This window comes from Strigops habroptila, chromosome 4 (genome assembly GCF_004027225.2).
Source record: "Strigops habroptila isolate Jane chromosome 4, bStrHab1.2.pri, whole genome shotgun sequence".
In the NCBI taxonomy this organism is placed as follows: domain Eukaryota; kingdom Metazoa; phylum Chordata; class Aves; order Psittaciformes; family Psittacidae; genus Strigops; species Strigops habroptila.
In genome coordinates, this window is record NC_046358.1 from 62,715,256 (window position 1) to 62,840,853 (window position 125,598).

Here is a 125,598-nt window from a genome sequence, read left to right on the forward strand (position 1 = left end):
CAGGGCATAAAGCGTTACTACAAATAACATGAATACAAATTCAGGCAAGGAACTTACCTTTTTCTTTCCAATATGGCCCAGCTCATATTAGGAGATTTTTTTCCCATACTTTGTAGTGAATGGCAGGCTTTTGTGCCGTAGCACAAAGTGGGTTAAAATGGCTGAGAAATTAGTATTTATTTAGTTAAACCATGTCCTTTGCCCCAAAAGTCTTTGCAAGCGTACCTATGACTCTTTAATGAAAAGGATTCCTCCATGCTTTTTTGAGAAAAGCAGAGAAATATACAAAAACTGGTCAAAAATAAGCTGTGCAAATGACATTGAATGTTGTAAATGAGAACATGAAACAATTTGTGATCAAATTTTTCTGTTTATATTCATTAAGATTGTTTCAGAAAGGATGTTTTATTTTGTTTTCCCTTATTTCACTACTGAATAACAAGATTTTATTGTTTCTTGTATACCCATGCTTGCTATTTACCAGCGCTGCTGATGTATAATGTGATTTCACGTATTCTTGCCACTGTTTACAAAAATGTCTTCAAAACTATTAAATTCAGTCCTGTACTAGCCTTTCACCATGGGCTTCACGGGGTAGGCATGGCTTGGGATTTGCTCTGTAGCTCTGCTCCTTCTTTTTCCCTTGTTAATTAATCAGTTTCACACTGTTGATCAACTTCTATGGCTAAAGGCTGTTTTCCTGTATTCTGAAAATACACAAAGGAACATTGTTGTAAAGGTCTGGCATTCAGGGAAGGAGCGATTAGGGGCTCTAGTGAGCATCTAGAGTAGAGTAGCATCTACTGGAAACTAAATGAAATGACAGCTCAGAAATTAAATGTACAATAAAACCTTGGCCATACAGAGGAGGTGTCGGCTTCTGCTCCTCAGATACAAACCTTCCACAGTCCATGAGATTATGTGAAGACCAACATGGATAAATCCATAAAGCCAGGCTGTTTGGCATATTCCTCAGTAAGGTTTTATTGAGGCTTTTAGAGGAGGAACCATAATCAGAGACAAGTTAGTGCCTGGTCCCTATCCTCTCTCCACAGGTTTGCAGGGACCAGTGTCCCAAGACCATCTGTGGGAGAGCAAGGGGTGCTGGGCACAAGCTCCCTGTTCTCCCTCACTTCTGCAGGACATTGTACTACAGCTGGGGGCTGGCACCCTCCTCTCCTGGAGCAAGGCGCTGACTGAAGATCCTCTGCAGGAAGGGAAGAGGGCTTTTATGAGACATCAAAGTGAAATCCTTCAGGATTTTGGCCTACGATTTCTGTATGGGGCTTGACTCCCCCTCCTCCCCCCTGCCCTGAGGTAACAGACAGCTGGCTTCTCTGTTAGCATTGCTTCACGTAGGTAGCTCAAACCATGCATCTGGAGTGAAAGAGGGAAGGTACTAAGTGGGCTGCATTGATTTTCATATGTTCATAGGTATTAGGCAGGAAAAAGACCTATTAAATCATCTAGTCAGTATAATCAGTGCAGAACTATTCCCTGCTGGACATTTACTGGTGGTTTGTCAACTCTGGTTCAGGAAATTGAGTTGTAGTGTTCAATATAATGGATTCTAAATTTCCATTTAATATCAGTTTTCTTTGGTTTCTGCTTTTACATTAATGCATTGATGTGCTTTATATTGATTGACTTTTCTTAGTGTAAGAAGAACAAAATGCCACTTATCATTTAAGTCACTTAACTCAAACTAGCAAGCTATCAAGCTAGCCTCCTCCCAGGGGAAAGTCGTAATGGCTAAAGCAGAGAGCCATGTCAATACAGAAGTGTTGGTAAGATAGATAATTCTACAAATGTTTTAATTTATTTCAAAACAATGGTAGCAAGTTATTCAGCTGAATATACCACCAAAAAATACTCAAACAATTAATTAAATCCTCAGCACTAATATTGCCAGTACTACTTGTGTCTCAGCTTCCTAGCAGTTCTCATACATCTTATGTGCTCAGCTGTCTTTGTAAAAATAGAGGAAATTCTTCAAAATCATGTGAAACAAGGCAAATTAACTGTCGAGCCAAACCCCTATTTGGTTATGACAACTATACCATGGAGATCTGCTTGAGAAAGACTGAAAGAACAACACTAGACCCATTGCTTTCCCTCCCCTCAACTAATAAAACGTGATGCTGCTAGTAGTGGATTATTCATAGATTTTAACATAGCAGCAAGCAGCCCTAGCATGAAAATAGGTGACAGAAGTAGGTTTTTATCCTTATAAATAGGTTTCTGCAAAGACACTGTGATAACCGTTATATATATCATTGCTTAACAGGAAAGAGATCATACCCCTCTAGTACCAGGCACTTACAAACATGAGTTCTGAGTTTTAACACCCCGACTGTTTAGCAAATGCTGCCAAACTTAGCTGCTGGAAGAGAGCTCTGGGCTTCAACATCTGTAGAGTGCAGATGTGGTGCAGGGTGAAACGTAATCTGAAACTGCTGGAAAGCAATTAAATTCTTACCATTCTTAGTAACACATCATTGGAATTATTTATAGTGTTAATTTTGAATACTGAGTAACAACCTACCCTATATGTTGGGTAAGAAGTGGTCAAATTGAGAATGCTATATTCCCGTGATCCATTCCTTGCGCTAGATTTTTATGAACTTTTAATAAGTTCAGGGTAAAGAAATAAGGCAGATGATACAATATTTTCTCTTTGTAGAATGATGCAGTCATTTCTAATTATGAGTTTGAGGAAAGGTATGAGGAGGAAAAACCATCCAGATCCTTTCTTCTCTTTCTTGTGTTGTCTACCATCATATTTACTGTTTTGCAGTGATCTACATCTTGCCTAGAGCATGCAATTACTGTCAGGAGCTCAGTTTTTACCCAGTATTTCTCTGAGGTTTTCCAATCCAGCCTGAAAATATAAAAGCCTTCCGACCACTTCTGACTGTCAACAGATCCGTTCTCATTCCCTGCCAAAAAAAGTTAATTACAAATAAACTATTTCAAGAGAATCTGAAGTGCACTCAAACCAGGCTAACTGCTGTCAGTGATTCTCTGCAGAAGGTGAAGAATCACAAAATTTCCCATGACTTCAGGCTGCTTCCCTGGAAAGGTGTCAAAGACTGAACTAAGGAGAAGGTGGTTGGGAGCATAGCTAAGTCACACTCCTCATTTCCAGACCTAATTATATTATTTACATATGGCTGCTCTCCAAGGAAAACAAATATTTCTATGCTTTCTCCATTCATCTTTCTTTATTCCAGAAACTGCTTTGGATTCATCCTCCATGATCTTATGAATAAAGTGGGAAGGGAACATAAGGGCAGCCAGGCTGAAGGTCCCTGCAGCCCAGTGCCCCATCTCCAGCAATGGCATGAGCAAGCTATGGAAAAATAAGAACAGAGCAAGTAAATATCGTCCTTCCCCTAATGGTTTCCCTGAAAATGACTTTTTGTAGATGAGGGAACTTCTTTAAGCTGATACTTCCTGGGCCTCCTGTTGGCCCTGCAGACATTGGTTGCATCCTTAGGCAGGGACAGCTGGGGGCATTCTGTGAAGGACCATGCCCATGTGCCTTTTTCAGCTCTGACTCCTCCTGGATCCCTCCAGCACTTCCCAGTGCTTGTAGTGGAAGACGTGTTGCAAACGCTTGGCCCTGCTCTGTTCCCTGCTCCCATAAGCTGGGGCCTCTGGCTTATTTGTGAGTTACCCTCTCCAGACGGAAGAGTCGTAGCCTACCAGTTTGCTCCTCCTAGAGAAGTTTTTGATATGTGGTCATGCTTGCTGCTCCTTTTTGACTTTTTTTCCCCCAGTTCTGTTATAGCTGCTTGAGACCAGAGCTGCATACATCCATCCACTTGGCTACTTCTTAAAATAAAAAGGATTTTCTGCTCCCATTCCCCCACTCTTCATTCCCATTTCTTTTAAGAAACTTTCTCATACCCTTGTTTCTCTGTTTGGGCTAGAAACTTTTGCTCTTTTTTCCTTCATTTTTGGTCTAACTTCATTCATACTCAGATTATATTTCTTGTTGTTACAGTTTTTTCTTTGGTTTACGGATATTTTTCATGTCCCCTCTCAGCTATAGCTTGGATAAGGCAAGTGGAACAGGCTCTTCTAACTGCTGCTTAGGATGAGCAAATCCTGCCACAGTTCACAATAAATCACTAAAGCAAAGGATCTCTCCACTAATCATGATACCTTTGGCTCAAGCAACTGTTTACCCTCCTTATAGTCAAACAGTAATAAAATCTAGTATTCAACATTTAAATTATACAAAATTTCAAACATATATAAGAAGATTTTGAACTAAACTAATCAAGTCCCTTGGCCCCATGTCACGCAGGCCTGGAAGTCTTTCCCAAAATATCTAGTTACACTTTGTGTGATGGTGGTGAATCCTTCGGCAGACCAAATGGATTTGATCTAAGTTATTTCACCTGTTATATTTATTACTGCCGGCGGATCCTTCTTATTAGATAAGAAATGCAATACTCTGATGTACACAGTATTTATCATTATATCTTCTGGTAAGGAATGTCTAAGGGGTTTGTGAAGAAATAAATTCCTGTTTTGTTCTAGAGACAATTTTTTTCCTCTTTGGATATGGATTCTCCTGTTTCACTTGTCCTGTATCATAACCACATATATAATGGCTCAGTGATGTTTCTTACTGTGCCAAAACTTCTTAATCCATTGCCTTTAGTCAGGCTGGTATTTTGAATGCAGCTCTGGATTTTGTTCTGCTAGCTGCTCAAATCCTTAGAAAGTGTGTCTGTAGTCATGGAAGTGCTTATAATGTGTGTATAATTTGTACATGGATATATCTTTGTTTCTAGGGATCTTTCCTTGTAGGTAGGTCATTTTCCAATGGCAGTAACATCAGTTTCAGCTATGATGATCTTCTCAAAAGGTGATATTAAACTTTTTACACCCATGAGCAAAACCTAAACGTGCTTCCTCTGAATATACTTGCTTTTAACATTTTTAGTACCCAAAATCTGTTGCTCTGTGGTTTAGGTGCTACTGCTGTTTCTCCAGTAGTCCCTCTGAACCTGTCTGATTTCTACTTCTGAGAGATGGTCAGAGGCTGCCAGGAGCAGGGCCTGGACAGTTAATTTAATAGAAATTCATTAACTTATTTGCATCACATGAGAAATAGCCATCGTTTTCCTAGTGTCTGTGGTTTGCTGTCTTAGGGCCATATTTACCATAGTAAGGTTTGTTCTGTGTTCTTGTCGCAGGGAGCTAGCCCTTCACCATCACCATCTACTCTGCTAGCTCAGTGCTTCCTTCAGGCCAGTCAACTTCCTACAGGTTTTAAAGTGTTTATTGTCACTCTGAGTTCAGAAATGACGATCCCCACACATATGGTCTGCTCTCAGGGCTGAGGCAGGCATGCTGTGACCCATGGCCATGCAGGAGGTATGTCACCCTGCTTACAGACTCATTTTCATAGACAATTCTCCCTTTTCCAGCCACTGGCATGGCATGTTTGGTATTGGAAGAAGCTTGTTGCTTCTGGTTAAATGGCATTTATTTTATGTTGTATTGATGCTCTCCATGAAAAATCCTCTGAGGTGCAAATCCTACAGCTGTGCCTTGCATAGAATACAGGTGAAGCCCTGGGTTGGTGGAACATAAAAGGAAAAATAAACAGAGACAACTTCCAAGCTAAAAAACTTAACCACCTCAGAAAAATCCAATAAGTGTTTACGCTTCTTCCTTTTAAGCAATTCGATCTGCTTATTTTAAACTCAGAGTTAGTACAGCCATGTCCTACAGAGCCATAAATCAGAGTGGTCTGTCTCTTTGCCAGTACAAGATGGATGCCTGCCTCATATTAATGACTATTCAAACTGTACTCAGGCAGTGTGGAAGTGCAGGGCTGTTGAGGCACAGTGCTGAGGGTGTATCATCTGGTTCTCTTCATCCCACAAAGCAGGAATATCCCAGCAGCTGCCTCGTCTGTCTGGCCCCAGAGAGTTTCCCAGGCCACTCAGGCACAGCTCCATAGCTTGTTTAGTGCCTCTTGTCGAGCATCTGCTAGTTACTCGCCCAGTAACTATTCCTTAGTGCTTCTCCTCCAATTACCTCCATTTCCTGGATCCTGGATGATTGCTCGCATCAGTGTTACTTGCATTACATGCATAGCTGGGACAGTTTCTGCAGCTCCCCTGTGTAACTGGTGTGGCCCCCTCCACTGGCAAGTATTTCTGCTGGGTTTTTATTGCTGTGAAGCTGGTGCAGAGCTGCTGGAGGCCAGCAAGAGCTTAGGCAAACAGAGTGCAGGAGCAGAACCATCTTTTCCTCAAATTCCTTTACTGAAATGGCAGGTATGAGAGCTAGATTTTCCTGGGGCTCTAAGAGTTCCCTGATAAGAACCTGCTGGATAACAATGTGGAGCAGGCTCATTCCTCACTGAAATTGCTGCCGGTTTCACAACGTATAAAATAACAGAGAAAATATGCCAGTGGGTGGCAGGGAATGGTGCTTAGTCACTGGGTATTAAGCAATGCAAGACAAGAGAAACAAGGATTGCAGACTCTTTGGGGATGCCACATCAAGTACCCTTTGGAAGCATGTGGGAGCCCTCGCCTGACACATGCAGGCACAGGCATCTGCCACCACAGCCATGCTTTGGCCCAGGGCAGGGAGGCAGGAAAAGAGGAGCTCCTCAAAGCCAAAATAGCTAAATCCATCTCAGCGGGGTCTTGTTACTCACCTGGGGAAGGTAACATACAAAGACTAGAGAAGTTTATCTTAAAACAGAGCTAGAAATGCAACTATCCAACAAATTGTGATTATTTTCTTAGTTTACTTTATTTACTGCACTATATATGTTTTTTATTCTGCAAAATTAGTATCACCCAATTTCCACCAATGTGGAAATTACTTGGTTTTTTAAACCTGATAATGGCTATTTTATTGCTAATTTTCAGCTCAGCTCAGGTATTTAAACACAACCTTTAGTGTCCCTTCAGCTATATATATTTTTTTTTTCATATTCCCTTCTGAAATACTAATATATTCAGGCATGAACAGAGGATGTCCTCAGCTGTCCTCATCAGGAAACATGAAATGCTAAAGGTATGTGGAAATTAAGTTGTGCTTAGAGAACTTCTATGAAGCTGTTGCTTCAAAACTACAGCAGCCAGAGTTACTTCAGAATTCATTTTGCTACATAAATATGCATCACTAGATCCTGACTTTTACTACTGTGGACAGAAATAGTCAGAGTTTTAGATAATATCTCTTACCTGTGGTTTTGGAATACCGTAATGTTATACATACTAAAAAGAGATCTTAGTCGCCACACAGAAGCCAGGTAGCAGAGTCTTGTCAGGGGGGAAAAAGCATATTTTGAGAAATTAGAAGTGTCAGAGTACCTGATTGTCAAGCTTAGGTGGAGAAAAGCACCAAGAAGGTTTACGGAAATAAGTTAGAGACAGTTTTAGTACAGATTTCTTCAACCTCACACAGCCAGGCTCAGGGCTGAGCAAAAAATTGCACCTGGCTCTGCTCAGTGTGAAACGGCATGTGCAGAAAAAACAGCCATGAAATGTCCATTTGAATACACTAAGGCATACGAGGGACTTGAACTGTTACTCTAAATGTTAATGCAATTGGATTACAAAACCCCTCTCTGAAAATTAAACACAGCCTTCCAACATGAGCAGCATTTCCGGACCCTTCAAACATGCTGAACTGAGTCAAAAGGTGCCCTCACTTTGCAGGTCTGGATTTTTGGGTGCCCTGCCCCTGGGGAACACCCATGTGTGAGTTCACATCACACCTCACCTGAACCCATGAGCAGTATGACTTCATGTCTACCACTCCCAGCTTTCAAAGACCTGGGAAAGCACACCCTTAAAGAACTGTTGTCAACAGAAATGCAGAGAATACAATTGTGCTGCAGCCCCACAAATGCACCACTGCTTAAACAGCAATGAGAAGTGATACCAAAACAAGCAATGGGTCATCACCTCTCCCACCCAAGCACCCGATACGTGGCAGCAGGGAAGAGGGTTCTTCTTGCTAAGCTTTCTCGGCAAGCTCATCATGCTGCTCCTTCCTTACCTATAAGAAATCACTTTGGTTTTTAAGCCCATAGCGATAAACACCTGACACTTCCTTAGAATGGCTTGGACTTTTGTCTCAATTCGATCCATTGGCTTTTTACCAGTACCCCATACAGAACTGAACTCTTTCCTTTGCTTCTGCGGACCTGTTTTGGTTTTGTACCTTTGCATGCAGCTGGTCTGCTTTAACTCACTGGCTTACCAAATGTATTTTTCCTTTAAATGAGAAATAGTGTGGAAAACGCTTTGATAGGTGTGTATCTTGGGTCTAGCCAGAAACAGTAGATCAACTTCTCCATGTAAATAAGAAAAAGAACATAAACACTTACTGGCTTTTTCTGAGGTGGTGATGTTTTTTAGCTTGGAAGTTGATTGATCAAGTGCGTTATCAAATTTAGAGTAGGCTCCTTAGAAATATGTTTACCACTAAGTTGCTGGGTTCAAGGAAGAATTTCTAGTCAAAACAAGAGGTATGTGAAAGAGGGGAAATGATGGAGCAGTTATAGAACAGGCAATAACCTTTACGATTACTTTATTCACATGGGAAGAGGTAGCTTATAACCCTAATTTTTAACTAGAAATAGGTGGGGCTACAGGCATTTATACAATTCTGTAACTAATGATATCCTTACTTCTTTCTTTGAATGGAGCTATTTAGTTTTGCAGACATATATCAGTATACATTGAGCCAAAGACTGCAAATTACTCAGTTATTTTCAATGAAAAAAAAAAAAAAGGAAGGAAAAAATTTGTGATTCTTGTAATTGGTTATAATCTTCAGTGCAACAAAACCAAGCATTTAAAGGAATAGGGACAAATTGCAAAAAGGCAATGGATGGTAGAAAAGCCTTAGAAAATACTCTACCCCCATGACTAGTGAGCTGATCTCAGATGTAGCACACACGGGTTTGACTCCCTGCTTGTACCCCATCTCCTAGAGAGCTTCCTAACCACAAAATTCCTGGATACTCTGGAGCTTCTTTCTCTCATTCTGGCTTACCGTTAAAGATTTTAAGCATCTTGGTTTCATCTTGATGTAAATGAAATTAAATGCCAAGCCTTTTTTGTTTGGTTTTATTTAAATTAAATGCCAATTTTTCCAACCAAACCTGCTCCTTTGCATTCACTTCTGAATGCATCAGACTCTTGCTGGAGTGCCAGAGACAGGGTCTGGTTTTTCTAGATTTCCCTCTTCTAGAAAATCCTTTACACTCAAAGCACCACAAACTTTCAATCCTTCTCTTGATGTTTGAAATGTCTTGTGTAACTTTGAGTAAAAAGTATAGCTATAGAAATCTGCATGCTACTGCCTGGACTTGTGGGTGGTAGTTTGGACTAGGACTTCTTGTGTTTCTCAGCTATCAGCACATTTTACAAGAGAAGAAGAGTATCTTGGACTTTGGGCTTTGGTAGGGTGCTCTTCACAGTTCTCAGAGCAGAAGGGATTTGCTTCAGTTGTTCTGGGAACAAGAGGACACAAACCAAGATAAAGTCCACCACCAAGTATTTTGAAGCTGAGTCAGAGTCCATACTGCCGTACCGCATGCCAGGGAGTTGGTAAATCCGGCCACTTTATTCCACTTAAGACACTTGGACACTTATTTCTCTCAGATTTATCCATCATCCACCCCATAATATACTTGTGTTGTTGATGCATAGGAATACTCTTTCACCCCAAGGACACCATAGAATGACATACAGTAACCTGTTTATGATGAGTCTGAGGATCGTTATGCCTGCAGAGATAGGACATTTCACTAGGTGTTAGATGATTCTCTAATTTTTAATGTGTGGTGAGTTTTAATGATAAAAGTATGTGCTCACTTTAAAAAGTGTGGATTTTCCCTATGGGAACAAAGATAAAACAATAAATCTCCCCATCCTGATTATGCCTAATGTTAAAATGTCTTTGCCAGATAACTTGCCTTTTCCTTTTTTTTTTTTTAAGCTAGACTCTCCATAGCGTCAAGGCACCTACGCCATAATCCAAAGCACAATGCTACTGAGTATTACTGAAATCTTCTTAATGAAAAACTTCTTCTGAGGAGTTTTCCTCAGGAGGAGAAATGCTTTTGAGAGAGGTCTCTTTGGGCACTGCAAGCCACCTGCAGAAAAGCATGACTTCTCACATCCACTCCACCGGAGTCCTTGTGAGCTTCCTAAGCACTTTCTGGTAATCATAACATAAATAGGAAGCAGGCTTTTGTCTTTATGAGATTCCCAACTGGAAAACAGAGGAAGACTCAATGGATAAATAAAATGTGTCCCAATTGAAAGATTCTTGCCAATTTGACAAGATGGTTCATTGGTCAGGTTGTGACTAGGCTGTATTATAAAACAAGAAAAACTGAATGAATCTGAAAATATATTGTCTCCAGCTAAATGCTGTCATTTAAAAACTCCTTGTGCTCCAAAATCTATGCTGTCCTTTAATAGCATGCATTATTTTTAATGGGGCAGTTCTTTGAGCTGGGGAGGAAAACTAGCAGCAACTGGACAAGCTTAGCTGGCCTCAAATTTTAATGTTCTCTGTAGGGTTTTTCTAGAGTAGCTCAGTGCAAAATCCTCTTCTATTTCTTGCTAAACAGAAACGACAAGGTGTGGAGAAGAGGCGGTGTGTTTGCACTCCAGAGGATGGGAGCTGGCTGTAGTAATTTTGAACCACCATAAATTACTAGGAGCACAGGAAAGAAAGAGGTGAAAGCTTCTTAAGAGTCTTCCCTGCATAGCTGAGAGATGGTTTTCTTGTATTTTATTTGATTTAATTTTATTTTATTCTTATGTTAAGGTTTGTCATCATAAAACTCGCAGCACCTAAGTAGAGGGGATAAAGCCTGGATTTTACCAGGGGTTTTATATGTAAATTCAGTGGGGTTTGTGTATTTGCTGACACAATCTTCGGGATGTTTTTAAGCCTGAGATCCATTCAGGGTTCCAGATCAGTTCATCTACAGATTCTTGGCAGGTCGAAGGTCCTGCTCCTCTACTCTGCTCACATGATACCCCACTTAGAGCACTATGTACAGTTGAAAGACTTATGTCCTCAACATAAGAAGGATATGGAGTCATTGGAACAAGTCCAGAGGAGGCGATGACAGGCTGAAAAACTTGGGGCTGTTCAGCCTGGAGAAGAGAAGCTCTGTGAGACCTCATAGCAGCCTTCCAGTACCCAAAGGGGGCCTACAAAGATGCTGGAGAGGGGGTCTTCATCAGGGACTGCAGTGATAGGACAAGGGGTAATGGGTTTAAGCTGAAACAGGGGAAGTTTAGGTTAGATATTAGGAAGAAGTTCTTTACTGTGAGGGTAGTGAAACACTGGAACAGCCTGCCCAAAGAAGTGGTAAATGCCCCATCCCTGGCAGTGTTCTAGGCCAGGCTGGACAGAGCCTTGGGCAACACGGCCTAGGGTGAGGCATCCCTGCCCATGGCAGGGGGTTGGAACTAGATGAGCTTAATGTTCTTTCCAACCCAAACCATTCTATGATTCTATATTTTTTCATGTAGTAAAGCTGAACTACTTGTGGATGAAGGTAATTCTTGGTTGTTGGAAAGCTGCTAGAGCTTCTTAGAGGAAGTGGTGGAAACTTGCTTGAGGACACTGGGACTGAATGTTGTCCTGGCAATGTAAGAGGCAGTAAAATCATAAAAAGTAGAATTAAAATGCAGATACCAATCCTGAGGATCTACCCGCTGGAGGCTTATGCAGCTTAGAAAGCAAGTGTGTTTGTTTGAAAATAAACAGTACGAGAAGAACGTGGGCTTAGGTCTTCTGATGGAAACAACTACTTTCTCTACTGTCCTGCAAGAAGAAAGGAAAACTCAGCTGCAAAGCTTCTTCAGAATCAGATTTTCTGTATCTATTTGTTGTCATCTATCTCTATTGCACTCCTTCAATCCCCAGCATATATTCCCCATACTCAAAGTAAGTAATCCTCTCCTCACTCTTCCTTGTAACTTAGGCTCTCCCTTTGACCTCATCATCTGAGCAGTCTTTCTTCCCATCTGTTACAAATCATTGTTTTTAATGTGTTTGACATGAGCAAGAGATAGTAGAGGTTTTTTTTTACAAAGATTGGAGTAATCTATTTTTCTTGCTGTTACAGGAATTTGTGTCTCAACTTCTGGTATTAGAATCTGATTTTGAAGCTTTTTCATGCTGAGGCTCTTCAAATAGGTGTTCCTCAGCAGGCCAGGGAGAAGTATTTTCACTGAATTGCAAGGCTAAAACCTATGGGGTGTGCATCACTGAAACCACAGAACAAATAGGACCTAGGGAACACAATCCCAGCCTGTAAACACTAACTCACCACTATGATTAAAGTACTTAAGTTCAGAAGTGCATAAACCCATATTAAAATGTGTCAGAAGTACCTAAATTGCCAAATTGCACTGTCTTGCAGCTGGACGTAGATTCTTCCATCACTTGTTTGCTTTTGGTATTACCTGAAGTTCTAAATTTCATGAATTTACAAGCTACCATGGAAATTCACTTTGTCATAGGCTGAAAATAAGTAGCAGTTGCATGTACTCATAAACCCCTTTTATTGCCTTTCTACACAAATTTAATTTCAGTCCTTTGGCTGAAATGTAAAATACAAGCAGGCATACTTAAGAAAACTAAAACCCCATGTTTCTAAAATGTGCAAATGCAAACAAATGGATGTGTTTCAGATTTCATTCTGTACTGATCACTAAAATATGGCTTGACAAATCATATTATAAATTGAATTGGGGTTTTTTTAGCCAAAAAGAGACTAAAATGTCAAATCAGTTGCAGTCCTTTATTCTTTGAGCACAGAGAATACTTTTATCACCAAACTATCTAATATTTTCCCATGTGCATCACGCTCCCCACATGTGTAACTACAAAACAGACCACAAGGAAACAGGAAAAGATAAAATCAGACAAATAAGACGTATTTCTCCCTTCAAAATACAATCCTAGATACAGAATCTGGAGTAATTAGCAGCCTTTTATGCTCAGAAACAATTTTAATATAAATGATATTGTAACCTGGGGCCCAAGTCTGCAAACATTAAAAAATACCGGGTTACTTTATGCATGTGAGTAATTCCTCTTGAGAACATTTGCAAGATTAGAAACCAGAGTAATGTGATAAAATAGTATGGAAGGAGATGGTATTACATCTGCACAGGCTGTACCAGTTAAGATACCACTAATGTAGTCTATTTAATATTAGTAGTGAAGTACAAGGTCTTGTAGCATTAGTGGCTTCGTAAAGATGATAACATCAGTTATTTTAACAAAACAAAATCTATTTCTAGCACTATCAGGTTGGCACCTTTGGTGGGGAGACTGAAGTCTAGGTAAAGATTGCATTTTTGGAAACAATCACTATATATTCTTCAATATACAGAAAGTAAGCTCTGAAAATCCTTACTGATGTGGAGAAAATCTATTAATGGTATATACTGCACTGTACATACAAAGAGGTAGCATACCTACTTGTTACCTGTTTAGAGTGGTCCAGCCCTTATGCTATTGCAATTAACAGCAAAATGCCTGGGACCGTAGGAACCAAACCCTGCCTGTAAGATCCCAGTGAGCCAGAGACTTGGAGACAGCAGGGTTGCGTGCATCTGCATCAGTGAGTGGTCTAGCCCTACACAAGCCTACAGGAAGATAATGGGGTTTTATTATTATTCTTCAAATATTTTAAAAGGAAATTTTACATATACACTATAAATGCTTTTCCATGAATTTTAAATTCTCAGCGATGTACAACAAAACACTTCTGGAGCTCATTAAACATCAGTGATATTACTGAAAACACAGTAAATATCTTTGAAACTTAGATTCCTTTCCGTACAAGAGGACCCCATTACATGGAAATGGAGTATGTGTTGGGGATCCTAAATGGTGGATGCATTTTTGTAAGCATGAACAGTTCAACAGTAGTTTCACTTAATATTACATTAGAAGTTTGCATCCATTTTGTTACAATTGGACCTTTGAGAAATGGTATCTACAAATCATATTTGGCAAAAAACACTAGAGAAAAAAAGAAAAAGCCTCTTTACAAACACAGAAATGTGTTAGCAATCATACAGCCAAGTCCATCTGCTCTTCAGTCCTAAACCCTAAATAGATATCTTAATTGTATTCAAATTTTCTCACTTGCACCAGAGGAGAGCAAGAACTACCTTACTGAATGGTCCTCCAGGGGTTAGACCAACTCCCACTTATGTCAGTGGCATACATTTAATGACTTAAGCAAAGCTACAACAGAATAATTTCAGATCCCAGGAGTCAAACCAGTGTTTTCTAGAGACTTTTCTGGCCCCAGTGAGCTTTCTTCTGAGATAGCTCATCTAAAGGTACACAGAGAAATGGTTCATTGCAGAAGGACTAGCCAAGTCCTTCTGACTGGAGTTAGTGAAAAACTCAAATGCAGCCTGAGACAGTGGAGAAATTACCACAATGCAGGGGAAAAAGCCAAAAGGTGAAATTAAATTCGTCTAAACACTCACAGGGTCCTGAACAGCACAGATGCTTATTCTGTACTGTGACCCTTGCTGAGCACAGCAGTTCATCTGCTCAGGATTGCTATTCTCCAAAGATGTGAAATAGCAAACTTTCTATTGCCCGATGAAGACATACAATGTAAGATTTCATACAACTCTGATGACTTTTGGTTCCTGCTCAATCGTTCTCTTCTGTAAAAAAAAATTTGTTATACGTACTGTAGGAAGAATATATTAAGTCTGGCTAACATAAAAGTCTACTCTGTGTTATACAACACTGAAATCATTGCATAGAGCCAGTGGTTGTCTAATATGTAGTATTTTCCTACTTTTATTTTTGCAGGTGTGATTTGTGTGTGTGGCAACTGAGATCTGGAAAGTCTTCCTTAAGTCTCTTTATGAAAGGCTTTGTGGATGTTTGTATCATATTTTCGGGGGGAACATTCTCTTCTAACAAAGTACTCCTTTACAGTGCTGTCTAAATTCAATAAAAGCTGATCTTTGGAATTCACTGCTAACTCACGCCTGTATCTGTGCAGGACGCACAATGAATTTGCAACTTCCATCCCTTTCCTACTCAGAAAGCCCTGCCAAGTTAAAGTGGGAAGAAGAGCATACTGCAGAGGCAGAGTTTCTTCTTTTGACCACCCCTCCCAGAGGCCACACACTGCTTCTAGCGACGAAAGCAGAGGGAGACTCACCATGTTTATATTCTTCTATCAAATGGTTGTTCTGCCAAATCTATTTTGGGTAGCTTTAGTTATTTTTTAAGGTAACTAAAAAACTCAAACTTTCAAGGTTCAAATAACAAGTGAAAGAAGATTATTCAGCAAAGCACTTGAAAGGCAGGCAAATATTGCTAATGCAATCTTATCTCTCTGACTTTACAGAAAGGCATAACTTAATAGCAGTCTTTTCAAAAACATTACTGTCCCATCCAAGGTGCAATTAAACATCCTGTGTTTCTCCTGAAATTCACCAATTAACACAATTTCATTCACTGAAAGACTTCAGTTCTGTACCAAGGAAAATGTGCTTAGAGGTGAGAATTGTGCCAGCTTAATTATTGTATTATGACAATATTAATGTAAATTTTGTCAAAATAGTGTTGGAAAGGAGGATTTGGTTCTGTATAGAACACTATACTATATAATACCACTATTAATATATAATAATACTCCTCTGTTTTGTAAACAGAAACTTGCTGTCATTCAAGACTTAATGGTGAAGGGTTTCCTGCAGAGCTGTACTACAGAGTGTATGCTTATTACATCATACAGTCAGTCTGCCTCATCTGCATGAGGCCTTTCACAGATATTATACATTTTATTAAAAAGGAGCATACGCAAGATCAAGTATTTTCCTCTGGTGGGGGGGGAGAGGTAGGTGGTGGGAAAGGCAGATGCATTTAATTATTTCTGAGTATTAATTGTAGTTAGCATTTAGATGCACCACTGACTTTCAATTTGACTTTGCTTCCTCTGTCAGCCTTGTCACCAGTAAAAAGCATTTTCATCTATAGAAAAGGCAAGGGGAATGACAATGAGAAGATTTAAAAAACCCCTGAGTAACAGGCAGTGCCTTCTACATGTCTGCTACGTGCTCACACATTTGCCAGGATTGACTAGAAAAATCCAGACACAACTCACCTAGTCAAATTTTATGTGGAAAAAATAACTGGCATGGAGATTAGGTGGCATGTACCAAAATGCTGGACTCTTTCTACATGTTAATCAACCATTGTGTGAGAGATTAATCAAAATGCATGTTCTGTGACATGTAACAATGCAAAAATCTGTCATATGAAAACAGAAAAAATGCTAGTATGTGCATGACCAGAAAGGTACCACATTTTTCAATCGGTATAAAAGCCTGAACAGTGACAGTGACAATCAATCAGTGTGTGGCAGACCATGAAACTCACCCTGGACTAGGCCAATGAATCAAAGTATTGCTGGAATTGCAAATACTAATGCAACTGTCAAAGATTTAAAGTAATTAAATTCAGCAGTATCAAAGCAATAAAATTCTACCAACATGGTAGCCCTAAGGCAAAGGGATGTCTTAATAACATAAAAATTGAATTGGCACTCTCTTCTTTGCCCCAAATCACAAATGAAAGTCCTATCATGGTTAATTTGGCCTTTCAGGTTTCCCAGGCAGACATTGTTCTTCGTGGACAGCAGAGAATCCTCTGCAATTTTTGTAAGCATACATTGTGTCCTGATACCCATTACCAGTAAATTTATTTTTTTTTTTCACCATATTGGTGTACTGTGTTACACGATTGCCATTTCCTCCTTAAAGGTAACTGGATGCATACATACATTCTACGGCATTAGCTAGGTAATTAAGTAAAATCCCTTTTAGTGTGGACTTAAAATCTGCCTAATATTGTTAAAAGCACTTCGGGATCATTCCTGACCATATGCATGTTAAAACACATGCTGTGGGTGCGTGATTTGTACTATCTGTTAAAATAATGCACTAATTAGCACCTTTACACTTGTAAGGATGTTATTGGGATGATGCCATTTTAGAACACTGCATTCTAATGTTTTCTGTAGTATCCAGCAAAACTTACAGTCCCTCCTTGTGATTAAATTCATGTAGCTAGGTAGTAGTATTTTCTACCTAGCTACAACACCACTATGGACTGGTCCTGCTAAAACAAGAACACACACGTATATAGACCCATACAGAGGGTAAGTATTTTTCCAACAAACTAAGTCGTAAGTTTACAGAGCGTTGTGATACAATTGTGCAGAGACAAAGCTAGCCTCAGTCCATGTCTCTTTCTTATGAGAAGCTTGAGCCCAAACCTTGCACCTGCGCAGAAGCCAGAAAGAAAGTGAATGAAGTTTCTTGAACCACCCTCCTTCCTGCATTTTGCCTAGCTAATCATGGAGTATATCCTGTCACATTTGCATTCCCTCCACCTGTGTCTAATGTCCAGAATTAAAGGGCCCCATGTTTGGCTGCCTGGTAAGAGACTATCATAAAAATATTAAGACCTTACTAATTAATTTATGAATAAAGCTCATCCTCTTAGTTATGGATTAACTTCTTACACACTAAGACCTCTCACCCAAAAGAAACTGTGCTTTCATTTTAAGTTAGCTCACACTAGAGACTGATTTCCATTTTCTCTTAGACTGGTAGTGCAACTATTTTCCAATGAAGACATAGGCTGTATCACTTGATTATTGATAATCCTTCCACAGTAACTCTAATTAGTCACCACACACACAAAAACCTGCAGGATGCTCTTGCTCCCAGAAGCCCAACTGACATATACTGCAGGACACAACACCAATATTTCATGTGGCGTTAAAGCGTAGCTGATAACACCTCACCTAATTCATCAATGAAGATTTAAAGTAACTCTGGTAAAAATGTCACAAGCTTGAGTGACATAGACAAATGGGTCTAAATTAGTAATTTCATTACAGTTAGCAAAATGCATCAATTGAAGTTTAATGCTTAGAACTTTCATGCTTCTCAGCCACTATTGTGCAAATACATTTACCTAGTCATTCAGGAGGAGCACCCCCACTCTTTGGGAATCGCTTTTGGGACCTGTTTTTCCTCCGAACGCTTACCAGGATAGGGACTTCCTGACGAGGATGGCACAAACAGTTTGTCATATTAATATTGCATTTGTCAGTATCCACCTATGCTTTGAATTTTTCTTGAGAAAATACAGCATGCTACAGACTCAGCAGTTCACTCCCTTTCTTATTTTTGAAGACAAAAAATTGCACTAAAATGCCTCTGCCAGAGCAATGCCTGGCTTTGTAGCTTAAGAGACACCAGTGCAAAAATTGGGCAGTCCTGCAAAAATACAGCAGTGCACTTAAATGTTACCTCAGAAAGGAAAAGACAAATGGGTATGCATGCTTTTTATTTTTATATATTACATGTAGCCTTATTTTCCTTCCTGGCATTCTGCTTCTTCCACTGGAACATGAGGCCTGACGTTCTTTGGTCCTGCTGGAAGACACAGAAGAGGCATGCATGCCCACTTTTAGCTTTTTTATTAAACCAGACAGCAACGTCACATTTTATACCAAAGTTTGCTTTCTCTCAGGTATTTTCTCAGTTGGTTTAGTTTCATAGGTGTTACAAAAAAGCAAAGGCCAAAAAGAATAATCAGGCACTTTGACTGCTTCTTTTCTTTTGCAAGATCATAAGCCCACTGATACCCATAGAACTTCTGTTGTAAAAAGATCTAGTTTTCTCAAATAAAATATAACCATAGAAATTAAGTTCCCTTTTGGAAACCAAGCACAAACAAAACCAAGTAACTATTACAATCTTCACAGATCACAGTTAATAACACAACCTTTGTTGTGGTTTTGTTTTTTTCCCTGCAGGTATAAAACAGTGCAAATTCCTGAAGCAATGTGGTTTAAGATGGACAGTGCTATGAAGACGACAGTGGAAGCACTTCATAAAATGTGCTTTTCAGATTTTCCTATTCTCACAACGTCATTGTCCAGTTCACTGAGTCTACAAGAAAGTTCAAACAGCTGTTTTAACTTCTGAATCTTTAGTCTTCACTGGAATCAGAATAATGCCACTTGAAAGATATGTTTCAACATGTATTCTTCTTGCACATCTTTTGGAAAAACCTTAAGATTTATGAAATATTGCTGAATACTAATTTTTCTCCATAGGCTCATCTGTCCCATGTCAGAGCAGGCTATTTAAAACTTCAATCACTTGTGACAAGAATGGTAGTTCCTGTACCACTGTGATAGAAACATCTGGATTTTATTCCAGAAACATTCTATGGTTCCAGCTGCTACAACACTTTTTCTTGCTGGAGACTAGTCTGTGAGGATTTAATTTCGTTCACCTGCAAAATTCCATTCATATGACCTTTTCACTGAAATGCACATGCTGCATCCCTCAAAATGAGAGGAACTGGCATTAAAATGAATCACAGAGAGGAGCGAAGTACATCACTGTCATGTTAGCAGACACTTGGAGACCTGTTGAGAGCTATTCTCTTTCAAAGCAAAAATAAATACAAAACGTGGGTAAAATCAAAGCCAAACATGAAGAGTTATACCCTTAGTAGAAATTAGGCATATATAAGTACATGTCCTGAAGTAGTCTCTTGCTTTTTTTCCAGAAAAAGCCAAGTACGTCATAGAATCACAGACTGGTTTGGGTTGGAAGGGACCTTAAAGATCATCCAGTTCCAACCCCCTGCCACGGGCAGGGACACCTTCCAGTAGAGCAGGTTGCTCCAAGTCCCGTCCAACCTGGCCTTGAACACTGCCAGGGATGGGGCAGCCACAGCTTCTCTGGGCAACCTGTGCCAGTGTCTCACCACCCTCACAGGAAAGAACTTCCTAATATCTAATCTAAATCATACTGTACGTACATCAACTTAATACAGAAGGTAAATGCAATACATTAGTCCCACACATAGATTAAATTGATGTCAAACAAGCAACGTAAAGTACACGCTTCCCATTTCACGTAGGCAGAACAACATTTCGTAGATTCCCAGTTTGGACTGGAAGGGACCTTAAAGCTCATCCAGATCCAACCCCCTGCCACCAGGAGGGACACCTTCCTCTAGGCCAGGCTGCTCCAAGCCCCGTCCAACTTGGCCTTGAACACTGCCAGCGCATCTCCAGGCGCACCCAAGGTGCACAGAAACACAGGCACACCCTCCGTGGCATTTTTAGCGTGTGAAAATTCCTGAGACGTGTTAGGTGGTGTGAAAAAAAAACCGACACAGAGGGCGTTTTATACTGGTTTTGACACAATTTCGGCTGAGCCCGCAGGACTCCCGTCCATGCTACACCAGCGAGTGGGAAGTGAGCACCGCACTGGTTCCCGCCACGCTCACGCAAAAGCCGCTGTCTGCTATCGCGACAAAACCCCCACTCGCGACGAGCGCCGCCACCCTGCAGCCTGCCAGCAGCGGCCCCGCCCTCCCGCTTACCGACATTTCCGGCAGCGCTGCGTCACTTCCCCTGCGGGCTGCAGCGAGGAGAAGATGGCGGCGCTGAGTGAGCCGGTGCGGTTGGAGCGAGGTGAGCGCGGCGGCGGCTGGGGGCAGGCGCTCCTCACCGCTCTGTGGTCGCTCGCTGCCGCGGGCGAGCTGCCGCCGGGGCGCTGCTGCTCCAGCCCGGCCCCGTGGCGCTTTGCCGGCGGGCTGGCCCGAGCCCTTAGGACGGTTTTCCCCGTCTCCTCCTCACCCCCGGCTGAGGCCTGGTCGCCTGAGGCCGGGCCGCGGGGGAGCCGAGAGCGGGCAGCAGTGCTGCCCTCTGCGGGGCTCCGAGCGGCCCCTCTGCCCTGGAGGCAGCGAGATAGGAGCCTGCTTTGGAAATGTTTTCCATTGCTTCTGGTTCTTGCTTGTGCTGGCCGGACTTGCTGCTTTAGCTTTTCTTCACGCAGGTTTTTCTCGCGTTTCAGTGCGCGGCTGGGTTTCCATGGATGCACTGGCCACAGACCTCTTCCTGTGGATGTGTCTGCTGTGCCTCTGCTAGTGCCAGCGTCTCTGATAGCTCCTTGTTTCTGCTTCTCTCCTGGGAAAGCTTACTTTTGAACTCGGCTGAATTCTTAGCTTTAAGTTCGATCTGTTAGGCTGTGTCTTAGTAATAATAATTTACTTGTTTTCATAGAAGACAGCTGACACATTCAGGACTCCCTCTGCACTTGTCCGTGGTTCTGCTCAACTCTTGCCCTCTCACGTTTATGGTTTCATCCTGATATTTCAGTTTCTAGCCTAAATTTGTGGTGTTAATACCATACAGTGTGTACTAGAATCAGTAAGAAAATGGATAAAATACAGACCCTAGTTAGGTATTTTTTCTGTAATACGTTTGTGTCTTGTATCCAGGGATTTTAAGAAACAAGGATAAACTTTCTTCAGGGTGGTTTTTCAGAGCTGTGCAAGGTCCGCAGTAGCTCAGTGAACACATGCTTGTATAACAATATATATGATGGGCTTATTAATGTGTATTTAGGAAAGTAGGGATTGGAAAGTGGAATTTAAATAGGAAAAGAATACTGAGAATCAGAAATCTCGGTTTTGAAAAGGAAAGTAATTGAGTGTAGATGACTGGATGAACTGTTTTCTTGCTGCCATTTACATTGGAACCACCACCTTTGCTCACAGTGCTAGATGCTTTTTTTATAGTTGTATAACACACTGTACATACCCATGTGTGGTTCTATCACACTTTAGTTACCACAGAAGTGTTTTTTTCTGTTTGCCTGACCCTTTTTCTCATTCTACAAGTGAATCACTTGTGTGAGAGAAGGTCTGTAAATAGTGACTTATATAAGGATGTTGCTTCCGACTCCACGGCTCACCTACTCTTCCTACTCCAAAGCTTGTTAATTAGGGCAGCTGCTTTGGCAGTGGATTAGTTTCTTTTGGTAGGTCTGTGGAGTTAAACCTCGGGCAGCATCCTTCTCCACCTCATTACTCTGCCACTATGCGCTATCCATGAAAGTAAACAAATCTGCAGCATTTCTTAGGGATCAGTGGAACAAAGGAGCTATTTAGTCTTCTGGCATATTGGCCTTTTTAAGAAAAGAAAAAGGGAGCACAGTATAATGGGCCCACAAAAGCCAGAGCCGTATTTACCGAAATAAATAACTTCTGTTAATTGTGTGAGGCTGACTGCAGATAATCCGATGCATCAGCAGCAGCTTGAAAATGAACATCACTAATGTTGTTGGCATATAGCATAAGAAAGGAGAGAGTAGAAAGTGAACATCACTGGTGTTGTTGGTATATAGCATAGGAAAGGAGAGAATAGTGTGGAAAAAGAGCTGATTTAAAATGGTTACCATATGCTTACCATCAGGGCAATTGGAAATTCTTCCCGTCTGTTCTCTCCTCCAAGCTGCATTGCAAACACCACCACCCAAATTCACTGGAGGGCAGGAATGAAACAACATTTAACATTTTGAAGTTATTCTTATGGTTTGGTGGTGATGTGTGATAACTCTACATGCAGCTTGGGAATCCAGACTATTTGAACATAAGCAGTGGAGGTGGTTAATCAGGAGTATCTATGAGGATGCTGCATTTCTCTTTCTGTGTTTTGTTCACACATATGCTTGGAGTGGTGGCATCTTGCTGTCTTTTTTTCCCCACATTCTTTTTGTTTAACTGTATCTTACTTTTTAAGGACTTTGATGCTGTGAGCACAAAAAATGATTTGTGAGGAACAGGCAACTGATATAAAAAGGATGAAAAGGTTAAAAGAAAATCCATTTTTTGGTTATGTGTGGATTTCATTTTGCAGTGAGTTTTATGGGTGTTTTTTTTAATTACCTACCTCTGGTGTCATTTCTACATTGATCCTTGTGGAAATCCATCACTGTCAATTCTGTAGGGTTCCATTTCAGCCTCTGGTATGGAACAGTTGGATAAATTATAATGATAATATTGTGAAGAAGACAGCTTTCAGCTGATCATATCACAAGCAGTAGTTCAGGAGGAAGCAAACTACATCAGCAGAGCAGTCAACAACCTTTTCTTGAAAATGAAAGGTGTGTTTTGCCACTTGTTCCCAGCCAGAGTAGTTCCTTTCCAGAGCAGTATTGCTGGGAGAGATTGAACCTTCAGCTTCTGACTGATAGTGCCAAATGCAGTTCAGTAGGAGAAAGTTACACTCATTTCACTTTCAGGCTGATATAATGGGGTCCTGTCAACAGGATAAAACAAAACAACTCTTAGGTTGGGGGGGAAAGTGTGTGGGTAGTGGGATCCATCGCCTGTACCTGAGCCAGAGGAACAGTATGGTAAAAGGAGATCTGTAGAGTGCCGATTAGCTGACTTTTGTGCTGCATTTGTCTGCTTTGGGTTTTTAACAGCAGCAGCTTGGTCCTTTGATCTGAAAGCCCTTTTTTATTCAACTGCTGTTGAATAAACTGCTGTCTTCTGCTTTATTTTCATCTAAAAGGAATCCATTTCAGTGTATCCCATCACTTGTTGACAAGCTGATTCTATGCTCTTAGTCTACGCTTCATGAAAGACACAACTGTTCCCAAACTAGCCAATTTTACCTTAGGGTATAAGGTGCTATGTAGTTAAACATTTCACCTCATAGGAGATCCAGGCAGGATATATATCTAGTTTATTGATGAAACACGAAGGTCAAAAAAAAAGGAGAAATTAGCAAAACTGTTTCTGGAGTCTTCATTTCTGCAGCTGCTCTTTGGATCACTGGATTGCTCTCATTCTTTAAGATTTCTTGCAATATCCTAATCAAATTGTTAGATAACGAGTTCATGCACCTTACAGTTTAACATGCTTCATGGGCCCCAGACTAAGGCACAGCTGTGTACAACTGTACTCTTCCTGTGCATGAAACAGTCATTTGTCTGCAAACATCTGCAAGTATTTACATGATAGCTGTATTGTAATTTACATACTTACTAGACTTTTTTTCATGAATATATGGAGTGTTGCAGGATTGGAAGTGCTGCTGTTGCCATTTGTTGATCATTCTACTTCAAGCTGTTCAGTGCGAGACTTGATGAAGTTCAGATAACTTGCACTGCTGTTGCTGAACACAGGGACTACTAAGAATGTTGGGGATTTTTCATCACTGGAAGAGTAATCAACAATCACATCTAGAATTTCTTTAATTTCACCAACTATTTTGTATGTTAATTGAAACGCACAATGTATATTAGGAAATTAAAAGCTTCAGAAGTGTTTTTGCATTTTGTAATTGTACAAAAAGCAAATAGGCATGCCTGTGTGAAGTGAGTCCGCTGAGGGCTTTGGATTAGTAATAGCTAAAATTTAGGGTTTGATACTTCTTTGCCTTACGTAACTGGTGCTTGTGAAGCCTGGAAATGCTTGCCAGAAACTGCCAAGTTCTCATGGCACATAGAAATCTTAACTCTCATCTGAAATAATTTGTGTCTTGTGGCTATAGTGATAATACTTGGATGTTCTTCCATAAAGGACTCGTTTCCAGTCTGTGGATGACCAGCCTGGGAGGTTAAGCTGTACCTTATTTCATTGACTGTACCACCTGCAGGTGTGTCTGCTAACTCACAAAGTGGACAGAACATGAGTGTGAGTTGTCTCTGCTCAGTGCATTTGACCTGCATTTCAGAACATACACCCGCCTGTCTTTTCATCCTGTTATGTAAATTCTCTCTTCTTAAACTTGCCTTTAGAAGTTCATGGCTATTGCACATCTTCTGTGCTGTCATGGTGCCATTGAGTGCGTTCACATGAAAAATGGTTGCCTAAAGGTTAATTACAGAAAAAAAGGAAGTAATGCATTTGGTACATAGCAGTGTCCCAGACGCCATCCTTTTCTAAAATAATCTGTACCTTATTTATATAATAGATTAATCACTGCTTCTTTGCCTGTGTGCTAATGAAACTAATTCTTTCTATCTGCTTTTCTGAGAGAATGTTCTACTTCTGTTCAAGGACTTGCGTGATTCAGAATCATCACTAATGAAAATAAAAGTGAGGGATAGCAATATCTTGTACTCTTCTAGAGCTGCCAAGAGCATGTCACATGGCATTCGATGCCTCTCTTGAGTCGTAGGGGTCTGGAATTAAACTCTTCACAGGGAGTTCAGTTTCACAAAGCAGCATTCGCGTTTATAAGAATATGGACATCATGAATTCTTGGGAACAAGTTTCTAGGAACTGGAACAAAGAAGTTTGGGGTTGAGGGTTCTAAAATCGAGAGATTCTCAACTGAGAATATCAAAAGAAGCTTGGTTGTTTTTCTAAGCACTGGAGGGTAATAGGCCAGGTCTCAGCTCTGTTGTAGGGAAAGTATTCAATGTAGTCTTGTTGAACTAATTTATTTTATTTTTTTTTAATATAAAAGGAATGTTAGTGTTTTTGACAATATTTTAGCTGGTTTGCTAGTTTTAACAAAATGTGATCAATGGCAGTAGATAAATTATGAAGTACGCATAAGAGATGTTGATAGTGTATATATCAATGAAATATTTTAGTCTGATTTAAACTTCAAGGAAAAATCAGATTGTCTGTGTAATGTGGCAGCAATAACTCCAGATTTTTTTACAGGGTTGGATGCTGTGGTTGACTTAAAAATAGTTTGAAAGTAGAGTGTTTTATTGTAACATTTTGTAGATGTATAGTTTTATGGGAGAAATCCAAGGTATACACCTTAAAGCTATATATTAAAATGTGCACACACAAAGACTGCTCCATTAAAATAAAGAAAGAAAAACCAAACCTGTAATTTCCTCAGACATTCCTCATTGCTGGTGCTTTATTTTTCTGTAGACATCTGCAGAGCAATTGAGCTGCTGGAAAAATTACAGAGAAGTGGAGAAGTGCCACCACAAAAGCTACAGGCGTTGCAAAGGGTCCTTCAAAGTGAATTCTGTAATGCTGTAAGGGAGGTAAGTTTACTTGACTTAAGCAGTTACCTTTAGTTAAAACCCAGTATGTTTTATTTTTTCCTTTTTGTGCCCAGCGCAGTAATCTGATTTTGCTCTAAGAGCTGAATTTGATTTACACAGCTTCATAGAACAGGACTTACTTTTAAAAGTTCAGAAGAAAAGAACAATAATTGGGGATAGCATAGGTGTATTAATAGCTCAGGAGCAAATAACTTTTTTAGAGGCTATTTTGAGAGTCTGTCCTTACTGGCAGCTAGCATGCTGTTATCCTCTTGGAATGTAAGAATGGACAAAGTACCAATTGCCTATGTTCCTTTTAAGCCATATCCACATTACCTCAAGGTGGAGCCTTGCACCACCTCATCTTCATTCCAGTTACTCTGTTAGAGATTTTTAGGTGATTGAGTATGCCTTGCTATTGTTGTTGGTGCTTCCACTGATGATAACACCTGGAATAATTTAAAAGATGTGGTTTTAGACACAGGTATCATCTTAATATCCTCATCCTGTTGAGGACAGTGTGTTTTATTGCTTAGCACATCCAAGTTATGAGGTAGATATGAGGATGTGGGTTAGCCTTCAGTGTAAGCACCTCCCTACCATAAGTATTCTTTGCCACTGTGTTTTCAATACCCTTTTTTTTCCTAAGGTATTCAATTAGTTGCATCAGTTGAAGGAAAAATGGGGATCTTAAGGGAAGGGATGGGTTGTTAGGAGAGCTTTGAAGAGCTTTCTTTAAATGATTTTGCATGCATCCTTATTGAAGAGTTTCACATCGAATCAGACGAGAAGATAGTAATCCATGCATCTAGTCATGTGTTAGACTAGCCATAAGCACTTATGAATTGATGGTAAGGTTTGGATGCTGTGGAAGGAGGAAGATTTAGGCTGAGATTTAGATCTGCATGGACTAACTGAGCAATAAAGGTATCAAGAGAGTTGTTTCTTCGTCGCATGGTAGATTGTCACTTGACACCTTGTAGTGAATTAGGGAGTAACTTATTAGAGGTGTGTACTTCTTACCTTACACATTTTTTCATTATACCTGGTATTTTGTTGTATTATCTAAGCAGAAAAATATCTGTTTCCCCCATACTTTTAACTGTTTTGTCTCTAAAGGTGTATGAACATGTATATGAAACTGTGGATATCAGCAGTAGCCCAGAAGTTAGAGCTAATGCAACGGCAAAGGTAAAAGCCAAACTGTAACTTGTGTAAAATACAGTAGTTTGTTACTTCAGAACCAGATTATTATTTAAATTTCAGTAGAATATTACCTAGATGTCTGATAAAATGGATAAGCTTAGCAGGTTATTAAAAGATATAACAAAAGACTTGATATTTTTAAGATTGTTCCATTTTAATTTTATTCTTGGAGTTCTGAATTTTTCAAGCTACTATCTATTCCCTACATACCATTCCGTGGTACCTAGAGAATTAATCTCGTTTGTCTTCACATTTCAGTACTTGGAGATAAAAATACTTTTCCAGTCTGCTCACTGTGTCTAGCTAAGAGGTCTATATTTAATTTCTTATAAATAGGAAAATCTTGTTTCTTGCAGGCCACCGTAGCTGCATTTGCTGCTAGTGAAGGCCATTCCCATCCCAGAGTGGTTGAACTACCCAAAACCGAAGAAGGTCTTGGATTCAACATTATGGGAGGCAAAGAACAAAATTCTCCAATCTATATCTCTCGTATTATCCCCGGCGGTATAGCTGATAGGCACGGAGGCCTGAAACGTGGAGACCAGCTGCTTTCTGTAAACGGAGTGGTAGGAACTGGTTTTCACTTTATGTAGCAGTGACTTCTTGATTCCACTTGGGGGCATACGGAGAATATACATGGCACAAGCTCGATGCTGCCTTTTAATCTTGACGAAATAGTTTCTTTTTGTCCTTGCAAGTGCAACTTGCTTAGGTTTCTGTGAAGTTGTGTGCATTGGAGAGTTCTAGGATTATGCTTTGGTTATGTGTCTCACTTGGGAACTGCACTATTTATGTCAGTATTTCACATTCTGAGGGATTGTATACTTTTACTCCAGGTATTGTGTTGTGAAACCCAAGTTTCCTGATGCAGATTTTAATTAATGTAGTTTTTTGCACCTTCTAAGGTAAGTAATAAATTAAGCTGTGTTGCCTTAGAGGGAGCAGATTCTCGTTATCCCCATAAAAATGCTACTGCATAATGAAAGCTGTAATAAGATGGAACTACAAGGTGGTGTTTTCAGTTGAGTGATACTTTTTTCCTTCCACTTAAGTGTACTGACCGTTGAAACCAGAGGCTTTTCACCATATCTTAAGCAGTATGTGTATCAAGTGCTGTTGTGGATATTTATTTTTAATGAGTATCTTCTAAAGAGTTAGAATACAAAAACCAAAACACAGGGTGGCTGGAAAGAGGAGGCTACGGACAGGCTTTGACTTAAGGCAGCTGCTAGTCAAATGCATGTAGATATTTCTCAAACCAGTGCTTTCATTTGCAGAGAAGCTGTATGATAGCTTAAAATTTTGGTTTCATCACTACTTCTGCAAACTGAACTGTATTTGAAGACTGAGGGTCAAACTAAACCCTGTACTCCGTAATTCGAGTGGTGGAGTTTTTGACACTTGGAGGAATAGAGGCTAACTGGGTGTCTGTACTCTGGGAAGTCCCTGCTATGGTAGATCTCTGGCATACTCAGCTCCTGGCTATTATTTGGGAGTCCAGCTGTCCTTTTCAGGAAATGAGTGACATGGATGGCCGTAGTGATGCAACTTTCCTTGGCCTAGCCTTCCTGTTAGTTTGAAGCATTAAGTGTTGAGGGACAAGCGTAGAACTCTCTTCAGATGAGGCCTTCCTCACCCACAGGCACTCTTAAAAGAAAAACCACCACCCAAAACTGAACCTGATCATCAGGCAGTTTGTACAGCTAACGAGGACCGCATGTGTGTGCAAGCACATGTCTAAATATGTATTGCCATCGTATGAATACAGTGAGTGAGTGCATAAAACGCTTTTTGAGAATGCTAATGTCTCAGAAAAAACATCTGATATTTACAGATGGAATCCTGTCATCTTACTATGTGACAGGCATTTTCTTGTAATTACTGATGTAATAATTAAAAAAGTCACTGCCAAGACTGTGACTTAAAACAAGTTTGTGTTTTTTTTCAGATGGGAGATTTTGAATATACTCCAGAATTTCAGGCATGTTGATATAATTAAATATAGACCTTTACCACCTTTTATTACTGGTTTTAACCAGAACAGCCTACACATCCGCTTGAATAACATGAATGAAAACATTCAAATGTGTGTGTTGTCTAAGTCTGATAGAAGAGAAACTTGGGTTTTTTTAACTGTTGTCTTTTTTTCTGTAAGTAATGTTATAGTATCGGGAAAACCCTCCAATCAACAGGTACATCACCTGCCTTCTAGCTTCTAATAGCACCAGTGGGAGGTAGGCTTGGGGTAGTCCCATCATTGTGTTTAATAAACTTGATAAAATGTGTGCTGTGCAGGAATGCATATTTGGATGCAGTTGTTGAGGACTGTTGCTTACAATTTGTAATTAGGTGGATCTAGTATAACCCTGATAAATTCTGGGAGTTGTTTTAGGAAAGTATTTTGATTTTGTTCTTACTGAGTTGAGTTAGGCTGTTCTGAATCACTTTAGAGGAAATTAACTTGAAAACCTTACTTTAATGGAGAGACATGTGGAGCACTAAGATAAGCAGCATGCTGCATGTTAGCTGCTCTAGCGCATCACTCAGTATGCACTGTTCTGCCCTGTCATAACACAGGATAACATCAAGAAGGCAGCTATCTTGCGGTTGTCTGTGCAACTTATTAGGTAAATAGAGGGTGACTGCTGAATTTAAAGTGCATCCAGAAAGAAGAAAAACAATCGAGTTTTAAATAAGTGTCCTCCTGAAGTTGTTGGGTTTTAAGTGTAATTTCAGGACTGCCTAATGTTACTCTTGTTTCACTTATTGTATGTAAATACAGAATGTGATTGTTCAGCATAAACCTGACCAAAAGTTTTGCAGTACTCTATTAATACTAACGAGTATATTTATCATCACCTCTTACTGCTTTGCTGAGGAATAAGTCTTGAATGTGGATGACGTTGTCCTTGTGGAGTCTTCAAACTAGAAAACTGCAATAATTGATTGTCTAGAAATTGTACAAAGAATTAAAAAAACCTGTTTTCAGTATGTGTCTTTACTAATACTATACTCCATGGTTTATGCTTTGCAGAGCGTCGAAGGTGAACACCATGAAAAAGCTGTAGAACTGCTGAAGGCAGCTCAAGGAAAGGTTAAATTAGTTGTGCGATACACACCAAAGGTCCTGGAAGAAATGGAGTCGAGATTTGAAAAAATGAGATCAGCAAAACGCAGGCAGCAAAATTAACTTTGAATGCAATAACTTGAGGAGAAGATATATTCCATTTGTGTTTTTATAGTTTATGACTCAGTTGGTCCAATGCCTGGGCTATAAAAGACCCTGTCCTTTTTACAGAATCACAGAATGATTGAGGTTGGAGGGACTCCTGGGGATCATCTTGTCCAAGGCCCCTGCTCAGAGGAGGGTTAGCTAGAGCAGGTTGCTCAGGACTGCAGCAAGCTGGGGTTTTAAGCATCTCCAAGGATGGAGACTCCAGAAAATCTCTAGGCAACCTGTTCTAGTGTTTGATCTCCCTGATGCTGCAGAGGTCTGTGTTTATGTTTAAATGGAGTCCATTGCCTCTTGTCCAGTCACTGGATACTACTGAGGAGAATCTGGCTCTTTTTTTATACTCATCTCTGTCAGGCATTTACACGTGTTGGTAAGATCACCCCTGAGCCTTCTCTAGGCTAGACAATCCCTTTTCTCTCAGCTTCTCCTTGTCTGTCAGATGCTTCAATCACTTCACCTTTGTGGCCCTTTGCTGGACTTGCTCTTGTAATGCCCATGTCTGTATAGAGGGGGAGCCCAAAACCGGACCCAGCACTTGAGTTGTGGCTTTCCAGGGCTGAGCAGAGGGGAAGAATCACTTCCCTCATCTTTGCTGATAGTGCTCTTCGTGATGCAGACGGGGAGACTGCTGGGCTGCTTTGCTATGAGGGCACACAATGGCTCATGGTCAGCTTGGTATCATTCTCTGCAAGGCTGCTTTGCAGCAGGTTGGCCCCAGCCTGTATGGTGTGTGGAGTTATTCCTCCCTGGTGTAGGACTTTGCACTTATCTTAGCTGAACTTTGAGAGATTCCTGTTTCTCTAGCCTGCTGAGGTCCCTTTGGCTCGCTGAGAGTGTGCTCTGTCCTGTCACACCTGTCCTTAGTGGATATGTTACCCAGTATGGGCCCCAGTACAGACCTCTGGGGTCCACCAATAGAGACTGGCATCCAGCAGGACTTTGAGCTACTGATCACAACAACCCTTAGCAGTTCAGCCATGTTTAGAATGTTTTCAGTCTGCATAGGTTTCATGCATTAAGAGGAATGTGTACTTTTAAAATGGCCTAAGATAACCCCGGAAAAGCATATATTGGTATTTCTAGATTTTTTTATTTTTTTTTTTAATAGGCCTCTTTCATGTCAGACCTTTAAGCATGAATTGAATGTGCAGGTTTTTCAAAGGCATTTAATAAGACATACTTGTACAATTGGCATCCGTTTGTTTTTTTTTTCCTGTTTCCTTTTGGGATTCCTTAACATAGAATCTGCAGGTTTTTTTCCTGACTGATTTTGGAAAAAGATTCTTATGTAGCAGTATTTTGGCACTTTTCTTAAGAGTATGTTGTATATCAACTGCAAAACCTAATCATGATCTACTGTGTAGCTGATAATGATACCAGATTTTGTAATGTTTTGGTGAGGACATGATTTTTACACTTACGCTAAATTGTAATTCATTATTATGGAAACTGTATTACCTCGCCTGTAAATAATTTACAGTTGGTGTTCTCATATAATGATTTTTCTAATACTGACACTTATAAATTTGCAACAATCATTCCTGTAACTTATTTTGTACTAATTTTAAAGCAGTTAATGGGGGGATATAATTCTGTATGCAGTTCTGGATTGACTCTCTAGATGTATTTTTATACTTGGAAACAGAAGCTATATTAATGCAGTGCAACAGAATTCCAGATGTTTCCCTGACTTTCTGCTGTTTAAAAGAAATATTCATCTTAATTGTCATACCTCTTGTGGGTTTTAGTATGTTCTGTTGTAGTCTTATCTACAGACTGACTGTCTTGGTCTTGGAATAGTTAGTACCTAAATTATTGGTTATTACATGTATAAGAGTAGAATGTTCTGAAGCTTATATGCCAGGTTACTGTGACATGTGAACTTGTCTGGGGTGTTATTACTGACTGCTTCTGACTTGGAGGATTCTTGTTTGTACTGCATAAGTACTGCACATCACCATTGCTGTAAAACTTTCTGTGGAGTGATGCTGTGGTAGTTACAAGGAATCTCCAGCTGGAAGCAACTAATATCTTATCTCAAGTGTGTTTGGTGGTGGCACGGTTTTTGTTTGCTGTTGGGAAGAATAATTCTGGACAGAGGTCCTCTTCTTGGAATCTTCCAGGCTTGAGGCTGTACTCATACAGTTTAGGTTTTGTGGTCTTTTTGGTTTGGTTTTTGTTTTTTAAGCTTCGCCTTTTAGTATATATCTCGAATTAACTTGATTGTCTACTGGGTGTTTGTTCACTCATATGGCAGCTATGAGTGCATCCTAATTGACTGTTAGAATTTGATTCTTAAAAGCTTAAACTAAAAAGTGCAGTTCTTACTACGTGGCTAATCCCTAATCTGTTCACATGGAGGAGATCCACTGTGAAATAATTCAGTATGTGAAAGAAAGGAAAAGGTTAGTGATCTAAAAATGACAGCATGAAGTTTGTGCTTTGTCAATTGACCTATTGGAAAAAACATTGTGATTGCTACAGACAAGTGAGAAATGTGATTGCTTTCTGCATGTTTGCAAGCATGGTAAGCCTGCAAAGAGAAATTTGGGTTTTAAAGATACCGGTAGTTTGAAAATGTAGTATAGATGTTTATCAGTTAGATGACATTGAGCACTGAATTGCGTTGGTTGTGTGTTGTGGGCCTCTTTCAACAGGCCCCATGTTACTGATACAACCATGTTGCTGAATTGTATATTTTTATGGAACAACTGATGTTTAAGGTATTGAGACCAAAATCACTAGTTAGACCAATTGTGGATGTGTTTTAATTTAATTGTAAAATAGTAGAGATATGGTTTAGAGCTATATATAAATATATATATATTAAAGAAGGGTATGGATGCGAGATAGAAATGTGCATTTTAAAACCTGTATCCCTTGTGTTACTGAACCAAGAGGTGTGTTTTATAACTTTATGGAAATATTTAGTGCAGCTAGAGGTGCTAAATGCGGTAGCATTTTCATTCTGAGTTGTAGCATTTTGGATACAGCTTGCCAACTACTACAAAACGTGGGGAGGTGTATCTGGGCATATAAATTGTACATGTAGAATTTAATAAAGTTTTTAAGTGGCAACAACAAAAAAATCCTATAAACAGACAATTTATTAATACTTATCTTTACTATTATGAAAATCCTATACTATTGAGGAAAGGATGGAGTAAAATATGCCAAGAAACTTCATCTCTGTTACTACTGAGCAGTGCCTGTACTGTGTTAACATGCAGTCCTTACAAACTTGGCATACTTGGGTATGCAAAGAGATTGAGGTGTCATGTCTGCAGATGATTTCTGCATCTGTTGCTGCTGTGAGAGATCTTTGGGTTTTATCAACAGAAAAATAAAAGTTAAATTTTGCATGCATTGTGTTTGTGCTGTTTTTCTTCTGACTTTCTATTCTGAGCACTGCTTTCAGGCTGCTGTAATTGGGTGTTCATAATCTCTAGGGCTCAACATAAACACCCTGCATGTGTGTGGGAGTCCAAAGAGGAAAACCTTCAAGCTGTTATTAGTTAGTTCTCCTGATTGCTTATGGATCTTCCCTTTCCTACTCCAAACGGCTAGTTAATCTGATTTGGTAGCATAGAAGGCAAAAGTGGAATCATAGAATGATTAGAGTTGGAAGGGGCCTTAAAGATCATCTCGTTCTATCCTGCCCCCTGCATGTCGACCTAAGTTATCCAGGTTTTTTTATGTAGTTACTGGATTTCTATTTTTTTCTTTTCCATCGTACCATCTCTTTTAGGCAGCTCAGACACATGTTCTTCCATGTTTTTTTTCTGATTTCTCCTTGCCTATCTAGAAAATAGGTTTGTAGAGGTGGAAAAAACCCTGAAACACCCCAACAATGCCATCAAGAAGTCATCTTCCCAAACAGTGCAAGACTTGGAATTGTGTGCTTCCAACGGTAAGTAAAACCGCCTCTACCTGGTTCTTATCTAATCACAGCTCTGCTTCTCTGCTCAAGCAGTACAATAGTGTTGTCTGAATCAAATCTAATCTGTGCTGGAGACTGGGTGGCTGACAGCAGGAAAATAAGTCATAGACCCTTCCACCTATTTCAAGGAGCTGTAAGTAAAAGACAAAAGTTAGTAATTTATTGTATTACTGGCATTGCAGCAGCGCCTAGAAGTCCCAGGTTTGAATCAGGATCCCATTTTGCGGTGTACAAACACAGGACAAATAGTTTGGCTCCAGAGAGCCTCAACGTATTGCTAAGAAATCGTAGGGTTTGGGATTGGTATTGTAAGATAAGTGTTTCTGAGAAGTGGGAGGAAAAATAAAATTTTTTAATAGAAAATTGAATAAGGCTTTTTGCAGTTTCATCTGCAATTAATTTGGGCCCAATTTAACTATTTTTTTATTTTTTTTCCTCTCTGAGGGGTACAAAAATGAGTCCATCCCTCAGCACAAGCAGGCAGCTTGAGATGCAAATACCCATTCTGATATACATATTAAAACCTGCTATTTTCTTGGCATGCTCCTAATGAATCTTACTGAAGCGGAGAGCCTGCAGTAGCCATGATTTTTTTCCAGTCATCTGCACGATAAATGTGGAGTCCCTAAGAAATTGTATTTGTGCTGCTGTTTTGTGAAAGCATTAAATGGGGATAACGTGTGTCTGAGCTGCTGCTGGCATTAGATGTGGAGCACACTGCAATCCAATCATGTACAGCAACAGCTTTAGAGAAATGCGAGGATGTATTCAAATGACATACCAAGAGTAATTCTAATTAGGTAAGCAGAAAGCAACTAGATAAGTAATAAGAAGCAACAAAAAAAAATGGATCATGATGGTAAAGGATTGCAGTTACGAAAAGTGATGGTTGTCTTTGAAGTTTGTGTCATTTATTAAGCATTGCCAGGTAGGTTTGTTGCTTCTTCCTGGGTGTCCCCCAAAGTTTTCACGTTAATTTCCATATCCTGTCTGGCATGCTAAGCACTGTATCATGTTGTTAGGTCATTCTTGGTATGGTGGCCAGTGGGTTTACAGCCCAGGTAGCAATCCATCAGTGGCTGGTATGTTTGCTCTGCTCTGCCAAAAGTATCTTTGAGAACTGTCTGGCCCCTTAGAGAGCATCAGAATGTGTCAGTTGTTGAATTGGCATCAGCCCCTCCACAGTGGAAAGAGATAGTGTGACTTGAGCCTTGGCTGCGATTTCGGAACTTGAAGGCTTTTTCAGCTTTTATATACCCTTCTTAACATCTAATGACAGAGAAGATGACGTAAAAGTATTTCCAGGAATTAGCTGGCTGCCTCCAAATGAGCCGATCCCTGAGGTGGATAAACGCTCATGGCTTCTCAAGGATTTATTTGTCTGCATCTTGTTCTGTGGCATACACCCCATCTGCAAACACTGAAGGCAGGCTTTGGATTAAGCCTGGCTTCAGTATTTGCAGGAGGAGTGCCACCTGGCAGAAGAACCGTAAGAACCTGCCTTCTGCGAGTCAGAAGCAGGGCTGTTCTCTGTAGTGCTCCGGCAGTTGCAGCTCTTCAGTTTGTTCTGCAGCTGCAGAGTGAGTTTTGCTTTAACTTCACACTACAGAACAAAACTTGAACCTCTCTGCTTGGTAAGCCAGACAGAAATGATGGGAAATTGCTTAGCAAAAAAGGCAAGGATGGATAATTGGCAGGGAGGGTAAGATAGGCTCAAAATGTCTAGTGTATGCTTATGCCCCAAATTTTGAAGAAAGCTTAATAACTGATAGCTCAACTTAATGATAAGTCATAATTACTTTGCAGTTCCCTTCCTCCCCCCAAGGTAAAAGCTACTTAAAATCAGGCTGCGATTCCTCAGTTACTCTGGTAATAGGGACTCTGCCAGAGCCTATTGAGTCAGTTGCCTTGTAACCATAAGGGCTTTTCAAAAGGACAATCTGAAGTCAATCTTACAGAAACTAAGGTGCCTACATATGAGTAATGTTTATACTTCTTCAAAATAGGAACACGAATAAAATCTCTGTCCTACTGCAGCATCTAAGTAAGAACAACGCAGACAAAGCATTAGACAGCGATGAGGAACTGCATGCTACAACAAGCCAAACCCACTGCTTCTGTTTGTCGTTAAGCCTCCATGTAGAGGAAGAAATCAGTCTCATGAGTGACCTAGTCATCTTGGAGAACATGCCAAAATAAGGTATCCAACCTTATTTTGCATCCCCTTGGTCTTCACCAGGGATATTCTCATATATATGACTTAAATAATTTTTTAGTAGTGCACTGAAAATTTTTTGTGACCAAGTGATTGCATTATGATTAATCGTTCCCTTATAAGCTCCCATGTATTGCTCCACATGCATTTTTTTTCCCAGAGCGTTCTGGTTATGCTGTGATGGTGATAGGTAATATATCAGATCAAGTTTTCTTTGATAAAAAACTTAAAATTATTTTATTAATTCTAACACAGGAGCTCTAATAATATTTTGCTAAACAGCTTATGATTGCGGACACATTCTGGGAGTAATTTATCATTGAAGTTAAGTTTACTCCTTTACATTACTTGGGCTCCACTATAATTCCTCAAAACAGGGTTTAAGTAGGATTTAAAGCTACATAATCCCCAAGCTGGTACTCTGCGAAAGCAGATCTCACCCTTAAAGCACTGCTTCACTTAAGTTTTTTAATTCCTAGTATAATGTCTTGCTTTAAATTTTATACTGCTCAGTGCTTTGGTGGCATATAAAAAAAAGTTAAAACTACACTGTGTGGCTTAAAATAAAACTCTTGTTTCCTGGGGAGGATTTTGGGGAAAGTGCTGTTAGTAGGGCCATTTCTCTGCCTCTTGAGTGTGCTGGGTGAGCCCTGCCTGCCCCTGCCTGCCGCCTTGCTGTTTCTCAGCTGACCACCTACCCTGAAATATGCTAAAATGCATAAAATACCTATCAGTGGATATGGATGTTGTCTTTTCAGCAGTTGAATTAGTGGGTAGGTTTGGCTTTGAGCTATTAGGCTTTGTTCTTGCAGGGTGTTTCCCTACTCAGCTCTTACTAACAGTGGCTCTGCATCCACTGAATTTCTTGTACTTATCTGATTCTATGATACTACTTCTTTGGGACCCCTTCCCTGCAAAGCATTTGCTCATCATATGTAAACGCCCAGTCATGAGCTGATTTCACTTTGGCTATCGTTTGATTTGTTTTAATGTTAAAAGTATTTCATGCTAGAACATCTGCAGAAAATCTTGGTTTCATGTGCTTATAATGAATAATTTTGTAGAGGAAAATTAACCTTGGGTTAGAGTGCTATGATAAAATTAATCTGTTATGTTATGATGCTATTATATTAAAGTGGGAACTGTTCTCCCTTTTTTTCCAAGGTGAATATTTAGTACTGGAGAATCTCCAGAGCTAATTCTAGATAGCTGAGGAGGTGACTAGGCTAAAATAGCTCAAGCAACAAAAAACCAACAAACCCCCGACTGCTGTGGACTCTCCTCTCTTCTGGCTTTGCTCTGTCAAATTTACTGAAGGTGTTGGAATAAGCTGCCTGGTATTATTCTCTCGTACTTACAGTGTAACCTCCCTTTTCCATTCACAGCCCAGCTTACCGCATTCCAGAGGCAGCTTCTGGGATAACTGAGCAAGGATAGACCGCAAAATACATTACACACTGGACCATGTAATTCATATACAGGAATGGTATTAGAGGCACTGCACCATTGGGAGTATTGTTTACCTATAAAGGTAATGTTTAATTATGAGCATTTTAAAAATTCATTTTCTCTTCTGTTTTTATTCAGTATTTAAATTGTATATTTCTTTACTTTCCAAGTGCTGGTTTTGTACTCTGGATCTTGGTAGCCTTGCTTGTCTTTGTTAGTTTTTCTTGTGTTGCAGAGGTGTAAAATTCATATTGACAAAGTAATTTTCTGGGCAACCCTTTAACCCTATCAAAATAATTCTCAATTTTTTTCAATCTAACCATTTTTATGAGTCTGAAGTCATTTCTGCTATACCAGCGTTTGGATCTTTACTTTTATTTTCTTAACAAAACTCTGAACTTGGTTTAGCCTCTTTCTTTCATTTGATGCTTGTTTCCTGAAGCAATTTTCAGTTCTACTTCAATTGGGTAAAAGCCCCAGCCTAATTTCTGGGAAGGAGAGTACCTTAATTTTTAAGAGAACTTGCTTTATCAGTGCAGATATTCCAGACTTGTTTTTTTCTCTCCTCACAGCAGCACCGTGTGGCGCTCTGCGGCATACCATTAATTTCCTTGGAACTGAAATCAAAGTGTTATTTGAATTTCTAGCAGTATGAGGCACAAATAGCAGCAGCAGCAGCTTTTGCTGATGATGCTTGGGTACAGTAGTGTTTGGATATATCCTTCAGCTCTATCTCTAGCCTATTGGACTGTAAACCTTTTTTTTTTTTTTTTTTTTTTAATCACTAGACAGAGATAAATTAAAAACTAAAGCTGCTCTAAATTGCACGTATTTGTGTGTTTTCATTCCAGGGATGGAGCAGCTCATGGTGCAGGACCAGCACCACCAGACCACCGACAGGATCTTACCCCAGTGCAGAGATGGAAACTTCCACACACATCCCTTTGGCTCTTCAGTTTAGCTCTGACAGTCAGTCGCTGAAGGTGAAAAAGCTGGTGCTGGTTTTGCCTGTGTCAAGTCATGGACAGAATCATTTATCTCAAGGATCAGTGTCAGTCCTTACCTCCCACTGCCAGACTTTTCCCCTCTTTGGACCAATATTAGCATTAACCACCTGCACAATTCTGACTTAAATGTCACCACTGCTTCAATTGCATCAATTGGCAAAAGCAGTGTTGGAGAAGGAAAATCTGAGAATGATGTACTGGTCCAGTACTGGTGAGCTACCTGTTTTATAAAGTCTTATCGTTTCTTACAGCAAAACAAATTGTGACTATGAGCTTTACATTCTTATTCCCCCGCCAGCCTCAAGGCGTTCTGCTGCTCCAGTCACACTTCAAACTACTTATTTCTGTGTCTGTGCTTCAGGTCTTCATCCGCATGCTCTTTCACATGGAACTCCAATCAAATCCAAATGAATTTGTGTCTTTGAAGTGGGATTTTTTGTCAGACTTTTGTCAGGAGGGATTATATTGCTGGAGAGTTTCGCAGCGATGGCAGAAGAAAGCCCCAGTGTCCAGGTTTTTTGTAATTTTTCCCTGTATTTTTGCAGCTTTCCTAGTGCCTCTTTGGCAAATGCTTGACAAAAGTTTCACAGACACCTACCTATACATCGGGCTCTAAATCCTGAAGATCTCATGCAGCAATAGACTAGTTCATAGCCCTTTCCAGTTTCCCTGAAGAAGAGCAGAATGTGGTTTCTCCACAGCTCAAACAAAGTGAATCTTCCATTTCTCTTTTTTTATTTAATTGGCTTGGGTGTCAGATCCTCATCTCCCTCACCTGGTTTAAAGCACACCTTGGGGTTTTTTCTCTCCTTTGTTTTTTCAGTGGGATGTTTATTTCTTTTTAAACAAGCTGATTGCTGCCTTATGCTGTATTTTTGAGGATGCTTCTTGGAATTTGTGGTGTTAACGATTGTTTCAGACTAAATTTCTATACTCTGGTAATTTCAAAGTCCATGGGTACAATTTTTAGCTAAATAGGTCATTTAATAAAATGTACCATAATGGTTTTCAGCTTAAAAATACTTCAGCATGTAGATATTTGTTATGTAAACAAACCAGCTTTGCAATGAACAATCGGGTTTTCCTTACGAAGGAAAATAAACCAAATAAATGCCTGGAAACTGGTGGCTGCATAAGAAGAGAGAAACAAAGGTGGGCTGTTGATGGAGAGCAATGTTTAAGGAGTGTTAGCAAAGGAGAGACAGAGGTTGGTTCATTTGCCAGGACAAGTTATGGACTAACTGGGAGTAGCAAAGCAGTATCATCTGATTGGAAAGGACAAGTGGATTGCTCCTAGGATAGGAGTTTGGAAGATAGAAACTTGTGATAGCTCCACTAAGGATAAAATACCTGAAGCCACACTGGAAAAAGAAATAGAAAGACTGAAACCAGGCAAGGATTGAGAGGAAAAACGAAATTATTCCAGGATTTTCAAAGGATGAAAAAAGTGCTTTGTTATTCTGCTTTTACTAGAAATCATTTGTCCTTGATTTTTCCAGCAGAGAAGTTCTGCAAGTGTTGCAGCTCGCCACTGCTGCAGTACAAAGCATGGTCTGTGCTCCTGTTCATCTTCCCAATACCGTGCAGGCACCGAGGGCCATTTCTGTTCCCATTATCTTTGATTAGTGAAGTGAGACTGTTTACAGAATAAGTATAAGCACTTTGCTGTTTTTCTTTGCCAGTTGGGGCGCAGGGAGGCGGTCAGTTTTCTTGTCTGGATTGGTTTGGGTCTGTTTGTGGAAATATGGCAAAAAAAGTAATTCCTTTTGATTTTTTTTTCCACTGCTGTTCTGGTTGCTGCTCCTCCATTGCTGTCCCTGAACACAGGCACAGAAACAGTGACATGAATGTGCGGTGTTTTTGGCCTCAAGGGTTGTTAGAACAACACAGTTTTGACTTGACACGTTTCCCCTGATAAGACCAACCAGGGAGGACAGGAGATCATCATATGTGTCTATATATGTATGGCAAAGCCTTATCATACATTGGTAAATTCAGCTTTAATGAGAACCTTGTACTGCTTACTAGGTATAGGACAAGCACACAGCAAGTTTATTAAAATGACCTTATTTTTGCAGTGGTGAATGATGAAGTTCATACAAAATCAGTGCATCAGGAACAGGATTCCCAGTATGGAAAAGAATAATATTTTCAGTAACTAGGTAAAATAATGTTAACACTTTTAGAAGGGAATTAACCATTGAAAAATGATGAGGAGAAATATAGGAGGTAAAGAATGTGGCTTGAAGATATATATTTCTATTGTCCTTGGTGTGTACTCTACCTTCTTGAGCACAGATGATTTTCATTCAGTTTTCAGCTCTCTACATGCCTGATTTTGAAATGTCACCAAACGAACACTTTGAAGCTGATTCTGCTTTTCCTCCACCTCAGTTAGCACGGGGAAGGTGAGATTGGGCATGGAGAGTCTCCTCTGCGATGTCCATGCTGGCGCCTGCCTGGCTGTGATTCAGGCTGCACCCAGGGGCTGTGCCAGCGGCGGAGCCGGGGCGGCAGCTCCCCACGCAGTTTCAGAGCATCCCAAGCAGACATGTAAAGTACATGATGTGAGTGTTTGCCACTAGGGCAGGCTCTGGTGCCATCACAGCGCTCCCTTCAGCCAGGTCTGTCACCTCAGAGCTTGTTACAGGGTCTGGACCAGAGGGAGCCAACAGTGAGAGGGCCCAACTGGTGTGCTGCTGCTGTGACATCCCCAGTAAGACACAGTGATTGCGTGGAGCATGATGCATGGGAAAACCGAGTTGAACACGTGGCATGCTTATTGCTGGTGGCAGCTGTAGGTAAGAGGCATCCAAAGTAAAAATGGAGCATCCTAACCCCAAGGGTCGATGGGTTTTCGGATTTGTCTTTTTGTTTGTTTTAAGGCAATAAGGAAAAGAGGACATTGACTGGCCCCTGGCATAAGTGTGGTTACGACTCAGACGTTTTGTCGAAGCCAGATACCATCTGTGGGGGATTGTGTGCCTGGGGAACAGTTCTTTCAATGCAAAATTGTTTTGAGATGAGTTTTTCGATGCATTCCCTCTTGCCTAGGTCTAGAAGTCAGGGAGCTGCATGACACCGCATCCCTGCTCCAGGATGATGGACGTGCAATGCTACGTGCTCTTCTTATACCGGGCACGGGAGCCGGCTGAGTGCCATTGTCACCTTTCACGGGGTGCAAGTCAGGGAGCAGTTCATGCCGGCGCTCGGCGGCCGCGGGGTGGGGTGCGGGGCCAGTGCTTCGTGCATAGTGACAGCCTGGCCCCACGGCTGCTGAGCTCCTTCTGTCATGTTTGCGGAGCCCGGAGCACCCCGACGGGGACCCGGATGGGGGGTCAAGGCGGCTCCCGCTGAGCTTCAAAGGGGTGGCGCAACAGGAGCGCGTAGGGGCGGGGCCGTCGCTGCTGGGTATCCCCGACCCCCGCTCCCATTGGCTATGACCGCGCTCTGCTTTGCATATTAATCAGCTCTGTGCCAATCGGGTCGCGGGGGCGGTCGCCTTATTAGCATACGCAGCGCTGCGCGCACAGCAGCCGCTGCCGCGGCTCGCAGCGACCGAGGTTGGGTTAGGGCGGCCGGCGCGTAGCAGCCGCGCCGCGGGGCCCGGGCCCGGGGCGCACGGCAGCCGGCGCGCTCCCTGGGGACCACCACCCGCCGGCAGCGGCGCGGGCTGAGCCGGCTATGGCCGCCGCCGCGCGGGACCTGCTGGGCTGACATGAGCAGCGGCAGCGGGCGTTGGATGGGGCGGGCGGGCGGCGGAGGGCTGGCTTCCCGGGCGCGCCGCTGAGGTGGCCCCGGCGCCGCGCCGGCCGGAGGCGCCTTTTTATTTTTACCTTTACTTGTGATTGTTGTTATTGTTTTTAAACCTTTTGTTTTCCTCCGCCCGCCGGTGGCGGGGCTCGGTTGCGCGGAGGGCGGCGGGCCGAGCGATGCGGTGCCTCGCTCTGCTCGGCCTCGTCGCCTGGGGCCTGGGGAGCTGGGCCGGGCCCAGCGGCGGAGCGTCCCCCCCGCCCTGCCCGGCCTCCTGCAGCTGCGACGGCGACCGCGGCGTGGACTGCTCCGGGCGGGGGCTGGCCGCCGTGCCCCCGGGACTCAGCGCCTTCACGCACGCCCTGTGAGTCGGGGCGGGGGACGGGGCGGGCAGGTAGCGGCGGGGCGGGCGGATGCTTTGTCCCCCTTCATTCGGGCCCCCCCCCCCCCCACCGTGTGTTTATGTATCTGTTTTTGTCGCTGCTGCGGGTCTAACACGGCCACCCTCGCGGCCGCCGCGGTTCTTCCCCCCCCGGCCCGGCCCGGCCCGGCCCGCGGGGGGCGGCCTCTGGGCAGCGGCGGGGCCCGCTGGGCCGCTGGCAAGGGCAGGTGAGGGCGGCGGGGCCTGAGGCGGTACCTGGGCCTGTCCGCTGCCCCGCGGAGGCCCGGCCTGGCCCCTCGGAGGTTTAGAAGGCCGGGAGGGTTGGCTGGGGGAGCCTGTGGAAGCGGCGGGGGGGAGCTCCTGTAGGGTTCGGTGGGCTCCTGGTGCTGTCCTAAAGCAGGGGAGCCGCTTCCTGCACATGTGTTTGTGTGCCTCTAAGCTATATCCTCGCACTGCAGCGCCTTTCTCTTCAGTTTTCTCCAGAAACCAGCTCCCGGGCTAGCCGGTCTTCTCCCCAAAGCCAAGGCGTTTCCAGTCCTCAGCATGTGTGACTCGGTTAAATAAGGATGCCTTCGCTGTTACAAAATCTCTCAGTATATATGCACAGCTGGACCTTGGAAAAACCCCCAGTGTAAACAAGCCTTGGGAGCTTCGTGGAGTTTTTGTGGATAGAGAAAAATATAAACCTTGAAAACCCTTTCTCTGATATCCTATGATGATATTGTAAAGCAGGCACAAACCGGTGGATCTTGAGTTTTGGTAATTTCAATAATAACGATTTTAATAGAGGAATGAACACTCTGTTTTGTAGAGACATGACTGGGGAGGGATTTGCAGCTTTCAATATGGTAGCTTTGCTAATCCACAAACCTGTTAAGTTTCACAATAAAACCTGTCAGTCTTGCCCCGCTTCTCAGCAAAGATTTGGAGCGAGGTCTTATATGGGCCAGTGGTCAGGTCTGTTACTGCTAAAGCTTTACAGCATGCAGCACAGAGTGCACCGCGGCAAGTGACAGCACGTGGTTTCACATTGTGGGGTCACATCGGTACTGAGTTGCCGTGTTGTCAAAATACAGCAGTGGCATATGTCTGTGAAAATGTCACTTTTTTTTCTCTCCCCCTCTTTGTTTGCCTATGTTTAATATGCAAAGAGAGTCTGATTCTTAGTTACTGGAGGTTTTGTTTGCTGAGCGGGTTTCCAATTTCTCCTACCTGTTTGCATTATGTTTTTTTTCTCTTTTAGTTGTTCAAGCTGGGTGGAGAAAGGTTACCAGGCCTTTTGCTTGTGTAGTACCTGATGAATGGCAAAAGTTACAGGTCTCAGTTGTTACCTGTGCTGAAATACTTTGTTCATTTCCATGCCCATGCTGTGTTGTTGGGAACTGACTTCGTAGTGGTTTTTCTGTGGCAGAAATTGTGTTTTGTGAGTGTGCGGGGTAGGGAGTCAAGAGCTGATGTCATGAAGCCTTGGATTCGCTAGTAAATTATCTTCTCTTCACAGACAAAACAGGGAAGTTACCCAATTTCATCAAGTACTTGAAGTCTATCTGGTAAAAGCCACATTTAAGCGCCAGGTTTTATGGCTACTCTGTTGTCTGTCTGTCTTGTAAAATGGGCTCAGTACATCTCTGTGTGCCTGCAACATGGCATTGGTTGTCTAATGGGTACAGGTTGTTATAGCCAACACCCATTAGAGATGCCGGCGCTGAAGAGTTTCAGTTTGTAAGTTCCATGTAAATTTCCCAAAGCCAACTGAAGGCTTTTGGCAAAAGTGAGAGGAGATCTTCATGTGCTTCAGCGTGTTTTGGGATGAGTTTGTGTTGCTGTTGGTTTCATGCTCTTTAAACCTGAGCAGAAAATTTCTAGCTATCTTGTTCTGTGGCAGTGAAGGATACTCTTGGTCCCCGCTTGTGTTTATTTCCCATTTCCTTGTTTGCAGAAGGAAAAAAAAGGGGTGACTTCTTGACACTTCTGTGCTTGAATAGTCTCTGTCGTAGCGAGGCCACTGGAAGTTTAGGATATGTAGAGAACAGTTTTGTAGGCATTAAAAAACTCATTTCAGACCTGCTTGGCCTGGGCAATGTACAGTTTTGCCAGAGAAGCTGAGTTGGCTTGTGAGGAGGGGCGAAAAAGAAAGAAAATAACATGCCCCCCCCACCCCCATCTGACATGTTTGTGTCATGGCAAAGTGTGTTAGCTGTGTGAAGAGAAGAAAGCTTTGCTATGCTTTGTGTCAGGCAGCCTAACGATGCCAGGAAATCCCCTTAGCATTGCTATGGGGCTTTTTTTGATTACAGCCATAGCAGCAGCGAGTCCACAGCGCAGCAGAGATGACTGGGAGAGTGTTACAGGCGATGTTTTGTGATATTAAAGCAGAGTTGTGCCTGCGTTTCTGCTTTGGCCGGGAGAGAGCAACTGAAGAAAATTTGCTCACTATTGACCCAAGTTGGCAGTTGAATGAGTTTCGAGGCAGTTGAGAACTGTGGAAGGGGTTGGTATTTAATTCTTATTTCTGTTTTCCTGCAGTCTGAATTACTTTGCATTAATTCTAATAATGTAACATAACTTCCAAAGGTGTATTTTGAAAAAACAGCCATGTTTTCCAGGCTGCCACGAATGGTCGGGCAGTGATTTCTATAGAGCCTCAGAAGCATCTCCTTTCAGGTTCCCCCTGTCTTTCCTTGTTTCCCATTCTTCAGCTCTTGACTGCTTCGTTGCTCATTCCTTGCTTACTGCAGTGGTTAGAAAGCTCCTCCAAACACAACAGATGGGGTTTTTTTGTGGAATGTACATTGAATCCACTCCACTCATACCTGGCTAAAGGTGCTGCAACCATAATGCTGGGTGCAGGGAGAGGAGGACTGGGGTGATAGCAGGGGGGTCCATGGTTGTGTGGTTACTGATGGGCAGCGTGGTTGCACGAAGGTAGTTGCATCAGACCAGGCAGCTTGGAAAGACAGCATCTATAGCTTTTGAGTCATCAGCATGCTTTGAGAGATGGAATTTGAATGAAGAAAGGTGAGTACGTCATCCCAACCAGTCATCTTGGTGGAGAGATTTTGGGGAGATAGACAAGAGAGAGGTGGCAGCACTAGATCCGGGCACTCTGAGGCACTGGGAGGGGATGGGATGGGAGGGAATGCAGAGAGAGTCAGGAGGACATGACCATGGATAATTACTTGATGCTTTTACTGTAGGCGGCCATTTGTTCTGTATAATTTAGGTAGGTGTTTATGTAACTCTTAATTACCAGCTGCCTGTTTCTCTGTTTAGGAAGGTTGTGATTTTGCTTTGTTGCAAAATAACTGTCGTCTAGCAAGTTGAGATGCCTGTGCAAGAATGTGAAAATGTTGGTTGTTTGGGTTTTTTAATCAACGCAGTACATGCCTGATCTTTGCTATGATATTTCACATGCCATGTGCTAGAAAACATCCATTTTAGTGGAAGACAGTAACGGTAGGGCATACTTGTACTTGTGTTTCTCATGGGTGTCAGTTTGAGAACTCAAATTGCAGTTTTGGGGGTTTTAATACTTGTGTGAGTCTTGTGCAGGTGATGAAAAGCAGATGATTCTAGCTGATGACTTCGGAGGCATCTTACATGGGCCTGGCTGTTTTAGGGGCTTGCCTGACAATGATGAGAAATGTAGTTCTTTCCTCAGTGCATGCTATTATATTTTGGGCACTTGAAAGATAAAAACGATACAGCTGATTTTCCTTCTAGTGCTTCTTGCTTGTATTTTTAGGGAGTGGCATGGTCCCTTGCTTTAATTTTACTTCCTTTGAGTTGTGAAAGGCAGGCTTATGAGCCCTGGCTGCTTTAGAGGATAGAACTTCAGGCTGAAACGGTCATCTTGGTCTTTTTGGGTTTTTTTATTACTCTGTTAACCTAATACTGCCTGTCTTTCTGTGTGCTATGTTATGGACAAGATTTATAAGATCAAGATGTGGCGGCCTAGAAGAACCCTTTTTTTATGTGTTTCATACCACAGGTTACTTCAGCAATTGCAGAGACTTGATTCTCTGGGGTTTTTTGTTTGCAGTGTGTCTGGAAGTATCTACACTGTTTCATGTTAGCATTTCATGTCCTGCTCTGTTTATGTATCAATGGCAAAACGGTATGGTTCTGTTTGGACTCAGCAGAGCTTGTGCATTTTGTTATTTGTCTTTTCATCTGGCACTTTTGTTTTTTGTAGAATGATGATAAAACGCAATAGGTAGATGTGAGATGTCTTCTAATGCATCCGATACAACCATACAGATATTTAGCATCCTGCTCTGGTCAGATAAGCATAAGAAAGGACGTGGCTGAGGTTTTATGAAGGCTGTCTAGCAGAGTTATTGTGGTGAAAAGTAAAGATCTCCAGACATGACCTTGAGTCTGGAAAATGTAGCATAATTGCAGTCCTCCTGAGATAGAAAAGCCTTATCTAATTAGAGGTTTGAAGGTTTTACAGTGACACTGCTGAGTTTTTTGCTTGCTTGTGCCGCGTGCTGGTGATGCGATGGCAAGTAATAAAAGGCTTACTCTATCTTTTTAAAAGCATGCTTCCCATACTACTTTTGGAAAGACACGGTCACATCATTTTAATGGGAATATTCCTGTTAGTCAGCAGAAATGCTGTTGCATTTGTACATGCCTGTGCAATCTCACGGGCTGGAGGGGGACTTGAGTTTGGTGCAGCATCCAGCACCCGGTGGCAGTCTCTTCAGCAGCTTTCACTCAAGGATTGGAGTCTTTATGGTTAATTTCAAGCTGTCTGATTTGTTTGTTGGTCTTGTAAACAAGTAGATGCTCTTAGGTAGTGCACAGAAAAGCGAGGTGGTGGTTGTTTCAAAGTTTAATGTTTTTTACCCTTTTTATCTTCTTTGTTGGCAGCAAATTTGGTGTTTTCCTCCTTTTCTTTTATTCCTCCCCCAACAAACCCCAGTGCCCTGCTGTAGCATGTAATTTGTCAGGTATTTGGCTTTTATTTTGTACATTGAGCTCATTTGTGTCAGCAATATGACATTTCTTGTTTGATGCTTCCTGGCAGAGGCTCCTAAGTGTGACTTTGGGGAATAAATGCTAAGATGATTCTTCAGTGTGGAAAAAAAAAGTTGGACTTTAGTGTGAGCAAGTTTATGCTAGTAAATAATTACCTTTTCAGTTCTTGAGAGGAATTTACTAGTAACTATCTGCTTGAGATGGAAAATATGGAAACTGTAATATAAGGACTGAAAAACAAAACAAAACCCAGAGAAACCTCCTCCACAAGGATCTTTATTTGTTTTGTATTCTACATCTAAGCCAGCAATTTTTGCAGAACATAAGCTCTTATTTACCCAGAGAAAATTACTGGCCTAGATTTCAGAAGGGCTGAGCACCCACATCTCATTTTAGAGAGCATGGGAGCTGCGGGGCTCCAGCATTGTCTCTGAATGTCCGAGACCCTCCTCTCAGCCACCCTTGTGCTTTTCCTGAAAGCTTGTTCCTAAAGGTGGCCCTCCTGTTGGGAATGGGCAGGACCTGATGTTGTATTTGTATTATGGATGATTTACCAACAGCTCAGGTTTGCCTGCTCCTTGTTTTGCAAACAAGCGAGGGAGTGAAATGGATGGGGCTGGTTAGCTTCAGCATGGCCGCATGGGACTTCATGGCCAGCAGTTATTCTATTAAGGGATGAATGTGTTTCAGGCAGCAGCTCTGTGCTGCCAAGTTGTGGTTTTGGGGTTCTTTACAGAAGAAGCAGAAAGTCAAAAATAGCTTGAGGAAGAATTATAGAGATCTACATGATCCTAGAAATAAGAGAGAAAGCTGGGAGAGGGTACATGAGAGAGGGTAAGAGAAGAAGCCATCCCTATCTCAAGAAGCCTGTAAACTGAAGCAAGTAGAGATTTAAATGTTATGAGATGTTTGCCAACAGAGGTATGAACAGGATTTTGTGGGTTAATGGTCCTTGGCCATCCTCCCCACCTGGTGGACTCACCATTTGCTGCCACAGTAACCTGGGGTTTTGTTGCAGGGAAATACTCTTCTGTGGTTTCCCATACCTGCCTTTCAGGTACGGCTGCAGTTTTCTGATAAGATGTTCTCAAACCTTGGTCTGAAAAGAGATTGCTGGTCACGTGATGAAGCTTCTTGAAGCTTTCCCGCTGCCGACTTGCCCTGCACAGCCCTTTGGAAACTTGGAGGTCGCTGTCAGTATTTCCTTTGCTGATAGATGGGCAGCTGGTTCAGCTGATGTAGAGCTGCATGCAGCGATGGGTGGCACAGCAGAGGAGAGGAGGATCTTGGCATTAGTATATAAATAACTGCCCTCGCTATAAGCCCTTGTTTCAGAATCAGGCCCAGATTTATTCACTTTCGTGTTCTGGATAAAGCTGGTATGTCCCATTGAGAAGCATCTATCATTAAATGTATGGGTGCCTGGAAAGTGTAATTAAATCGTGCAGAAACAGCATGTGATCTATCTGGCAAAACAATTGACCTTTTTTGCTTTTCTTTCAAAGTACTGAGTTACTGCAGCTGTCAGAGAGTTTCACTGAAGTTGAAAGTTTCCAATCTTTCCAAATCTGATGTCATTTATTTTAAAATACATAGTTGAAATAGCAGAATCCATTTTATTTTACTGTTGAATGATTTAACTGTTACAGGCTCGTGACAAGGTCAGAACTTTCCACTTCCCAGATACATACTGCTGTTGCTGAAAGATTAGGGGAAATGTGTATTTCAGCTTCCCCCTGGATTTGAAAGCCCATTCTGCATGCAGCCAGTCAACTGACATCAGCAATCATATGCATCTTTTACAAAACAGCAGAGGGTACTGTAGTGATCTCAAAAACAACAGCTTAAAGTAGGTGTCTGAAAACTACTGTTGAATTTGAATACGTAACAGCTAACTGATAGCATTATACATCATGTCAGTCAATATGATAATGTTTTAAACATAGCATGACAAATAAAATTAAATTCCTTAGGCTTCTCTTGTGTGCTTTTTGCATTTCTTTTAGACAAATACAGTTCATTAGGGAAACCTGTAAAGTCATGAGTATGTGGAAGGTAAGAGCAATACATTTTCCACTATTGAAGAAAGATTCTCATGTTTCTCAAGTGATAGCAGTTTTAAATGTAGCCAGATGTTTGGTATAACAGGAGATAATTATAAAATATATAAGGTCTGTGATTGAAATCTGAATCTCACACTGCATCAGTGGTTTTTTTTTGTTGTTGTTGATGTTGTTCAAGTCTAATATTGATAAATACACATGTAATTAAAAATCTTGTTTTATAACTTTGTTAACTGCAGGTAATTAAGACAATGGCTGCTGATTTTTGACAACTTGGCCTCAAGATTCTGGCACAGTGAAAATACAACTGAAGTAAATTTTGAGTCTGATTTTCATATTTTCTTAATTTCAGATCAAAAAATAATAGCTAATTCTTTTCTTCAGGGGTAGGAAAACTATCACAAAGGTTAAGAACTATTGCTTTTTTTTTTTTTTTTTTTAATATAGTAACTGATTCCTGTAAGCTTTGCATTAAAAATGCAGCAGGAGCCTCAAACTGTCAAGGTGGTCTGGAAGAAGGTATAGAAGTTATGCAGAAGGGGCTGTCTTTGGAGCAGAAAAAGGAGATTTTATTCTTTTTCCTGCAAGAGAGGAAGTGCTAATTCTTTATCTTGAGGAAAAGATGAAATAAATCCAAAGTTGGGTGAAGTTGTTGAGAGCTTTCGGAAGAGTACCCTGAGCAGTCAGCCCTCAGAGAGGAAACAGCTGTATTTGCAGCTCTCAGTTGAGCTTTTTCTTACTAAAATATAAAGACTTTTTTTAATGGTGTACTTCCTTTCCTCTCCCCATCCAATCCTGAAGGAATACTAGATCTTGCAAGGACTTTTTTCACCCTAAGCTTTTTGAGCAAATATGTTTGGAGTTTTTAACTGGTACACAATTAGCAGTGAATCATAAATGGATGTGCAATTTCAGAGGTATGCAGGGGAGGCCTAAACCTGTTTAATTTAGCTTAATAATGCTGCAAACACAGTTGTGTATTTTAGAACCTTGTTCTGTGAAAATGTGTTTTTGTTTGGGAGTTTTCCCATTACCTTCTTGACATATGCATGGTTACAGATGAATAGCCTGACCCAGTGCCCCAGCGGGGAGAGCGGCGTGGCTGTGCTTTCAATAGGCATGTCTCTGACAAAGGAAACATATGGAATATTTCATTCCCGTCTTTGCAAGGGCAGAGGGCTGGGGGCTTCAAACTTCGTGGTAGATTGGTAAGCTAGCCACAGTTTTTGCTGTGAGCCCTAAAAAAGCTCTTGCCAATGGCATCATGCTTTGCTGTGGGACCAGAACCCTGGGTGTAGAGCAAAGCTCTTTTGGCATTGCAGTATTAGTAATGTGACCATGCAGTAGAGTTCACCATGGTCACCTCTCTTTCTTCTACATGGTACCGAGCGATGTCTAGTAGGAAGCATTCCAGAAGGGGGTTTGGAACTAGATGAACTTTAAGATCCCTTCCAACCCAAACCATTCTATGATTCTGTAGGGGTTTTTTAACCATCTGGCTACTCTGGTGGCTGGCATTTGGTGTTCGGTAGGTGCGGAAGTTGCAAGCGCAGATGCAAGGGTACCTCTGAAATATGCCTTGGGGTCTGTCTCCCCCTATGCCCATTATGTTCCCTTTCAGAGCACTAAATGGGACTAGCTCTTCATGTGATCCAGGCAGAACACTGTGGTGTGTTAGCTTGAAAGTGAGAGTTTGTTTTTGCCCATTCAAGGCTTCAGGCTTGTGGCAGGAAAGCAGAGATGGCTTGCTCCTGTTGCAGCACTGCCTTGGAGAAGAAGATGATGCAGGTCAGGAGAGGATGTTGGGGAAAGCATTGCTGCTCCATGCCTCGTTAAAAGGGCTTGGTGGTGTCTAGCTTCAGTCCTTTCTTTGTTACTAAAATTTCACCTAGGGAGTGTCCTGTCTGTCCTTTTTAAGATTCCATTTCATATGTTTTTAAAAATAACTCTTTCTTGCTATTTTTCTGAATGCTGATCCAGAACAGTAGCGGGTACAGTTAGTTCATCTGGAAAAGTGAAGAGACTTCGGTGTGCAGGCTTTGGGGCAATGGGTCTTTCTGTGGGGAAACCTCATGTTCGTCACTTGGCAGAACTGGTGGATCTGGCCTTCATTCAGTTCTTGCACCTAAGATTTGTGAAGGAGCCATCTTCTCTTTCAGGTGCTGTGTTTGAGAGCCTAAAAATGTATTTTTAACCAGGGAAAACATTGCTCAGACTGGAAAACATGCTTTGTTGCTCTCTCAGTGCTCTCCGAGCTGCTACTGCAAGTTAGGAGCCCTTGAACCTACTGAAGGGAGCCCCATGCTGTTTGGAAGATTGGTGCACTTAGACGCAGACTTACACATTCTTTAAGGGAATTTTGCAAAGCCGTTGCCAGTAGCAATCTGCAAACTCCTTGTTCATCTTGTTTAGTTGCAGTTTCACTCAAGCAGCTCTCATCCTGCTGTGTTTCCTCTTGGTGTCTGCTTGGGGTCGTGGTGGTCTTTATGGAAGTAAGAGTTGGGGAAACTGAGCTGGGGAGAGAAAAGGATATGGTCCTGTGTAAGGAGAATGTAGTTGCTGGTGGTTCGGACCTGCACAGGCTTCTGCCTTTTGGTACTTTTTTTACTGCTGTTGGTTTTAACACTTGGGTTTAAAAATAAAAAAATAAAAAAAATAAAAGCGGGGGGGGGGGGGGGGAGTGCTAATATTGACCAAACTGTTAATCTTTTACAGAACTAGTATGAGTTTTGCTAGGTGTAGAAGATCTATCTTTTCCAAGGGCAAATCTGCTTGGCTCTGTGATTAAGTGTTTAGTGAAGGCATTAGATCTCTTCAATATCCAGGTCAATTATTTATTTAGAATTGACTTGCCTGACATCTCATTTTCAACTAGTTTGTTTACATGCTGTTTTTTTTAACCTGCTTCCTGAAAAGACACTTCTCTGGTTTCCATACCAAAAATGTACAGTATCTTGATATTTAGGAGTTCTAAGCAGGGTTTTGATAAGGTTTGAGGATAATAAATGGCAGTCATTTAGTGTTTCAGCAGAAGCCTCTGCAATTGTGCAGCAAGGCCAGTTTTTCCTCCTTAAAATAAAATACATGTATTTTTCAAGTCTGAAGTAACTGTGCCATTTTTTCCTCACTCACATAAGATAAATTTTTTGCCCTAATTAACTAACTGGTCTGTTAACATAGATGAGATTGACGCATATTTCCAAATACCTTGGATATTTATTTTGCCAGATATATTCTCCATTTCCTGCAGGCATAGTGCATCACCTGGTTTCAGGGGATTCAGTGCCAGAAAGAATAGAGAATAGTGGAATGATAACATAAACATAAAAATATTCCTTCTTAATGCTGTTTTTGCAGTGAATTTGGCTCAGTGAATTTGATGTCCAGTCTGATTTGTTTTATTATTCAAGAGTCAGATTGATATGGTAGGTCACTTTGCTGAGCAAATTGCTTTGTCCTTTGGCATCTTCCATGGGAATAGACAGCTTCTGTTTCATCTCTGTCCTTCAAATGCCCGGCAGGAGATACAGCTTGGGGCTCACTCTTTGTCCGCAGTTAGTATGGAGCTGCTGACGCCCTTTGGGCTTTTCTGGATAAGGCATTTGGGAAGGCTGGGGGAGCTTTGTGCAGTTTGATCCTTGACTGCTTGCTCTCTTAATGTCTGTGCCAGACTAATAATTTTTTGCCCATGTAAGCTTTGTTAGCACAATAGATAGGATAGAAGCAAATGCTTCACATGATGAGTAACGTGCAAGTGATCACCAAGTTGGGAAATTCTGCCATACCATGGCAATATAAAATCTTCCTCCATGAGCATTCTATAAAACATGGGTCTGTTTTATAGAATCCTGTGCAAATTGGCAAACATTTGTGGATGTCTCTGTTTTGATATGTCTGATAAAACCATGTTATGCTGGCTGGAGTCCGTCCCTCCCACCCCCTCCCCCCCCCCCGCCCCGTTTGTTCAGAGTACAGCTGGACTTTGATCATTTTTCTACAATCTTGGAGTAGTAAATATTAGTCATGGCAAAAACGGATATAGTGTCACCTGCATGGGGCTGGTTCTGTTGGATGGCTAAACAAGCAACAGGTACTGTCCTGAACTTTAGCTGGTTTTTTTCTTTAAATAAGAGCTTGGGTGTTTTTCCTGCCCTGTTGTGTTGCAGCATTCAGGAATGACAGCATTACCGAGGAGTTATCCCTGTTCCAGAGTACTTCTCTTCAACAGGCACTAGTCAAACAAAGGAGTTTCACTGATAGCTCCTGTGCGACCAGTCCCTGCTTGGTGTTTCACACCTTAGAGGTACTGGGGAAACTGAGGTTTCTACAAAGTGGTCATGACATATGTACATTTATCAACCACCCCTCCCCCTCCCCCCACTTCTTTTGAAAGACAATACAAATAGTTCTGCATCGTGATGTTGCAGAGAAGGACAAGAAGTATGTAGTGCCTATGGTCATTCATCCCAAGTACTAAGTACATTTTAATTGTTGGTGTCCTCCTTAAATTACTATGTCAAATTGAAAAGTAGGTTCTGATTTTAAGAGAACAGGTGAACCACAGTGTGAATCAATAGTGAAATTACAGAGGTATTTAATGTATGACCGTTTCCAGTATTACTTTGCATGTCCTTTGCAAAAAGACAAAGTCCTTTTGCATGTCTGATTTAAAGAAGGAAAACCCGTTGAGTAGTAACACCCTACTTGGGGATTTGAGCCCTGCCATCTGTTTGCATTGCAGTGCAAGCCTAATGTCTGATAGTGGTGAGGTTTCCTGCCCAGACACCATTCTTTAGCTCTGTTGTACATAGATGGAAATCTGTTGGTATATCCAGCCTTAAAAGTTAATCTAAGGGCTTTGCTGAATGGCTCGAGAGACAAGATACAAAGTTTTAAGGTTTGGTAAAGGAGGCAGAAGGATTCTCACAGAAGAGCAGTGCTAGCAGATGTGTCTTTGGAGGCTGATAGCAGATCTCTTAACAATTCGTATCTGCCAAATTACTGGGAAAGCCTTAAGGTCTGTCTACATTACAGATTTTGGTTTTGTCCTTTTGGAGTTTAGGCACACCAGCATGGCCTTAAATGGGATTGCTTTTTAACCTGCCATTATGAGGTAGTCTCTTTTTGGTTTAGGTCTCCCCTGAAGTGTCTCAGATGTTAGAAATATGGAGTATTGCTCTGTATTTGCTTTATATTTTAAAAGCAGTTAGCACATAGTATATTTTAACAGAATATGTGCAGGTCATCCAAGAAGCTTCAGCAAATATCAACCAAGAATGTGTGCAATTAAAACCACAAACAACCCCTGTTCTGCTGTCATCTTGTCAGCAGCAACAGTGCATTGCTCATGTCTTAGGTTCTTTTCCCCAGATAGGCAACTCAGAAGACCAGGAGGAGGAGATTCTGTTGCAGCTTTTCTTTACCAGTTTTTCAGGGTTGTGCAAGTGACTTTCATTAAGTTTTCACACAGTAGCCCAAGGCTTTTGAGGAAGGACTAGACTAGGAGCTCATTACGCTCATTTCTATACATTGCACTCATTTAGCTGGGGCAGATTCCAAAACACCGTGGCGGTCGAAGCACAAGAGGCATCTTAAATGCTGAAAATCTTGGTCATACTTTAAGCATTTTTAGCTGTTTATCTGCAGAGAGATTAATGAGCGATAGATAACTATGTTGGATCCAGGCTTGCAGAATGCAGTTGAACTGCTTTAGGTTTCAGCACACTCATTTAATTACTGGGTCACCAAAAGTTTTCTCTGCTGTGGGGTGGGTATGTGTGTGAATACGTAGGGGAAACATGTATGTTTATACAAAGAACTTGCATTTATACAAAGAACTCTGAATGAAGTCTGGGGATACTGCCTTTGTGTTGCCTAAACAGTCCTGCTTTAGGTTAACCTCCTTCCTTAATTTCCTTTCAAGAAGATCGTAGATAGGTCTTGTTATCACTTACACTCGATTACTTCATTGTTCACTTCCCCTATGTGATTTAACATGCACAAGCTTAATTATTCTTTTCTGGCTTAGGGAGAGGTTTCCTTCCAATAATTACCTTCACTGCCCTTTACCCTTCTGCACATTAGTTTGTTTGGAGAAACATAGTTGCTCAGTAAGCAACTCCAAACAAGGCAGTGCCTGGACCTGTCTTGGAAGCATAATTTATACTTTTTGCATAGCATGTTAAGCTTCAGTTTGCTGAAACTCGACTGCTAGATGTACTGCATTAGCAAGCTCTAAATATTTCTCCCTTCTCTGAAGGTGGTGTGGGTTCTGCAGAAAAGCACCAGTTAGCACTGCACTTTGGTACTGTAATGGGGCAAGACAGGTAAAAAGGAAAGGACATCGACTTTAGCAAATAGCATCCATTAATTCTACCATTTCTACTAGCAGCTGTTGTTTAGTCAGACACTATTTAAATGTCAAAAGAGAACAACTCCTTATAAGATGAATGTGATGCAATGCTGCCAGACTGATTGCTCCTGTGATAGCAAAGAAATACATATTTAATCCTGTGGAAATTTCTCAGGGTTATATCCTTCTGGTCGCACCTCATGCTGTGCTTCCTAATGCATGGCATGGAGGAAAGGAAGGAAAACAGGAATAGTAAAGACCAGCAGGACTAAAGTGCATAAATAAATCGTTAAAATAATTTTAAGTTGATGGTAGGTAGAGGAGGTAGGACTGATCATTTCTTGGAATGAGCAGTACAGAATTAGTTCTAAAAGCTTTGTCTTCTGCAACTTAAATCAACCCGATGCTATACAAAATACAATCTGATGCATCAAAGGGATGGGGATGCTTCCTTCTCTACCAGGTTTACTGTAAATAAACTGTAAACCTGGTAGAGAAACATGTTAATAAAAATTGTTCTTATTTAACTGTTTTGTGGTAAATATAATGAAAAGTAGCAAAAGGTTCCATTTGTCTTGGACCTCTGAATATTTAGTGTTATTATTAAGATGGAAGAATGACCTTACTATTACACAGTCGGTAAATACATTTGTAAAATCAAGTGTCTTCATGTATGTGGAAAAAAATAAGCTGTTTTGAACATGACAAAGCCATGTATGTTTTTAACTTACGCTGCCGCCTTCATTATATCCTGATGTTTATTTAAACAGAGACAAAAAGTGATCATGTTTTAAATGTCTTCTCAGCTTTTCTTTTAAGGTAATCTCATAAAGCTCTGGTCTCTGATCCGTTGCAGGATTACTTGTCCCTCAACTAAAAGCTAAATTATTAAATCTGCTTTATACTTTTCAGATTTGATAGTGGATATAAGATGTGTTGTTTATCGTGGGATCTGACAGAATAATTACAGAGCACTGTCTTGTTTCTGGTAGCTTAAATATTGAGAGTAATAGGTGTAACTAAAAATGAAAAGAGGAAATGGTTTGCTAGTTCAATAAAAACCTTTTCACCCTCTCAACTTTCAGGGGGTTTATTATTACTATAATTTTTTAACAGTATCTCCACAATTTTGCTCGTGATAGATTGGAAAAATTGCTGTGTTGGTGGTAATAAATCATGAGATGGGTAATGAGGAAAACAGGGTGTTGGTAGTACTCAGGTGTCCATATTAGAGGCAGGTTTTGAGCTGCATGTCAAGTTTTACTGGCCCCAGTTTACTGATTCAGTAAAACCCGTAGTCTTTCAAGGCAGAAGAAACCGGACTTCTTTGAAACAAGCGAGAACAAGAAAAACCAGATCTTTTTATTAATGGAGCTTGGGAGGGGTATTCTTTGTCCACCTCACATCCATTATAGTTGTCTTCACTGCAACATAGGTTTGTACATCAGAAAGGGATTTGCATTGACCCATGGCCTTTAGGTAAGAGCTGGAGGATAGCAATGGATGCCTATAGGATAGCAATGATGAAGTTAAAATGTGCCCACGTTTGTTGTGTGGAGATAGCAAGGAGACAAGGGTTCCAAAGCGCAATTTTCTTCTTGGAGTTCATCTATAAGATGCATGTGCTATTTCTGTCTACAGGCAGTCTAGAAATGCAGGTGGATTACTTGATTGCCTTTTGTGGCTCTCTTGCTTTTCCATCACACGTGCATTAGATGTGTTTATATAAAAAAATTGATCCAATGTACATCCTTAAACCTGACAAGCCTTAATCTCTGTTGCTAAGAGCGTGGGCTGGATAGTTAATGTGGTAGGTCTTTGTTTTTCCTATAAATACTTGCAGTGTTCTTTTGCATTAAGTATGCTGTTTTTTTTTCTTGACAGTTTAGTGATTAAAATCTTCTCAGTTTTAAATAGGTGTAGTCGTGTAAATACTGAGAACAGAGTTAAACTGAAGAGAGAACTTCACCTTTTCAAGAAATTTACTAGTAATAAATGCTTCTTTGACTTCTTACTTATAATGGCAAGTGATGGCTATCGGGTTATTTTGGCTGAAGGCGTCTGTGAAATATTTCGTTTGCTCGTATACCTTTTCCTTGAAAATTAGAAAAAGATGCTAATTTTTAATTAGTTTGTATTCTTGGGTCAGCAATGGTAAGTAGTAGTATTTTTATTCGTGTCAGGGCAGAATCCACAAGTCCAGAACTGTACTACTGAAGTTGGTTAGCACAGCTATCCAGTTTGAGATGCGACTCCTGTCTGACAAAGTCATGCTGGAGAGTGCCTCTGATGTCCATGCAGGGATTTTTTTTTTTTTTTTTTTTTTTTTTTGGGTTGTTTGTTTTTTGTTTTGTTTGTTCTTTTGGTTGTTGTATTTTTAAGACCTTGGCTGTTTAGGTACTGAGATCCTCCTGTCCTGGGCACTTGGAGCTCTATCTGGGACATTGGGGTGGCATGGGAGATGCTGGGTCTTGTTTTGCTTTTTTTACATTATATTGCAGTGGTGTATATTAACATTATATTGCAGTTGTATCAGATGCTCTCATGAGACTTTTATCAGCATTATATGAATTTGGATTGTGGCTGGTGCATTTAATGCACGTAGAATGACATTTCATGCTTGTTTTTAGAATGTAACTTACTTTTCTTCTCTTTGCTGCTGATGAGGAGTTCCTCCTGAACTCCTGTGGTAAATAATCACAGTCAAAGTCAGTGATACAACACATTCTGATAAAGGCACATGAACAGGCTTTCCAAGAATGTGTGCTTGGAGTTGGGCCTTCGAAACCAAGTCATGCAGACATTGTCTTTTTTTAAAATATGTTTTATTCTTGCCTTTTAGTACAGTTACATCATGTTTTCTTGTAGCAGGAGGAAACAGGAACAATGTCCATGCAGGACAATTGATAATCTTGTGTTATTTCTTGTGGCCTTAATTCAGGGGTCTAAGGTGTGACTAGGAGAGATTTTGGTGTGTAGTACCTAAATAGGCCAGTCTGACTTTGAAAAGCAAAATCACCAAGTACTGCTGCTAGATTACCATTCCTGAAAGACAAGTTTCTTCCTTGTCTGTGTGAATACGGATACATGCAGCTAACTCTGGTATATTTAAAAAAATAAAAAAAGGTCCAAGCTGATTTATACCCAGTTGCATTTTGCCTAGACGTATGCAGTCTTTATAGCAAGTGGTGCTTGTTAAAGAATGCCTGCTGGATATGTAGGTAGTGTAGAGGAGGATTTTAAACCATTGCTTTTTGTCTTCACTCAGATTGGTGTTAGTAATAGAAATGTCTTTGTTCTGGTCCTGCTTCGTGTTGTGTGGCGTTTCTGTCAGTGAGAAAAAGGCCATTCCTGTGCTCTTGCAGGGAAGAGAGCATTTTGGAAATTACCAGAGCTTCAGCCTGTGTTTTTTTTGTCTGCTGATGATTTTGGTAGTGTTTGGTTGCACCTTCTACTGCTGGACCAGTCTAATGTGAGGAAGCTGCCCAGATGCCACCTTTCACAGGCCAAGGGTATTTACAAGACAATGGTGAAGGGCTTCGGTACGCTGGAGGGGTTGGACCATCACTGGCTGGTGATGGCTTCCTTAGGTCCTGGTTGTACCTGATGCTCCTCACCCACCCCTGCAGCCTTCACTGCGCTGGGTGCGCCACTAAAACAGGGGCCATGTTAGCCTGCTGCTGGGGCTGGTTTGGGGTGGGAAAGGACATGGTGACTAGGTTTGGCCAAAGTAGCCTGTGCCTACAAGGATGGTATTTTAATGGTGTTTTCTTAGGACTGTTCTGTTTCCTGTTTGTGGCTGGAGGGACGACCTTCTAGAAGAGAACTGCTGCTGTTTGCTCAGATACTGGAAGTTTCTATAGCACTTCCATTCAGCAGCGACTGCCTGTGCTGCCAGAAAGCAGTAGTAGTCCTCAGATGTCCTGTTTAATACACAAACAGCGGTATTCCATCAGTTTGGTCATGAATAATGGCATGCAGATTTACCTTCATGTATATTAAATGCCAGCAGATATTGAATTATGGGGAAGGTCACCAAACTCATCAGGGAATATACCTTTGCCTTCACCAGCTCTGATTTTCAGACAATGCCAGTGCGTCATGTGCAGTTGCAACAAATTAGTTCCCCGCATTACCCGGTCCTTTCTCAGCTTTAGGATGGCCAGGGATGTTTCATCAACATGCCTTGTTCCACTTGCCTTCATTTTGGGAGCTGCTGGCTTGCGGTAGATTGGGGTGAGCTGTTGCGGTTACACCAGATTTATGGCCGCCTGTATTGAATTGTTGTTCTTGAGATAGCAAGGGATGTACAGCAAAGAGTGGGCACAGTAAGCTTGAACTTCTTTTTATGGACGATAATATTTAAAAGCTAAAATGTAACAGTATTTCAGTTGTGAATACATGGAAATTGTGTGTACTGCTTAATGTGTTTCAGAAATCCCTGTTACTTTTCTTCCTTAAATACAAGAAAACAGGCGTGTAATGCCTCATTGAAAGAAGCCTGTAGGGGTGCTTTGTGAGGGTCTTAATTAAGGGCTTTGAAAGACTAAACAAAAGGAAAAAGAAAATGCTACAGGGTTATTGTTATTCCAGCCCATTGGCTCAGCGAGCTGACCATCCATTGGTGCCTTCTGTCCATTTGGGAGCTGAATGACACTTTTGTTCGTGGTTAACAGAGGTGAAAGAAGCCAATTATTGCCTGTCTTTTTCACAGGGCAGCTGCAGACGGATTTCACTGCAGGCAAATACGGACTTTTCTGCTACAAAGATGGTTGTGATGACAGTTATTTTTGTGGAATTGTGTGAAAGAAAACAGATTTTTTCTCCCCCCCCCCCCCCCTCCAGTGACTTGTGTAGATGTTTATTGAAAACTACTGTGAATATGCTGTTGTGGAATGGGAATGTGTAAAGGGCTTGATTCCCCACGATAACAGCGTACTTGGCTTTTTCTCAGGGTGTCTGAGAGAGTGAGGTTTTTTGGGTTTCTTTTTTCTCCTCTTATTTCCTTTTTATTTTTTTTTTCTTTGCAGTTGCAGTTAATTTTATCTATAGGGGGTTTTCTAATTGGTGTGCAGTGGGCATTAACCCTCTTACGGCTGCCAGCTCAGGCTGTGCTGGTTGCTTTGTGTGCCGTAGTGATGGAGGGACAACCTCTGCAGGTTGCTGTTGTAGGACTTCCTGAAATACATGTCTGCATGCCATTAGGAACCTCAGAAAGTGTCCCTGTGCCTGAAACTTGCCACCCTTTCTCCCCCATCTCTGTTGGTTGGACCAGTACGTTATAAAATCTCCTCCCACACCTCTTGCTTTTTAAATTCCAAATTTATTCCTTTCTCCCTTTTTTTTTTTTGTTTTGTTTTTTTTGTTTGTTTGTTTCTTTGAGCCTCTACTTGTAGTTTAAGTGTGTGAAAAGACTTGATAGACAAAGAGCCAGGTTCACCAACTGTTTTGATTCTGGAGAAGTCTCTTACAGTTTGGGGCAAATATTGAGAAAGGACCCATGTTGCAGTCAGAGTTGATCCGTTTTGGTTTGTTATGCTGAAAGACTTCTCGGCATGTTAGCTGCGCAAGAGGTCTCTTGGTGGTTGTGGTAGATTGCTTGTGGTGGCCTCTTTCTGTAGCCATCTAAAATCTGTATCCAGGCATAGTTCCTCATATAGTATATATGTAAAAAAGCTGGTGTTCCTCATCTTATGTGGCTTTCTGCTGCAGGTGAATGGAGAGTCTTGCCTTTTGTCCTTCAACCTTCTGAGGTGGAAGTGCTTTGAGGCACCTTTTGAGGCACCTCAAGGCACCTTCATCTCTTGGTGCCTTAAGAAGAGCTTTTGGGCTTTCAACTGGTTTCTCTTCATCCAGACTGAATATTTTCCTTTATAGATTTTTTTACTGGATGGCTTTCTGTCTACAGATGTGACCGCTCCTGCCAGTCGCCTCTGTATTGCCAACCCACATTGATTGAAATTAGTTGTGTCCCCCATGAGCTTGGCATGGTGCAGGCAGCCTTGCTTGAGGCTCTTGATGGAGGATCCATCCTTTTTGAAGGATGTGGCTCTGTGGGCTCTTGTTATCTGTTGGATGGTGTCAGTGGTAGGGCTGTACCTCCACCAAGTTCTCAAGAACATGAATGATGCGAATGTGTGCAGTGCTGTGATGTTGCTAAATGTTTTTTACTGCAGAGTTCGGGGGAGAAAACCCACCATTATGTATGAGCACACCACAGGTGCTGTGTCACTGTAAATCATGAACTTTGATTTACAGTTCATGGTTTACATCATGAACATTTAATAAAGCATATTATGTTGCTTTAAGATGATAGCAAATGCAAGTTGAGAAGGTGGGAGGAAATAAAAGCTATACCACTTTGACCACTGAGCAGAGAGTTCTGTTTTTCACAAGGGAAAGCATACACGAAGTTGTGCTTCTTGAAATGAAATAATTTGCTCTAAGTCAGGTAAGAATGAGGTAATTCCTGACTCTTGTTATACAAGAAGAAATAAAATTGGTTTAGAATGCTTTCTTGACATCCCTTGTTCCATCCTGTACTGTTGGAAGTAGAACTTGAACCTGTAGCTCTTCTCTAAGAGTGTGCTGGCAGACATTTTATGCAGCTTTCATTTCAGTTTATGTCTAAGGGTCACTGGAATGTGAGGTAGATGCTCAGCCCATGTCTTTATGTGTGTAAAGGCCTTGGCTGTCCATCTCAAATAAAAAGAGGAATGTAGCTGAAACCAGAATAACTGTAAAGGTTGGGAGGCTGTTTGGATTCTCGTCTCGAGCTACACATCTTGTCAATAGGCAGCAACCCTCCTTTTACCATCTGGTGAAGGTACCGACTTCAGAACATTTCAGGCAGACTTTAACCTTCAAATGTCACAAAGTGGAAATTATTCTTCTGTTTAGGTACTGTGTGATTGTTGATGATCAGTATTTTCCATAACCTGAGTTTTACATCGTATCAAAACTGCTTGTGCTTTGTCAGCTACTTCAAGATGCCTTGAAAATTGCTATGTAAAAGCACATTTGGCTCTATAAAGGCCATTCCAGGTGCTGCCACGAAATCTATTTTGACACTAGAAAGCTGTACTGTGTGCTTTTAGTTTTCCCACAGTATGTAGATAATTATAGTGCTGTATTGCAGGAAAAGATTCAATTTTTTTTTCCTCCTAGAAATAATTTTTAGTTACATCCAAGTTACATGTTATATGTAAGTGAAAAAAAATCTTAGATGCTGAAGCTGTTGTATATACATTTGGACTCATTGAGATGTTTACATTTCGTCTTCTGGCTTCATTGTATCAGTGACTGTATTCATACACCATTTTTGTTTTGCTCTTTTTGCTTGTAGCCTTCTAAAAATGTAGGGCTTACCCAGACTGCTGAGGCTCAGGTTGCTTTCTAAACTTTGGTGGGACAGGCTAGGAGACCAAAATAAATCAGAAGAAAATGAATAAAATCCAAAGTACTTAGAGTTACTAAAGTTGGCATTTTTATAAATGGGATTTGTAGCTGTTGGTGTTCTCTTTCTGTAACAGAGCAAAAACACAGAGTGAAAATGCAACAGAAGATTTTGATGTGAATATATGTGTGTAATGATAGCATTGCTTTTCTATCAGTGTAAACAGATTTAAGTGCTGGGCTCTGTCCGGGCAGCTCAGAAACATCAGCAGCTTTATCCTCCCCCTTCCTTGCAGAGATGCAGAAAAGATTATTCTCCTTTGAACCTGGGGTTTGGGAAGGGGAAGCAACCTGTCCGAACCCACAAAATGAGTCTCTGCTGGGGCAAGGAACTGAACCTCTGTCCAGAGTTGTAACAGGGAGCTTTTGGTGTGAAATGTTCGTTGTAGTAAATAAATACTGTGTTGCTAGGTGGAGGGAGATGTGGTGTCCTTGGAGTCCAAACGGTGAGTGTGGCTCTCTACACTCGCGTTAAGGCGGTGTAAGTTTTATGGCATTGCCCTTGAAGCTGTTAAATGGAACGAAACATGCCTTGTAGGTGTTTGTGGTTATGCAGCAAGGACCCGAGACTGGAGGGAAGGGCACCCAGATCTCATTAAACTGGTTAGATGACATAGTTTGGTGATGTTCCTAGTGTTTCAGCAATGGTGGTTCACAGAAGTTTTTGGTAAGGAACAAAATGCTTGAGAACTTCCTTAATAGTAGTGAATAAAACCTTGGCTTGGTAACACGTGAAGTGTCTGTGTTGGGTTTAGCAATATGTGATTTAAATTAAGACTTGCATTTGTGTCTAACTTGGGGCTGATGTAACTCATTAAAGAAAAGTCAAAGTTTGAGTCATTTAAAAATGACGTAGTTATCTTAGTGGTTGATGGTTCAGTATGACTCCCCACTGGTAAAGACAATTGTTGCAACTGGCAGTGTTGCCCTATTTCAATTTGGTTGCAAACATAGTGTTAAACTTTATTTACTTAAACCATGACAAATACCTTTCTGTAAAACTCCTTTAGGGAATCTGGTGTTGATCTCATCACAGGCGTAGCTACATATTGTTTTCTTTTAGTGCAAAGTTCCCGCTGTCTCCTTCAGTACCTTTCGTCTTTCCTACTACCACAGGCATCTGCTGCTCCATAGTTGTGCTGGTACACATCTGCAAGGCCATGCTATAGAGAAAAAAGCTGACCCCATCCAAAAAAACAATAACAGGCCAAAACCCAGAAATGTTTTTGTTTAAATCCAAATTATTACAATGATCTGATTATAGAATGCTGCCTGTAAACAGTTCCACTGTGGAGGTGGAAAGCAATGGGAATATAAGCCAATTTCCTTCGTCAGAAAGAAAACATATCATGTGACTACACCCTGGAGATGTAATAGGTTGAAGCCTTAAACATGTAACCTGTTGCTGTGTTCTCCATTACCCTTTATGTGTGGAGAGCTGTGGATTAAAAAATAATAATTAAAAAAAAAAATCCTTCTGCTTATTTTCACTGGCTTTTACAAATCATCTCAAGCCTTGTCAAAAATGATGGTAGTAATGAATGGTTTAGATGTGTGTTTCGGGCAAAGGTGATCCCAGTTTCAAGCCCCTTACTTGGAGAGTTGTTATTCCAGCCAGTTTATGGGTTGTTAAATGGGATGAAGGCATGAAAGTATTCTTCATAGTTTTCCATAACTGGAAGAGACATCAGTGAAATACAGAAGTATCACTAATACGAGGATAGCATTTTGAATACTTGCACCAGGTTTACACCTTGCCAGATTTACAACTTGCCTTGGCTTGGTGCGTAGCCTGAGCCGTACTGTCTGGAGACAGGAGCCAAACTAGGCAAAGTGCAGAAAACACGCAATTGGTATGAAATAATGACATTGTTCAGATTTGATCCCCCCAGACAGCTGCTGTGCTGGTTGCAGGGCCTGGTGAGTCTGCCTGGAAAAGGTGCTTTGCAGTGGTCCTCTGGAAAATGTTGGTCCTTACAGATTTTAACTGCTCTCCTGAAGTCCCCTGTAGTCTGTATTACCTCAAGTGGTTGCGTATCCAAGGGGGTTGTCACTAAATGCTTATAATGATCTTTCTGACATTTTAATCTGTAGTTACTCTTGGAGTCTTGGGCAGCCAGGTTACTTTGTCTACATGATTTTAAACAACTTTCAGGTCAGAAGGTAGCTGTGATGGAGCCATGCTGGGAGCTTCCCTACCAGGAGTTTGGATGGTAGCAGCACATGGAAGGTTGGTTACGGGTCAGGGGTGAGGATGATCCGAGTTCCTGCTTGATTTTGTTTGTGGATTTCTTCATGGTCTTGCACAGGTTGGTTATTCCCATTTTGTGATGGATATTCACATATATAGGAAGAGTATCTCAGCACTGGCTTGCCCTCACACTGCTTGACTAATGTGCCCGTCACACTTGTGGCCTGATTTATTTTTTTTTTTGTACTCAATTCTCTGCATTCCTGTATTCTGGAGAGTAAAGAATTATAAAACCATAAATAATGCATAATTTTACTATCAGCTATAAGTAATCTCTTAACTATGTAAGGGAAATACTCTTGCGCTGAAAGACATTTTGTTTCCTCCTCCAGTTTACAATAAGCCCTTCCTTCAGCCCGTAATCCGCACCAAATGTGTGACTCTTAAAAATTAACCAGAGAGCATGTTAACTTGTGCGATATTCCTATTCCAGGATACAATCTCTTTCATAATAATGCAGTGGAATTTTTTTCTGGGTTAATTCCCCACCATGTGTCAACATAGGCCATTAACCGTATGTGTGGTTGCTTAATGGCTGGTCTGCAGTGACTCAAATACCAGTTCCAAATAGGCCTTTGCATACAAGTATTGTTCTCTCAAAGATCTTGATGATGGCTTGATTGGCACATGAATAGGGTACATTAGAGCTAGTTACTGTGTCTGAAAGAAAGCTAAGACATCATGTTGAAATAAAAAAAAAAAGAAAACAAAAACCCAACAGGTTGATGTGACATGGGAAGGAGGAGGCAGGAGAAATAACTAGAGATATGGTGGGGGAAAGAGGGGAATGTTACTTCTCTTGCAGGAACAGACCTGTCTGAATTTTTTCAGCCTTTCTGTGGCTGTCAGTGAAAATGTTGTAGGTCCTACTTCAGCAAAATGCTAAAAGCTTACTGGAATCAACAGGGTTTATGTGGGGTTGTGTTTTTTTGTATTTGTACTGAGAAAGGGCTCCATGTACCCTTGTTTCCTAAAACTTTTGAGTATCTCAATCCCCTCTTAATAGCCAGGGTTGGTGGGTAGCCTGGTGTTTGATTGATGAAAAAGCAGTTTAAGTGCTTCATCCCCAAGTGAGCGGTGACACAAATGTTCCAGTTAGTTTGAGCCACAGAAAAGTGGATGGAAACATTGCACATAACTTCTTGCATAGCTGTTAGTGTAATTTCTGCTGCTACTAAATGGAGTGAACCTACACATCTAGCAAAGGAGAAAGTGTCAAAATAGTCTCCTGTCCTGTTGTTCTGCTAAAAAACCAACCACCCCCACCCCTGCCAAAACAAAAACCCGGGAAAAAGAAAGGTAATTAATTTGTTTTAAAAAGGACATGGTGGGTAGTTGCTGGGCATAGCACATGAGAGCAGCATTGGGCAACTGGAGTGGGCTTCAGGCTGTGCTGGCAACTTTGGGCAGGTTACCGCACCTCTCTGTGCCTGTTTTCTTGTCCATTTGCTGTTTGTCTTATCCATTTAAGGAGCAAGCTCATCTAGGTGAGGAGTGTCTCCAATTGTGTATTTGTACAGCGCCAATCATGTTGATAGGTTGAACTAGGGCCCTTAGCTTCTTGTTGCAATACAAACAACAGATGATAAGACATTGTGCTCATTAGAGAGACAGCATGAGTACTTAGGAAATGGCAAGTGTATTTGCTGGGCGGGAATGCAGCCTGTGTCTTATTTAGCTAGTCACTGCAGATGTTGACTAAGGCTTTAAGTATTTGGATATTTCCTTTCTTACGAGAATGTTTCCTAGAAGAAGTGGGAAGGGAAACATGCTCATAATGGAAAAAAATGGCATGGCTGATAGGCTTTTTGTGACTGCAAAATGGGCTGTGAATACCGAGCAGGTTTCTGTGCCTTTTTAAGTGTTGGAGGTCTCTGATCATGTCAGAAGCAGTAGGACCATACTTAAGGTACTTGGGGAGAGATGGAATCACAAGGAGAAAAATGTACATTAATGCAAAAATTGGTTTCAAATCTTCCATTCTGTTTTATCATTAACAACTTTGTCCATGTTAAAAGGAACAATAGGTGAGAATTAGAAGGAGAAAAATGTATTGGGGCATGGCAGTGAGGATTGGAAGATATCAGATAGGTAATGCTGTGGAGTCCTTGGCTGTTGGCATACCCAGAGGTGCCCTTGAGCTGGGCCCTTCCTGCTGGGAGATGGGCACCGGCAGTTGTGCAGACCTGTCAGAAGCTGGGAGAAGGTAAATGTTAAATAAAATACCAGTCTGACATATTGGGGCATCGGTGTCCTGTTACCATATAAACATTAGCTAATAGTATAGGCTCAGGTAGTAAAACCTTGCAGTAATAGATGTAGGTAGTATATGAAGGTAAGAAATTAATTACTCAGTGTATTACTTTAACTTTTTCTTTAAACTCAAACATTACTGCAAGCCCAAACACTTCCCAAGTGTAGGCTCCTCTGTAAACATCAGATTTCCTGTGCTTGATATTTGTTTGCCTCCTGTTCATGATTTCTAGGTGTTGGGATTGGCATGTCTACATGTAATACATACCCATGAATTTTAGCTGCACTCATTGGATTCATGGTGCAGTCCATTACCATTCCAAACAGTATCTGTGAGGAGGTGCTTCTGGAAGAGAATCGTTTGCTGCTTGTTATCAGGAAGATAGAGTAAAACAACGAAAAAACTACCCAAACTTTTAATTGAATTTAATTAGAGATTCCTTGCTGATCCTCTAGGCTTTCTATGCTTTCATTATATACTGAATACAATTAAGACATGGGACAGTACTAATGCAAACTCATCTACTATGTCACTTCAGTGGTTTTATGTTCATCCTGAAGGAATTGGCTTAATAGGACAGGACAGTAGGTCTAAACTGGGGATGTAATTCAGCTCCTGATCTCCCTTGGAACTGGTTGCTGAGGTGTGTTGATTTGGTTGAATTACGTTGGTTTTCATCATGTGAGCGTGTTTCTATAAGGAGTTCAGCACCAAAGGTGTTTCTCCAGGACCGTGGCACCACAGTACAACTTAGATTGGTCTAGCTTTGAGTTTCCCTGACTTCTTTCCTCCCCTGCCCACCCTTTGCTCGAGGTAGTTCTACTGGTTAATGCAGATGTGACCTGGATCGAATTCGAAGCACTGGCATACAGCAACATCTACTTCTGTCTCTGTTTTTTGGATAATCAGCAGAGAATTGTTGGTCTGGTATACTCACAAAAATACCTGCTGCTTTGTCTTGTTGATCTTCACCAATGTTAATGTAATCGGGACATTGTCCACCTATCAGTGGTCTCAGTGGTAACTGGTTGCTGAATGTTTTCTGTTGTGTTGACTTGCATTTGCAGTAACCTGGTTTATTGAACGTAGTTTGTAAAGATATTAACAGCTCCAGCTTTTGCTAGTACTACTGAAGCTGGATACCTGGGGAATTTTACATAAGACTAAGACCTTTTACCTAATGGTTTCTTCCAAGTAGGTAGGAGGGCTTTATTCAAATATAGTTAGCTCTGCCTAAATCATTTTGTAAGTGTTATAATTAAATAACTCAGTGGCAGAGGGCCCAGACCTTGGAAAAGACTGAATGGAGCCTACAGTATTACATGCTATTATCTATCAGCAAACAGGTTAAGCTTGCTCAGAGGGAGTATTTTATAGGATTTTAAAGGTGCCTTGTTGAAACATGATCTTCTTTCTTTCAACAAACACTCCTCTCTCTCTCTCTCTCTCTCTCTCTCTCTCTCTCTCTCTCTCTCTCTCTCCCTCTCCCCTTCCCTCTCCCCCTTCCTTTCTAAACTTCACAAAAGATAGAGGGTAGGTGATATCCAGAAAGAAGTTAGCTATTAATGAAGTGCAGGGGAGCACGGGGTGGAGGAAGTATTTTGGTTTTATTTTTTAAGCAGCCAGTCTCGATTGGGTTTAGGTGTGATGTAATTTTCCTTTTCTGTAGCTAGACATTTCATGTTTTTCCAGCTGAAGACCTTTCTTACAGTATTTTTGGAGTATTTTAGGTAGTTAGCATGCCTTCAGATGCAGTGCATGGATGTGGTAGGTAGGAAGGGGCATGTACCCCCAGTTTAGGGCAAATCCAAGTGTTGATAGTCAAGGCTGCAACACAGGATCAAGAGTGTAGCACCAGCATCTCTGAGTTTTAGATGTGCCAGCGTAACAGGGTTGGGTAGCAAGCAAGGTTTCTTTGCATAAAATGCACACACCTTTTGGCTGGGGAAATGCAGTGAGGAACAGTGGATATCATCAAAACAAGGCTGTAGCAGCTAAATGTCCTTCAGTCCAGATAGGCTGGCATAGTTTTCCTTTCCAATGCCCATCAGCTATTGTGGGTTGTTAGCTTTCATTCTAAGCCTGTATCTTGGGCTAATTTATTTATCATTTTTTGCCTGTCCTTTCTGTAGCCCTTTACAGGCAGTCTGTGTTTCCCATTTTGTGGTCCCTCTGTGTTGTTGCAGCTTTTCTTCTCATGCAAGAATTATTCTGCCCTTCCTCTGTTTGTGCCAGAATCCCACTCTGGCCATCGTTAGGAAGTTTAGGATAAACTTCTGGCTGCTTCATGGTAGAGGCAGTGCTTTAAAATGAGGTCGAGAACTGTGTCCTGCAGGAGACGCTGTGAGATGCTGCGCATTTCATCTAATTCTTTTTTGCCTGATACCACGGATGAAAGCTGTGACTGAAGCCACTTTCTAAAGATAAGCAGGAGTTTCTATTTTTAAAATGTGAGAGAATTAGTAAGTTGCCATTCACGATAGGATATATTTCTGCTCATCCTGAAGCCTGGAGGAGTTCGACTTTGGTTAGTGGTAGAATAAAGAATCCTTAAAAAAAATCCTTAAAAAACTGACAACCAAAATATCCTGTCAGGAACTGGGATTTTTGCACAGGACTATAATAAAAAAGCTTAAGTGCATTATACTGCCTAGTTCAGGTTTCTGAAATCTCTGCTGCTGGGCGCATTAAGAGTAGTTTAAATCTATGCAGAGAGCAGATGTGGTGCTGTGTATTTTTAATGTATCTAGCAAAGGTGCTTTCCTCTCCCAAGTTATTTTATCTCATTTGATGCCTATTTTCAACAGAGGGAGGTTTTTATAGCTTTTAGGATCTGTGCTGGTTACTATATGTACAAGTATTTGTAAAGACTTTATGTGTCAATGTTGGGTGAAAGCAGGGGACTTTGCTAAACTAAGCTGGAAATAAAGATTAAAGTAGCTGTCCAAATAACCTGAAGGGATTTGCTGAAGCAGGATGCAGACAACAGATGACTGCTGGCGTACCGTGGCTTGATTTTTCACCTCTGGCCTGTAACAATTAGTCTCTGCAGCACCTGGCATAGTGAAATAACATTTTCAGTACTTGTTTTAGTTGCGTTTTGGTGGGGCTTTTTTTCTCTGTTCTGTAGTACCTTCCTGGAAGAAAGATAAAACTTCTGACCAAGTGCGAGAGCCTTATTTATCATTCAGAACTGCAGCCACGGCAGCAATAGCACTGGAGGAAGGAGCACGCTTGTGTTTATATTCTGGTGTTACATCCCTCCTACCTGAAATGGCGAAACCACTTGTAACTATAAGCCTGTGATTCATGTTATCCGCAAGATGCAGCCTCTGCTTGCTAAAGAAGTTACCACCTTCAGCTGCTCATCATTTTAGTTTCGGTGCCAGCTTCTTGCCTGATCACGCCCTTGAATGTTTCCAGGGATGGGGAACATCTACCACCTCTCTGCCTTGGTTAAAGTTGGTTAGTGAGCAAAGATTTAGCTTGGCTGCTTTGTACAGATAAGCTCAGTTAATGGCTAACTGCTGAAAGGTGCAGTTCTACCCTGGCTTCTCCTTCATTTTCCTGACATCCACAGCATAAACCCACAGCATCGCTGTCCTCATCTTTCCCCTCTTTAAGCTGTTGTGTTTGTTTTGCACTTCCCAGGCAAAACATCCCAAATATAAGCATGGGGCTGAGTTCTAATTTCAAGACAAAGCTGTAAGTTGTCAGGGCTGACATTCTGCAAAGGGATAAAAGAACAAGAAATTTAAGATACGCCTTTCAGATACTGAGTCGGAACTTCAGTGTGCCAGTAAAATCTATGGCAACTGTGGGGCTTTTTTGGTGTTTGTTGCGGGCTTTGCAGGGGATGATGTTTTGGTGGTGATCAAAAGGTTTATAGGTATTGTGCTGTTTTGGGGGGCTTTAGGTCTGGATGTAATAACCCAATCCAGAGCGGGTCCTTCAGCAGAGTTCTGTTGAAATGAGGCATTAGGCAACTGCTGATGTGACCCTTCAGTTGTGTGATAGCATCATTGCCATGGATACTGCCAGTGTCTTCCAAATTAAGTAAGTAAACTTTTTAGATACTAGTTATAAAGTCATCGAATTTTAGTGATATGGGTGTTTGCTAATATTGTTTGTAAGTTTTTGCCTTGAAGCTCATGAGCTTCTTAATATTTTATTACCAGAGAATTGTGCCTCTGAACTCATTCTTCGACTGAGGATATTCTGCAGAGTGAAGTGAGAATTAAAAAACCCATATGTATACACACATACACGCACACACATATATATAAAAACCTAAACAAGTGTCTGATTTTGGCTTCTACAATTCCTTGTGGTTTTCCCTTCTATATGGGTTGCTTTTTTGCTGGTAGTGCACTTCAGATAAGATTAATTTTATCTAGCAGTTTTTCAAAGTGTGTTCTACCGAAGTCTGTTAATGGGTGAGGCATTTGCAATCATATTTGTGATTTCTGCAGCAAAACTGCTTTTACATAATGTTTTTAATTAGATTTAGAACTAGTATGGTGATCATGAAGAAACTTGGAAGTCTGTGAATCAGTGCTATAAAGATTGGCTTTTTTACTGAGTAGGAGTTACTATCGCTTGCAGTGAAGGCACATACAGAAACTTGGTCATAATTCCAGCTTTTTAGCAAGGCATCATGATAAGCAGCCCGTGAAGATTGACACGATAATGCTAAAGACAGAATTGCAATGTGTCTTTGTGCATGTTTCTGTTATAAGTGCAGCTTTGCCGAAAATAAATTTCAGTAGAATTTGGGGATATTGATGATGCTTCACACATCTTCATTATTAAGGTGTTCTTTTTCATGCTTACATCCAAGGACTCTACTCCCCATATGAAAATTGCAGATGCTAACTATCAGGCAAAAATCATTCTTTGCTAATTTCAGAACCCAGAGAAAACAAAAATTGTGTCAAATCTGAATGTCACCCATACTGTAGGTCTACATGGTTTCCAGTGACTTTGTTTAGGATTGCATGTGACACTTGTGAAAATCAGGCATTTATTACTCTGGAACTATAAGACCATTGCTTTCAGACAGATGTGATTTCTTGTTCTGCCCCGAAGAGCTGTCACCTAGTGCAACAGATGTGTTTGCAGTCAAAACTATCATCTAAGTGGTGGATAGTCATTCATGAAGTGCTTTCTGATGATATGTACTGTTGACTTACTACCACCATTTAATATACAGTAATAGGGTTTTATATCACCTGGACAGTCTTTTGAAAGAGTTGTGATATTCTTGCATGGGTTACTATTTCTTAGGATTCATGTAGGGTCTCCACTCCCTGCTTGCCCTTCTACTCTATTCATAAATGCTTCCCAGTTGATATTGGCAGGGATGTGTAGACCTCTGGAAAGGAGAGGGCTGGCCTGGATGTGTGAAGCATATGTATTCATGACAATTTGAAAAATGTCTATGGGGGGTAGGGAGAATTGAAGTTGCAAACTCCTGTGGAGCAGGCAGCTGGCGATTCATGTGTGTCATACTTTTATTTACTTTCCTGCACAGGAAGAAAAACGTCCCCCACAGCAACTGCACCATCTTACGGTACCCAAGCTGCTGCTGGGACACAAAGAACCTCTTAAAGCATGCAGGCTGTAGAGTTCAGAAATAAATCATCTTCCAGTCAGCTCCTTCTGGAGCTTAGTGAGGGAGTTGATTGTGCCATAGTGGATTTTCTTGGTCCTTTTCTCACAGTTGGTTTGGTCTGTATGTGCTGAACCTTATTTTAATCTCCATTGCTCTTGAGTTACCTTGGTGTACTCTTAACAGTTGCTGTTGAGTTACGTTAGTGTACTCTGAACAACTGCTGAGGAATAACTCTCTTGGTTTACACCAGGATATGAGCAGTGAAGCCTTGGCCTGCTATTTAATAAACATTTAGTTTAAAGAAACAATTTCATCTAGATTACATGTAAGAGTACAGTGTTCATGTCGGGGGGTGACTGAGGGGCTGTGCTGCCAGGTCAGGGCCAGCAGACCAGTTGCCAGTTACTTGTTAATCTGGACATAAATTCACTGACATCAGTTGACATTGTCAACTGCTGTGGGGGAAAACATTTTTTTCCCCCCGTAACTATGGTGTTGTTTTAAATAGTGCATTCTGTTGTCAGTATAAATAAGGAAAGTTTTTTTCATGAGCTACGTTAGACATTATGGTCTGGCAGCTGGAGGAGTAATGTGGGCACTTCTTGCAAAAAGTGGTTTAATTAGCTGCTGCAACATTTTTGGTAGGTTATATGGTACTGACGTGGCATTGGGTTCGTCACAGCATGAAAGGAGGCACAAATGCCTTGGACGTTTGTGCACAGAAGCAGCACCAACCCCTCCACGTGCTCCTTGTTCCCCTTAGGGGCCTGACTTTTAGAATCTCCTGGGGTCAACATCGAGTCCTGTCATGGGTGTGAGCCATGGAAGATATCCTGAATGTGAAACTTTTTATTTCTCATGGGCTGTGTTTTTGCTGCTACAAAATAGTTCTTCAGGGATTTGTGCCCACCCAGTATAGCAGGAAGAGTCTAAGCTGCCTTTTCTCTGCCTCATCAGAAGTGATAATTCCAGTTGAGGCAGATGTTTGAAAAGAGAGGTGGCTATGGATGGACTGAGAATGTCTGCCCTAGCAGTAGGTACTTTATTCTGATGTTAAGCTTTTTGGGTGGCAAGCAAAATCTGTTGTCCTGCGTGCAGCCACCAACCTTTCAAGATCTTCCTACAGGAGCCTCAGTGTTACTGGTTGACTATCAGTGAGATGGAAGGGGTGGTTTAGTTCTGTTTGTTTGCTTTTTACCCAAAATCTGTGGGGAGGTGGCACGTGGATGCTACAGAACAGCGTGTGGAAGCAGGGAGGGCTGTACGGAGTCTCACTGACTTGCTTGTTAAACTACATATTAAAAACAACAACAAAAAAAAGCAGTAACCAAGTGGAAAGTAAGAACTTAGGTTATGTCATGAATTGTTAGGCAGTTATTAGTTGAATTATCAAACTGAATTGTTTTCGTGCTACTTTTACTCACATTGAGTAATAACTTGCTTTAGGATGGGATTATCTGTGATGGTTATGTAGGTGTGAACTGAGGTGATGGCACCAGGTTTGCCACTTACTGCTCCTTTGGAAAGAAAAAAGCTGAACAGGTCTGCATACCTATCGTGTAAGCACTTGCTGCCGGCCTGTCTCTGCTCATGGACTGAGAATGAAATCTGCTTAAAACTATTACCTCGAGGACTTCTATAAGTTTTGTAGAAGAAAAATGACTGTGGTAGAGCTAGGACATGTTTCTGCTATTCTTGTCAGTTGTTTCAGAAGCCGTGTTTGCCAGAAGCTATTTATTAAGTCTCAATGCATTTATTTATTTTATTACTTTTTTTTTTAAGACATTGTGGGATGAAAACTTGTGTGGTGGGTGGTCACAATCTTTTTTATTATTATTATTTTCATATGATGTGGTTGTAGAGTGGTCTTAATCATCTGTGTGTAAAATTGTGTGCATGTGTGAGTTGGTAAAAATCAGTACTGGGGATAAGAGTGCTGTAGGGCCTCTTCCATCCATGCATACCCTGTAGTTTCACAGGAATTTTTTTTGCTTAGAGGTGTCAGAGAACTCTTTTATCAGCTTTTCATTATATAGGTCTTTGCTGCAACTGGATTCTCAAATTACTGTGCTTTGAAAGTTCAGGATGCAAATTACTAGAAAGAGATACTGCTGTGTGATGCTGGAATTTCTTTTTTCTGTTGTCATACAATCTGCCTAAGCTTTCTTTTTCTCCTCCTTCTCCTAGAGTGTAAAAATCTTTTCCTGTTTATTGATAAATCTGTCTGCTGTTCTTCTCCAGAGATATCAGCATGAATAACATCACAAGGCTACCAGAGGATGCATTCAAGAACTTTCCGTACTTGGAAGAGCTGTAAGTATGTCACACATGTTCAGGTTTTCCTACAACATCAGATGGCTAGGTAAAGTGGAAGGTGGGGGGGAAATAGTATTGAGTTGAGTTGCAAACAGAGAAAGCAATTATGCTTTAATAAAATAATCCTGTACATGATTGGAAATCGGAACAGTAAATGCTACTTACAAGGGGCTTTTTACGGTAATTATTTTAATCATGGCTAGAGTGATGACACATACTAATTACAGTGTTATCCAAAGATAACACAAGAGGGGTGTAATTACCATTGTTTCTGAAGGAGCTACAGTATAACTGTTGCATAAGTTCCATAAAATATATGTTGTTTCATTTACTGAGCAGCTTGCTCCCACTGCCCCTGTAGGCTGCAGGTGCAGTGCTCACAAGCCCATTCTGACCTACATCAGAAACTCAAGTTCTGTGGTACAGGTTGTCTTGGTTTTAGTTTCCCTGGCAGAAATAATTCTCCACTTCCTATCTTCCTCTCGCCCCACTCTTTTAGCTTTTTATTAGGTTTCACTTACCTGATACTTGGATTTCTGAATCCTTGAGCTGTGCTAAGGCTCATGTGCCTGGTGTTCTGTTGTACCAAAGTCTTCACTGAAATGCCTTTGCCAAGTTGAAGCACCCTTTTCACAGCATAGCCCTGAATTAGATTGGGTTCCAGAGTCAATGAACAGGGAGAAGGCTTTGACTTCCAATTGCTACTTTAGTAAGTACTCTGATATGTCAAGAGACTTCTGTGTGCCTTAGTTTCCTTATCTATGAAGAGAGGGTAATGGTTCAACCTTTGCCTTTAAGCATTGAGAAGTTCCAGTAAAAAGCAATAGATAAGAAAAAACCACTGCGATTTGCTTTGCTTCTCTTGTGTTTTCAGTGTCAAAGTAGCATTTCCTGCATGGAAGAGCTTTTAAAATGCAAAGTAAAGCTGTCTTCATTTGTGACTTTGGCTAGACTGGAACTATGAATGCTGTGTCAGGAGATTTTTTTCAGTAAATGCACGATAGGGAAAGAACAACTAATTTCCCCAAAGAGACAAACCTTTATCAAGTAGGGAAGCATTCTTCTGACTTTACAGATGAAGAGACTGAAGCAAAGAATGGAATACATTTGTAGAGGGCAAGAGGATAAATTAACTCCATAGCAAAACTGCAGGTAAAACTCAGAACCTTTTGGCTCTGGTTGTCTGCTATAACAAACTCAGTCACTGCACCATACTGGAACAAAGGTACTGAGAAATTTGATAAGAGATAAATCACTTGCTCCTCAAGAAGAGCTTGCATTCCTGAAAGGTGCTCTGTTTTTCTTCCTTGCACCCCAGCTATGCTAGTTTGTCTAATAAGGTGTTCTACCTCTCCTTACAATTTTGGTCTCTCTTATATCATGATAATGTAGTAGCTACCATTACTTATACACTTAAATAACTCAATTTTCCCTGGTTCTTAAGAGGTTTTGACTTGTGAAGCAGTTGAGCTTATTTGTGTGAGATGAATAGTGTGTGGTATCTTATTTCATGCTTAACAGGTTTGGGTTTATTCCCTCTGATTTTAAGTATTGCTTAAGTTTGCAATGTAGTCGAGAATACTTTATGAAACAAAATGGGTTTACCAGATTCTCAGATGATGCATGTGTGCAATTGACACAATTTCAGAAAGGCACTATGGCATGAGTAGTCAAATAATTTAATTTAAAAAAAAAAAAAAAAAAAAAGAAAATAAAATTTAGAAGCCTGAGAGGGCTTATTTGGCTCAGAATATATACTAGCCAACATTCCCTATGTGCTTTATAATACACACTGCTGTATGTTTGTGTGTTTTGTTAAACTATATGTGTAGTCCATTTTTTTTTCGAGATTCTTAATAGCCATATTTCACACCTAAAGTTACTTTAAAAACCCCAAACAACTCTGTTTTCCCAACTTGAGATGACTGTGGGAGACTTCATTTTTTTTTTCCCCTGTAAGTAATTAAGCAATAAAAACCTAACTGGTGGGTGTGCATATTGTGTAACTTCCATAAACCCTGGGGTGTGTCAAGAGGTAAAGAAGGTAAAGAGAAAAGGCAGAGCCTTCAGCCATCATCTTTTGTGCTTATTGCCTACGAGCCATTTGCAGCGTGTATCTCATTGTCCCCCTAAATTCCAGCATTTCAGTTTGCAAGAAAAAATAGGCTAGCATTAAGCTCAGAATTAAGGCGAACACCTAGAAGCTTTAAATTGTTCCTAGTATGCTTACTTGAAATGTTAAAGTAACTCTGAGGGAAAAAAAAACAACCAAAACCAAACCCAACAACCAAAAAAAAACCAACCCCAACAAAATATCAAAAAAAACCCCCCAAAACAAACCCCAACAACTTCATAGTAAAAATGATAGTTGCCAAATGTTTAGACATACTAAAATCAATCATAATTCCTTAGTGCAATAGAAAAAAAGATACAGTTTTCATTTTCTATTTGAGTTACCTCCTACAGCTGCGGAAGTAGGAGGTTGTTCAGAAAGATACAAAAGAAAAACTCTCTCCAATTCAACAGCTATCATGGATGCGGAAAGGAAGACGCGCGTGAGAGCAGAACCCTAAGTAGGCAGTATCTGTGAACAGTAATTCTCAGTTGAAAACCATTAACCAAGACTTGCAAGCTGTTGGTAATGTTTCACAGCAGCGGCCTGCTTTGAATTTGAAGCCTATTTGCAAAGGCTCTGGCCATGCCCACCAGCAGTGAAATGAGGAAGGTTTCTTCCTTTTCTTTCAAGACCATCCATGCACAAGTCAACTCCATGTTCCTTTGTTTCAGTTCATGTTCTTCCTTGCAGGGAATATAATCAAGTAGATTCAAACAAAAGCAGCTTTCCTCCTTAAGAGAAATAAGCAGCACCAGACATGACATGGTTTTACTTCATTCTGCCCATTCCTTTTTTCTCTATGGGAGAGGATACAGAAATTATTCAGTCTTTATTTTTGCTTGTTGTGAACAGAAAACCCCAAACTGTTGTACTTCCCACTGTACAACCACAATTTTCCCTCTCCACTCTAAGACGATTTTCAAACTCTCTTCCTGTCTCTTATTTATAGTTGAACAGATCCAAATTCTGACTGCCAGGCACTAGCAAAGTTGCTTTTTCAGCGCAGAAACGTGGGTGTGAGTCTCCACGCCAAAGAAAAAGCAAAGTAGTGTTGAAATCTATTCTAGAAGTGACTTTTCCGTCGAGAACTTTTCCCAAGAATTGCACACCTAAAGTAAAGGAAAATCCCACAAACTAATAAGAATGCAGTAAGTACCCACACCACCATGGACTCTAGTAGCTCTTCATCCAGGAGACAGTCCCAGACACCTTTCTCTTTTTACTATATGTTAGCCCTGTTGTTTGTCAAATGCTCCGGGAGGTTAGCCCCTGGCAAAGTTAGTTAATTAATATTGCAAAATAGTATCACAGAATTTAATTGAATGTAAATGGGAGGCAATTAGATGTATTATGTAGGCAGCTGAGTCTTACACAGTGACTGTATGAAGGGGAGGGGATTAAAAAATGCAATAAGAGCCATTTAAAATGGGGGTTGTCGTTTCCTTAATGCAGCGAACCGTTTGGTAGTCTGGAGGATCATTTTCTGAATCCTAAAATGAACACCAGCAAATAAAAGTGCAAGAAGCAGCATGCTAGACTTGTACAAGCTGGTTGCTCAGTAAAAAGGTGCTTTCTACATCACCGAACGGGGAGTGACCTGGGTGCTTTGATGGATGCATCCCATGCCATGCTGGGTTATTGGGGACACCAGCACAAGTCTGGCAGACCAGTTGCTGGGTGGAAGAGGACATACGAACTGGCATGAAGTCACCGTGTTTAGCGAAGTGGCTCCCCTGAGAAGTATCAAATTTGCAGGTGTGCTCTGAGTTTTTGCACCTTTGAGGTAGCATCCTACCTGAGCATTACTCACAGATACAAGCAAAGGGCTTCCAGCTTGTCCACAGGTAGAATGCACCCGTTGGGTAATGTGCTCAATGTGCCCCTGTCCACAGCCTCATCGTGCCTGTCACTGCATAGCACACTTATATGTCTGTAGGATTCTTGCACTATTTATAAATGTTATAAAAATTCTCCACCTCTGTGTAACTGATACCCATCTGGAAGTAATTTGTAAATGATTGAAATGGCAATGGTCGGAGTCAGTGAGGAGCAGACCACCAAGGGCTTTGCCACAGCAGTTAGTGAAGTGAATTCTCCAGAAAATGCTAACATAAATACACTGCAGCCCTGAGCTGCTGGATGTGGAAACTAAAAATCCTTGAAGAACTTGGCCACCCTTTTCTAACCACACCTTAAAGTATTTATAGAAAACTAGAAGAGGGAAATACAATTAGATAATGCAGTGTTTTTAGAAAGCAGAAACCATTTTCCAGTGTGAATTTTGAACTGGAAGAGTCAGGCTGTATTATATTTTGAGACTCTTCTGAACAGCTACAGTTCCTTCTAATAAATAAAATTACCTGAAGTAGTCTGAAGGATTTTAACTGCATGATTTCTATTCACCATATTAGCGAATTAGGATTAATTAAAAAGGCACTCTCATAAAGGAGGGCAAATCAAAAATTATTTGCATTCTTTGCCCAGTTTACCAGTTTGGCTTCAGAAACTTCAACCCCTCCAATAAAGCAAAGTCTCCTTGACTTACTGACCTTCTAACCTTGTTTTGATTTCCACTCTTAACTCTTTGAAATGTTGTTGTCTTATTTGTCCTGTGCTGATGGGTGAAGTTTAGATGATAAGGTTTTGGCTGCCTGGCTACTGGTCCATGTGAGAGGCTGCAGAGCGGCAGAGGACAGCAAACTCTCATGCAGTCTATCTGTAGATTGCCTGTGACACAAGCATGTGGTTGCCTGAAGGGGAGCACTGGTCACCTCCCAACCAGTCAGCCTCAAGGCAAGGCTCTGACCTTCTTCAGCAAAGGCTGGGGAGGACACTCTCTGCTCTCTGGCTGGTGTGGTTTTGAAGACCATATCATGCCCAGTAATATGCAAGCAAAACAGTCCCTCCTGGAAGCACGAAGAGACAGCCGTACTCGATTATCTTCCAGATGTGTGCTGATGCCAAGGTCTGTGTGTTTCTGGCGTTTGTTCATACACAATATGAAACAGTCTCCATTCTGTGACACTTTATTGAGGTTTGTATTTAATGGCTGGTGAAAATGGTTAGGGAAATAAATTGATAAAACGAAGATTTAGATCAATAAGTTTCCTCTTTTCTGAAAAACAATGGTAATCTGTTTTTTGAGAGATGAATAAACAGCAAGTGAGAGACCGCACACACACAACTGTAGTTTTTCAGGGAAAGAAAGAGTGCAACTGAGTATTTGCTCAACTATTTAATGTATCTGTGCTGATTACAGCACTAAGAGGCCTTGCTTAAACATCTCAACTCCCCCTCCCCCCTGCCCCAGCCAGAGTCTCTGATCATGGCTTTTAATTAACAAAGTATATTTTAAGAACATAGGGATTAATTAAAATGCATTCTGGCAGTGAAAATGAGGTGGTTTTGCCATAAGGTTGTAATCAGGAAGTATCTGCAAGGGAAATGTCTAGAGTTATTTTTCCTCTTGACTGCAGCTGAAGATGACCACCTGGCTGAAATGTCACAGCTGCTTGCTTTTGTTGTATCTATTTCAGTGTGTAATTTAAATGGTCCCCTTCCTTCTAATTTCTGCATCAGCACCAAGTTGTATTATCCTTGGGGAGGGAGGGGGAGTGTCTGTCTTTTTTATTACTTTGGTTATATGAATAAGACATGTCTTGGAGTAATGCCAAGGCCACCAAGGCTGAGCTGTTAGTTTGGGAGGCAGTGTCTTTCCTCACTTGGCTGTGGAAGGAGCCACATTTGGAGGAAGGATGTTTTTTGTCCTTCAGTCCTAGGTCTTTTAAAGTACTGTTTTCAAGGTAGTGTGTCAATGTTGATATGGTGCAGTTCCTCTCCCTTTAGTAAGCATGAGTAGTCCCAGGATTTGTAGTGGGAAGCTGGAGATGAAGGGCTTGTTTTGAGTAGAAAGGATAAGGATGAATCTTCATGAGAACATCTGTCCTGATGCCTCATGTTATCTGGCATGTGGTAACTGAGGCTGCGGTTAGATATCCTCTTGTGCAACTAGCTGGTATGATTTGAGATGTTGCCATCCCACACCTGTCCATTCAGCCCCACCAGCAGAGACTGAGGAATGAGCTGAGAGCTCTCTACAGCTGCTTTGCTAGATGTTCTCTGTTGGTATTTCAAAAATAGCTGGCTGACGTTGGTTTGGAAGCCTCTGAGTGCTCTTCATCTGTCTACCAGCTCCGAATATTTGAACAGCTGGAAGAGGTAATTTCGTCAGTTACTGCAGCTTGAATTCCAAGAGGTGAAGTTCTAATGAAGAAAATGCAAGGTGTAGGTTTCACATGTGGTAGCAAGTAGCCTAAGCTTCGACTTGACCAGCTAGCATGCATTAGAAACATTTGCTGCCTTGTGCATGCCAGAGCCGTAGAAAGCATGGTGGCGTGTTGTAACTTGCATCTTCAGATTCTAGTCAAGACAAACCTTTAGGCAAAAGACTCCCAAGTAGAGTTAACCACAGTCAGCTAAGATATTTTTAAACATCACCCACTTGGTCTGCACTAGATGCTAAATGATGTTTAAAAACATTCTGGCCAACCTGTGTTTAATTAGTATTTTCTTGTCTGCGTGAGTCCTAAATCAGTTTGATTTTGGATGAGTTTCGATCCTGCTGATACAAGAATGATATTTCTGTAGCTTAGAAGGGTCTTGCTGTGCTTAACAGTTGCATATTTTTCCTGTTTGCGAGGACAAATACTAGTAGGTTGAGTAAATTTCATTGTTTTTAAAAGATGAGGAAGTTTCTTTCCAGTTTCTGTTTCTACACGTTCATTTCAAAAGCTGTCATTGGATCCCAAGACTGGTTATTCTGCTGCAAGTACTTTTAGAGGAAAATTAAACTTTTTACTTATCTGTCGTCTTTGAGTTTCAGTGTTCAGTATTACTTTGACGTGCACGCAGAAGGTGGCTTAGCTAAATGGCCTGGAGGCTGAACTTGGAGGTGTTACGCTTCCAGACCCGTCTTACGAGTCTGAATTTATTATGCTGCCTGAGCTGCCAAGTTGGTGCTGTATGAATGTATAAACCAGACAAGAAACTTCTGGTAGCCTCCAAAACTCTCAGGCTGGGTCTCTCCAGGTAGAGTCCCCCAAACAGCGCTTCTGCCATGCATCTACCTCCTCCTTTTGGTCTCAATTGGAGTGTGTGACAAAAGATGTGCCTGTGCCAGCTAGTAGGAAGCCAGTTCTAGGCTCAGGCCTCAACAAGAGTCACCTGTAGCTCTGCAACAAGCTTAGAAGGTTAGAGAGAAAAGCACTAAAAGCAAATCCTGTATGTTGGAGGTAAATGCATTATCCCTGTGCTCTGAGAAAATAGAGTGCATTCTGTTGTCATAGTGCTCTGGTATGACACTGTGTTACCATAAGAAGACATAGTGAGGAATAAAGTCATTCTTTTCCCTTCTTTCCTCCCCTCCTCTTGGGTGGTTGTATTTTGGTATATTTTTTGTGAGTGCTGAAATACTCTTGCCTAATTAGCATTGGCAGGTCTTATCCTGGCATAGAAGCAGTAACCAGTATTCATGGAAAGTTCTTTTCCTGCTCTTCCTATGTAAAAGTAAAACTCCAGATGATTCTGATAAAATATTAGCCTTTTTTTTTCAGCTGGGAGAAAGGTAACAGTTGACCTCAATCTGAAACAAGAAAAAAATCACATTGAAAAGTACTCCCGTTCCTCCAAGGTCATTTGTTGTGAAGATTTCTACAAATCCAGGGTCTTGTATTTACTCTGTATGTATCTGAAGGGGTTAGAGAAGTCGTAACAGAAGCTTAATTGCCAAATATATGTAGATTTAATCCACTTCTGCATTTTGCACTTGCTAAACGCATGGTCATTCAAAAGATCCCATGCCTGGAAGGCCGATAAATGTCGGCAAGAAACATGCTGTATGAACGGATCAAAGCAATGTTGAGGATTTACTATCTCAACAATCATTTTTTTACTCATGTCTAACCATTAACATATTTCATGATCTGGGAAACCTTCTGAGCTTCCAAATACCACTGTTCATGCTAAAAGCACAAATCTGTAGTTGATTCAGTTGCTGCATCCCAGTTGATCAAAACTGAGCTCAGTTACTTTCATTATCTGTGCCTCTGCTTTCCAGAGAAGGTAACTGAAATACATTTCTAGTTAGGAGGGAGAGTGTTGATGCTGGAAGAGCTCCTGTCAGTTCTCTCTCTGTGCTGGCCCTTAATGAAGTTGGTATCAAATCCACAGATCCCTCTTGGAGTGTTGGAGCCCTCTGAACTGGAGCTGTCAACCACAAATCCCCCTCTGGTTTCTCAGCAGCCAGCCCACCGCTAGGAAAGTCATTCCCATAGCGCAGCTGAGCGCCCCCGATCCCTCAGCATCCACAGCAAAAAGGAGAAGTTTAACATTAGATATGGCTTTTTGAGGGGACAGAAAGAAGAAATAAAATCCTGCAAGCCACCTACCTCCCCATACTCTGCCACTGAACTGTTTAAGTTTGAGCATCATGGTGAGGAACAGGGAACATGTTCTCAAGTAAACACAATGGTGTGTGTAGTGATGGCTATTCGGGGAGTGAGAAATTAGAAGGAACTAGAAATCCAGAGTGGCAGAACCTGGATTAGTATACGCAGACTCACTTGGGTGCCTTGAGATAGCTATCAAGGGAAAGGTCTACCTGGCCTATGGCAGAGCAAAGGAAAGGTTATCATGACACAGCGCAAGAAACACAAAGGCAACTGGAGAGGAGAAGGTGCGTTTTATAAAATGTATTCTGCTTCGGTGGCGAGAGGAATCAGAGTTGCTTACTGCAGCAACTTGTCATGCTGTAGACTAGTTGTTGCCAATTTTCCAGACAACACAGTATTGGGTATATTTAAGAGACATGCATATCTTAGAAGATTAGTGAAAACTTCCCCCCCCGCCCCCGAAGAATAGTAGCTGGGACTACAGAGGCAGGTTGCTTTAAGAGCTGATGTTGTATCATAATTGGTTTAGGTTATTATGTATTTCCTTTGGTGCGTATATGTTGTAGCCTGTGGGCTCTGCTTCAAGGAGGTGTTGTCCAAATACAGATACTTCTTGCAAATTGAATGATAGAGCATATTTTGTGTGGATGGGAATGCTTGCTTGCTTCAAAATCTGTCATAACTTATTTTCCTGTTAAGTGAAAAAAAAATGCAGTTACAAATACTCTTTGATAGTCCATGAAAAGCAATATCATAGAGCCATATTTTGTCCTGCAGTGGGTGCTGGTGACTTTTGCTGACAATTTAACAGTAGAACTTCTGGGCAGGGTTGAGATTTCTTTCAATCAATCCGTTTAGTTTACTTGCACATGTTGAATTTTTAGACGAGGAACACATTTTGAAAACAAGCTGTTACCTTGAAGTTCAATATGACTTTGAGAAAGCTGTAAATGCTGTGGAGAGGGAAGGCTGAGGATGAGAAGTGCCTGCTCATCTGGATGGAGGTGGTGCAGTTTCAGTGCTAGTTGTAGTTACAGGCTTCGTTTTTCAGTCTTGATGTATCTTGGCTTACATACTCATGGCTCTAGGGGTTGCAGTTGTATAATACTGAAACTACAGCAACAAAAAGGATAAGGGGCCAAATGCATTTTCCATTAGCAGCAGCAGAATAAAGCATCCATTGAGTTATGTTAAATAGGCGTGGAAGAATTGGAAGTAATCTGTAGGTTATTGATTGGCTTCACAGCAGTGCAGCAGGCTGCAGCTGACAGAAGTCCCAAAGGGGCTGTTTGCTAATCACAGATAAGCAAAGAGGTGAGAGGGCTTCCATTTACTAGCCCGTCCCCTTCTGCAGCTGCCCAGCTTGGGTGGCAGCTGGCTGCACAACAGACCTTGGGCCCGCAGAGAGCCCCTGGTAGTTTCCTGCAAGTGGCTGTACCTCTTGTGTGAAGCTTCAAGCCTTGATGAATAAAATGTAGCATGTAACTATGTGTCATCTGTTAAGAAAACTGAATTCTGTTCTGAAGCAGCTGCTTCTCTGGAATAGGTGTAATCTGAAGCTCTTTTCTTAGGTTTGAGAAAACTTAATCCATGATATCAACAAGTGTGTCTATGAGGTGTTTTCAAAGGCTACTCCTGAAGAAGTTGATGTTGGGGACAGAGATGTGAGGATGGCAGAATAGTTTGATGTAAGACAGCAAAGAAGTAAAGAAATTGCAAAAGTGCAAGTCGGGAATCAGTGGAATGTTTTCCAATGGGATGAAAATAGGTAGGTTGGAGAGCTAAAAGTTGAGTGGACAGAGGGGCAGTGATGGATGTTTTATAAGGGCTATGGAAGGTTCAGCCTTGACTAGATCTTGAAGAAGGAGTCTTGAGTCTTACCAGAAAGCAGCTAATGGAGAAATAAAAATAATAAATCAGGTGATTTATGTCACATCAGGATTGCAGTCTGTGTCACTATTGGAATTTTCAGTGAGGCAGTAAGATTATAGGTGATCAATGGAAAAGGAAGCCAATGTATCGTGATCAGAGATAGGATGGACAGATAAGGTTAGGAGGATCCCAGAATACCACCAAGAGGAAGAAAGGAACCCATAGCAGTACACATTACTTGCACAAGATCTTCAGAAGGACAGAAGAATACCTAATTCTTTGCTCAAGTAACCTGAGGTTCACCACCCTCTGGGATGCAAGACAAGCAGAGAGGTTTCCAAGAAGTTTGTATTGCATCCTGTCAAAATGAGAGTGATGGGTTTAATTGTTACAGACAAAAATGTTTCCCTGGGACATCCTGCCTGATTTTGGAGTGACACCAGTGATTAAGCTGGCTTGGTTAACATGCAGCCGGGTTGTCAGACTCATAATTGCAGAAGTTTTAATTTCCCAAAAGACAGAAAGCAGTCTGCTGCTTTCAGATGAGTTTCATTGCAAGGAACTGTGCTTGCTGTGTACTCTGGGAACGAGATACCATGGAAAATTATTCCTCATCCAGATTGTATCTGCATTTCTGTGATAACAATAAGGTGTCTTCTACATCTGGAGATCATTTACTGTGTCACTTAAACTAATGATTATAGGGTACCTATATGTGATGGGATAAAAGAAGTATTTTGTCCTCCTTATGTCCTACTCTATTGTCCTGCTATGCTGAAATTGCTTATGCTAATTGAATTTGTCCAAATTTACAGAGATTTTGTTTCATTGAAACACTAAATTTTTATTTTTTAAAGTAGAAATAGAGGACTACAGTGTTCAATACTAAGCAATTACAAGGAGGTGGCCAACCTAGAAGAAAGATACCTAATGTGGTCACACATTACAACTGTGATTCCACTGCAGAAACCTCCAAGTTGTAACTCGCATGAGCTAATGCAGGATACCCGCATCCTGGTCAGAGTTTCCAAACGAGGGGAGGTGTGATTGAGTTAGCAGGGAAACTCTTGGTCAGTGTGGTACACACATGCTCCATGTCAGGTAATGCCTGCTGCTGTGTCTGTGTGCCTTGAGAATGAAGAGACAGCAAATTAAGTTTTTGTGGCCTACAGCATGGCGGGGCACTTTACAATAGTCTATTAAAGTAAGACTTTACTGTCTCGATGGATGAATCTGTTGTACAGTCTTCTGGCTTTTGGAGAAAGATCTCTTAACTAACAGTGATGCACCTTGACTCAGTAACAAAAGATGGGCTTTCAGACCAGGTCTCTGAGGCTGTTTCCATTCAAAATGAAGGGAAGGATTGGTACTCCGCTCTGGGTAGCGTGAATGTAGGGAGGCTTTCGGGCGCCACTTTGTAGCAGTGTGAAGTTGTCTCCTGATGGAGAAGAGGTTCTTCCCAAGGTTGATCCCAAGCAGTTTAGAGTGGGTCTTGCTGCAAGGGGATAAAGGTTGCTTCCTTTCTGTTGTGCTGGAGTTGGGCCTTGGTAAAGCTGTGATTTTCCTTAGCGTATTTACCATGTGTGTGAAAGAAAGAATCACACAATGGTTCAGGTTGGAAGGGACCTTAAGAGCATCTAGTTCCAATGCCTTGCCATGGGCAGGGACACCTTTCACTAGACCAGGTTGCTCCAAGCCCCATCCAACCTGTCCTTGAACAGTTCCAGCATGGAGCATTCACCACTTCTTTGGGCAGTCTGTTCCAGTGCCTCACCGCTCTTACAATACATAATTTTTTTCTTATATCTAACCTAAGTCTCCCCTGTTTAAGTTTGGAGGTGCTTTTTAAAATATTTCATCATTTAAACATTCAGTCTGACCATGGTAAATGTTCAGATTGAAAATTCGAATGTAACTATTTTTGAGACATGCCGGAAGGAGGTAACATGGAAAGACTGGCTGGGTGATTTCAGTGGTGTCTTAATTTATATGCTGTACATGTGCTATATTATATGCCATTAATTTTTCATTTCTCTCTTTAAAATGAACCTGGTTATGTAAAGAGAAATCATTCCATCCTCTCAGCTGTTGCGTGCCACAGCAGAGGGAAGATACGTTGGTCTTTGCCTGCTGGAGAACTGCAGTTGAAACCTGACAAGCAGCCACGCTCCCCAAGGCTAGGACATGAATGATAAATGTCTATTTGGTAAACTGATTAGTAAAGCCTTTGCACACTTGGCTAGTTGTATCCTGTTTCCTGGAAGGTTGCCAGATGGAGGAGAAACGGAAATGTAATGGATTGCAAGAGAGGTTTTTTTCTTTTGGTTGGTTGCAAAAAAGCTGAATAAACAGGAGTTGCCTTGAGGTAGGCGAAGTCTTGCTATTTGAAGTCACGCAAGCCTTGCTCTGGCTCAGCTGTATTTTGTTTCCAGTGCTCTGTAAGTTGTGTCGGTGACACTCAGTGAGGTTGGGGGAGGCTATTCAAATGGATCTAAGTTTAGCTGTTTTCAAACAAATCATAATCCCCAGCCGCTTCTGGTAGGGGGGAAGTTACAGCAGATGCCTGACAATCCACACACCATCCTGATTAACAGGGAACCTCAGCAGAGCTGCAGCCAGAGCTGCCTGACACACATTTGTGCCAGGGCTGTCACTTCTTGAATGGTGTGGTAGGTAGGATCAACATCAACTAGTAGTGTTTGAGTGCCAGAATAACTCGGTACAATAGCCTCAGCTAATTTTTGCTTGATTTAAGGATTTATATTTTGATGTTTTGAACACTTTTAAAAATAAACATGTATTTTCCAGATCACTGGCTCTCTGGTGTAGGGACCCAGCATGTTTCATCAATATTTCTTTCTGCTTACAGTGAACTTCTTAAGAAATAGATAAAAAGAAAGCCATGAAATACTGCAAACCTCCCTCCAAGTCCCCCCAGAAAAAGCTAATAAAGTTGATTTAGGCAGCTACTGACAATAAAGTGAATTTTAGGGGAGTGTTTAGCTGCCATCTGGAATTTTTTGTTCATGTTGAAAATGCCAAGTATTTGAAAAATCATGCCGCAGCTCTGAAATCCTGGGGTTGTTTGCAGACAGGAGATTTCAAGAGGAAGTTACATTGATTCTTTTTATTTTCCTTGTGATTTCTTTTTGGTTACACACAAGCCACACAGACAAGCTTTTATTAGCAGTCAGGAGATCTCAGCTTCTTCAGGCAGAAGAAGCTGAGATTTAAGTGTGCTTGTAATGATGTTAGAGCCATAGCTATGGCAGTTGAGGCGTGCATGAAAATATAAGGACTAAACAAATACCAACATCTGCTTTAACAAATGATAATAACCCAGTTTTCTAAAGTCAGATAGTATCTGCTGCTGTCACCAGCAAGGAGAAGCCATCCTCTTCTCCCTTGGTTTATAAATTAAACCATCTATCTTTGTCAAATGCATTTGATAAACATAACTAGCATCTATCAGGCAGCATTTTATGAAGTCGTCAATTCTGTTGCGAGCAAATTTACATAGGCATCAAATGCTTTGGGTAATCTCTTTTATGTAGTTAGAAACAGAGCCTAAGATAAAAACATAATAATGTTGTCATGTTCTGGCAAGCTGATGCTTTGGATGATGGTCTTATCATTTCCTTTATTTGCCTCTTTCAAACAATACTTTCCCCTTACTGTGGATGGTTTGCTTCATAGTGCCCTGCAACAGCAGAGGTGGGTTTTGATATTCCGTTGCCTTTGTTAAAGCACACTGACTGCTGTGTAATTATTAACACTTACTGCGTTGTACATAGTATTTCCAGTGGATGATTTCATTGTACAACTTTCTCTATAACATTGCTTTTGCTTAGCTTGAATATGAAGTCAAGTCTGAAAGCAAATACTTTGACTGAAATGATGGCATCTTTGGCAGCTACAGATTATCAGGTGTTCTGCATCATTGTCTTTTACCCGTAATAAAATACCTCATGTCACAACTATTAGCAACTCAGTGAAGGCTGGACCACACAGGGTCTGCTGGTCAGGAGATGGGGGAAGGGGGAGCAAGCTCTTTGAAAGCAGCTGTTTTGGCTGCTGTTTTTGCTTTCCTGCTTTGTCTTCTGTAGAATCTCCTATATTTATTGCTTTTAATATCATGGTGGTTTTCACAATTTACTTTGTGTTAGTGTCTAGCAGTTCCAAGTATGAAACCAGCCACATCTTGAGAGAGAGTATAGCTGAGAATCCTGTTCCATCTCTTCCTCCCCCAAAAGAGTTTTCTTTCCTGAAAAGTCTGTCCAAACAGCTGACCCAAAAGATGAAATATTACCAAGATTGTGTCTTGGTAATGTCAGCAGGCATCCTGTCAGTTGTCAGCACTGTGAACATACTGCCTGCTTGCAAATATCATCTTCACATTTGTGATTCTCACAGAAACTTTTCCCTGTCTCATGCTAGCATCTAGCTATTTTTATTTAACTGCATAGTTTCTTTCAAAACTGCTGTATAGATTGAAACCAAATGGGTACCAGAGCATGGCTTTCAGCAGAGCAATGCTGAAAGCCAGGGGATCGTGTTAATAGGTCATAAATGCGCTTTTCAAACCCAGTGCCATAAGAAGATTGTTTTATCATTCTGGGTTCTGTTTTTTCTAGCATGTTTGCAAAATATATCCATGAGGCTGAGTAACTCGTTCTTGTAGTTAAAAATGTGCAATGAGTGAAGTAACCGTTGCCAACTTGGAAGATCATGAATATGGCATAATTGAACACAGAATGCATAATTGCTTGCAAGGTTTGATGTATCTGTGATTTTTCCTTCTTAGATGGTTGTAGAAGTGCTTTATTTTGTGACTGAAATTATTATTGCAATTTTTTTTCCAGGCGACTGGCTGGCAATGACCTTTCTTTTATCCATCCAAAGGCCTTGTCTGGGTTGAAAGAACTCAAAGTTCTGTAAGTAATGGGGTTTTAGAGCTTCATAGCTAGCTCTATGCTTTCTTAGTGTGCAGCTAGCCTGTTTACTGATAGGCTGGAGGAAATCTTTGCTCTCCCCATCCCATTTTAGCTCTTCTACTTTATTTGTTTTATTACAAAGCCTGCTATAAGTGGTGATGATAAACAGTGGTGGACTTGACTAAAGTGTAATTACTGTGTTTAATTAGAACACTTACTTGCTTCTGAAGTATATCTTGTAGAAGAATCCTAAGAATGAAAAATCCTAAAAAGGCTACATAAAGATTTTTGTTTTCTTCCACCCCTTCAGCTTACTCCATCAGATGCCCCAACATTATCAGGTAGTGCTAGTACTTACAGTGATTTAAAACTCTGACCTTTAATGGTGATGGAAATAATTTCTAGAGTTTGATGCTTTAGGTGAAAATGAATTACTATTAAAAAAAAAAAAAGCTTTAATTAAAAAAAAAAACCCAAACAACTGTGTGCCTGTTTCCCATATCTTGTTTTCCTTTCTGAAACAAGAATCAAGTTTCAACTGTTTTTCCATAGCTAAGGATAAAAAGAGCTTTCTGTTGCTTGTGGTTCTAAAAACCTGTATGTAGCAGTTGTAGCATTTATGCTAATGTTAGTATTTCCAATGGCTAGTAGGGTAATGGATAGTTTATTAAAGAGATATTAAAAAGAAAAAATAGTGGAAAAGGACCCTGAAGTTGTAAAGAAAGAACCATAAACAGACAGCTTAAGCAGGGTACAGATTAGGAAAGTGCCCATCTGCAAAACTACTAAATGTGACATTTTGTGAGTTGAATGCAGAGTGTCAAGGATCTTGAAGGTGTCTTCATCAGGATACTCAGTCCTGGAGGTGCCTGAGGTTCTAGCAGTTCTTGAAACATTAGGCGTGCGGCTGTTAATTAAGTTAACTTACTTGTCCACTTGCATTTTTACCCCAGTATGCATCAAAATCTAATAAGATTTTATAATGTGTGAGATCTCAGTTATTTAAATTCTCTTTATAAAAGAACTCATCATGTAATAATATGTTGTCCCATAAGAGAACTTTTTATAAAACCCCAGTATAACTTAATTCAGTTTGGCTCTGATTTCATTCTGGGTCTTTTTCATGTTGTGCCCAGAGGTGCTTTGTTGTGAACACACTTTGTAAATTAGATTGTTAACAGATTGTGTATTGATGCGGCTTTAAGAAAAAATTGGAAGTTTGTGTATTTTGTAGCATGTATAGCATGATTTCACAAGAAAATAATAAAATATCATGCATTGTAGCAAATTTGTAGCAGTGTTAAGTTGTTCAACCTCCTCAGTGAGCTCCCAGGGGAAAGAGGCTTGTTTTCTGCAAATTCATGCAGTTAATTAATGGGTTGTAAATAAAACTGAAATAGGCCATTTTCTTGTTTCATCCTTGCCTTTGGGTATCTGGGCTTGATAATTCTACTTGGTTTCATGTACGCTAGAAACCCGTGAAACCATAACAGGACCATGGGCTCTTCTGCCACCTTTACTGTTGGTAAAGGTTATTGTCAAATTGCACTTTACTAACACTGGATTTTTACAGAACCCTGCAGAACAATCAGCTGAAGACTGTACCTAATGAGGCCATCAGAGGGTTGAGCGGTTTACAGTCCTTGTAAGTTTTTGTACTTTGCTTTTTGTTCTTGTTCTGTTCTCTAGGTTCCCCTTTCGGTCACTTTGTGCACATTTGCTTCATTCTGTCGAGTTTTGAAGTATAATCATGCATGTGTAATAATGCACCTGGGCTTTCAGATATTTGCAGATATTTCAACTGGAGCAAAGTTTCCCAAGTCAAGTTTATAAGGAATTTTATTTGTCATCTTTGGTGGGGTGACCCAAATCCAAACTCTTTCAAAACCCAAACACAGGTACAAGATTGCTGTATAAATGCAGTGGTGGTGGCGTTAAGCATTTGTCATCCTTCTTGCATGTCCTAAGGTGTTTGAGCAATTTTAAAATGTTGTGCAAAAAAAAATGAATCATACCCAAGTCTTTTGTATCTGGAGGAGGAAAAGGGGTTTCTGGGAAGGAGTATTGCTTGAGACATGCATAGTATTGGTTTTACTGGAAGGTGTTGAAATCACACAGACAGTTATGAATACCTCAGCCATTATTTCTAGTTGCTCACAAGGTATTTCATATATGCTTATACTATCTCATAGCTTATTATGTTTTATAAAGCATCTTAATCAGACCTTAATAGTTAGTTATAGCTCTCTAGGTGGTAGATGCTTATCACTGTGATGAGGAGACGGAGGTGGGGAAGGGCTTCAAGATCTTTCCTCTTTTCTGCTTACGTACAGAGAGAGGGGGCAGATTATCTCATCCCTTTGTGCCAAAATTCAGGTTTCTGGCCTAAGATCCTGTTTCTTTCAGTGTTGCATCAGATTATGGAACAGTTTTGGGGAGAAAAAAAAAAATTAGTTTTGCAAACTGGCTTTGCAAACTATTGTGCAACTTTTGCAGAGGGGCTTTCTGCATTCCCTTGGCTTGGATCGTGGCCACTACCTCCTCATAGTTGCTCGTGTATTCCCGCCTTTTTCACCTGAAGAAAGCACAGTAAGCAGCACAGGGCAGAAGAATAAGATGGGCTGCAGATTATCCCACGGAGCCGCAGAGCTGCTTCTGCTGGGCTGTTTACCGCAAGGATCTCCTGCCCACCACGGCGAGCACAGGAAGCACACAGCTCATAGCAGGAGAGAGCAATGAGTTTTGATGCCATGAGCTGGCAGGGGCTTCTCCAGGCTTTTGGATCCAAGAGCAGGAGAGATGCACGTTTCAGTTTGCAGCCATTTTGTGAATCTAATGTTCGCGTTTCCCTCTTGTCTTGGTGTGTGTATGTAGAAGAGAGTATACCTTGGTCTGAGTGCCACTGTCACTTTGTGCAAATACATTGTAATAAAAATCATTCATATTATATGATGTGAATAACCCTTTAGTAATTATTTAAAACAAAACAAAACACCTTCCTGGCTTCCAGCATTTCAGTAATGCAAAAACCAGAAACTACTTTGGTAAATACTTTTGCTGTCTACAAATCATCCATTTCATTTTCAATGAATGTGCTTTTTTTCCTCTACTTGTTTGCAGTATGTTTGTTCTTGAATTAAAGTCCAAAATAGCAAATCTCCAGTTGCTGGTTTGATGATAACTTTATGTGCAAAAGGGAAGGGACAAAATTAAATGAAAAATAATGAATTAAGCCAGCATCTCTCTCTTTTTAAAAATTCATATGTTTTTTTATATGGTTGGAAAGAAGATCATGTTAGAGCCATTTAAAAAAAGCAGACACTTTGGTGTTGAAAAAAAAGTCATGGAATGTTTATGTAATATTCTATAATGTAACCAGTATAATTGCTTGACATAACATCATTGTAATTAAAATATAATAGTAACAACTTTGAGTGTGGCGAGGTTTCCCTTTCTGGGAGCTTCATTGTTGGTAGGCAAAAGATACACTGTATCAATTTTAGGAAGGTGAAAAACGAGGAAATTGGGTTAGTAAGTTGCAAGTTACTTGGTACTACTTTTTCTGAGGAAAGTTAAATTGGGATTTCGGAACAGCTGCTAGAAATACGGTGGGCAAATCCAGTCTGGAGTGTCAGAGGCGCAGAAAGAACTTTTTATATCTTATTTTTTTAATTCCACTCCTGTGCCTCACACTTTGGGTTGCCCCCGTCTCTGTTCCTGAGAAGGATATCTGCCTGCTTTGAAGATCACCATAATTTTTGAGGATTGGCAGCCATTTGAAAATAAATTGGTTTTTGAGATGAATGTAGTAAGAAATGTAAAACATTTTTCCTGGGCAGTTAGTTCGCTTCGCCAGAATGCATATCTGTCATTTTAACAAATTTCAGGGAAACTTTCAGTTTATTGCATCACTCACAAAATTGCAGTGTAATTATGCATATTCCCTACTAATGTAGGGAGCACCTTCTGGCAAAGAAATGGTAGGACTGGTCTTCTGAATTGTGTGCGTGAGCATGGAAACATAAGTGTCAGCATGCTGCTTTATTGATTTTTTTTTAATAAGCGAGGGGAAAAAAAAAAAAAGAAAAAAGTGATTTATTTCTCCCCCAAAGGAATTTGTGGCAAAAATGGGTTTAAAGCTCCTGAGCCGCTATGACTTTCTTCTAAAACAAATAAGTCTGCAGAATAGATGTAAAAAACCTGTTTCTACCTTTTAAATATATAATCTCCATCCAAACCCTGCAAGTTTAAACATCACTTAACTGACTCTTTTGGCAGTTTCACAGTTTGCTCTGAAGTAGGCTTTAGGGGGATTTTTGTTCTTGATGGAGACACAAATTGCTTGTTCATAAAACTTTATAGTGTATTGATAATCAGTTGGTTTGCAACTCCTGTAGCGCTATCCAATTTCTCTCTTTATGCGCTCCAATCCTACCTGCATAGGAAGATGGTTGTCACGCTGTCTGTATTTAACAAACCCAGTAAACATACCTGGATGGAAATAAAGATGATGGTTACAGGAGCTTCATGATCTCTAATGTTTATATTATAGCTGGCCAGTAGCCAGCCTGGTTCAGAATGCTAAACAACAGCTCTTTATTTTCTGTTTCTGTTGGATATTTTCCCAGCCCTGGCCTCTGAAAGAGATTTACAATAGAGCCTTTATTTATGGAGGTGAGATTTAGCAAAATGAAGGCGGTGTCCTGAGTGGAAACTTGCTGTCTAGCACCCCAGAAAAATCTATCTGGCAGGATGTGTGAGGCCTCCAACAGAAGGGGGATGTCGACCTGCTTGAGTGAGTCCTGAGGAGGCCACGAAGATGTTCCAAGGGCTGGAGCACCTCTGCTATGGAGCCAGGCTGAGAGAGCTGGGCTTGTTCAGCCTGGAGAAGAGAAGGCTCCAGGGAGACCTTAGAGCAGCTCCCAGTGCCTAAAGGGGATACAAGAAACCTGGAGAGGGGCTTTGGACAAGGGCCTGTAGGGACAGGACAAGGGGGAATGGCTTTAACCTGACAGAGGGGAGATTGAGATGAGACATTAGGAAGAAGTTCTTCCCTGTGAGGGTGCTGAGGTGCTGGCACAGATTGCCCAGAGAAGCTGTGGCTGCCCCATCCCTGGCAGTGTTCAAGGCCAGGTTGGACGGGGCTTGGAAGCAACTTGGTCTAGTGGAAGGTGTCCCTGCCCATGGCAGGGGGTTGGAACTGGATGAGCTTTAAGGTCCTTCCCAACCTAAACCATTCTTTGGATCTATGATAAGCAAAGAATTTTAGATGCTTTGAGGAGAACTCTGTTCCATTAAAACTCCAAAACCCTAATTGCCACAAATTCTAGTGGGCATTTGCTGTCAAATCCAGGAGTCATTTTTGAAAGCTTGTCAGTAGCTGTCACTGCATTGGAGTATTGGAGATGATTTATTGTCATTGTAGTTCAGGAATCACCGAGTTACTGTCCCTGCATATGTGCACACATGCCTACATGCAGGGAATATTGGAGTGTTCTGCAGCACTAGTTCAAAGCACTGCAGTTACGCTGTTATGCCAGATTCCCAAATTGTGCGTACTGGGATCATGCCAGTGTGGCACTCAAGTGTGATAGCTCCTGCCTTTCTCTGCATGGGGGTGTTCACCTGAGCTGCCGGGTAAGTGTCTTCATGCCTGCGGTCAGCAGTCGGTGTCTGCGGTACCTGATAGCAGTTGTGGCTCCCTAGCCTGGTCTGCTCACAGCCTCCGCTGCAGAATTAGAACCAGTTTTGCAATCTGCCTTCCCATATCAGAAGGCTGGAGCAGGCCTGCAGCAGGATAAGGCAGGAGGCATGAACGTGTTGAACTGGGATGTGGTTATATTTTCTGCAAGAGGATCAGCTTGGCCCAGCAGAAAAGGCTGGGGTCTTAAGCATGGGACTGAAAGAAGTGAGAGCAGGATCTTGCTTTGCAGGGTAAAGATATAGGGTAAAAGGATGGGGACAGAGGACGGAGGCATTTCAGTCAGACAGGACACATTTAAAGTATGTGCTGTAGCATATACGTGCTACAGCCTTGCATTTCCTGGTGTTCCTTGTTTTAGGAAGGATTCCCTATACAGATTTAGAGAGTGTTTTATGGTTAATGCTGATAATTTTGTGGTTCTAGAGTATAGAGTTTTGAAGGACAGGGGTGTCTGCAAGGATAGTCTTGTGTGGGAGGCTGGGGAAGAAGATGTTCATTAACAGTGATGACTAGTTAATAAGCATTGTAAGGTCTTACATGTAATGTGAACCTTTACCAGTGGCAGATAGTTTTTCAACTAACTAACTTTTAATGAGATGTCTTCAGAGTTCTTTTTAGTTCCCTGCTTTGCTGTTATTGAAGGGTTAAAGGGGACCAGCCCTCCACTGAGTCTGTGTTAAGATGTGGGATTAAACTATCAGCACTAGAATGGGGAAAGAAGAAATTTACCCATATTGTCTTTTTAAACGGCAAAAACAATGCAAACTTAAATATGCTGAGTATGCTTTTCTCCCCCCCTTTTTTTTTTTGAGTAAAGAATGTAGAAGAGCTCTCCTGAGCATGTTTCTGCTGAAAAATCTTTAAATATGCAGCAGTTTAAATATAGTGCTTCGTGAACTTTACATACTTGCTGAATGATGAGAGTCTCATTTTTCTATGCCATGTTCACCTCCAGAAGCTGTTCTGGTTTTCTTGAAAGTGAGATATGAGTATTTCTTGTGAGCTTCAGGAATCTCCAGGATTTTTGTAGCCTTTTTGGGTTTTTTTAACTGTCTGGGCTTGCTTAAAGAATTGTTTAAATTTAATGTTTAAATAAAAATTGGGAAATTATTTAGAAGCTGAATGATCAGAAACTGAAGTGGGATAATGGAAGTTACACAGTGTGTAGGTGAAGATCAGCTGAATCCTCTATGGATAATTTGCAGCAAACTTTGTATGCTGACTGGTACCATCTTAAACTTAAATAGAAGAAACAGATGTGCTGCCACATCAGTACTGGCAGTTAAAATAGCTTTGGCATGTATCATTGCTTTGAGAGCTGCTGTAAATTTGTTGTTGAATAAAGGAAATCCTGGTATTGATGTTCTCAACACATAAGGTAATGAGAGCCACTGCTTGATATGCAGTAAGCAAAATGTTCAGAGTATTTTAAAGTACCTCTGTTAACACGGTGGGTTTATTGCCTTGCATTGTAGCAGGATTTCCTAGGCACCAGGCTTATCAGTACTCGACTTCTAAACCTAAAACTCTACTCCACTGTTATTTGAGTGATTTCTTTGTGGTTTCTGAAGGAGCACTTTAAAAAGCAAAAGCTCTTTAATGATTGCCATTGAGCAGAAGTGGTTTAACACAAGAGTTGGGAGTGATTTTTCTTTTCATTAGCATCAATGTTAAACTCCTGCTATTAGTACAAGGCTGTTAAAATTTCCCAGTTGCTGCAGCCTGGAAGGCTGAATGTGGTCACAGTGAGAGCTAGCGAGGCTGGGACAGTAGCTATAAACAAATCTGCCATGGTCTCCTCTTCCCAAGTAAATAGTGTTAATGTGTGGCAGTACATTGATAATATTACTGAGATGACGTTTATGAGATGTATCTCATGCGGTGAGGAGCATGGCTGGCTCCTCAGGGAGCATCTACAGCAGTGGCTGCTGGCATGCTGCTGTGGTTTGTCCCAGTAGAGCAAGAGTTGACCATATAATGCCTGGAGAGACTACAGGATGACAACAAAACATTGTGTCTATATAAATATAAAAATTTCATGTGTGTGTGTGTTAGACTTTGTAGCTTTTATTTGTTTGAATTGAGGTAGGAGTTCATCCTAGTTTTAGTTTCCTTAAGTCTGAGTTGTTTGAAGTTGTCATGTTCTTTACATGTTTTAACAATATGTCAAATACTGATGTAAGAGCTGCTTAATATATAGGGTTGTATCATCCTCCTGCTCTTCCTTCTGGTGGAGTTGGAGTTTGTTTGAGGAGGGAACCTGACAGGTAATAAAAGCGAAGGTGACAGCTCTACAAGTGAACTCTGAATTTATAGACTAAAATGTAAAGGTCTCTCACAAGCCAATGCCTATAGGGAAGCTGGAATTGGAGTAGCTTCTGAAAGATTAAGGAATTTAAGTACATGCTGCAAGCACTAATTTAAAGAACATAGTCTTATCTTTAACACTTTAGTGGAAAAGGACAGTCTTTGTAAAAGCTCAGTCCGAGTGAAGAATATTACTTGTACTTTGCTGGTTATTTGAGATAGTGAACACTCCCTTATCCCATCTTAAAGAAAAGGCACAGTCCTTAGTTACATTATCTTGTGGAGGTTGTCAAGTATTTTAGGTTTGCTTTCCAGTTGTTTCACAAAGTCCTCCATTATGTGCATTTCACACTAAATACAAGCATCTCAGCTGTGTTTTGTGCATTGAATGTAATAACCACTTTGATTCATTCAGTGCTGTGCTTGTTGCTATAACATTTGTAAATCACAGGTTTTCTTGTCAAAACTATAAATGCAGGTCAATAAAAACTCAGGGCAAACAGTCCACTATTTTATTTTAGTGATGTATCCATTGGCCTCTGGGAAAACCTTGGGTTGGCACAGTGATTTTCAGCTGCAGAAATCTGGAAGTCGCTATGTAAGTGGAGAGTGGGAGGCACACAGATAATCACAGCACGATATCCTGTCTTTCTGCTTGACTTGGGCTTTATGATTTGGCATTGCTTATTACTTTCAACTCTATTCAGACATAGCATTTGTTAAGATGATGGTAAAAGTCGGCAAAGAAGTGACAGCCTGAAAAGCACCCTTTTTCACCTGGAAACCTCCCTGCTCAATGACGACAGTGGGTGGTGGTCTTCTCTGCCCCCTCAGTTTTACTGCTGTCGTCAGGAGAAGATGAACACAAGACTGGATGGCTGTGTAGAGCCATCAGTTGAAGATGCAGTTACTTGGGTACTCGATCCACCTGTACTGGGGGACATAGATTTTGGCAAAGCAAGGTAGGGATGAAGGGTCTGTCATCATCTCCATGACCTCTTTGTTCTCCCTGTATGAGAGTTCAGCTGCCTTGTTGCTTGCATCCGTCTTTCCTCTGGTCATCTTCTGCTCTAACAGTGGGAGAGGAGGTGCTCCTCAGATTGGAACTTCATTGTGTGTTTTGGTTTTCCGGAGTCTACTAGTGCACATGAATTTAGTGAGGAGCGCAGTGAAAGTACAGACATAGGTGTGGACAACAAGAACCAAGGCCTGCCTTTTGAGTATGCTGCTTCTCTTACAAAACAAAACAAACAAAAACAAGTTAAAAAACAAAACAAAACAAAACAAAACCAACAAAACCCAAAAAATCAGCAAGGAGGCAGAGAGCAATTAGTTGGAGAAGACTCGGATATGTTTATTCCACTGGAAAATAATTCTTTTGATCTTCAGGGAGGTGTGTGAATTTAGGGGAGAGAAGAAAGGTAATTTCTGGTTTGTTTTTTCTTTCTGAAGCACAGCCTCAGGCCTTTTTTCCTCCTCCTCTCCCCCCCCCCCCCCTTCTTTTTCTTCATTATCATCAGACATTTAATTTCTCTGAAATGTTCCAGTCTCACTGCAGCCTAAAAGCATTCAAACAGAATAGTGTACACACCTGTCAGACCATGGGGCAAATGATAAGGGGATGCCAGTATATGAACCATAGGAATTAGCTCTTTGATATATACATTTAGAGCTAATGGCACCTCGCTCATCTTAGGAGAGAGCCTTTGGCTGCAGAGAGAGGTTGGAAAGTTCCCACTTGTATGTGTATTTGTTGCTTAATTTGGTGTATTTCTTGTGTTTTTTATTACATGGAAGTTCAGGTGCCGACTTTTTTTCCTAATAATTTGAAATCTGTAACATCACAACAACAAAACTCTCTTTTATGGATATAGATTAGGTGTATCAATTCTTCATCAAGCTTGTCTTCTCCCTTTGAATTCACCATGGTTCAGCTGTGTGTTGACCTTGAGCAGACAGCCTCCAGGTGAGAGGACAGGCAAACGTTGCCTGTTGCTCGCAGCCCTAAGCTGGCTCGGGTAGGTTACAGTCCATTTACTTCATCTTGACGCTGTCACTGCTGACCTTTCCTCTCAGCTCCGTATGAAGAATATTGCTTTATTAATGTTTTGCTTCTTCCTGGGTCATCCCTTGCTGCTACCTATTGCTGGGGCTTCCATCTGTGTGAATCCAAGCTTAAGCTTTTAGTGTGGGTGGTTTTCCACTTCTGTTTACAACACATCTGCTTATATGACATAGTGTAGACTAACCTGAACGTGTCCCCATCCATGTCTTTTGCCTGCCCTGATTGCCACTGACACTATCCGAGTAACCACACTGCTAGTGTAGGAAGATGCAAAACCAAATTGGTTCAGAGCGTTGTGCACAAGGAAAAAGCACATGTCATTTTGCATAAGAGTTTCTGCTGTCGCTGCTAAAGCCATTAGACAGAGAGTTACAGTATCAGGTTTGTCAGTTGTCATAGATCAGGATTCTGGGTGAGATTCTACCAGCAACACCTGCACCTCCCATCATGAGGGCTTCACATCTGGAGCCGGAGCTGAGGACGTGCATTTCAGCCTCGTAGGGTTCCAGGTGTGGAGTTCTTCTTTCTTTTATTTTTTAAAATGCTTTGAAACCTGGAGATGAGGTGAAGCCCCACAGCATAGGTGAGCTGATATCTGCAGCAGAGCTTATTGTCACACGTGGCTTGGCTTGACTTTCTGTATGGAAGGCAGTTAAGTCACTTTCCACGTGTGTCACTACCACTAATGTTCGTGATTGGAGTTCATTTGGGGGAAAAGCGTGATGGCAAATCCAATAACTACAGTAGTCAACAGTGCTAATGCACTATTTTGTATCTTGTTGTGGAGTGTGTTAGGAAGGAGCAAGTGCAAGAGTGAAAGAGATTTCTCAGTTTTGATTGACAATAAAATGTTTTATTTGTGAGGATTATTCATAACTCTGACTATTCAAGAACTGCTTTTAAAGGCTTGTTCTCTAAATTAGTCACTTCAGGTATAGAGCAGCACCACAGCAAAAAGTGTATGTGATGCTGTCAACAGCGTAGCTATAGGGATAATACATTACAGGAGGAGCTACAGGAGAGGAGAAAAGGAGAGGAGAGAAGGCTCAGGGGAGACCTTAGAGCAGTCTTCCAATACCTCAATGGGGCCTACAAGAAAACTGGAGAGGGACTTTTTACAAGGGCATGTTGTGACAGGACAAGGGGGAATGGCTTTAAACTGACAGAGGGGAGATTGAAATGAGACATTAGGAAGAAGTTCTTCCCTGTGAGGGTGCTGAGGTGCTGGCACAGATTGCCCAGAGAAGCTGTGGCTGCCCCATCCCTGGCAGTGTTCAAGGCCAGGTTGGACGGGGCTTGGAGCAACCTGGTCTAATGGAAGGTGTCCCTGCCCGTGGCAGGGGGGTGGAACTGGATGAGCTTTGAGGTCCCTTCCAACCCAAACCGTTCTATGGTTCTATGATAATCAGCTCAAATGTATAAATGCCTCTGCAATCTTTGATGCACTACCAAGTTACCATTTTAAAGACTTGTTCCAGTATTAGCAGCTGGGGGTTTTGTTTGTGTGTGTGAGATGTCTATAGTTAGCAATGCATATGAATTTGTTAACATGTTTTATTAATAATGTCTGAGAACAAGTTTTTTATGAAGCTTTCTTTTAATTGGTATTTTTTCGTATCTGTGATTTGTGAGTTTACTATGTGAATTCTTTCTGGTTTAATGTAGGCGTTTAGATGCCAACCATATTACTGCCATACCAGAAGACAGTTTTGAGGGTCTGGTGCAATTGCGTCACCTTTGGTTGGATGACAACAGTCTGACAGAAGTTCCCATCTACCCGCTCAGCAATCTTCCCTCTCTGCAGGCGTTAACACTGGCTCTCAACAAAATAACACACATTCCTGACTATGCATTTACAAACCTTTCAAGTCTTGTTGTTCTGTGAGTATGTGTAACTGTTTCATAGGTCATTTGGATTCTCTCCTCAGTTAGTTTGATTACTAGGATGGCACTGAAAATGGTGTTTTGCTATGTTTTAGCTCAGTTGCCTAGGAACAGCCTATACTGCCAACACGAGATGAGACCATGTGTACTAGACAATCCACTGAAGGTTTGCTAAAGACTTTCTCCTAAACAGAAAGTCAAATAGGCCATGGGTAGTGAGCTTGTTACATATTTTCCTCAGATCTCATTTTAGTAATGGATATTTTGAACCAGTGGTTGTCAAAGAAAGCCCTCAGAGATATTACAAGAAGAAAATATCTGCCACAGACCTGTTTCTGTGTAGTCTTAAATATCTCCGAGGATGAATATGAAAAATTATATACGTTCAAACATATTTTTATCACACTTCTGGATAGTGAGTAAAGGTTTAAAATAGGTTGTCTTGACTGTGGGCAGTCTGTTCTGTTTCCATATGAGGATGAAATATTTCTGTCTGGAAGTGAAAAACATTCTTCTGCATAACCTACCCCATGCAATGTTTTTTTCTAAACCATTTAACTGTCTTGATTTCATAGAAATACGTGCTAATGTGTTAACTCGTATGAAATCATTAACTTGTTTTCATACTTGTTCTGTTTTTGCTTTTTAGTCATCTTCATAATAATAAAATAAAAACTATGGGAAAACACTGCTTTGATGGATTAGACAACCTTGAAACCTTGTAAGTATGCTTCTTAAAGTAATGCATTGTTCAGTGTTTGTCTCATTCCCAGCTTAATCAAGGTTACCTTACTGATACGGTGAAGATCTTGCAAATAAGGCATGTGTGCACCATGCAACACATAGCACCAGCACTTGGGTCCAGCTCAGGTCTTGGAACTGAAGGCTAGTATCAGTGCAGTGCTCCACCAAAACTAATTAATTACATTGAGAAGCAGGTAAACATTAGCCTGGATGAAATGTCATGCTGGATGATGTAGCTCTTAATGTTCCTAGCTCTGATCTTGCTGGTGTATCTTTGCATAGCACTCCACTGAGTCAGGTGGCTATATCAGAAGTGTTTAAGTGGTCCTGTGGGTGATAAGGGACAAATATTTGTTTCTCAGATTTACTGTAGGTTTAAACATATTTAAGATACACTGCCAGAACTGTTGTGTGACAACAGGAGGTTTCTCAGAGGGCCCCAGAGGGTTGTTTCTCCACAGCTCCTCCAATACTGGCTGGGCACCACTGCCTGCCACAGAGACTGCCGCTCACGTGTCCCCTCAGCTCCTGAACCAGTCCTCTGCATGCTGGTAGGAAACAGCCCAGATCCTGGTTCTCAGCATCTTGTACAAGAGGTTGACTTGAGTTCACTTCACATACTGGCAGATACTAAGATGATGGACTGGTTTATCTGAAACAGCGAGTTTTATGTTCCTTCGGATGGGGATGGGAAGCATCACCTTCCCCTCACTTTGTGTCGGCTGTCCCTGCTGACAGTTCATACTCCTCAGTATTGGGTGTCCGTGGTGGCCAGATCGCACCTCTGCAGTACTCTTCCATCTTCAGAGTGCCTCCTTGCCATGGAATGCCTTTCAGCTACTTGGGTTACATTCCCCATTTCCCTTCGTCTCACACAGCAAACAAACACCCAATATGCAGTATCGCCTCAGTGGTGCATCTTGTTATGCTTGGGAGAATGCTGAATAAATAAAACAAATGAAGGAGGGCAAAGGCAAGCCAGTGACAGCCTCTGTTAACATGAGGAGTTTGGATGAGTCCAGGAATGCTGCTTACTCCAACTGTATTGTCATTCTCTTAGAACCTCAATTAAGTAATAATTAGATGCTACGTATATACGCATAGCAAATGTAAGACTTTTTACATGAGTTTTTGCTGCTCATAAGGAGTCCCTTTCACAGAAACATGACTGTAGCAGGTCCTGACATTACTGCTGGAATGGTGACAGGCTAACTGTGTTTTCAACAGATCCCTGTCGCCAATGTGTATTGATTCAGTGTGATGAGATTTCCCTCTCCTCCTGTTCAGGATTTATAATTGGTTGTGCTACAGGGTCTGCTATTACCTAACGGCTTATTTACTTTTTGTTTTCTACAATCTGAAAGCTAATAAAGAGTAGTCATTTCTGTCTACTTTTTTTTTAAACTTTGAAATCTTAGTTTATTTCCATGTAAATTCTGGTGAAGAAAAATCTGTGAGGTGTTGAAAAATAATGAGCGTTGCTGTAAAGAAATGTCATTTAATATGAATAATCTTCTAGGTAATATTAAATATCTTACCTAAGTTATTAGCTGGTTATAAAGCATGTAAAACATTAGAAGACTAAATCTAAGTTAAGTTGTTCTATGGTCTAGTTAAAGATCTTCTGAGAACTTTTTACTTTCATTGAATTGTCTTAAACAAACCCCATTTTGACAATTCATGACCACTGTTAGGAATTTTATAATTCTCCTGCTTTTTTTCTTCTAGGGATTTAAATTATAATAACATGGTAGAGTTTCCTGAAGCCATAAAAGCACTCCCAAGTCTAAAGGAGTTGTGAGTATTACTTATTCTCCCTTTTTACCAGTTTTCTTTCTCCTTTCCATAAATAAAGAGAAAAGAAATTCCTGGATTTAGGAATGCTTGTCTTATTGTGCAGCAATCTAAATCAGATTAAGTAATGCTAAGTGAAGCTATAATTAAAGGAAAATATAATCATCAGCTAGAGAGGGAACCTATTGAAAGTTATTTTGGAGCTGTATAAGTAAGCAATTTATTCAAGGAGAACCATTAGCATAGATCTTGAATATGAGCTGGTTTTGGCCTCCAGTAGCAGAATTAGGTATTCACTGATCACACATGTTTTCCTTGTCCCCTCCTTAAGAGAGAAAGCACAGGATTATGTTTTGGGATAGAGTAGTTTCTAGTGAAATATTTTCCATTTACCTGATGTGCGGAAGACAGAAATTATTCCTTCCAAGTTATTCCTACAGTTCGACTTGTTCCTAGTTAACTACAGTCCTGGTTTTGGCAGGATTGGGAATTGAGTAGGTGTGAAGAAAATGGCTATTGGTTGAATCTACTGGCAGTATATTTTTAAATGTTTTGGGTTTTTTTTTTCCTTTGCTAATATCTTTAGGGGATTTCACAGTAACTACATTTCCATAATTCCTGATGGTGCATTTGCAGGAAACCCCCTTCTAAGAACGATGTAAGTAATTTTTATGCACCTATTTTTAGTACGTAGCAGACAGTGACTGTAAGAACAAGGATTAAACCACATTTTTTATTTCCCAGACATTTGTATGATAATCCTTTGTCTTTTGTGGGGAACTCAGCATTTCAGAATTTGTCAGATCTGCATTCCCTGTAAGTATCCTCTCAACTATATAGTAACAATAAATGGATATAAGGATATGAAATGTTGTGGCTAAGAACTCAAAATAACTAAATCTTCTGACTGCCTTGTAATTTTTTTGCATTAAGCTTTAATAAACATTGTTATTGTTGGGAATATCCAGTTTCTTAAGAAGCTCTAGTAAATACACTCTGCAACCTTGTTTTTAAATCTTCATAACCTTGCATAAGACACATAACCTCAGGCCAAATGCTCAGGTTCTTACTTAAACAAACTGCAATATGTCCTACGTGGTTTTTGAACAGGGATATACATTGTGAGAATGTTTTGCAGGTTAGTGCATGCACTCTCTCAAAAGGTAGCAGTTCTGGGGGTGACAAGTAAGTGAAACGGAGTGAGGCTTCAAACTTTGATCTACAAACTACCTATGAGTTTGTGCCCTTTTCATATGCATGTATTGATGTGACTCTTATCAGCTTGATGAATTCCAGTTGTTAGCTAATGGAGGAGTAATTTCTTAAGCATGTTACTAGTATAAGAACCAGTGAAAATACTTTTACACACTATTCAAGTGCAAAACTTACACAAAAGCAGTAAGAATGTTAGAATGTCTTCTTAGTGAGAACATCACCTGACAGCTTACAGCTCATTCTTGTGGGAATATTTTTAGGATCATTCGGGGTGCCAGCATGGTGCAGTGGTTTCCTAATTTGACAGGAACTGTTAATCTGGAGAGTTTGTAAGTATCTTCTACAGAAATCTTTTATAATTTGCATATATATATAATAATGTATACAATAATATATATATAATCTGCAATAATTCATTTACTTTGCCTCTTGTGAAGTGTTTGAAACACGATTAATGGGTCTGGAGAGTGACTGGTTATATGTTCTCTTCCTGTCAATAAATACAATTATATAGATTTCCTTACTGTGGTATCTGGGTGCCTCTTATGTATTTTTTTGATAGGGTGATCTGACAACAGCCTATGAAAAGCCCATTGATACTAACTCCTCTCTCACAGAACTGAAAACCAGAAAAGTTGGCCTCTTCCAAACAAACAAATTGATGGGTTAATCTAGCACCCCGGTAGCTGAGATACTGTCCTTATTCTGCTCTTACATATGCTAGCTATGCCATCTACCATCAACAATGCAAACATTTATGTTTTTCTTTTTTTCCCCACAGAACTCTAACAGGGACCAAGATAAACAGTATTCCTGTTAATTTATGCCAAGAGCAAAAGGTGCTACGAACTTTGTAAGTATACACTCCTCTATTTTCATTTGCGTCAAAATGTTTTGAAAGAAACTTAAATCTAATATAGAGCAAAACTATTGCTTAGAAATGCTCATCCTAGTAGTTCTGTCGGAGTTGGAAATCCAATTGTGGCTTCTTGATTTTAAGAATCAAGACTCATGGCAGAATTGATGTAATGCCTTATATTCCCTTTATAGGCATGCACTGTGTTTCTTTCTTATGGTATAAAATCCATGTAAGGTGGTGCTGCAGAACAGTCTTTGCATCTTCAGATTCACTCTGCCACCACTCATTGGTAACAACAGTAGTCATCTACATTCAGAGTAGAGTTTAGTTACAGTGCTGTGACTTTCTGTGTTTGAGAACACAGGAGGGAGCATCATGAACCAAGAGAAATAGATGTGAGGATTAGGAAGAGGATAGTAATACAAAGGAAAGACAGAATAAGCAGTAAAATGGTGTTTTAGAATAAATACAAAGAAACCCAAACTAGTAAATTAAACCATTGGGAGGGGAGAGGCAAAGCCATGTTTACAAAGGATACATGCAGGAAAATTTGGAACAAAAGCAAGTGGTGAAAAATGGAGGAGAAAAATATGTTCTGTTTTATAGAAGACAAACTGGGGGGAAAAAATGATGAGGTAGAATTTATTTTTAAATGTCAGTTTATCTTTTGAACAGAAATTTGAGCATGCTTTGCAAGGAGGTACCAACACACTAAATCAAAATTTGCACTAAATTCCTGCACTGCATACCATCTATCCAGTTTATTCTAAAAAAGCAGATTATTAGTAAACCTTTTTAGATTACAACTCTCAGAATTCAGGGAATTTGTACAGTATGGTTTTGGGGTAGACGTATATCCAGATGCAGAGGTGAAAGCAGTGAAATAGAATATAGAATTTACATAGGTATAGAATATAGAATCAAAAATACTGGTTGGGAGGTATCTCAGGAGCTGTCAAAGCCACTACAGAGGCACAGCCTGTTTCTCCATTACTTTTCAATTACAGGACACCAGTTTCGGTAGTTGAAGTTTGTCAAATAGTTTTGGAATTGGTGAAATTTTTGTAATGGTTGCTGGCTTTACATCACTGATTGAATTGTGATTCCCTTCATGATTTTCTCTAAACTGCTCTTAGTTTTTTATCAGAATGTTACTAATGAGAAGATGATGCCAGTCCATTTAATGGTTACAAGTGATGAGGTGTTTCTAGTAAATAAGAGTTGGACTAAGCACCTTTCTCCTGTTTTCTGTTTTGAAGGGACTTGTCTTATAACAATATAAAGGACCTGCCAAGTTTTAAAGGCTGCCATTCCTTGGAAGAAATGTAAGAAAAAATACATGTTTTTTATCTTTATTGCCTCCTTAGTATGCTGAATCCAAGTCTCCAGAAACTTTTTTGCTTGAGTTTGATCCTAAATTTCTAAGATTAAGGACAGAGGTATGACCATCTAATGTGAGGAGTATGCTGGATAGAGAATTCAACCACTTGTTTTTAGTGGTTGAATTTCCTCAATTAGCTAAGTTTTAATTGTTCATGTGGCACAAAAAGGAATCCTGCATTTCACAGTAGTATTGCTGTACACATAAATGGAATGAGCATTTATGTGTTTTCTTTCTCATCTCTTATCTCTTCTGCTCTTCTTCAGTTCTCTCCAACCATCAGCCTATGCTTATGTAAAATATTTTTTCTTCCGGTCCCTGTAAGACACATTCAAAACCCATCTTTGCTTTTCCTTACTTCATTGAAGTTTCTTAAGCTTAATTTCCAGACCCTAAACAGTATTTCTGCCTAGGTTGTGGAACATGTTTGCATATGTTCCTACTTCTTCTATCTCTACTGCACTCAGGCTTCTTGCTTCTTGGCCAGAGTAGGGCTAATAGACTTCTCACAGGCCTTTGCTGTTACACTCTTGACATCTTCGGGCTCGTTGTACATGTGGTTCATTGTAAAGGAAGCTACTGAACTGGAAGTACAATTCTCCCATTAGCTCTTGAGGTGTTTCTCAACATTTTTCCTTTCATAAATCTGTATTTTGAGGAATTAAAGTACAGCCAGGGTCAGAACATGCCTAAAGGTTCCCTGCAAAATGAAGTGGATTTGTTTTAAATCTCAGTGTGATTCTTCAGAGTTCACAAAGTGTTACTTTTTGCTTGGAAATAATTCAGTCCACACTTAAGTCTCTTTTAAATTAAATGAGTTGTGAATTGGGATTAGACAGAGGTGCCGCAAAAGAGCTTCATGGTTGTATTAACATGGCTATGGGAAATACTAAAGCCGTTGGCCTACAAGGGGAAATGAGAAAAGCCTTGCCATTGGTATGGCTAAATATATGAATTAGCAGGTGCTGAGCTACCCCTTGGTTTTTGGTCAGACCAGTTAGCTAATTAGTTCTCTTTCTACTTCTTCACTTTGCAGTTCCTTACAGCACAATCAAATCCATGAAATCACAGAGGATACCTTTCAAGGACTGTCTTCCCTTCGTGTCCTGTAAGTGCACATAACTGCGTGTTGAGTAAAACATGATAATGTTTTTGATTCCCATGTAAACTGCTTGGTGTTATAAATCTAACTGATGGCAAAAGCCCAAGTGTGCTGGATCCTAAGGTGAAGCAAACCATGTGCAGGAGATATTAGCAGAAGCCAGTTTCAGTCCTGATCTTTCGGTTCTCCATTTTGTTTTTCTAGCCTATAAAGATACTTTTAAAAATATATATATATGGAGATTAAAAAAGGAGATGGTATTTTTTTGGTACTCCACTATTTTGCATCATATCACTGTTATCTTGTGTTATATTATTACTATATTATTCCATTATACAGTATTTATTGGACAGATCCTATCCGTTTTCCTCAGGATGAGCAGCACAATAAACAAAGTTATCCCTTTCCCCTACATCTCTTGCTTTATGAAGATTATACTAGGAACACTGAAATTATCAGGACAAAAACTGACAGGTGTTTCAAAAGGAATGTCATAATATAAGTCATGGTGGTTCAGCTGGATTTTGAAATCCAACAGAGTGGAGGCCCTTCTGCTTGTTGTTGTGTTGTCTTCCTCCTCCCCTGCCAATGTGCCCTGCCACTGGTGCAGTTGTCACTAAAGTGACATCTTCACCCTGGCACCTTCACCCTGGGAGTAGGGGGTGCTAGGGACATCTTCTGCCTTGGGAGCACAGGCTGTGGTGCTAGCGCCAGGAAGGAAGGGAAGCAGGGCAGGAATGGGAGATGGATTCTCCTTTGGAGATGAGGTGAAGCAGGATACCGCTGCCTTACCGACAGATTTGGCTGCTGCTGCACCTGGCTGACTAGGGAGAGAAGGAAAGTGGGGGGGTTATCCAGCTTTTCTGACAAAGGCATAATGCATTTGTCACCTTAGCTTTTTTCCCTCAGTACAGTGGCTGTTACAAGGTTTTGATAAAACTGCTAAAATAATTTCATTTGGCATTCTTTGCAGTGACCTCAGTAGAAATCGGATCCGACAAGTCCACAAGGAAGCTTTCACCACTGTTGGAGCTATTGTTAACCTGTAAGTAGACTACTCTGTGCAGCAACCTCCTCTTTCTAGCATTAAACTGGTGAGATAGTAAATATTTTTAGCTTAAAATTAATATGTGCCCATTGTGTGTTTCACGTGTGAATGGTGAAACCTCTTGCTAGCCGACCATATGCAGGGCACACTTGTTTGCAGTGCCTGCTGCACTGACAGGCATTTGCCAGGCCATAACATCAGTATGAGGCCTAAAAAGCCTTCTTACTTCAGTGAAATGTATGCTAAAGGATCTTCAAACTTACTTTGTTGTAACGATGTCTTAATACTCACATTTCAGAGACCTGAGTTTCAATGAACTCACTTCAGTTCCAACCGAAGGATTGAGTGGACTGAACCAACTTAAACTTACAGGCAATTCAGAGTTGAAAGAAGCTTTGGCAGCAAAGAACTTTGCAAAGCTCCGGTATGTTGGTAAATAACACTGCAGAGTGCCTCGCTTATTCTGCCAGTAACAAGCAATCTGACAATAAATGAAGCCAGGTTAGATAATACTCATGACGAATCATAGAATGGTTTGGAAAGGATCTTAAGCTCATCCAGGTCCAACCCCCTGCCACAGGCAGGGACGCCTCACACTAGACCAGGTTGCTCCAGGCCCTGTCCAGCCTTGACCACTGCCAGGGATGGGGCAGCCACAGCTTTTCTGGGCAACCCATTCCAGTGCCTCACCACCCTCACAGTAAAGAACTTCTTCCTTATATCTAACCTTAACTTCCCCTGTTTCAGTTTAAACCCATCACCCCTTGTCCTATCACTACAGTCCCTGATGAAGACCCCCTCTCCAGCATCCTTGTAGGCCCCCTTCAGATACTGGAAGGCAGCTCTGAGGTCTCCGCGCAGCTTCTCTTCTCCAGGCTGAACAGCCTCAACTTTCTCAGCCTGTCTTCATATGGGAGGTGCTCCAGCCCCCTTATCATCCTCGTGGCCTCCTCTGGACTTGCTCCAACAGCTCCGTGTCATTATGCTGGGAACACCAGGACTATATGCAGTACTCCAAAGTGGGGTCTCAAGAGAGCAGAGTAGAGGGGTCTACTCTATTAGAGTAGAGCAGAATCAGCTCCTTTGACCTGCTGGTCAGGCCCTCTGCTGAGTCGTGTATTGCCTTATGTTGGCATATATGAAAGGGCACCTGACTATTCTAGTGTAGAAGCCATTTGCAGGTAATTTCCTTGGAACCTTTTATATTTTTCCTCCAACCACTTGTGAGGCAGATAGCACCTGACTTTGGAGTAGTGTTTTTGGTGGGTTCCAGTTGTTATTGAACTGAGGACGTATGTCTTTCAGAGTGTGGAAAATGGGAGCAGATGCACAGGTGTCTTGATTCCAAAATCACCACACTTTATAAACACATACACTATCTATTCTTGGAGGCAAATGATAAGAGTCACAGTAATCATTCAAATGGAAACTGGGTACTGATTTTAGTGTGAGGTGGATCAGACAGTGATTAACTGCTTTGTGTTTTCAAAGGTCTTGCTGTACATTAAGAAGCAGTTAAAGATTTTTTCCCATACTGTTAGTTTGTCTAAGGCCAGTGAAGGAATCCACGTCACTTTTAGAATCAGGCCTCAGCAGTCCTGTGGAAACAGCGTATTGGTTTTTACGTTTTTATCTGTGTTTGAGAACTAAAGCATTGTGGGATCCTTCAGACTGATGACATTTACAAGGACAGAATTCAGAAACAGTACTGCACATAGCTGATACTGTAAACTCGAGTCAAAAAAATTAGCTTCTGGTCTGCTATTATCTCACTGTTTATGTGGACTTCTTAAATCTCTGTATGCAGCTGTACTTCTTCTCTACCAGAATTAATAGTATGTACCATTTCTGTTAAACTTAAATAAACAAAATAAGGAAAAAAACCCTCCTCTTTTGGGGCCACAAAATGAAGAGTGGGAAGGAAAGATGTAATTTTTAATGTCATCGTCTGGGAATTTACTTTCTTACAAAACAGTTACTCCTTAATTAGTTTGCTTAATTAGTTTGCAGTTTCATTTGCACAACAATGCCACAAACACTGATCAGAATTTGTTTTGTATAAGGAGTAGAATGAGTAGTAAAGAGTGCTAAACATCACAGTATTTTCATTGTACTCCTTGCAGCAGGCAAGGCTTGGGTGCATCACCTATTCTTCATCTCAGTGCAAAAGTTCATCGAAAATGGTTACAGCTCATCCAATTTAAAGTAATAGTTTTTTATCAGTGACTGTGACAAAAAGAAGCTTCAATTTTGGCACTGAAGTGTGCTACTTAAATGTTGTTAATAGATGGTAATCTTAACGTTGGTTACAATGGGTAACACTGGTATTCTGCCTGTACTTCAGGTCACTCTCTGTACCATATGCTTACCAGTGCTGTGCATTTTGGGGTTGTGATTCTTACTTAAACTCTAATGCTGAAGATTCCGGTCACCAACATCAAGGTGCCTTGCTGGATCGTAAGAAGGGTAAGTGTGTCATTGTGCTAAACCAGCAGTATTGTTTTGGGCCAGACTAGACTGAATAACAGTGTGTGTTGTCTTTGAATAAGGAAATTTGGAAAATGAAAACATTTGTAGGGAAACAAAAGCTGTCTCCGAAAGTGCTTAGGAGTTGCTTACAGATTGGCACTGCCACGTTCCTTCTAAATGAAAGTGAAATGGATTATCTGACAGTGTAAGATTTGCCTGTTTAAAAAAAAAAATAATAATAATAAAATAATTGTTAGTATTGTTTCTGCCATTTTCTGCCAGAGAAGAAAACGTGTTATGGTTTTTAGTATTTTGACCTTTCTGTTCAGAAAGGACTTGTCCTTTCACTGTCCACTTCAAGGCCCATAGATCTTTCTCCAGTGATGAAAGATGTTGCTGCTTTGTTATAGAGCATTGTGAGTAGCTGGGACATGCAATAGTAATTCAAACTGCTGCAGCGATTCCTGCACTGAGCATTCGACTTCATGTGTCAAACGGGAACGGCTCCACTGTTAACGTCTTGAATGTTCATGAAGTGTTAGGCCTTTGATCTTTCAAAGGGCTACCTCCATCCTAGGCAGCTTCACTGAATTTCACTTTTTCTTCCTACAACTAACCTGTTTTTCATTTTCACTTGGATACAGCTGATGCAGATGTTCTAAGAAATGAGGAAAATGCGGAACTGGGACAGACTATTATTCACTGTACACCAGCAACAGGTAAATCTTATAATGTGCTTTAGCATGATGTTATGCAAATAGCTGTCTGCAGAATTACGTGTTTCATTACTCCTAGTCATTCTGTACACAGAAGATGAAATTCTACAATGCTTGAGTGAAACTTCATTTGATGTCAGTGTTGTTTTGGATGAGCAGTGACAAAGATTTGACTCAGCTTTAGACACATAGCTCTATATTGGAGAACTGTGCTAGGAAAAAACAGAACTTTGTTTCCATAAGCAGAACAATCAAGGCTGTAATACTTGTATTTAGAGCCTGCTGTGTTTAATGCACTGCCTCCTAATTCTGTGTTACTCTTGCCAAAGAGATGTCTGTACGAATGCCCATCTGCTTCAGTGAGGAGTCAGCCTGTGCTTTAAAAGCTTAACTCAAACTTCTGTCACTGGTGGTTTTAACTAAGCTTGATGTCTTTTCAGGAGAGAGAATGAGGAACACTCAGCTGATCGGTTCCCGAGCCCTACTGTAGCTGCATTAACTGGCAGCAGAGGGCTATTACAGGTAGCTGGAGCATGCAGTAGCATCTTAAACTGCTACAGATACCTGTGCAATGAGTAGTCTTATTGGCATATCAGAACTACTCCAATTCAGGCTTGAACGGTCCAGGAGTGTTGAAAGTCTTTGATCTTGCAAACAAGTATTTCCATCCTTGGCAGCTTCATTGCTGCCCTTCTGCTTATCTTCCTCGAATTGCAAATTTCCACATATGGTTCCACTTCGCTCTGAAAGCACTTGCTGTGGTGCCTCCTACAACTTTCCCTTTGCCATGGGCTCTCCAGAGGATTCCTTCTATGCCTCTTGTACCCTCATATTTTCATCAATAGGAACACATAGATGGGGGGAACAGCATACTTCCAGAGAAGTTAATACTGGATGAGCAGGGGTTTTCCATGTCTTGTTTCATTCTCTTCTCCTAAACTGGTGGTTTACATCCACTATGAAAATCTGTCTTGGCTAGCTCTGCTTTAGTACACTGAATATCACAAGGATTTCTTAATCACAGCCAAAAAAAATTGTGGTCAGAAAGTCAAAATACATTATTAATGTAGATGTACGTGATCTGAGAATTAATTTGACCAATGCTGCTTATTTCCTTTTGATCTTCTGTTCACAGAATGAGAATTCAGATGGTGTGTTACATAGGTTAAATCTTTAAAGCCTTTAGCTCTCTCTTTTTGCCCATGCCAGAGATGCTGTAGCTCTAAAAGGAATGAAGAGCGTGTTCTACAAGTTCACAACTTGCCTTGTTTTTCACCAGTCCCTCCCATACTAACAACTTGTTTTCTATGCTGTGCTGTTGTCTGGTCATAAGTAGGACACTCCACCCACCATCTAAGTTCTGAATCATTGCTCATCTCGTAGATCCACTTTCTGCTTTGCCTAATGGCAGGAACGGATTGCTGAACAGTGGCACTTAAGTAGCATAGCACTGAAAGCCGTGAAACTCGTCCTTCCCAGCATGAATTTCCCCCTGTGGACTGGGAATATTAGTTAAAGGGGAGGGTAATTTTTAACTCTAAGGATAGCTAGACCCTGGGAGAAAGACAGGAAAGTGTGGTGGGGTTTTTTTTCTCCAAAGATGCCTCACTGCACAGCTACTAGAAAACTGATTTTTGAAGCACAGCATTGACACTTTTACATTTCCTAAGGTGGAAGTTATTTTTATTTGTAAGTAGATTCAGCTTAGCAGGTATTTTTGCATCACATGAATGTACCGTAAAAATAATTATTCTGGCAAGGACATCTTACTGAATAATATCTACAAAAAAGGGGATTTTACTGATCTGATAATCCAGTTAGCACCATTATTTCTTGCTCAGAAATGAAGCTTGCTCCTTTAAACAAACAAGCAGATTCTTTTTTGACTTGTCACTTCAGTAATTTCTGGAAGTTGCCTTGGGAGATTTTTGCGCTGGTATTTAATCGTTCTGCCCCGTTGCTGTTCCAGCCTGCAGGAGGGATGGGTTGTACTTACCTTTCACCTGCCTGAAGGGAGGGCGTGAGCTGTGCAGAGCCAGGAGTCATGGGCTGAATCCAGCTCTGAAGCTCCAGCCCAAGGTGATAGCACAGTTTGGGGCTTTCCTGCTCTGCCTTCAGCTCCCAGAGTGTCTGACTGCAGGGAGAGATCCCCAGCTATTGTGCTTCAGACAATTAGGAGTGCCTAATGGGGATGTAGGAGGGGTTAAACTCTTCTAGATGTTACTAAAAATCAGTAGGATTTCCCTATGGAATAAATAGCAATTAGAAGGATTAGAGGAGTAAGCAGGAGTAGTGACCTTTCCTCCTTGTCTCAGCTTGTATTATTTTTCTTGTTGGACACATTTTATTATTTAAGCTTTTTTAAGTGGCAAAAGAAGAAGAAGATAAAAAATCATTTTCCTGATATGACTTTCCAAGCTCTCAGTGCCTTTCAGTGATGAGGGTGGTGAATTCCTGTCCCTATTAAAGCTAATAAATTGAATTTGTCAGCTGTTTTACGGATGTTTCCTTGTGACCAAAAGTTGCTCCACAAGGCATGTTTGTGAGCCATTTTTCAAGAGAACATGCTACTTCTAAAAAATTCTTTCACTTTCCAAGTAGGTTGTGTACATTAGCTTTTATTTTGCTACCAGTGGTTTTTTTAAGGAAGTATGAAATCTAAAGAAAATAAAAGGTATTTAGGTGGCACTTATGAAAGCTATTTTGAGTAGCTGAAAGGGAATTAAGTTTGTTTAGTGAGCTTGTTTATATGAAGTATTCTCAAGTGACCATCACAGTAATTATTATTTCAGGCATAATTAATTAGTAAATAGCTTCAGCAGAATACTTTACTTTCAACTGACCTGTTTAGCAGTTCAGCTGGGTGCTCTATTCATGAATTAATGAGGACTGCTCATGTAATACCTTTCGAAAACCTTGCTTATTAAGGAACGATTTTTTTCCTAAATTGCTTGTCCTTCTTTTTTGTTTTTTGTTCTTTTCTTCTAGGTGCTTTTAAGCCTTGTGAATATTTATTGGGCAGCTGGATGATTCGACTTACTGTTTGGTTCATTTTTTTGGTTGCTTTATTCTTCAACCTGCTTGTCATGTTAACAATATTTGCATCCTGTACTCCATTGCCATCTTCTAAACTGTTTATAGGTCTGATTTCTGTCTCTAACTTATTTATGGGAGTCTATACTGGTATTTTAACTTTCTTGGATGCTGTCTCTTGGGGAAGATTTGCTGAATTTGGCATATGGTGGGAGACTGGCAGTGGTTGCAGAGCGGCTGGGTTTCTTGCTGTCTTTTCGTCAGAAAGTGCCATTTTTTTCCTGATGTTGGCAGCTGTTGAACGGAGCTTCTCTGCGAAGGAGATCATTAAAAAGGGGAAAAGCAATCGCCAAAAACAATTTCAGATTGCAGCAGTTTTTGCTTTCCTGTGCGCTGTGGTAGCGGGATGCTTACCACTTTTTTACAAAGCGGAGTACTCTGCATCACCCCTTTGCTTGCCCTTCCCCACTGGAGAAACACCTTCGTTAGGTTTCACTGTAACTTTAGTGCTCCTGAATTCATTAGCATTTTTGCTAATGGCTATTATCTACACTAAACTGTATTGCAACTTGGAGAAAGAGGACCTCTCCGAAAACTCACAGTCCAGCATGATTAAGCATGTCGCTTGGCTAATCTTCACGAACTGCATCTTTTTCTGTCCTGTTGCATTCTTCTCATTTGCACCACTGATCACTGCGATTTCTATCAGCCCGGAAATCATGAAGTCTGTTACTTTGATATTTTTCCCACTGCCTGCTTGCCTGAATCCAGTCCTGTATGTGTTCTTCAACCCGAAGTTCAAGGAAGACTGGAAGTTGCTCAGGCACCACATGACTAGGAAGAACGGAGCGGTGGCAATTGCTGTCAACGCTCAAGGGGGCTGCGTGACGCAGGATTTTTACTATGACTGTGGAGTCTACACGCATTTGCAGGGTAACATTGCTGTGTGTGAATGCTGCGAATCGCTCCTGTTATCCAAGCCCGTGCCCTGTAAACACTTGATCAAATCACACAGCTGCCCCGCGCTGGCAGTGGTGCCTTGCCAAAGGGCGGATGGCTACTGGTCAGACTGTGGCACCCAGTCAGCCCACTCCGATTATGCAGATGAGGATGACTCCTTTGTGTCGGACAGCTCAGACCAAGTGCAGGCCTGTGGCCGTGCGTGCTTCTACCAAAGCCGAGGGTTCCCTTTGGTTCGTTATGCCTACAATATACCAAGAATTAAAGACTGAAAAGGCCTTTTGCCATCAGCTGTTCTAATAAAGAGGTATAATCCTTCATAGACTGTTGCCTGTTTTGACCTTTCCGAGCAGGAAGCACTTTTGTAATCATCGCTTAGTGTCACTTGTAAAGAAGGGAAGTGGGCAGTAACTTCTTGAGCCATACGTTTAAAAATAATGAAACAAATAAATCAATTGCCCTGACTGTAATTGGTAAACCAATTGTTACCCAATATTTTTACTCTTTTCCACACAGTAGTGGTTTCTTTTATACAGTTTTTTACATGCTAATGGTGTGTTTCCACATTGTACTCCAGTTGAACTTTGCTTCTGCTATTGGCGAGGTAAGTTCTGTTGATTTTTTTTTTTCTTTTTCCTGCCAAAGCACAATTTAAAAGACAGATGTTTAATAGTAAAAGAAATTATTTTTAAATGTGACTTTTCTATAATTGAGCAAAAAACCTCTCTTGCTAGCTTTGTATAGTGTATTCAGCATTGAATCTCAGGATGAATTTTACTGCAGGGCCAAAAATGGGATTAATTCTCCCACACATAACTGTGACAGCAATATAGGAATACCATGTTTGTTTTGTATTTCAGAATACTCAATTTTTAACAAAAACGTTTTGTTGCAATCAAGCACCTGTAATCCACAATACCTGTAGATGATGAAATAAGAATGTTAACAGCTGTCCGGAATAATAAGGTTGAACACGTTTTTCCAGTGATGATGCGTTACTTCAGGTGAACCACAGCAACTTGCTTCAGTATTAGGCAGTCACATCACACTGTTGGAAGGAGTATTGATGCATCGGGGGGTGTTAGCAGTGCTGTCATTGTACACAGCTCATGTCTTTGCAGAAAGACTGGCTAATACTCTGCAGCCTGTAGAATGTTGCAGTGCCCCAATAATACCTATGAATAGACTGAGATTTTAGCAAATGGAGGGAAAACAGAAAGCATTTTTGCAATAAAGCATTTTTCCAATTATTTTACTGAGTGAAGTGCACTGTGCAGAGTCACTGATTTTCATGTAAATCAGTGCAATAGTTTTAAACCATTGAAGTCCTGAGACCCAAATGATTTAAGTACAATCAGCGATCCATTTATCTATATTTAGTTTGAAATTGATTGATACAAAATTATGAATGCATGATTAAGTAAATATATGTATGTTTCTTCAACAGTACGCTAAATTTAAGAGCAAATCCACTGCCATCCCAGTTACTCTGGAGACATTCTTGTTAAGATTTAAAGCTAGATTGCTGTTTCGAGAATTAAATTGTATATACTGTTCATACAATGAATTTTTATCTTTGTATTGTAAATTATTTGATAGAACACATGATGGGAAATGTGGCTTCAGTTCATTTTGTTAATTAAAGCTACCTCCTAAACAATAGTGGCTGCCAGTAGCAGAATGTTTAAAATGTGGTTTATATACTTTTTGCATTGTAAATAGACATGGTTGTATATTGTCACTGTAATAAAAACAGAATCCTTGTATATCAAAATCATGTAGTTTGTACAAAAAATGGGAGGATTATTTACTGTATGCTGTTAATTTTGTAAGCCAAAATATTCACATGTAAAACAAAAGGGAAGAAAACCAGTCCAGAGTTGTTAATTCTTATATTTACACTCATGAATATTACATCTGCAATTAGCATGGAATGTTACACTAAAAGCAAATAAAGGGAACATGAATATTGATTGTTATTTATCTCAATTTTTCAAAAGTTTAAGGCTGAAAATGGCACACGTAAAATTATTGAGCATAAATAAGGTGTCATCTGCTCTCTGCTACCTGTGGTGAGAGTTTTGGGAAACAATTGCCAGAAAAAATAAGAAAGCTGCTATTTACAAGTGGATTTATGATCTTGGACTAATGCTGACTCTTGGCATGCAAAAGGTTAAAACCTTCAGAGAAGTGCTTGCCCTCTTACAAAGCAGTCTCTTTAATAAAGATTTACATATTGTGTTTGAGTTGAAATGGTTTTGGAATGGCTTAGAAAAATATACAGATGATGAATTTGGTTTTGGTACTATTTCTGTGCTGAGAGTTGTGGGTGGGTTTTTTTAAAGCCATAGTTTTGTCAGAGCCCAGCCTGTTCCACGCTCCCTCTATTGGCCAGCCACTCACAGGTAACAGGAATACTTCCCATGGGAATACTTCTCAAAAAGGACGATAAATGTCAGCTGCCATTTCGTAATCGGTAAGGAAGGAAGTCCAACCATCCAGCTTCCAGAAAGCCTGTTGTATTTTCAAACAATGTTCTTTGGTATGCATTGATTTCTTCCTCTGTTTTACAAATGAGTCTTCACTGAAATGCTATTAAAATGCTCAGATGTGATCCATTTGGCGTTCCAGTATTTGATTGTACATCAGTCTGGTTTTGGACTTACAGTGATGCTAGCGATTATCTTTTAATGCTGTCAGCCCAGTGTCTTCCAACACACACAGATTTTGTCTGCTGGTAGAGGTGAAAGATTACTGGCAGTAGCTACTGAAATCAACACATCAGGAAGCAGTGCTGCAAAACTTGCCTGCCTCAACATGGCCTTGACACCTATGGATGGTCACACAAGGAGAACCCAGAGAAATCCAGCCACCAGGTAATGCCTCCTTTGCTGTCTCCCAACTTAATTTTTAATTACACAGTTGGTTTTGATCTTTCACTGCTAGCATAACAAGTTTATTTTTAGCAAGAGTTTTTAATACTGCCTTTCACATACTGCGCAGAAGTGTCTGACAGATTTATTCTTCGCACTAAAGTTCAGTTGAAGATGATTCAATAATTAAGGAAGTGCAATCTGAAATGGGATAATACATCACAAATTACCCTTTTCTTTACTGTTGTATACTGTAAGAACTTGGACGGCGAATGGACACATTTCAGATCTTGCATTCATGGCACAACACTACTATAAAATATCATTTAGGTTTTACCTAAGAAATAGTAGTTAATGGTCACTGTGGCATTTACTGTGGGGAAATTATTTAGATTTGAGGGCAACAAAATGCAAAGTGTGTCACTGGTTTCCAATAACAAAAGCATAACCTGGAAATGCCTTCAAAATTTCAGGCAAAAAATGAGCAAGTAGATCTGTTCCTGACGCTTTTAAAGAGAAAAAGACTTTGTGCAGGAGCATGAACTAGCTAGAGAAGCAAAGGCTGTTAAAAAGCAGGAGGGCTGTGATGTCTCAACTAATGTAAAACAACTGAGTTGAGTGGGAATCCTGCTATTGATACCAAGAGATGGGATTTTAATAAAGATGTGTTTCATAGAGTTCTTGCACATTTCCCTGAACGGGAGGAATTCTTGTCTCAAGGCCGCAGTCCTTGAAAGCAGATGGCTCCACATCTGCAGTCAGTAGAATCTGGACTGGGACTAGCAGTGAGCACAGTGTATCACAGAGATGAGAATACACTCTACCAGGGAGGAAAACTGAAGCAATCCAGGACCTCCTGGATTTCACAGCCTCTCATCAAGAAGAGCTACAAATGCAGGCACAAAAACAGCCAGTAGACAAGTATAGGCAGGGCTTGTTCAGCCCTGAAACAGCATGAGCTAAGTAGTTTTCTTCCTTATTCCTGTGCCTGCCACACTGTTTTTCCCCACACTGGAATATCTGAATACTCAGGAAGACAAATTTGACTATATTTGGTTCAAATTTTCTGTGGTTTTTTGTTTGTTTGGTTGGTTGGTTTGCTTTGCTTTGCTTTGCTTTGGGGTTTTTTTCAGGTTGCAAGTAAAACTAAGATACACATTTTTCAAACTTTAGGCATTTTGTCTAAGCCTTATTTTGTGTCTGATTTTAGTAAGGTGGTCTTTTTAGTAAGACTATTCTTACGCTTTTTCTGTATTCTGAGTGTAGGGGTGGAACTAAGCATTGCATCTGAAAACAATCGGATCAGATGCTTTTTATTAAATCCGTCTAGTATTAAGTCAAACTGAGAGGTTCCTTCTGATGGCTCTTAAGTTTTTGGAGACTGAGCTGATCAGATTACAGTTGAATTTCTAAATTTCAATTATATCATAAAAAAGAGTTGGTAAATTCAAGCATTTCATACAGTTGTCAAGTCAGGGTAGTTAGTGATTCAGGGTAGTTGATTTATGCCTAGAATTTAATTCTCTTCTCTGTTAGTTACCTGTAAAATTGCTTCCTTGACATCATTTTCTACGTTAAATGGTTTTTCAACTACTGTGGATGGCAATTAGGGGTTACTTGTGAGCAATTTGTCAGGAGCATTTGGATGTTCAGACATGCTGATAGGCATGACTGAACAGACAAAGTATAGGTCTGTGAATACATCACTGTCTTTACTCTGAATTTAACTCCCTGTTGCTAGATAGCTTTAAGTATTTACTCCATCGTCTATGATGGTGTTGGTTCAGTTAGCACTGAAAGACTGAATGTACTTTTTGCCATTTCTTTGGTGAGAAATGAAGCTGATTTTTCAACAGTGGTAGCAACCGTAGCATGTGTGTATATATATTTAGTCACTAAGCTCAGTTGTTTGCAGCAACTTCATTGTGTCAGTTTCATTTTGCCCGTAGGCTTCAGCAGTGTTGGAGCTTAATTCCTGCCAGGGCAAATGCTTTTTAGAGGGAGTCTTTCCTATTATGGTACTAAGTTCACAGAATGAAGGTTTTGCTGTGAAGTGTGTCCTTGTAACATGCTGTTTGTCTGCTTGTCAGGCCTTCTATGGCCATAGGAGTGGTGTACCTAAACCTGCAGGGTTGTTGTTTCAATCCTTAGTATTTTACAAAGGACGTTGTTTGGGCTCTTACCATGCCTGTGTTATTAACTAGGGCAGAGTGGATGTGGAGCAGGCTTGACAAGTTGGGCAGAGCAGTAAGAAGAGGGATAACGATATATTTTATACTTCACTTCTGCTATTCCAGTAACGATGCTTTAATCCACGGAAAGGTGAACTGGCTTTTGCCTCCCTCTCCGTAGGCTGTTGCGACACATAAACCTTGTCACAATGCTGAGGTTTCTTAATGTAAGCTACTTGCCCAATTCCTGTTCTTGAATGCCCAAGGAGGGGCTTCCTGGAAGGGAAGAGAAAGGCTCATATGTTTGTGTTTTTGGGGGGATTGCAGCTGGCTGCTGCCTTGACTTGAGACAATCATTTCCCATCCCATCCCATTTCAAGCCATCCCAGAGGAGCAGCTGTGGGACTTCCATCAGAAGCCAGAGATGCCCAGGGCAGTGAGCTCCAGAATTCCTTAATTCAGTGAGACAGGACATTTTTTCCCCCTTTTTTTTAACTAGTCATTTCAGACTGTTGCCAGTCTTCACTATGAGCTGGGCTTTAAGGCCGGGGATGGTTTTCAAGCCTTCCTAAGATGGTTTGAAATTACCTTGTTCTGCAGCCAGTTGAAATACTTGAAGTTTTCATTCCCACCATGACGTGGAGCTTTGCTGTCAGTGCTTGTTTAGCCGTGTAGTAAACAACATTTCTACTTCCTGTACGTCTTAGCTGCATGCAGCACAAACACAGGCATTCATGTAAAACCATACATGGTTCTTGTTTAACAAGGCTGAGGCATTGCACTGTGCACCTTGTATTGTAAGAATTCAGTTTGATGTGAAGTTTTTTTGTTGTAACTTTACTTGGCATGAAATTTATGTTTTAACGATATTTTGTTGTCTCCAATGCTTGAATCATCAGCTTACGTTATTTTAGGTGTCACTTGTCTGTTGGATGCTGCAGCTGTTAATACTTGAATCTTTATTTGATGATGATCAGCTCAACAACCTACCATATGTGGCAAAGAGTTATTTTAACACTGTGAATATCGACTTGCTGCAGCGCGATGTGATCAATATTATAGGAGCCCTTAGATCAGAGATGCATTCAGGCCTTTTCCATGTTTTTTAGCTTGCTGGAAAACTCCTCCTGATCAGCAGGTTATCAGCACATACTGTCAGCGATAGGATAACATTTGTTTTTTCCTTAGAGGAACCACAATGAGATTTCTCCAAGCTGCCAAAACTACAGCTCCCAGGAGATGGTAAGCCAAGTCAAGAAGCTCTACTGCTGAGAGGTGGATCTCCCTCACACCTCAGCTCTGCCTCTCCCTTCCTTCTGCTTCATAGCCTGTGCTCCTGCTGCTTGCCTTGCTCCTCAGCATTTGTTGGGCATCTCCCTGAGCTTTAACTTGCTCAGACTGCAAGTTGCTTGGCCAAAGAGTTAGATGGTTTTATACTACCTTAGTATCCAACACAAACCATTCTATGATTCCAGACTTGGGCTTGGGTGTTG

The 125,598-nt window shown here is 40.8% G+C and overlaps 2 protein-coding genes and 1 long non-coding RNA gene across 6 annotated transcripts; all 3 read left to right on the forward strand.

The window, feature by feature from the left end:
• Nucleotides 1-20,520: 20,520 nt before the first annotated feature.
• On the forward strand, nt 20,521-33,738 carry LIN7C (lin-7 homolog C, crumbs cell polarity complex component). The gene is made up of 5 exons (XM_030484058.1): nt 20,521-20,593; nt 25,813-25,931; nt 27,051-27,122; nt 27,494-27,703; nt 30,172-33,738. Exons 1-5 carry the CDS (start codon nt 20,557-20,559, stop codon nt 30,325-30,327), a joined length of 594 nt encoding a protein of 197 aa, XP_030339918.1. The 5' UTR covers nt 20,521-20,556; the 3' UTR covers nt 30,328-33,738.
• Nucleotides 33,739-33,783: 45 nt separating this feature from the next.
• On the forward strand, nt 33,784-121,673 carry LGR4 (leucine rich repeat containing G protein-coupled receptor 4). 4 transcript variants are annotated; one of them, XM_030484054.1, is made up of 21 exons: nt 34,452-36,512; nt 37,913-37,993; nt 38,828-39,194; nt 40,483-40,630; nt 76,335-76,406; nt 91,709-91,780; nt 93,354-93,425; nt 103,522-103,737; nt 104,390-104,461; nt 106,213-106,281; nt 106,865-106,936; nt 107,023-107,094; nt 107,754-107,822; nt 108,275-108,346; nt 109,612-109,677; nt 110,770-110,841; nt 111,809-111,880; nt 112,182-112,307; nt 114,228-114,349; nt 114,997-115,071; nt 118,057-121,673. In XM_030484054.1, exons 3-21 carry the CDS (start codon nt 39,110-39,112, stop codon nt 119,331-119,333), a joined length of 2,901 nt encoding a protein of 966 aa, XP_030339914.1. In that variant the 5' UTR covers nt 34,452-36,512; nt 37,913-37,993; nt 38,828-39,109; the 3' UTR covers nt 119,334-121,673. The 4 variants fall into 4 exon arrangements, with proteins under 4 accessions (XP_030339915.1, XP_030339914.1, XP_030339917.1 ...); XM_030484055.1 differs by lacking the exons at nt 34,452-36,512; nt 37,913-37,993 and adding an exon at nt 33,784-33,928 and having other exon boundaries at nt 39,147-39,194; nt 118,057-121,034; XM_030484057.1 differs by lacking the exons at nt 38,828-39,194; nt 40,483-40,630.
• LOC115607155 lies at nt 50,603-73,686 on the forward strand. Its single transcript, XR_003991099.1, has 2 exons — nt 50,603-51,643; nt 73,619-73,686. It is a non-coding gene; the product is annotated as an uncharacterized LOC115607155 (long non-coding RNA).
• Nucleotides 121,674-125,598: the final 3,925 nt, after the last annotated feature.

What these genes read in the sequence shown, in the direction of transcription:
- LGR4 (XM_030484054.1), top strand. Translation starts at nt 39,110, where the DNA reads ATGTCACCACTGCTTCAATTGCATCAATTGGCAAAAGCAGTGTTGGAG. An exon ending in GAAGTGAGACTGTTTACAGA is followed by an intron (nt 40,631 to 76,334) that starts ATAAGTATAAGC and finishes GTTCTTCTCCAG; the next exon opens with AGATATCAGCATGAATAACA. An exon ending in TTGTCAGATCTGCATTCCCT is followed by an intron (nt 107,095 to 107,753) that starts GTAAGTATCCTC and finishes GAATATTTTTAG; the next exon opens with GATCATTCGGGGTGCCAGCA.
- LIN7C (XM_030484058.1), top strand. Translation starts at nt 20,557, where the DNA reads ATGGCGGCGCTGAGTGAGCCGGTGCGGTTGGAGCGAG. An exon ending in GCCGGTGCGGTTGGAGCGAG is followed by an intron (nt 20,594 to 25,812) that starts GTGAGCGCGGCG and finishes ATTTTTCTGTAG; the next exon opens with ACATCTGCAGAGCAATTGAG. An exon ending in TGCTTTCTGTAAACGGAGTG is followed by an intron (nt 27,704 to 30,171) that starts GTAGGAACTGGT and finishes TATGCTTTGCAG; the next exon opens with AGCGTCGAAGGTGAACACCA.